The sequence below is a fragment of the Gracilinanus agilis genome, chromosome 1 (genome assembly GCF_016433145.1).
Source record: "Gracilinanus agilis isolate LMUSP501 chromosome 1, AgileGrace, whole genome shotgun sequence".
Lineage (NCBI taxonomy): Eukaryota > Metazoa > Chordata > Mammalia > Didelphimorphia > Didelphidae > Gracilinanus > Gracilinanus agilis.
Window position 1 is genome coordinate 319,401,344 of NC_058130.1, and position 144,179 is coordinate 319,545,522.

The following is a 144,179-nucleotide window of genomic DNA, read 5'->3' on the forward strand; positions in this document are numbered from 1 at the left end:
TCTCTTATCTCCTGGGTATTCACAAATTTTATTCCAGTGGTTTTTTTTTCTTTCCAAATTGTTCTATGGCCAAATTAGTTGAAGAAATTCTAACTATTCAATGTTTTAACAAAAAAAACCCAAACCGCGGAAACAGAGGCTTAGAGATGTTAAATATCTTGCCCAGGGTAACATAACTAGTTGATTCCCTGAGTCTCCATTAGGCTTTCCTTGATTAGGCAGAGGGTCAGTCAGTCAGTTAATAGACTTTTTAAAAGACCCTACAAAGTGTCAGGTACTATGCTAAGTTCTAGGGATACAAAAAAAGGCAAAAGACACCCATTGTCCTCAAGGAATTAATAGTTTAATGGGAGAGATAAAAGAGAGACAAATATATACCAAGTTGGAAAAACTTGGTTTTGGAAAAAGTATGGTTCTGGCAAATAGATTGTCTATGCTGCCTAAGGACCAGTCTAGCAAATATGGTCCTGGTAATGTATGTTACCTAAGAATCAGAAGAGTTAAGTTGGTCAAATTAAATGCTCATAGGAATATGGAGAAAAGGCCTTAATATTACATTGCTAGAGCAGCTATGAATTGACTTTTAGTAAATAAGAAGGAATATATATTAAGAGCTGTAAAGCTATTCATGCTCATTGACCTAGGGATTCTATTTCTAGGAACAGATTCTAAGGACACTATTGAGAAGGTGAAAAGCTGTGTATATATGAAAATATTCACGGAAGCTTTGTTTGTAATCACAAAATAATTGGGAACAACACAAATGGAATGAATGGGAGAAATGGCCAAATAGACTGTGATATTTGAATGTAATAGGTTATATTATGGTACTAGAAATGACAAATATTGGAAATATAAAGAAAATAAGAGAAATATATGAGGATATGAAAAGAAGAGAAAAAAGAATATGACTATATTAAAAGAAAGAGCAGCCACAAAATCAAGAGAAAAAAGTATAAAAATAAAACAGGTCATGGGAAATGAGTAGATTGGTTGAATTTAGGGTTAGGGTGTTTGAAAGAGTTAATTTATATGCTGAAGTCTTCCTAGTATGAGTGCAGGAGATGGAGAAAAGAGAAAAATAAGCTTGGTATTGAATTCATTGAGAAGGAAGAGGAATTACATGGAAGTCTCTATGCAACAACTACTAAAATTTGTTTAGGTTCTATGCAGTATGTGAATTTCAAAGGAAGAGAGATTCCAGAATGATGGACGTAGAAGAATCTTAAACTGACAATGGGGAGCAAAGAGTCTTCCAACTTCCCCACTTCAACCAATGAATGTAAGTACCACCAGTTCTGGAAAGGATGGCTGGGAAGCTGTCATCAGGGGGAGTCAGGATTCAGTGATTGATAGAAGATGAAAGGAATTGGAAAGGAAAACATTTAGGATAAAGGGAATTTTGTTGCTTATTCCAGAGGGCACAGTGGAAGGGATATATTTATTTGGAGATATGGGGTGGAAAGGTTCAATGAGATGAAGGAGTGGGGTCTGGACAGTGATTTGCAGAGGTTCAGAATAACTTGGATGTGTATGACCAGGTGTGAGATTAATCATCATTGATTGGAAGGTGCCACTCCTTTTCCCAGCAGAGGTTGGTCTGTTTTCCAGAGTTTGTGGATTATTTCCAATTTATCTTGCACATATCTTGTTGGTACATAGCTGCCTGCATGTTTCATCACTCTGAACTCCTTGAGAACAGGGACTGCCTTTTGCCTTTCTTTGCATCCCCAGTACTTTGTACTGTGCTTGTCATATAGCAGACACTTAGTAATTGTTTTTTGACTTAATAGTAGGGGTAGGAAGTAGTGGAATGTCTAACAAAATTAAAAGAAAATTTGCCTTCTTTGTTGTTAATGGTTTTTTTGGGTTGATAATTTGATCTTTTGGACACTTTTCTTTTTTATTCTCTCATTTTCATAAAGGAAATATTACCAATCTTTGACTGAGGTGTTTAACACAATTTCTTTTGACCAAAGAGAAATTTACTCTTTTCAAATTTCCATGTCTATCTTAATTTTTATCATGGATGTGCTTGAAATGTATATACATACATACATATGTATACACATATATATCCCAAAAGAATGTAAACTCCTGGAAGACAGAGCCTTTAAAAATTTTTTTGTATCTTTAATACCTAGCATAAGATAAATGCTTATTAAATGCTTGTTGGCTGATTGATTGAAGACATTAAAAATCATATTAGCCCTCCTTCCCTTCAACTCAATAACACTAATGCAGTGATGGGCAAACTTTTTAAAGAGGGGGCCAAAGGAAAGGAAATGCTCATTTGTCAGTCTGTTTCTAAGGCAACTCTTTCGAAGTTTCATTGTATTATATCCTTCTCATTATATCATCGTCAGATTAGGAATAATGTGGAGCAGCCCGATAGAACATTTCAGGGTGTTGAATCTGGCCCATGGCCATAGTTTGCCCATCCTTGTACTAATGGCTTCCTGTTGCCTCCAGTAGTAAATACAAAATTCTGTTTGGCATTCAAAGCCTTTCATAACCTGCCCCCCTTGTTTCTTTCCAGTCTTCTTACACTTTACTCCCTACCAGGTTCTCCTTGATTGAGTGACACTGGCCTCTCTCAACTCCAGGCATTCTCTCTGGTTATCCCCCATGCCTGGAATGCTCTTCTTCCTCTGCTATGACTACTGACTTCTCTACTTCCTTTAAGTCCAAACTAAAACTTGACCTTCTGCAGGAAGCAGTCCTGAATTCCTCTTAATTCTATAGTACCTTCCTTCTGTGAGTTGTTTCCTATATATCTTGTATATAGTTTGCTTTGTCTATCTATATTATCTATCTATTTCTCTCTCCCTCAGTTTCTCTTCTCTTCTCATCTATCTATCTATCTATCTATCTATCTATCTATCTATCTATCTATCTANTCTTCTCTTCCTATCTATCTATCTATCTATCTATCTATCTATCTATCTATCTATCTAATCTATCATTTCTCTTAGATGGTAGGCTTCTTGAGGGCAGGGAGAGTCTTTTGCCTTTTTTTTGGTATCCACAGCACTTAACACAGTGCCTTGCACATAATAGGTGTTTAATAAAATGTTTATTGATTGAAATTTTCTGAATTACTATATCAACAAAGTTAATTTCTTCAACCTAGTAGCACTTAAATTATATATACTTATGTAACTTTGTTATTTTTTTTTAAACTCATAAAATGTATCTCTCTTTGGGAAGAGACTATGCTTCAAAATTTCAAGCCAATAAAAGTATTCTTGGTCAAATCAAATTGAATAATCAAATAAATACTATTTATAAAGTGCTTCCTAGGCAAAAGACACTGTGTTAGGCTAGGTGCTATGGAGATATAAAGGAGTGAAGTCTAGGACTTGGTCCTTGTCCTCAAGGAGTTGTTAATCTCCCTGAAGAGATAGCTATAAACAAGCAAAAAGTGAAATCAGAATAAATTAACAGTCCAAGATAGCAGTGGAAGAGCTATAAGGAAGAAGCTCCTGATTATCAAATGAATTATACACACATGACAGCTGGTATCAATAATAAACTATTTTGAATCTCCAGAGAGTTGTCAACAAATAAGGGAAAAGTCCTGGATTACAAATGTATTCAAAACCTAAGGAATAGATTTTATTTGTATATAAGGGTGGGAACCAGGATCAAAATGTTTGTTAGTTTTTCCTGTTTCCAGGCAACCCAGGGAGGGGTGAAAGAATAGTGTCCACAATTATTAATCTTTTTCTGTAAAAAGAAGCATTCTTTTCACCCTTAGCTTCAAAGTAATTTTTGAGGTCAGGGTTGTAGTAAATCTTATTAAAATTATTTTTAATGCTGATAATAGGCAAAGTAAAGATGGATTAAAGTGGTTCTATTATTCTGTACTGACTGGCAAACAGATGGAATGTTTTGTTTATTCCATTTACAGTATGAGAGCACACACTTTAAAATGATCTGTGATGTCTTGATTTTCTATGTAAGAACACTGGGATGAGAAGAGGCTGTATTGACATAGAAAAGTGAAGTGAAAAGTTGAAGATTATCTAATGAAGAAAAGTAAAGTTGATACCTAGTATGAATTCATTGAAATTCCCCACCAATAATGCTTTGTTTTGTTTTGTTTTGGGCCTTGTATTATATAGATAATTGCTTCAATCTTTTTTACTCTTTGTATAACTACTGACATTAAATCATTTTGGTAGAGCTTTATTTGTTGATTCAATGAAAGAAGAAAGCATTTCTAAGATTAGTCTACCTTGTAAATTCAATTCATATGTCATTTCTTCTGGGAAGTCTTCCCTGACTTCTCCCCAAATTCTCCCCTGACTTTATCCTCAAGTAACACCATGCTTCTTAGCTTATATTCATATGTACTTCCCTTGTTATCTTATTATGGTAGAATCTATTTCGTTTTTTAAATTTTTATATCCAATAGCTAGAACATAGTGGGAGCTTGTGAATTAATAATACTATTAACATGGTCATTGAATTGTTGTTGAATTGAATTAGCTAATACAGATTTGTATATATCTCCCAAATTCTTCTGATGCAGGGCAGATTCATGAAAGAGTCAGGGATATTTTGAGAGGTGAAGTATCATAGATTTAGAGCTGGAGGGGACAATCCCTTCTTCCTTTTTAAAATGAGGAATGGAGATCATATTTCTCGTTATTACCCAGCAATTAAATATTGGAGGTGGCATACGAATCTAGGTCTTACTGCCTTCAAGTCTGGCACTGAGAAGAAAAGGGAAGGGAAGGGAAAGGAGAGAAAGAGAAAGTAAGGTATAAGAAGGAAATGGGAGGTCTTTCTAGTTTTTTTCTTCTGAGATTATCCTGCTCTCTTTTCTAATATAGTAATAGTATTCCATCACCATCATTTACCATAATTTGTTCAGCCATTCCCAACTGATGGATGTCCTCTCAATTTTCTAATTCTTTGCCACCACAAAAAGAATTGTTATAAATCTTTTTTTTTGTACAAATATGTCCTTAACCCCACTTTTGGGGATCTCTTTGATATATAGATCTAGTAGTAGTATTACTGGACCAAAGATGCACAGTTTTATAGCCCTATGGGCATACTTCCAATTTGCCCTCCAGGATGTTTAGATCAATTCACAACTCCTCCAACACTGTATTAGTGGTCCAATTTTGCCCCATCCCCTCCAACACTTGTCATTTTCCTTTACTATCATATTAGTCAATCTGATAGGTTAACAACCTCAGATTTGTTTTAATTTGTATTTTTCTAATCAATAGTGATTTAGAACATTTTTTCATATGACTATAGATAGCTTTGATTTCTTATCTGAAAACTGCCTGCTCATATCCTTTGATGTTTTGTCAATTGGGAAATGACTTGAAGTCTTATAAATTAGACTCAGTTCTCTTTATATTTGAGAAATGAGGCCTTTAACAGAGAAATTTGTTTTAACCCCTACCTCCCCTACTAATCTTGGTTGCATTGATTTTATTTTTTTAAAAAAAAGCCTTTCATTTTACATCTCAAACTGTGTTCCCTTTCATCCTATTTCCCTCTTTTGTTCCTGCTCTTTCTCCTTTTACTGTCACCCATCACATGTGTTTACTTTTAACCACTGCCTTCCCCAAATCACCCTCCTTTCTATTAGCCCCCATCCTACTTTTCTTATTCCTCTCCTCAGTTGGGTTTCTATACCCAGCTGAGTATGGATGTTATTCCCTCACTGAGCCAATTCCAATGAGAATAAAGTTTAAGTGTTGCCTATTATCACCTTCATCCTCCCCTCCACTTTAAGAGCTTTTTTTGGTGCCTCTTCAGGTGAGATAACTTACTCCATTCTATCTCTCCTTTCTCTATTCTCTCAGTGTAATTCTCTTTTCACCCCTTGATTTTTGTATATTATGCCATTATAATCAACTTATTCCTTTACCCTCCTGTCTATGTATACTCCTAAGTCCTAAAAATGATAAAATTCTTAAGTTACCAGTATCATCTTCCCATCTAACAATGCAAATAGTGTGCCCTCATTGAATCTCTTAAGTTTTCTGTTTACTATTTACTTTTTTATGCCCCACTTGAGTTCTATATTTGAATATCAGATTTTCTGTTCTCCTCTGATCTCATCAGGAATGCTTAGAAATCCCCTATTTCATTAAATGGCCATACACCTCCTTTCCCTGATAGGATATACTCAGTTTTGCTTGGTAGGAGATTCTTGGTAAATAAAACCACCAAAAACAAATGGGTGAAGAATCAACTTTGAGAAGACTGACACTACTGGAGCCTGTTAGAGGCATGTGTGTGTGTGTGTGTGTGTGTCTTTATATATATATTATTTTTACATAGTTTGCATGTTATCTCCTCCATTATAATGTGAGATCCTTGAGAGGAGGAGCTGTTCACCCCCCCCCCCCTTTTTTGTATTTCCATCACTTAGCACAATGCCTGGCACACCGAAGATGGTGAAGAGACTAGAAAATTCTCATTTCCATCTTATCTTAATTTTTCAGGTCTCTCTGAGACGATATGGCTGGTGGTACTATTATCTGGTAATGTTTGGTGGTATCCTATTTAGTAATGTTTAATCCTAGTTCCAGGTATATTGCAGGGGATTTTTTGTTTGGAAGCTGAAAAACAAAACAAAACATTGACGTACCTTTGGAGAACAGTTGTATTTATTTATGAACCATACAGAAAAACCTTCCCAATAGTATTGATGGAACATTAATTCATCAGAGTTCCTACTATGTGCAGTGCATGATGATTGACCTTGTGGACTATAGGAAAAAAGTAAGGCAAGACCCCATTTTTTAAGGAATTTGCAGATGACATTTAAGAAATAAACTTTTCCCAGCTTCTGGTCACATTAAAGAAATTCTTCAAATGTTCGATTGATAGGGAAACTGCTTGGTTCTCCCACCAAAAGAACTAGGGGAGTCATTACTTTCACAGGAGTCTGTGGTAACATCCTAGGAAACAGCCCACAGCCTTGCTTTCCCAAAATTACTGTCTTTCTCCCAGTTTGAAAAAAAGACATTTTACTGCCAGAGAGCTCTCCGTGGAATGTCATGAGTCATTCAGTCAAAATGATTGTTATTCCTCTCTCCAATTGGGGAAACTGGAAACATGTTCTACATTTTAGGACTTCTAAAGTGAACAATGTATTCCAGCCAACCACCATGTATCAACTAAGAAATACATTTGAAAATGGTATATAGGTTTTATGTAAATTTGATATTTATGAGCACAAAACTTTTAGCACTGACATCTGCCTGAGAAGAAACTTCATTTAAGGCCGTGGTAGAACTGAAGTTCACTGTGAACTAGTTTTCGAGACCATCTGCTTTAATGTGCTAAAGAGGGAAAAAAGAGCCATTTTCCAAACAGATTTCTATTGCTCTCACCATGGATGATGTTGCATGACAACACAGTGACATCATTCCTTACCACGGTTCATCTTGCTATTGCACCAATATGATACACAAGACCATAACAGTACCTAGGATTTATATCGCACCTTCCTTCCGTGGAGCTCAGAGCACTTTGCAGACATTATCTTTCTAACCCTCACAACATCTCTCTAAGGTATTGCCAAACTGGTGACAAATTTCACAGTTTAATCATGTGGAACACATTGGTAAATATAGATGTGCCTTTTCGAAAGTTACTTCCAAGTGTGTTTTACAATTCACAAGATGGTTCTCAGGGTGTAAACCAGTGGTGTACTGCAAAGCCCTCCCCCATCCGAGTGGGGAGGCAAAGCATTTTTGGCACCATTCTTGGAGTGGAGTGGTGGGAATGGAGCAAAGTGAAGAACTGGCAAGCTGGTTGTTTTGGCACTTGTCTCTTCCTATGAATCATGCTGCGCACAATAACTTCTCATCCTCTTCCTCAACACCAGCAAGGACTTGTTGGCAGGCCTACCTTGGACTTATAGGCAGGGTCCCAAGCACAAATAGTTTGTAATCTCAAAGTCAATCTGTGAACTGGCTGTTTGGAACTCAGAACCATTTTTCTCACAGAGACAAAACAAAAAAATGGTTGTAAATGTGGATGGTCCCAGGTGAGGGCACAAAAACTTACACATTAAAAAAAAATTTTTTTTGAGAGACATGTAATTTCATCCATAAAGAGAACAGATGAGACTAACTCCCTTTACCAGTGCAAGTTGGTACCTAAGTGACTTGCTTGTGTGGATCAGTCGCAGAACTTGAACTCAGTTCTTCCTAACTCTCAGGTTAGCTCTCTATCTACTTACTATGCTGAACACCTCCCATTTAATTCATCATGTAGCCAGAATAGTACTACTAAAACTACTAATAAATTGTCCTGGGACCCCAACTATCATTTATAACTGTTTCTCTGGGAGCCCATTCTGGTGTTTTATGATTCTACTAGTCAAAGTCCAGGCAAAATCTCTTTCTGCCAGAGGTAAACGCCACAAGATACAGAGACAATTGGGAAAAGAAGTTTCCCCTCTCTGATTACAAAGGACGACTATTGCTGCTACTTTTCTTATCTGGAGTATTTCTTGAAATTCAGTTTTCTCTGTGATTTCTTTTGATGTAAACACACACGGACTTTGAAAATGGGGGCAACTTTAATGATGAAACTTTGGCATCTACTGATTAGAAGTTAGTTACTGAGAATTATAATACTCCCTCAGACATTGCAAAGTGCTGGACAGAATGCTTTTTCCTGAGGGTCTCTGGAAATCCTTTTGCATTTAGGCACTTGAGCTCGGGGTCCATACAGATTTACTCATATTTATATAAGTTGAAATATATATATACATGCATGTATATGTATATATATTCTCAGAGCTTTTTATGAAGCTCTGAAAAATGAAGAGAATTAAGTTGTTTCTAAAAAGCCAAAGCAGGCTGCCATCTCTTTTTCTTTCTGGGCTGTGGTCCAATTTGCACAGCAGTTGCAAAGAAAAAGCAAACGCATCACTAGATTCAGCGAGAAATATTGTAACAGTATGTAATCTCTGTCAAGATAAAATTGCTTTGTGATTTACATTACAATAAATCCTGACCTTTAAGTGCTGCAGACTAAGCTAATCTGTGAAGTACTTTATTCCACCATGGAATCAGGGAGTGAGACTTCCTCAAAGTGACTGTATTAGTCTCACTATGGTGTGGTTGAAGAGTGTACGTGTGTGTGTGTACATACATATATATGCATATGTATTATATAGCATTGTTCTACATATACTATAATAAGTGGAATAATTTAAATATTCAGCATTCTGCCACTGCAGAATCATGAAATTGTTTTAAAATTTCTCTTGTTTGCTTATTATGGGGAATTCCAAATAGGTACAGTTAAATATCATTAGGGTCTGATCTAAATTAATGAAAGCAAGAAAATGGAGAGTTAAGGCTAAAAATCTGCATCAACATTCTAACCCAGATTCTTACTTGGAGGTCTTTTATTTCCTCATCTCCTCTAATTCCTTTCATTTTGGGGGGGGGGGCTTAAAATTGTTAAAATGTCAGCTTAGATTTTAAGCTTTAGCTTTAAGTTGCTTGGTTTTTTTTTGTCTGCTTCAGTCAAGTCATAGCCCTGTATAACATTTGGTAGTGGAATTTTTTTTAGAGGTTTTATGAGTCTATGTTTTTTTGAACAAGTATTTAGAATGTACATTAAATTTTTTAAATTAACTATTTACTCAGCAGTTCTTACTAGCACACATTTTCTGGGGAGGGCAGGAGTGTAATCAAGAGATTATTAAAACACAGATGCTGGACACAATTGACTGTAACAATTGTTGGTGCTCAATGCAATAAGACTATTTGGAACATTTGGGCTTATATGTTTATATTATGCATTCCAAAGCAATGGAATGATTACAAAACACTTAGTGGTATTTGACAAATCAGGCCCACAGACTCAGTGTTCCATACCCTTTGTACTGCCAGAGAGATGGATACATTTTCGGTTATATATCAACCACTCTGACCAGAGTTCTCTTCAGCTGTTTCCCTGGAACTGCTATGCTGTTCCATTTTTTAAGTTACTTTGAGAGACAGCAACATTTTTAATTTTAACAAAACAAACTTTTTTGTTATTTCTTAGTTTTTTTTATTACATATTTTTATAATAAATTTATAGGGTGCCTTGAGGGCAGCTCCATTTGCATTATAGGGTGCCTCCAAAGAAACTCTTCTGGGACAGACCATACAGTTTTGCCTTGGAGCCCTATAGCCTGCAACCAGAATTGTTCATGAGCTACCCCATATTATAAATAGAGACATCCTCAGGGCAGTATATCAATATATACTGGAAAATCTCCTTATGCATTTGGAGGGTAAAACATAACAGTTCAGATAGCCTTAAGATGAGAGATTAGACATTGCTACCACTAGATATACATTTAAGCACAAAACAGAAAAATTATTATTTTAAACAAAGACAATTTCATATTTCACAGGAAAAAATTTTCTTTGTTAAATTATGGTGACTCTCCAACATCTTTTCACAATGTATCTTCCAGAACTAGCCAAAAGTATGTAAAATTATGACAATAGAATCCAAACCCAACTTTAAGGAAAAGATTGTTTTCTTCCTCTGTGGGTTTGTCTTAGCCTAAATAAATATTATTTGCAGTTTAGAAAAGCTACTTCTTCATAGACAACCAATATTCTAATAACTTACATTATCCACTGAGTCAATGGGTAATTAATTTGTCATATTCTTTCTCCTAGTCTTTCAGATATGTAACTTGGAATACCTTGAGTTTTTGATGATTTCATATTTAAACCAAAATATGTCTGAAGGAGGGCAGTTGGGTGGCTCAGTGGATTGAGAGATAGGAATAGAGATGAGAGGTCCTGGGTTCAAATCTGACTTTACACACTTCTTAGTTGTGTGACCCTGGGCAAATTGCTTGGACCCTTTTGTCTTGCTGCTCTTTGGTCTTGAAACCAATATACAGTATTGATTCTAAGACAGAAGGTAAGGGTTTAAAAATATGTCTGGAAAAATAATATCAGGAAATAGGCCAAAGTTAATTAATGTATGATTAATAATTTCTATTTGAAAATTCATTTGGAGAAATTTAAGTTTGAAGATGGATAAAATATGACTTTGCAAGTATGTAATGTTATTTTGTTTGCCATTTCATATTTTAACCATACATTTTATTTCTATATCACCTACTCCCCATTGTAACAAGTCATTCCCTGGAAAAAAGTTCTAAGAGAAAAAAAAGCAGTTCTGAAAAATTCTGAACAATGCTCAGTGCCCAACAATATATGAAGCAATTACATAGTCCTTTACTTCTGCAAAAAAGAGACATGGCAGATTTTTTTCTACTATTCTCTGGGACCAAGCCATAGAATTCAGTTTCATTTCATTGTTCCTGTTCTCATTGTATGTGCTGACTTTCTGTTTCTGCTTATTTCATTCTATATCAGTTCATATATCTTACTATGTTTCTCTGAATTCTTCACATTCAGTTTTTCTTAAGATGCAGTAATGTGCCATACCTTTGTGTGACACTATACTATACAAATTTTATGTACCACACAAGATTTGTTTATACATTCCCCAATCAAGGAATGATGTTTGTCCTGGTATATGAACACACATACCTCTAAGATAGGTTTAAAAAAATTTTTTTTTCTGAACAAGGTGCTGGGGACACCATAGAAAAAGAAAGCTGAGTGAATTTCTAAAGTTAAACTGCAAATGCCATACAATCTGAAATTAATTACCCTACTCTTATACAATGAAATGATCACTGGAAATACTCTTACTGCAGTTATGTTTTAGGTGATCCCTTATTGACATGAGATGAGCTAAGATGAGTTGGAATGGCAGGCACAGTTATATCTCCTTGGATATGTGAGCCAGGAATTTGTCTTCTAAAACAGTTCAGGCATGAGAGAGGCCCAGAAGTAGAATATTTCCTTTCTCTCCTACATTCTCGTTTAATTGCTCTTAAGTAGGAATTTGTCAGTAGTGAAATTTAGACCAAAAGAGGGGTTAGTGTGGAAAAAGAGCTAATATAATCACACAGGACAGCTTTGTGGCATGGGTTTTGAATGCAGAAGAATAGAAAGAGCATTGATCTGAGACTCAGGAGGTCTTGCTTCCTGGCCTTGCCTCTTGTTACTTACTAGCTTTGTGAATTGATGCAAAATGCTTTGGCTCTCTTGTTCCCAGGGTCCTCATCAGTGAAATGGCAGGGAAAGTAGATAGGATAACCTCAAAAGTCTCTTCTATTTCTCATGTTCTATGATTCCTTTGGAATCCATTTCCAGTTCAGCTTAATTCAATAAATATTAAGCGCCTACTATAAGTAAGACATTGTTTTTGGAATTAGAAACTTGAAAAGATTAAAAAATGTAACAATCCCTAGTCTAATGAAATTTTATTTTGTTATTATTTTAATCTTATTTTTCTACAACAGGGTAGACCTGAGATGTGTTTAATAAGTATAAGATGAAGTAGGATACTGTAGGGGTAAAGGAGAGAAAGATGCAGAGTGTTCTAATAAAATCTAAGGAAGGAGTCACTGGGGAGTAGGAAGTGGGGAGAGAATCAGGTGAAGATTTCATGGAGAAAGTTGACCTTTAGTTGGTCCTTAGTTGAGCCTTGAAAGAAGAGAGGATTTAAAAAGCAAGAGATGGGGAGGGAGTATATTATTGCAGGCATAAGTCCTGCTTTTATGCAAGGAGTTCAGGAAATAAAAGTATAGTTAATAGTAATAACTTGACTAGAATGTAGAGCAGTGGTTCCCAAACTTTTTTGGCATATCGCCCCCTTTCCAGAAAAAATATTACTTAGCACCCCCTGGAAATTATGAAACTATTTATTGAACTCAGAATAGAATGTAATACAAAAAAAGTGTGGCCATCACTGCCTCCCTGGATTGCTGCAGCACCCAGCAGGGGGTGGTGGCGCTCACTTTGGGAATCACTGATGTAGAGTATTTGAAGCAAGGTTAGAAAGGTTGGTCAGAGAGATTTTAGAAAGCCTTCTAAGTTCAGGCCAATAAATGTGGAGCCATTGAAGACATTTGAGCAGACAGGTGATGTTGTCAGACATGTTCATTGAGAACATTAACTTGGCACTTGTGTGAAGACTTGTGTGAATAGCAGAGTTACTGGAAGTAATGAGACCAGTAAGAAGAGTCATAACAATACAAGCAAGAGGTGATAAGGGCTAAACTTAGGATGGTAAAAGAGCTAGTAGAGATGAAGAGAGGGGAGTGAAAGAATAAATAGGACTTGGAAATACATGGATTTGGGAACTGTCACAGAAGAAAAAATAAAATATTTTTAACCCTTATGGCTTTCTCAGGGACACAAAGAGCAAAGGTATAATTCTTATTCTTTTGGTTTACAGCCTGCCTCCTAGCAAATCTGGGTGTGACAGTCAATGATTTGATAGACATCAATGAGAAAGTCTACACACTTGAGGTTTTTTTTTTTTTTTAATTTTCAGAGATCCCTCAAAGGAAGATCTGACATTTCTCTTCTCCCAAGAGCAACATAGACAGCAAATCAACAGACTCAGATCCATCAGCAAGGGAAAGACAATGGTCCACTGATCAAGAGTAGAGGCACAGAGACAGACAACTACATTATTTGGAAAGGGAGATCTGTACATCTACCTGGTGTACCCAAAAGAGGAGTTGAAACCAGAACTAATGTCTTCTTTTACTGGGATTTATGTGGGATTGCATAGTTAGCTGGGGAAGGTGGAACCAATAAAAGACAAGTGTTGTACTTGACTGCTTATAGGCTTACACATGAATCCTTTGCAGTTCCTGTTGGGCTAAGTTCAAATTGTTCTATATTTGATGTCTCGTTAGCTTGAGTGTTTGAGATACCTTGGTTATTTTGATGATGGAGTGGAAGGGAGGGAAATCTAGCCATGATTTGAATTTTGATGATCCACCCAGGGAAACTTTAGTCATTCAGTAGGAAACTTTCAAAACTATATCTAGGGGGGCAGCTGGGTGGCTCAGTGGATTGAAAGTCAGGCCTAGAGACTGTAGGTCCTAGATTCAAATGTGACCTCAGACACTTCCTAGCTATGTGACCATGGGCAAGTCACTTAACCCCCATTGCCTAGCCCTTACCACTCTTCTGCCATGGAACCAATACACAGTATTGACTCCCAAGATGGAAGATAAGGGTTTAAAAAAAAAGAAAGAAAAAAGAAAAAAAAACTATATCTAGCCTATTGAGACTGGACAGTTCTGTACCCTATGTTTCATAGGTAAAGGAGAAACAAAAGTTACATAATTCCTTGTACATAGGTACTACTACCTGCAAGGCCAAAGCCTGCTTGCTCTCCTTATCTATCTCAGATATTGCAATAATGATATTTTTCATAGTGCTTTACTATTTGCATGAACTATCTTATTTTATTCCCAAAGCAATCCTGTAATATAGGAAGGGTAAGTTTTATCCCTAATTCATCAGTGAGGAAAGTGAAGGTTCAAGAGATGAAGTGAGCTTGCTAAGGTCATATAGTTTCAAATTAAAAGGAAAATCTGAATATAGTAAAAATCTCCACTAATTTGAAAAATCTGAAATGTGTTTGATATGATCCTTTCTTAACAAACAGGCTAAAATTGTTTTCTATTTTTCTCTGCCAAGTTTTAGGTTTTACTCACAGGTAAAGGAATCATTTGCTTTTTCACAGCAGGGTATTTGGAAAATTAAGAAATTCCTCAATGTGCCTTCAACTTCTTAGTCCAAAAATCAATTATTCTCTGTGTAGGATGCTTTGCTATGTGATGTAGGCTAGGTGTCAATTGTCATTTTTATTAATATAGCTTATTCCTATTGTCCTATATCTAAATTTAGTTTATAACCTAAATAGTGCTAGAAAATAATAACACTTGATTTCCTTGGAAATATCCATTAATTCAGACTGCAAACTAAGTCAGCCTGACCTTTCTTTCCATGGTTCTAACTAGACTGGCCTTCCCCCATTATTGCTCATGCAGAAGCTTTGCTCCAGCTGAGCTAATCTACTTGCTGTCCTTTGCAGACAATTTGTTCATTTCCACACCAACGCTTTTACATCTTCCATTTCCTACACCTGGATTGCCCTCTTCCCTCCTCTCAGCTAATCTTTGTCTCTCATCTCTTTCAAAACTCAACCCTTGCAGGGAATATTTCCAGTTTAACCCCAGAACCACTCATTACTCTGCATGCCCTCAGATCTGACTATATCAGATTCATTGTTATTTGTTTATAGAGGACTTTGTGGGCATTCTTGGATTGGTTTTCTGTGTGTGAATCCTGTCTATCTCAACCAGCTTGTAACTTCCTCAAAGTCCTGAAAGCAACCTAGTAAAAAGAAGCTATATATTTTTTGGATTTTTGAAGGAAAGCCAATGCTGCTCAGGGTAGATGCTCTTCTCTTTGAAGTTCCAGTGTGACTGCTACAGAGAAGGACATAAATTGAAGAAATAAGAGGGAACAGTTTTAAAATATCCAAGTAAGAACTCTGCTAAATAAAAAAAAAAACATTTGGCAGTGACAACAAAGTGAGGGGGAAAAGTTTGGAAAAATTTTATCATTATGTATATAACCTGGAGGGAGAATCCAGACATTATAGAAGCATGGACAGATAAATTACATGATAAATCAGGGTTATCTTTCCTGGAAGATAGGACAATTCTTGAGAAGAAACCTTTGGGAGGAATTAGAAAAGTACTCAGAAACTGACGTGGAGAGAAATAAAAGTGAAAGGAAGAATGTGCTCATAGCTGTCTCACATCAAGATTCTTTTTTTTTCCTGTGGAAATAAAATATGTAGCAAAAATGAATAAATACTTTGAGAAAGGAAGTGGTAGGTCAGAATTAAACTACCAATGTTATACAGTATATCCCAATTTAATGATGTAGTTTCTTCATAGTAAAGGAGTAAAGGAAGTGTGGGTTATTTTGAAGGGCTAGATAGGCCTCTTCATGGCTAAAAAGGTCCTTTCTTCTTTTCTACCAGATGTAAAATCAGTTTTATGTACTCTACCCTGCATGTTGTCAAATCTTTTCTAAAAAGGCTTTTTTTATCCTAAGTTTCCTGTAAGATCAATGGAAATGGTTTTGTTTTGTTAGAAGCAGAGTCAGAATGCTCACACTGCTGAAAGGCACATGAGAAATGTTTCTTAGTGTTATTCTGAAGAATGAAGAGTCAGAGACAAAATAGGCATCCACAATTGAGAAATGGAGGTCAGAAGTGAGAAGATTGAAATCTGAGATATGAGCAAGGTGCTGATTGAGCATGGTACACACAACTGATGCTCAGTAAATATTTGATTTATGGATGAATGACTATTCCTTGTCACTGAAGCCATTGAAGTGGATTTGGAGGACATCTTTTCCCCAGTCCTTCCATAGAATTCAAGAGCACTCTTTTCTCTTCTTGTAAAATGAATGAACTGGCAGGTAAGGTGGAGAAATAGATAGAAGTATGAACTAAGAGTCAGGAAGACCTAAGTTCAAATCCTACTTCAGACATTTACTAGTTGAGTGACCTTAGGCAAGTCACTTACCCTGCTTTAGTTTCTTCATCTATTTGAATGTTGACGAGACATTTACAAATGTAGATAGGAATGGTATACTTGTAAGAAAAGTAGTTGGTGTTAGTTACGTCATATGATCTTATCATATGCAAAACTTAGATGGCCATGTGATCTCACTGGCGTGGCCACTCCTACAAGTACAGTAGTTTTTATCCATTGTTTCCCAAAAATCTTTCATGGAGGATCCACTAAATGCCTTCCACTGGTTCTTTTAATATTACCACAAAACCAGTTGAGTATTCAGGCTGTTGATCTGTTAATCTCTTATTCTTGTTACATACTCAAATCATCTATGTTTCTCGGTCATATAGGCCCTTGAGGAAGTCTTTTATGACACTTTTTTGCAAGTAAGTCACTAGCGATAGAATGACAAAGCCTACTTATACCTCATATGTGTTTTTCCATTGCCCTTTGGGTCTCTTACAATTTTGATTCCTCAGAGATGATTATATTCCATGATCCATAGCCCTGTATACTACCCATCATGGGGAGAATACTAGCGTTAAAAATAGGGCTTTTTATTTTTCAAGGAGGAATTCGAGATTCTTGAAATTCCTGCACAATTTGTCAGATGTGGTCCAGTCCAACTTATTCTGCCTATTCACTTCTAGTTTGTGCTCACTGTTCATCTGTACCATTTTCAGAATCTGTTTCCAGTCTATTGTTCTAGGCTCATTCCACATTACTTCCCTTTTACACGTGTTCTATATTCCAGTCACAAAGATTTTATTGCTATTCCCCATACAAAATATTCCATCTCCTGTTTTTTTGTTTCTGCATAGTTTGTCTCCTATGCTCTCTTCCTCTTGAAAACTCCAGTTTCCTTCATGCCTCAACTCCAATTCAATCTCCTCTGAAGCCATTCCTGGTTTCTCCCAGCTGTTAGTATTTCCATCCCTCAAACCCCAACCTCTGAAATTGTTGAAACCAAGGATCATGGAGATCTTAGAGTACTTTCTGGGAGATAGAAAATCCTACGGCCAGGCTTTCCAGGTTTTTGAGATGTTTATTTTGAGGTTCCAGTGACCTTGAGAACAGGCCATCCAAGTTTTGGGATGCCATATAGGGGAAGATGAAAAGATATGAACACTATGTGAGGGGAGAAATATGAAAACTAGAGGGAGAGTGGAGGAGAAGACTGAAGTATAGACCTGAGACAGGGCCAAACTGACAGTTGGTGAAAGTAATATCGAGTCATCAACTGTTTTTCTTCCTTGCTTTTGTCCAACATAATTTCAGAGAAATTTCTACCCTTAGTTTAAATCTCCACCTTTTTGTCCTGAAGTCCTCTTCAGACTGATGGAAAATAGGTGGGGAAAAGAGGTGACTAGCTCTCAGAATAACAGCATTTTATACCTTGTTTAAGTGTTTATCTGAGTTTCATGTTACTTGATACTTTTGTCAAATTATATGGCCATTAATAGTGTTTTGTCTAAGTTTACAAATTTATTTATTTAATTTTAAAATACTTTTTCATGTTTAATTATTTTATTTTCTTCCCCTTCCCCCTCCTGGATCCAATAAGCACTTCCACTGGGCAAGACAAATGTTATCACTTATACCTATTTCCATATTATTCACTTTTGCAATAATCTTTTAAAGCCAATCATATGTCCATATGAACAAATGATAAGTCATTTGTTTTTCTTCTGTGTTTCTACTCTCACAGTTCTTTCTTTTGATGTGGATAGCATTCTTTCTCATAAGTCCCTTGGGATTGTCTTCTAGTAGCAAAGTCCATTACATTACATTGTTCCACAATGTTTTACTTTCTGTGTACAATGTTCTCCTGGTTCTGCTCATTTCACTCTGCATCAGTTCATTGAGGTTCTCCCAGTTCATATAGAAGTTCTCCAGTTCATCATTCCTTACAGCACAGTAGTATTCCATTACCATCATATACCACAATTTGTTCATAAGCTTATACATTTAAAGAAATCCAGAGGATATGCTCACGCATGGAAAAAGTTTTTCTTCCTCCTCCCTCCCCTGGTTTCTCTTGTGTGGAGTTATCTGATCAGAGGGAACTTCTACAATTTTGTTAAATTCTAAGAACATAGGGAATGTACAATATTTCTAAGAGCATGTACACTAATCTACCTTTGAATGCAAGGAGAAAGAATTAATAGGATAATGAGCCAAAAGCAGAGAGTAGTTTTGTCTGAGTGGAATGTACCCCAAAGGCACTGCATTACATCTCTATATTCTTATTTGTCTGTCTGTCTATCCATCCATCCATCTCTCCCTGTCTCTCTGTCTTTGTCTCTCTCTGTCTCTCAGTCTCTGTCTGTCTGTCTCTGTTTCTCTGTCTGTCTTTCTCTCTTGTTCCCACCTTCCCTATATTTCTAGCATTTATCTGTCTTTCAATATTAGCCTCCTGGTAGAATGTAAGCTTTTTGAGGCTAGGGATTATTTCACTTTTGTTTCTGTGTCCTCAGCACTTGGCATAGTACATAGCATAAAGCAGTAACTTAATAAATGCTTCTTGACTGACTGATTGACCTGTCTGGTATATATGCAGTACAGGTTCTGGAGCTACTAACTTAAATCCTCATTTGCATTGGCAAGATGGCTCACCAAAGATTGGGTGGACTTTTGTCCCCTTATAGCCTTAGGGATAACTCTGAAGGTCTGGAATTTTTCCTGTAGTATTTTAGTTCACAACCTCCACTGTTGTTGTGGCCTAGTGATTATTGGATTGAATTCTTCATGTACTTGTGGGAGAGTGGGGTTGGGGATTTTTTGTATCTTATAAAATCTTAGTAAATGCTTATTTATAAAAACTACTTAAATCTGGTTGATTAATGGGTATTAACTGAAAATATTTCCAGAATTTTAGTTTCAAGTCTCCAACTCTCTATTTGACATCTCCTGGGCATCTCATAGATATCTCAAACTCAACATATTCAAAACAGAAATTATTATTTTTTCACCTAAATCTACTTTTCTTCTGAACTTCTCTATTTTCATTGAACACACCATTTTCTAAGTCTCCCAAGTTTGCAAGTGTGGAAATTATCTTTTATGGAACTTTCCAAATAGGCTAGACTAGTTTCTCCTTAAAAGGCAGGTAAATTGCTTTCAAAACTTGATTGTTTACACAGTATTGACTCCAAGAGGGAAGGTAAGGGTTTTATAAAAACAAACCAAAAAACCCGCCCCCAAAACAAAACTTGATTGTCCAGATCCCAAGGCTTGGGCCATTAATGAAGCTTCCCAATCATTTAAGCCATAAAAGTGTCAGACCATGAGGAGTCTAGATCCCTCAGGCTTTTCACCAGATTTTTCCTTTTCCATTTTTCTGTGTGGAGATGAGATGGCCTGATTTTACTTAAACCAATGTTGTATTCTTTTCTATGGTATTGCTAAATAGACTTGGTTTTGTTAGGTGCTGGATGCTTGATGAGTGTTTCATGAGCTCACAAGAGTAACCTAGGAGTCACCCTTGACTCTTTTTTTTTTAAACCCTTAACTTCTGTGTATTGGCTCCTTGGTGGAAGGGTGGGCAATGGGAGTCAAGTGACTTGCCCAGGGTCACACAGCTGGGAAGTGTCTGAGGCCAGATTTGAACCTAGGACCTCCTATCTCTGGGCCTGACTCTCAATCCACTGAGCTACCCAGCTGCCCCACCCTCGACTCAATTCTTACTTCTTTTTTCTCCTCCATTCATTAAGTTGCAGGCTCTACTAATTCTTTCTCCACAACATCTGTAATATCTCTCGCCTTGTCTTTACTTACATAGTCAACACCCTTCACCTGTAGTACTGCAACAGCTTCCTAATTGTTCTCCCTGACTCCAGCCATCCCCTTCTCTAATCCATCCTCTACATTCCTGACAAATTGATATTCTTAATGTGTTGGTCTAAATGAGTCACTGCTCTGCTCAAAAAAGTTCCAGTTCTTCTAATGATGAAGTACAAATTCCTCTTTGACATTTAAAGCTTTTCATAGTCTGGATCCAGAATATCTTTTTGGGGTGATTGCACATTATTTCCAATCATGTACTGTGTGTTCCAGCCAAACTGGTATACTTGTTCCTAGTATACAGTTTCGTCTTTCACTTCCATTCCTTTGCACAAGCTGTTCACCATGGCTGTAAGGCTCTCCCTCTCTTTCCTTACCTCTTCCTCCTGGAACCCCTAGCTCCCTTCAAGATTCAGCTCACGTGCCACCTTCTTTAAGGGGCCTTCTTGATTCCTGTAATTGTTAGTGCTTTCCCACCCATCCTGGCAAACACTGTGTATGCATTTTGCATACATATATCATGTATTTACTCATCTGTGAACATGTAACTTCTTACTAGGATTTAAGCTCCTGGAGGGCAGGTACAGCTTTTATATGTAGCTTTATATTTCCAATGTCTTGTATAGTACCTGGTGAATCATAGTTAATTAATAAATGCTTGTTGATGAATTGATTAATATGGCAGTGTTTCTGTACTGATCTCTTCTTATCAGCAACAATTTTAGAATCAACACATTTGGATTCTACCACCTCAGAAACTGGTTTACAATGTGAGGAACTAAACGTGATACCTAAAAAAGTCAGGTTTAGCTAGGTTCCCTGTTTTTGTATGGCTTAGTATAGTTCTCTTATGAATTCTTTTCTCCAGTTTGCTTTTATGCTCTTTTTTTGGGTTATATATCTCATAATCTTTTATCCTCTTCCTTAATTATATTTCTATATTATTATATCATAACATAATAATATAAATATATTATTTGTTACATATTATTTATGCATTCTCATGTGTAAATAATATGTAACAAATAACTACATAGTTTTGCCCTTAGCTGCCATATTTTTTTGCATTAGTGAAGTGGTCAAATGTTAACTCAGTTTCTGAACGGTCAGTATGTATTATGGATACTATTTATTTCCTTGAGATGTGATGATTGAGTCATTTTTTTTTTTTTACTTTTAACTATTTCCCAGTTTAGGATTTTTTTTGGTACTTGACAGTTTGTTTAAAGAAGTTGGGTTATAACTGTTGCAATTGCATCCAATGTCCTTTCATTTTTAAAAAACTTAATTTACTTGTCATATTAACACATAACTCTCACTCTCCCTCCACTTCCTGCATTTAACAAATTTAACAAAAAGATATTTAACAAAAAGATATATGTATATATGAAACTATGTTTTGCTTATTTCTATTTTTCATGGAGATGGACATGTAAAAGTCATCCTTCAAATAATATTGCTGTTGTTGTATATAATGTTCTCTTGGCTCTGCTTGTTTCACTCTTCATAATGTCATATAGATATTTCCATAATTTTTCAACCCTTACCTTTTGTCTATACTACTAAGTATTGCAAGTATGTAATGTAAGTAATGGCACTAAGTATTGCTTCCAAGGCAGAAGACCAATTGCTGGGCAATTGGATTAAATGATGTCCTCAGGGTCCCAAAACTAGGAAATGTCCAAGGCAAGATCTAAACCCAAGACCTCTCATCTCCAAGTGTGTCTCTTTACATGTTTTTTTAAAAATTAACCTGTACATCATTTCTTATGGTGCAGGCATGTTCCATCACAATCATATGCCTCAACTTGTTTAGCCATTCCCCAATTGATGGGCATCCTCTCAATTTTTATCTTTTTGCCACCACAAGGAGTTGCTATAAATATTTTAAAACCTGTAAGTTCCTTTTCTTTTTCCCTGATTTCTTTAGGAAATAAACATAACTGTTGTATTAATGGGTCAAAAGGTATACACAGTTTTACAAGTCTTTGAGCATAATCCAGATTGCTCTTCAAAATGGTTGGATCAGTTCGCAGTTCTAGCAGGAGTCTATTAGTGCTCCTATTTTCCCACATCCCCTTCAACATTTGTCATTTTCTTTTGTCTTTTTATCATTTCAGGCAATCTGAAAGGTATGCTATGGTATCCCAGAGTTGTTTTGATTTGCATTTCTCTGATCTCAGAACCCTTTTTCATATAGTTATATATAATTTGATTTCTTCATCCAAAAACTATCTGTTCATATCTTTTGACCACTTCTCAGTAGGGGAATGGCTACGTCCTCTCATCTTGAACTTTTCCTCTTATTTGGTGTTTATTTTTATCTTTGCCCTAAGCAGTTGATGTTTGACAAGATCTGTAGCTGACATGACTATATACTAACTAGTCATTTTCTATCTGTTAGGGCATAGCCAATTTCCTTTTTAAAAACATGTTGTGTGATGTTTGTTATTGTCTTCCAACTTACTTTTTAAATAAAGAAGGTCATCTAATGAGGAATGTTCTGAGTACTCTACAAATCTTTGGCCACTTCATTACTCAATCCCACTTTATATTTTGCAACATGATTCTCAGACTGAATCTACATTTGCACTGAAATAAAAAAAACTTAAACAAGCACAGCTGATTTATTAGTTTATCTTCCATTTATTAACACAGATTTAGAAAAACACAGTTAAAAATATTGGCAAGAGCTTCTTTTGTAGTTCAATGGCATATGCAACAACCCTACTCCTGCCTAAGAAGTCTGAATAATGGTGCAATCTATATAGTCAGGCTTTGCCATTGTTGTTTTCCAGTGCAAAATATCCACTGCTAGGAGAGATAATACATCTGCTTCATTTAAGGGATGTCGACAAGTTCAAAATAGAATTTTTCTACTTTTTCATTTTCTGTGATTAATGTTATCATGCTTGAGATACATTTTTAATGGTATTCTATTTGTTTGTGATCAAATAAGGTGAAATGACCTATATAGTCCTAGAAGATAACATGAATAAGCATACAAAGAAATGATGTCTCAGTTAGCTTTGTGATTCCCTTGTCAGTAATCTTGATCCTTCTTGTTTTTCAGAGAAATGAATAGACTTGAGCTTGCTCAGTATTTCTTGAGTTTTAGGTTATCCACATATCAACTTGACTCAGTTCTGTAAGGATGCAATGCAAGCCAGGTCATTTTGGAATTTGGCAGTTGGAACACTGAGGAAGCAGGACTAGTGACTGTTGGTGAGAAGCAAAGAGTTCTGGGAGAGAAGAGCCAGCAGAAGCAGCTTTGGAGGGAAGCCAAGTGGGGAGGAGGTTGTCTTTTGGCTGTGAGACCCTCTGAAGTGAGCCCTGGAGGTTTTTCCTTAGACTTTCTAAGAAGACTTGTAGTCACTTTTGAGTTATATTGGTTCCTGAAGTTCATTGAATATCCAACAACATCTATTCAACAGAGTTGGGAAGGGGTGTCTGGACTTCCGTTGCTGATCCCTGGGCCCCATTTGTCTTGGGCTTTGCCTCACAATATCTTCTTTGAATCTAATATCATTCATAGTTTAGAAATATAATCTTGGGCTTGGGACAGTGAAGCTGTGCTTAGAGAACATGGAGATCAGATTCTCAGGGTCTGAATCTCTGTGGGTACCTGGCATAGTCAAGGACTGGGGGAGCTTAGGCAATAACCTTAAACCCTCTTTCCTGTGAACCCCATCTCCATTTCCTTGTTATCTAGTCCTAAAATAAACCCGTTAGTTCTTTAGTCAGATCTGCATGTATCCTATTAGTGTGAGGCTTAGTGAGGGGGTTAAGGAAGGGAGGCAAGCTGACCTCCATTTAAGCCTGAACTTCAGCAGGGAAATAGGGGGAGGCTTCTGTGTGCCCTGACTGGCACCAACATCTTACCGGGTTACACTCATTTCCCCTTGAGGGGACATTTCTTTAACCCCTCTACCCAGGCATGAGTTACAGGGATCCTGCATTTTCTCAGGAAACCTCATTTTGTCTCCCAGTAAGGAGGGGTGGCAGAGAGGGAGGAGAGGCCCTTATACATCTTTCTAGTGGGTTGCCAACTATACCTCAACCCCTTAATCACCCCCCCTTCTTACAATTCCCAAAAGAGCTCTATAAAAACTCGGTTTCATTCACCACCAAAAAGTTATTGAATGATAATTTATAACAAATCCATAATAGTCAAAGTCTCTAAAGTCCTTATTTGCTTAACCAGGTAGGTGATGCAGTGGATAGAGGACCAGGACTGGAGTCAGGAAGATGTGAATTCAAATGTAGCCTGGGACATTTTCAGCTATGTGACCCTGGTTGTCACTTAATCCTGTTTGCCTCATTTTCCTCATCTCTCAAATAATCTAGAGAAGGAAATGGCAAACCATTCAATATCTTTGCCAAGAAAACCCCAAATGGGGTCAGGAAGGGTCAGATATAATTGAAATGACTGAACAACAAAAAATAATCAAATAGGAGGCACAATACTAGGCTTTCTCTCCATTGTCAGTCATCTGATCCATTGTGGTCGTCACTTACCAACAAATGGTTGTTTCTTCTGTGTTCCTTTTGCTTTATCTTCCTGATGCCTTAACTCTGTGAAGCTTATTACACTAATTAAGCTTTTTAGTACCATATAACTTATTAACCCATGTCAATTATATAAACTTTGATCACTAATTTCACCATAATTAATGCCAACCTAATTATCACAGAAGCTTAATAATGTCCTTTCATTGTTAACCCATTAGCCCTCCATGATCTCTGTGCCAATAATATCATGTTGTTTAGGTATACAATCATGAAACAAATTCTGTTAAAACCTATATTTTGACTCAATTCCACAAATCCAGCCCAATAAATCTTTATCAAATACTTAATGTGAGTAAGGTGCTAGGGCTACAGAGACAAAAAAGAAACAGTTTTTACTTTCAAGGAATTTACATTCTGTGGGAATAGATAGATGTGCAGTATGTGTATAGTGTTTGGGGTGTTCAGGGAGGACTAGCATCTCTTGTGTGATGGCTTGCCAAACCCTTTTCAGGGTTGCTCACCTGTCTTTGGTGACCACCTGTCACTCAACTTTCACCTTTGGCTCCAAGGAGCTGTAGCATGAACAACAGTCACATTCTGGCAAAAAACATCCCAGCACACAAGCTAAATCAGGTTGAGGATAGCCAGCAGTCTTTAAACTTGTTAATGAGCTAGATCAGTGATGGGCAAACTACGCAGGCCTGCGGGCCAGATGTAGCCCCCTGAAATGTTCTGTCTGGGAGGCATTATTCCTAATCTGACGAATACAATGAGTAGGATATACTACAATGAAACTTCGAAAAAGTTGCCTTAGAAACAGACAGATGAGCATTTCCTTTCCTTTGGTCCCCTCTTTAAAAAGTTTGCCCATGCCCATCACTGATCTAAGGGGATATCTACTCCAAGCATGTGAAGACTACCAGCAAATGGATGAAAAAAGAACAAGTTCTTCCTTCCAGTGGCCATGAAGGTGGCTGAAAAAGTATTTTTGGAGCATTTAGAGCTTGGTAAGTCATTGAAGAGACCAAAGTTATCTATTGCATCCTGAGCCATCACCAATTATTCTTTCTTTTGTGTGACCACTGGCCTTGGAAAAATGAGGCTGACAATTCTGTGCAACTAGACCTCACTAAAATCCAATCATATGCAAGTGAAGATGATATCATGATTTCATAGGTCTTCAAAAATGGATAAACAATATGTGTGTGGGTGTGTATACATACCCACACATACATATATGTATATGTTGCAATATACTTACACATGATATATACTCATATATGTATACACTACATATATATTCATATATATTAATTACATGAAAGATAATTTGAAGAGATAGAGAAGACAAAGAGACATGGAGAGAGACTGAGACAGAGATACAGAGACTACTTTGTATCTACTACAGATTCTAGAGAGTACATTCCAGATATATTGGATGACTTATACAAGAGCACTGAGTCAGAGATGAAATGTCAAATATATACTGTCATCCAATTTGGGTAGAATGCAGAGTACATGAGAAGCTAAAGGAACTAGGTGGGAACCAGTTAGTTTGTCATATCTGGCTCTTTATGACTTAATTTGGGGTTTTCTTGGAAAAGATACTGGAGTAGTTTGCTTTTTTCTATCTCCAGCTCATTTTACATATGAGGAAACTGAGAAAAATAAGCTTAAGTGACTTGACCAGGGCCATACAACTGGTGTCTGAGGTCAGATTTGAACTCTGGGAGTTGAGGGAAACTAAGGAGGTAGGTTGGAGCCAAAATAATAGGAAATTATATTTTATCTTCAGGGGGAGAGGAAGTCTCTACAAGTTTTTGAAAAGAAGAGTGACATAGTCAGATCTGATCCATAGTGAGATTATTTTGTTTTTATTTAACTTTTTTATTAAAAAAATCTTACTTTCCATCTTAGAATCAATACTGTGTATTGGTAAGGGCTAGGCAATGGGGGTTGAGTGACTTGCCCAGGGTCACACAGCTAGGAAGTGTCTGAGGCTAGATTTGAATGTAGGACCTCCTGTCTCTAGGTCTGGCACTCAATCCACTGAGCCACCAAGCGGCCCCCATAGTAAGATTATTTTGACTGCTATATGAAAGATATCATAAAGAGGGGAAGAGATCAGAAGCAGGGAGACCAGTTAGATGGCTATTAACAATTGTTGAGGTGAAAGTAAATGAAGGATTTGAATTAAATTGGTGGTAGTGTTAGTGATGGGAAAGAGGTGAATTTAAGAGATGTTCTGGGTTAGAATCTTATAAAACTCAGCAACTGATTGGTTAGGGGGAGTGTGTGGGAGGAGAATTAAGGAAGATTGTGAGATTAGGAACCTAGGTAGCTGGTAGGCTAAATCAGCACACACACACACACACACACACACACACACACACACACACAAAACACAAATATAAGATAATTTGGGGAGAAAAGTACTATCAGTTGTGGGAGAAGAGGTAGTGATGGTACTCAGAGAAGAATCTCTAATCTCTCCTTCCATTAAGTTACAATTTCTTTATTTCTTTATATTTCTTTATATTTTTATATTATTTCTCATTTCGGTTATAGGCATAATGTCATAATGAATATAGTTTACTTCAATAGTGTGTTGATTTCTTGGGTGTTAGACAAAGATTGCACATTGAATATGAACAGTTAATGTTTTTATATAGCCCAATTGCTGTATCACCTTATTTCCACAGAAGTTTCGCTCTAATGATTCATCATAGTGTTGGAAATAACTCTGGGCTTTGAAAATTATATCAGCAGAATATAAGCCATGGCAGGTTCTACCAAATTGGCTTCAAATATGGGCTTAGTGTCAGAGACATATAACTAGGAGGTTCATTAACTGTGGATGACTCTTTTGTTTCATGAAAGAGAAAAATACCAAAAAATCCTCAGTGCTTTGTGATGCCCTTCTGTTTTCCTTTTAAAAAGAGTGGCAGAAAAATGGCAGATGGTTTAAAAAAAACCCCCACTCTTTGTAACTGAGCAAAAAAATGAAACTAATGATAATGGAATTATTTTTTAATCCTTACCTTCCATCTTGGAGTCAATACTGTGTATTGGCTCCAAGGCAGAAGAGTGGTAAGGGTAGGCAATGGGGGTCAAGTGACTTGCCCAGGGTCACACAGCTGAGAAAGTGTTTGAGGTCAGATTTGAACCTAGGACCTCCTGTCTCTAGGCCTGGCTCTCAATCCACTGAGCTACCCAGCTGCCCCTAATGGAATTATTTTTGGCAGTTGAGCAGTATATATGGAGTTTAGAATATTATTAGAACTGGAAAGTATAGCTGGTCATGATCTTGTGGGCCTATAATCCCTGCTCTCTGGCAGACTGAGACTGGTAGATCCCTTGAGTTCAGGAGTTCTGAGCTATAGTGGACTGAGCCAATTGGATGTCTGTTCTAAATATGGAATTAATAGGATGAACCTAAGGGGGCTGGGATAGAAGTGGGACCACTAGATTGCTTAAGGGGCAAACTGGACATGAAGCAGCAAAGCTTCTATGACTCTCAGTGGTAGGATCAGACCTTTGAATGGCCTCTGAGCTTCCAAACTAGGAGAGATATGGAGAACCCGTCATCAATGAAAAAAATAAAATAAGATAAGATAAAATAAAGGAAAATATAACTGAACTACAAAGATATTATGAACATGAAGCCAGAAGAAAACCATGAGTATGTATGCCTATTCCAAGGTTACATTGCAAATATGAGGCTGAGGTTTTTTGGACTTTCTTTTACCTAGAATACAATTAGTACAAGGAGAAATAGAGGAACATGGACAGATAAGTCTTATGGAGCCTGTGGTGTATTGCGCTCAAAAATGCATGGAAGAAGAGGCTGAATACTCTATCTTTGGGAAAGGTACTATAAAATTCTAATATTATTAATTGTAATAGTGACTAAAAGTTTGCCTTTATTTGATCAAAAAGCTAAATATGTGTCATTCTCTAGAGCAGCTAGGTGGTGAAGTAGATAAAGTGCAAGACTCCTCTTCTTGAGTTTTTGCCTGACTTCAGACACTAGGTATGCAACTTAGACAAGTTTATTTAACTTTGTCTCAGGTTCCTTATCTGTCAAATGAACTAGAGAAGGAAATGGCAGTCCACTCCAGTATTTTTGCCAAGAAAACCCCAAATGGGATCACAAAGAGTCTAACATGACTGAAATGGTTGAACGACAACAACTATTTCATTACTTCATGGAATCTTTTTGCCTCTTTAGTTTAAAAAAAATCTTGTTTTTCTTTATGAAGGCAAAGAAGAACTTCCTCTCAGTGTGTAGTTTGATCATTTGGTGATGGCATCATGATAATAAACCCAAGATCTTATGTTTAATCTTTATGTGGGCTAGTTAAGCTTTGCTGTATTCTAGCCACAAACAGTGTCCTAGCCTGCTGGCTTGTGAATGCACATACTTTCTGTAAGGGATGACTGAATGAACATTGTTGGATTGGCACCAATCCATCATTGCTCTTGGAAAAATAGATCAAAAGGAAGCACATGGAGAGTGGTGTAATCTTCTGCTATAAAATAGAGCATGTTACTATCATTATATTCCACAGCATTTTTTTTTAGCCATCTGTCCTTGCTTTTTGGCTCTATTCAATCTAGCTACATGTTGTTGTCTCTTCATTTCCTCATATATCTGCCTATTTTTTGTAACTTATTCATTTATATTTCCTTACAGGAGACAGCCAGGGGGTAGTGGACAGACCACTGAATTTGAAGTAAGGAGAATATGATGATGATAGCTTCAAATTACAGGGTGCTTAAAGGTTTTAAAGTACTTTACATACATCATCCCCATTTCGCAGATGAAGAAACTGAAGCTGAGAAGGGATAAATGATTTACCAAGGCTCAATCATTCAATTAACAAATATTTATCAAGCATTTACTATATGTCAGGCACTATACTAAGTTCTGGGTCACTCAGCTAGTAAGCAATTGAGTAAGAATTTGAATTAAGATCTTCCTGATTCCAAGTCCAGCACTCCATAGACTATCTTCATTCTGACATCCTATCTCAGACACTTACTAATTGTGTGACCTAGAGCAAATCATTTGAACCCTATTTTTTACAGTTTCCTTATATGCAAAATGGAAATAATGTTGTATACCTCACAATGTTACTATGAAAACCAAATGAAGTTATGTATATAAAGCACTTTTTCAAACCTAATGTGTGATAGAAATGTCAGCTATTTTTGTCCCTCTTTTTGTTTTTATTTTAAAGTAGATTTGATAAAAATGACCAACAATCCTTTTCCTTAAAGTGCCTTTTTGGAAAATGCAGAAAGAAACAGAACCTTAGGTTTTTCAAGTATTAAATTTTAGCAACATTATTTTTAGTATCATCTCCCCAAATCCTTGGGGTAATGGTACTATGAAAATGTGAAGAATTATTTCTACAATCTATAGTAACAAACTACCTGAAGATAGGTATAATCAAAAGGAAAATTCTTATAACTGCACTCATATTCAAAGATCCTGTGACATGAGCCAACCCCTGTGGGGGTATTATTTTCAAACCTCACAGGTTGACATTATATAATTACACACTGCTGGATACTGAAATATCAAAAAAAAGTTCTTATAGTGAAATAACAGCACACTATTATGGGTATTCAAATTCATCTACACATCTTTAGAGAATTATTTCCAGTAACATATTAAAGACTGTAGCAAAAAGATTAGTGATTTATTTAATATCAATATTGGGGTTTGGCATTAAGGCTTTGGCAGGTTCAAGTAGGCATAGCCCCAAGATTACCTTTCGCTCTAAAAAGGGACCCCAAGGTGACCCTGCTTTTTACATTTATTCTTGATTCAGGTTGTTAATAGGCCATGAGTACTCCTTATTCTACTAAAAGTCATTGCTTACATAAAAATTTTAAAGCCCCACAGTTCCATCCTTCCAAAGTGGTGACACAATTTGTTTAACTCCCTTTTTGCTACAGCTTTGGATACCTTCTCTTAATGGAATTTAGCCCTCTTTCCCCTCATTCTCCAGTTCATCCTCTGTCCCCTTTTCTGTCTGATGAATGGTGTAACAGCTTAGGTGTAACAGTGGACCAGAGTGAGAAGACAAGTCAAGGCATTTATTAAGCTCTTCCTAGATATCAGGCACTTTGCTAAGTGTCAGGAATACAAACACATGCAAAAAGGAAAGATGGTTCCTATTCTCAAGGAATTTTCTTTTGAATTGGGGAAGATTGAACAAAAGACAATTGAAAAGTAGAGGGATTAAGTAGGGGTGTGTGGAAGGAAGGTACTCATCTGGATTGGGGAAAGGTTGAAGTCTAGAGAGACAGTAGTGAGCTAGGAAAGGAATGCAAGCTGGTTAGCTTGTATCTCTACTCAAAATGGAGGATTTGGAATGAACTTGCAAATGGCAAAAGGAGCCTGCAGGGGTGGAGAGATTTTCCAGAATGAAAAAGTCACAGAAACTAAGGAAACTTCCAAAGTGAGAAGGCAGTTGTAATATGGTGGCTAATTCTGAAAAGTAAGAAACAATTTGAAAAGGATTAAGAAGACCCAGGTTCCAGGACTGACTTGGCATTTACTAGATGCATAGCCTTCATTAAGTCATTTAATTTTTGTTAGAGGTGAAGTGGAAATAAAAAAAATAATTAAAAATGTTTTATGTTACAAGGTTGTTGGATAATCTATGTAAAGTACTTTATCCCTGTAAAGTGCCATCCAAATTTGGAACTATGCCCAAAGGGCTTTAAAAGACTGCCTGTCCTTTGATCCAGCCATACCACTGCTGGGTTTATACCCCAAAGAGATAATAAGGAAAAAATTGTACAAAAATATTCATAGCCATGCTCTTTATGGTGGCAAAATATTGGAAAATGAGGGGATGTCCTTTGATTGGGGAATGGCTGAACAAATTGTGGTATCTGTTGGTGATGGAATACTATTGTGCTCAAAGGAATAATGAGTTGAGGAATTCCATGTGAACTGGAATGACCTCCAGGAATTGATACAGAGTGAAAGGAGCAGAACCAAGAGAACATTCTACACAGAGACAGATAATACTGTGGAAGAATCGAATGTAATGGACTTCTCTACTAGCAGCAATGCAATGATCCAAGACATTTCTGAGGGACCTATGAAAAAGAATGCTATCCACATCCAGAAAAAGAACTTGGGATTAGAAACACAGAAGAAAAACAACTGCTTGATCACATGGGCCAATGGGGTTATGATTGGGGATGTAGACTTTAAATGATCACTCTAGTGAAAATATCAATAATATGGAAATAGGTCTTGATCAATGACACATGTAAAACTCAGTAGAATTGCTCATTGTCTATAGGAGGGTGGTGGGAGGAGAGGAGGGAAAGAACATGAATCATATATTCATGGAAAATTTTTCTTAATAAAAAAATATAAAGTGCCATCCAGAAATTAGTCACACAACCATGGAATGAAATTTAAGTTACCAACTTGTTCAAAGTTCCACAATCATTTCTAAAAGGAAATGCTATTAGAGGTATCCATAGCAGGATTATAGTTGTTCCTTTGTTGACAAGCCACATGGGCTATATCCATTCCTAGTCTAGGTAACATACCATAACTGATTCTGAATAACCCTTTGTTTCCCACTCTTCTCCATACTGTATTCCCATTTGGGACACATGGTTTCTCTTTGTCTACAGTATAAGATAAATAAAAAACAAAACAAAACAAAACTGGAAATCACCTATCTGATTTGGCTAATGTAGATAGGAAGAATGCAAATTTAAGGAAAAAGTAATTTTGAAACTATTAGATGTGATAATCATTGAGTAAATGGTTAATTTCCAAATCTCTTCTTCATATTGTATCACATAGTTGTAGCAGCCTATCAGCTATTTTCCAATTTCACTACTATTTAGATTAATAGTGCTAAAAATTATCCTTATTTAATCAAGGTAGAGCATGGAATGTTCTCCATTCTTAGCACATCTTTTAAAAGATACAGAAACATGGAAATAATGAGAAACATCAATGGGAGGGCAGTGGGTACACGCAAACTGCAACGATACACAACTAATGAACTCTGAAGATCAGGAGTAAAGGATGCTACCAAGGAATTGTGTGAGAGAAGAAACAGCTAGGTGCCTCAATGGATAGAAAGCCAGGCCTAGAGATGGGAAGTTTGGGGTTCAAATATGCCTTTTGACACTTTCTAGCTGTGTGATCCTGGGCAAGTCATTTAACCCCCACTGTCTAGCCCTTATCATTCTTCTGAGTAGGAACCAATAAGTAGTGTCAATTCTAAGGTGAAAGATGAGGGTTTATTAAAGAAAAAAGGGAATTGTGTGATAGAAAAGAGAAGATGGGCTGACTGTGTCCAATAGTTTTGACTTTAGAGAGGTTTCAGAAGCATAGTATGAGAAACCATGATTGCTACTGGAAATATGGGAAGCTGTGTTGAGAGCCCAAAAGTAATATCCAGATCAGGATGCCCTGAAGCAGGGTTAACACTAGGATTAAAACAATTTGAATGAGGTAAGCTAAGTGATATCTAGTGTCAAGCTTCAGCGCTTATCATTGAGATAATAGGAATCTGAATTCTAAGAGTTTTCTCAATGTAGCACATTCAGTTCTCTTTGGGCACATACATATTTTTTCTGCCTAGTTGTATAATGCCAATCCCACCATTCAGTTGGGAGTGTGGAGGAGGCTATTAATGAAACCAATAGTTACTCAGCCAACTAGACAGGACAAGAAGGGACCATAGTAGTTGATGACAACCAGAGGCTACAGATCATGGAAATAGTAACAAAAAATACCTCTGAAATACCTTTTAAATTGTTGCTGCTAGATGGAGCTGACCACTATTTCCAATACTCTGTATGGAAATAGTCATCTCTAGGTTGCAGTGGACATCTCTATTTTTTAAAACCCTTACCTTCCGTCTTGGAGTCAATACTGTGTATTGGTTTAAAGGCAGAAGAGTGGTAAGGGCTAGGCAATGGGGAAGTGTCTGAGGCCAGATTTGAACCTAGGACTTCCCATCTCTAGGCTTGGCTCTCAATCCACTGAGCCACTCAGCTGCCCCCTGGGCATTTCTATTAAGATGTGTCATGATCCTTCCAGGATGGTTCCTCCAGAATCTACTCATGAGGCTATTACTGTGCATATGGCAAATTACTTCAGCAGCTGAGTCAACATATTTGAGACAGGAAGACCAATTAGAAGGCTGTTGCAATGATGTAGATGAGTTGCAATAAAGGCTTAAGATAGTAGCAATGTGAGTGGAGGGAATAGGGTTGCATATGAGAGATGTTTTGTGGGGTAAAAATGGCAAGATTTGGTACCTGATTAGATATGTGGCATGAGGGAAAGTGAGGAGTCAGGGGTAATACAGAGGACTGAAACTTGAGCGACTAGAAGAATAATTGTGTATTTGTTAGACTAAAGAGTTTAGAAGAGTAAAGATTTTGTGGGGAAACAATAAATTTAGTTTTGGTTATGTTAAATTTGAGTTGTCTTTAGGACATCTGACTTGAAATATCTCCTGGGTAATTATGACATGAAACGTAAGCTCAGATAACAGAACTGTTCTGCACATACATTTATATCTATGAATCATCACATAGAGATAATGGTTAAGCCAATGGGAATTGATGAAATTACCAAGAGAAAGATTTTGGAGAAGAGAGAGAAGAAAGGTCTAGAGGACCTGTTGGGGAATACATACAGTAGTGGGGCATGATATGGATGATGAGTTACTAATGGAGCTGGAATGGAAACGGTGAGAGAAGATGAGAGGAGAACCAGAAGAAAAGTGTTTTTAAAAGCCAGAGGAGATAATGTATCAACAAGGGTAGTTAATAGTGTCATGTATAGCAAATAAATAAAGTTAGACAAGGACTGAGAAAAGACTATTGAATCTGGCAATTAAGAGGCTACTAGGAAACTTTGGAAAGAGCAGTTTTAGTTGAGTGATAAAGTGGGAAATGAGCTTACAGAGAGTTGAGGAAATTGGAGGAGAGGAAGTAAAGGCAGTGAGTATAAACATTTCAATGAGTTTGAATGAGAAAAAGAGCAAAATTGCTTAAAGGAATGATATGATCAAGTAAGGCTTTTTATATAGATGGGGGCTTCTTCAGCATGTTTGAAGGCAGTAGGGAAGGAACCTGTGGCAAGGGATCTGTTGAATATTAGAGGGGGAAATAATTTAGAAGACAATTTACTGGATAAGATTAGAGGGGATGGCATTGAAGGCATGTGTAGAAGGATTGGCCTTGAAAGGGAGAAGCACCATGTCTTTGTCAATGATTGGTGAAAGAGATGATGTCAAGGGGTTTTAAGATAAAGAGGATAGGAGAAGAGGGAGTCCCTGTTGAATGGTTTCATTATTTCTTAAATTCAATTAAGAGGCAAAGTTCTTAGCTGAGACAGAGAGAGGAGGGACTATTTGCAATATTTGAGGAGGGAAGAGAATATTTAGAATAACGTCTATAGAGAATGATATAGGGAACAAATTATGTGGGATAAATGCATTGACCTGATGCAGTAATGGACCAGTTGTGATTGTGTAACATGATTTGATAATGTATCTAATTAGCAGGGCTGTGAAACTTTCTCCAGCTACCATTTAGCAGCCTGTGAATAAAAGGGGAAACAGAAGATGGTGGGAGTTTTCTGGAACTGAGATTTGGTAAGAGATGAATGGTAATAAGAAAAGGTGGTGGGAGATTTGAGAGCAGAAGACAATGTAGAGCTGAAGTAGTCAATTGTTGGGTTGAGATTGGTGAGGGATAAAAGTGAAGTCAGCAAACTGTAGTGGCTTGAGTAAAGACCAAAGCATAGGGCAATTGGGGATTTTAGAATAGGTTAAGCAGGGGTAAGGAATAGGGAAAGGTAAAAATGACAGGAAGTGCTCAGAGAAGGGGATGTCAGAATTTCTTAGTAGGATAGTGCAGTCTATGGTGCAATCTAGTATGTGAACAATTTCTGCCTGTAGTTTTCTATAGACTTCTGGGAAATAGAAGTTTATTAGATTGTGCATGCTTTCTGAATTATTCTATAAATGGTATTCTAAGGGCCTTAGATAATTTATCTTTTTTCTCAAGATATGCTATTACCTATTCATCAAAAATAAATCAGGGAACACACATAGAATAGAGTTAAAGTTAATGAATGCCATAAAAGATATGTAAGATGTCTGGTTGTTAGGTATTTACTTGAAAAATACATTTTTATGATACTTTTTGTTTTCACAAAATCTTTTTTGGAAAAAAAGGTTGTCCTCAAACCTTTCTGACTTCCCTTTCCCTAGTTAAAGCAGAATCTAAGATAGAAAATATAACTAATTTGCTAGAAAATTACAAGTGAATGGGAACAGGCAGGAAAAAAACACATTCCAATATCTTGACATTTTGAGAAGAGTATTTAGCTTTAACAGGCTCTGAAGGTGTCTGGTAACAGCTGTCAAATTTGTTGTGGTCATATTACTAATGGAACCCATGAAAAGCTGGGAGGTGGTCCAGGTTCTGGGACAATTTTTTTGCTCATCTTGTAGTGGCAGATTGGTTGTTCACAGACAGTTTCTATTAGCCATTTGACATGCTCCAAACCCCAGGCAGTTCAATCAGCATGAGGTGCAGACACAGGAGACATCCTGGGGGAAATGCATACTGAACATGTCCTCCTAGATCAGTGATGGTGAACCTTTTAGAGATGGAGTGCCAGGCCCCACTCTCACAATAACCCCTAGACTGAGTGACATGCCAGCCCTTCACCAGAGACTGAGTGCTGCGCTGTGCCTCACCTCCCCTTACCCCAGACAAGGGAAGAAGGAAGCTCTGCCATTAGGCTGTTGGGCAGAGGGGTGGGTGATTGTGAACAAATGTGATCAGGCACTGTGGAGAGGGGGAGCTCTGCCTGATTTCCTCTGCCTTTCTAGTAAAGAACTGGGGGGGTGGGATTTAGTGGGGAGGGTGGCCCACATGCCCACAGAGAGTGCTCTGCATGCCATCTTTGGCACCCATCCATGGGTTTGCCATCACTGTCCTAGGCCCTTACAATGTTCTGCCTGGTAAAGGCACAGCATGGACCCAAGAGAAGAACTTTAGAAATCTCAGTCTATCTACTTTGGCCCCATTTTCTTGTTTTGTTGAAGTTGTACCCACTTCACTCCCATGATACTGTTCCCTTTGTTGCAGTAGCAGTTATGAGTGCTAGTTTCAAAGGGTCAATGGCTAATTTGCAATGCAAACAAGACAGCTGATTACAGCTATAACCAAAATGGAAACTCCAGTGAACTTCCTTTACTGGAAGTGATACTTGCAACTATTCTTTTTCAGCAGCATTATTTTTTCTCCACATTACAAAAAAAGTCTTTGTAGAATGAAAAGATTACCCAGTCCCAGATAATACCCTTTTCCCTTTTTGCAAGCAATATTTATTACACCAAAATTATAATGTAAGAAAATAATTTGGACATTCCTGTAGGCTTAATTGCAATGCTGTATGAACTATAGAATTACATGATTATCTTAAGGCTGGAAGGATCCTTTTGAAAGAGCATTGAGACCAGTCAATAAGGCAGGCTACTTGCACCAGAGGGTGGTATTCAAAGTCAGACTGCATAGACAAGGGTGAAGTGTGTGAACACATTAGTTAGTCTTTGAAAACCGTATCCTCTCCCAGCCTCACTGTTTGGAAACTTTAAGACTTTATTTTAGTCCAGTCAATCAGCTAGCCTTTATCAAACATATACTATGTTCCAAGAGGTTCAGCTAGGTGGCACAATAGATAGAGCATTGTCCTTTGGAATCAGGAAGATTCATCTTCATTAGTTGAAATTGGGCCTCATACACTAGCTGTATGACCCAGGACAAGTTTCTTACCCTTGTTTTCTTCAGTTTCCTCATATATAAGATGAGCTGGAGAAAGAAATGGCAAAACCTCTTCGGTGTCCTTGCCAAGGAAATCCCAATTGGGGGGCATGAAGAGTTGGATGAGACTGAAAAATGACTAAACAATAACAAATGTGCCAAGAATTGTGCTAAGCACTAGGAATACCCAAAAATCAGTTCTTGCTCTCCAGGAATTCAAAGTAACTTGTTATCATAAGATAAATATCTATATGGCATAGGGAATGCAATTTTTCTGACATAAAAATAAGACTGCAAAAAGTTCTTTATTGCGTCTTCCCTTTTCAACCTTTTTTCTCCCCTCCTGGCAGGTTATACTCTAGGTGGTCATCTTGCCTATGTATAGTCCCAACTTAGATGACAGGTGTGCAAGACTTTCAGTCATATTTTCAGAAATGTAAATGTGCATAACTCCCATGTCCATTACCAAATTTATCATTAGTTGAACTCTGGGGCTGGAAGAATGAGTACTAGTACTGGGTGATTAGAAATAATTTTTATTTCAGTTTCTCTATCTAAATTTATCCTTAGCAGTGTTGTAAAATATAATTGGAATATATATATATAATTCATATTATATATAACTAAATAACTACGTTGAAGAAAAAGTTTAATATATTATTAATGAGTTCTTGATTTCTATGTAATCTCTAGTAATCTTGCTATAGTAGATCTGTAAATTGTAACCCATCAAGGTCTTCCCATTCTTTGTGACTATTTTCCATGTTATCAACACCATCACTTCAGCAAAAGGGATCCACTCAATCTGTGTATGCATATGTGGGGAGAGGAAGAGGGACTTTAAAGTCCAGTGAAACTCATGGACTATTCATCAGATAACTCACTCTTTATATGGCTGGGTCTATCTCACCCCTCCCCCTCCATTCATACATGTCTCTGATGATGTCATTCCCCTTTGGAGATTATAAAGATTCATTAGAAATTCATGGTTGTCTTAATATGAGACAATAGCAAAATAAGGACTACTAATGAAAGAAATCCTTTATTCTTATCCATTTCCTCATGTAGACAAGATAGTCAACTCCAGTGTCCTTTGATTTTATGATTAACATTCTATGGTTTTGGAGGTAATTTTTTGACATTGAACTACAGAATATTTTCCCCTCTTTTCCCTCCTCTCTCCTTCTCTGCCTTTCCTTTCCTTTTTTTCTTTTCTTGATTGGGTTTCCCAGTCTCATCCAGGCTTGACATATAGAGACCAAACACTGGCCTGAGTCCTCTTTGATCTTCAGAAAAACTTTGAGCTTATCTATTTCTGATCTAGGTTGGCTTGTCCTCTCTTAGACAGCTCTGCACCTTCCAATACTAGGAGGCTCACCACATTGGTGAGAGACTTACTGGTGATGCCAGATTGTCTTTAGCCTTTTTGCAACACAGTAGATCTGAGCTCAAGTCAAATACCAGCCTTGACTCTAAATGTGTGCCACCACGCTGGACCCAGAACATATCCCCAATTTTTGTGTTCATGTTATTTTTTATAACATTGGCCTCAAGGAGGTGAGAAATATCAGACACTGAAATTTGTGAGCATTTCTTTCACTATAGAATTCTTGGTTTGCTTTTTGTCCTTCAATTAAACCTCATCAGAAATTGTATGTGTATATATATATTTCCTACAAAGCCTCTAAGAGTTGTCTATTAAAGTATGCTGTGTTATCTCTTCCAAAGCACATGGTAGAAAGAAAAATGTTAAAAACTGAGAAACATTTGTTTCTTTGTCGATACATAGTTTACAAAGTTAAATGAATGAGTTTTTTTTTCTTTACTGGGCTGATAGGTTTACTCCCTAATAAATTGAATGGCATAAATAGCCAGAAAGGTTAAATGCAGTTTTACCTTTTATCTAGTTGGTCACCTTTCCTTCTTTATGTTTTGTTTAATAATATTGGAAAATAATACTGTGTGAGAGAAAAATTCCCCCTCCATCATGAGCACCCACATTATGTTTTGGTATGATTTCAATCTCTGTGAAGCCAGTGTGGGCTGCTAACTGAAGGATAGTCAGGCAACTATAGAGTCCAGGAGAATGCAAGCCTATCCTTCCTATCTGTAACTTCGTGCATGATACTCTAGAAAAAAAATCTCACACTGATTTTTGTGGTCTACATGTCACATAGAGTGGCAAGAAATTGCAGACATTTCTTTAGCCAGAAGTATTTCTAGATATTTTGCAGGCTATGGATCAATTACTTTATAACATAGTTAATAAAGAATACACAAGACACATTTAGTGTTCTTTGAAAATATTTAAGAGCTTTTGATTATGTCATATGCCCATGTAATTTATAGGTATGCAGGTTCTATCATTAAAAGACAATATATTGAAAAATCCATCCCTCTTCCCCATATCCTCTTTGAAGGAAGACTGAGGTATCTATCCTTATTTCTTTGTTTCCTTCCAAGTACAGTTTTGTGGACTTTTCATCCAGACAAATAGATGAGTAAGCCAGGAATGAATGTCAATGGAAAGATTGACCCTTATTTTTAATTCAACATTATTCTTCCCCTCTGGCAACATGGGGCACAGGGATATTCTGGCCAGAGGCTGGAAGGAGAAAAGCACCTTTATCCCCTGAAGGAACAACAGGCAGAAGGAAAAATTCTTCCATCTTCTGATGAACCCACAGAGAAGGTTTCCTCCTGCAAGTTTATGATCAGCTAAACTTTGATTGGCTTATTGGAGAATCATGTTGACATATATCAAGTAATAATTATTTATAGAGAATTATTTACAAATTCTAAATAAAATAAGTATTTATAAGGTTATAAAATACCTCACAAAACAGCAATAGCATTTTACTTTTCGAAGGACTTTTGCAGGCATGATCTCATTTGGTGTAACAAAAAGCTTGATATAATAGAAAGAGCAATGAATTTAGTTTAGAGACCTAGTGTTCAAATACTACCCCTTTCAGTTAATATGACTTTGGGCAAACAGTTTATACTGTTACTCGGTTTTCTCATTTGTAAAAATGAAGGGGTTGGACAAGGTGGTTCCTTTCCTCTAAAAGCTATTAATCTTAATAATCCCATTAATCTTGTTCGTTGAATTAGACAGATATTACTGACAAAGAAACTAAGATAAAAAGAAGCCAAATGACTTGTCCAGTGTCACATAGAAAGTCAGGTGATGGAATAGAGTCCAGAATACATGTATTCTGATTTCCAGCCCAGAACTTTTTATAATAAAATTTTAAAAATTAAGTTTCATATTCATTTTGTTCAAGTGAAAAAGGCAAAGGAATGAGCTATCTCTACTGACTTGTATGGCTTTATAAAAAAATCTTTTTCTTTTAAGTTAGTATTCTGTCCCAGTGATTACTTGTGCTTACACTATTTTGTTAATAGTTTAGTGCTGCATGTTCCAACCATCCCTTTGATTTCCTACTCTTTCCTAAAATCTTGAAATTCACGTAAATTGCTAATATATTTTTCCTTGATTCATTTAATATTGTTTTTTCCCTCTATTTTAACCATTGTTTTCCCTTAACCAATTAAGCCAGCCCTTTAGTTCAAAAATCTTCTATTCCTGCCTCCTATCTAAGCACTTATTTTAGTAGCTTTACTCTGCCTTTTCCCAAGAAACTTTGCTTTGTAATCCTTATTTCTATTCCTTTCCAATTTATTCTAAGTATTATTTTCTGACTCACAGACTAAAACCTTACTTATTCATTTACAAATAAAAAAATTAAAAATAGATGGACCAAATGAAAATATAAGCTATTTGGAAAATTAGCATCAGTTTTATAATAGCTTGTATTTGTATGAAAATATTAATAAATGCACTTACAAAAGGTAATTTCAGTAAAATATTTTTCAATTTAAGCTAATAAAAAACTTAAAATTAAAACTACATTTTTCTTACTAATAATCAAAGACAATTCTGAGAATTACTGTTCATAAGTTGAAATTTTATTTTGAAGCATTTAGCCTTCCCATTTTAGATTTCTTTCTCTGATTTGGTGACATTCCTTTTCACTTCTTCCTGCCTCCTCCCCAAGATGCTCAATAGCAGCACAATTTTTGCTACTTTCTCTTATTGAAATCTGTCAAAAAAGGACGCACATTATTGCCATCCCTCCTTTAGAGAGATTTGAATTTCAACAACCTTGGCAAGGTTTAATTGAAAGGAATGAATATTCTCTAATTTCAGAGTAGTCAATGGATAAGGGACATATTTATTGGTCAGTAGGACCTTCCTAGGCTGCCTGAAATCTTAGTATGGATATGTATGCCTGTTCCTAAATTGTCCTAGATAAAAATTACTCACATTTACATAGTCCTATTAAACTTAAAACATTTTTCTTATTATAACGAGAGGTAAGCATTGAATGAAAGTATTATTTTCTTTGTTTTACAGATGAAGAAACAGAGACACAAAAATGTTATATAACTTACCTAGAGTCACACAATACTGATACAAGCTTTGAGAAGTATTTTCAATTATACCAATTGATGAGTAGATTGATATTTGAAAAACTTTTGTGCTTTCAGAATACTTAGATATTTTTGAAGATGTATTACTTTCTTTGATAACTAATGGACAATTTGAGAGGCAACTCAATAATACTGAGACTAGAAAAGCAGTAATAAAAATACCAGAAAGGCCATATACTACTGCCAATGGATATTTGATGAATATAAATAAATGTTTATGGGATCACTTAAGAAGCACCCTGGAATACCTAGAAAGCAAACGTGCAGATGTGGACATCGTTCCTATGCTTTTAGGGTTATAGCTAGTGAATAAAATTCATAGCCCCAGAGAATGAAGGGTTCAGTGATAGTATCCCATAATCCTTAGAAAGTATCTTCAACTTATATAAGTGATAACATGAAAAGTATTCTCATTATGACTCTCTGATGCTAGAAAGCAACAAGAAATATAAAGCCCAACCTATATTGGAAAAGCCACTGGAAAAGTTAAGTGATTTGTTCAGTGTCCTGGCTTCAGAAATAGAAGCTGTATCCATGCAAGGCAATTATATTGTGTCATTTGCCCCCAAGCAATCTTTTTCTAGCTTTGTATAAATTATCTACCTGGCAAAAACAACAGAGACTGGAAGCAAAAATACCCTTCTGTGGGTGTAATTGTATTCATGGCCAGTTGGGTTTGGACTTTTTCCATTAGCAAGAACACCCTGGTGGTAGCACTAACTTTAAATTCCAATTTTGTCAACACACAGAAGGGAGGGGACAAAAAAGGAGGCACAGAAGACAGGAAGGAATAGAGGAATTGCACAAATATATAGACTAGGGCCAAAATGGATTTATATTGATGATTCATATCCTTATTGCTCTCCCTTTCTACATTTTCCCTCTCTTGTCCCACTTTCTACCCTTTAGTCAGTTCACAAGAATGAAGCCAGAAGCTTGATCTCAGAATACAATGTAGAATTCTAGATTTGGATTTAGAATAGTTTATTTCCAATCTTGGTTTTGCTGCTAATAGTCTGTATGGACTTGGAAAAATGATTTAACCTATCTGAGTGTGTTTCCTTATCTGTGAAATAAGGTTTTAGACCCCACCCCCAAGTTTCTATTCAGCTTAAAAATCTATCACCCTAACTATTCTGTTGTAAGGAATGGCAGATCTAATGACTATTATCACTTTTCTGAGACTGAACATTTCATTGTAACATCTTACTGAACCACTGATTTAAAGGTTTAAAAAGCACCACTGATATCCCAAGAAATGAGACCAAGATAATGTCTCCTTGAAGTTATTTACTGAACTCCCATAACATAGGTAAAATAGCATCTTGAAATGGATGCATTATTTCCTGTAGATTCATCATTATTAAAAAGATGAAATCTATTTTAAACCAAAACTCATCTTTGTGAGTTCAGGTCTACCCTCAGACACTGACTGGTTGTGTGACTCTGGGCAAGTCACTTAACCCAGTTTCCTAATCCGTAAAGTAATCTGGAGAGGAAGATGACAGACTGCTCTAGTATCTTTGCCAAGGACACCCCAATTGGGATCACAGAGAGTTGGTCATGATTCACCACCACCACCACCAAGTCTCCAATCTCCCTTACTTATGCTTCAGGGCTGGAAGCCTCTTGAAAGTTTCTTTCTGTTCTCTTTCCCTGCTCTTTATAACCCAACTTCAGCTCATTGCAGTGCTCTAAATAGTAACCTAATTATTTAAAATCATTACATAAAAAATTAAGCAAGAGGCATTATTAATCACTCAACTAATTTTTCTGAGCAATTTTTCTAAGAAGTTAGATTCACTTGGAGAACTTAACTGAAAATGTAACTAGTCTCCACAATAGAAGTCATATATAGAACAGACATACAACAAACAGTAGTAGAATATTGTAATAATCTTGTATTTGACAAAAGTAAAGATCCAAGTTTTGGAGATAAGAATTCACCATATGGTAAAAATTGTTGGGAAAACTGGAAATCAGCCTGGTAGAAACTAGACATAGATCAATATCTTACACCATTTACCAAAACAAATGTATAAATGGAGATTTTGAACCTCGGACTTCATCCCCCATAAATCCCTTAGTTTTCCCCAAATTCCCTTTAATCTCTCCTGTGCCTCCACATTTGCATGGTCACGTTATTGTTTTATATTTGGCTGTAACTCCTCCCTCTTTCTCTTTTGCTCCTGGGAGCGGGCTAGGTGAGTTTAAGCAACTTTTTCCTCTAGTTTTTTATGTTAGTTTATTATTAATAAATATTAATAAATATAATATTTAATATTTTGCATATTAATTTTAATCTCCACATAAATCAAGATGAAAATGGATAAATGACTAGGTATAAAAGGACATATAAGGAAATCAGATAAATTGAGAACATATTTTCTATCAGATTTATGGCTAGAAGAAGAAGTTATGAATAAGTAAGAGATAGAAGTATTGTAAAATATAAAATGGATCATTTTGAAAACCTCAAATTACAAAGGTTTTGTACAAATAAAACTAAAGCAGCCAAGATGAGAAGGAAAGCAGTAAGTGTGGGAAAAATTTATAGACAGTTTTCAGAGAGAGGCCTTATATCTAAAATATATAGAGAATTTAGTCAAATATGTAAGAATATGAGCCATTTCTCAATTAATAAATGATCAAAAGATATGAATGGGCAATTTTTAAATGAAGAAATCAAAGCTATAAATAACTATATGAAAAAATGCTCTAAATCTTTATCAATTAGAGAAATGCAAATGAAAACTGCTCTGAGATATCATGTCACGCCTATCAGATTGACCAAAATGATAAAAGGACAAAATGACAAATGTTGGAAGGGATGTGGAAAAATGGGGGCATTGATACGCTGTTGGTGAAACTGTGAACTGACCCAATTGTTTTGGAGAGCAATATGGAATTATGGTCAAAGATTTACAAATCTGGATTTACCTTTTGACCCAACAATGCAAAACTTATATATTCCATAATATTTATAGCAACTCTCTTTGTGGTGACAAAGAACCAGAAATAGAAGGGATACCCATCAACTGGGGAATAGCTAAATCATGTGGCATATGAATCTGATGGAATACTATGTGTTGTAAGAAATGATGAACAGGTTAATTTTCGAAAAAAAAAAAAACCATGTAAAGACCTACATGAAATTAAGACAGAAACTAGCAGAACCAAGAGGACATGATATAAAGCAACAGAAATGTTTGAAGAATGACTTGTATGTATCCACTTCCAGACAAAGAAGTGATAAGTAGAAATAAGATAGTTTTATATATACATATATATTGCAAATATATTTATATTTATATTTTGGTCAAATGACACCCTCTTTAGTGTGGGGAGAGGAGGGAGAGAGAGAGTTAACTGGTTATTTTAATGTAACAAACAAAAAAATAAATAAATTTAAATAAAAAAACAAAATCTAGGATGTCCTAAGAATCTTAGCTTTAGTGGCTTGAAAGTACAGTTAAACTTTTGGGACTCTCTATATAAGGAAGAATAAAGGCAGATATATTAAATAGTTAGTTTAGGGCCAAAGAATACCAGTGCCTGACTGGATATGTGAAAATACATTGAAAACAAGTAGATGGTCATTGCTTAGAGAACTGCTAAACAAATTATAGTAGTGGAATATTACTGTGCCATAAAAATTATGAAAATGATGAATTCAGAGAAATATGGAAAGATTTTATAATTTTTGATGGAGATTTTAATGTAGCAAAGTAAGTAGAGGCAAGAAAACAATATATAAAAGCAATATAAATTTTTAACAATGAGCAACCACAAAGAAATCAAAATATTGTTGCAAAATTATAAAGAACGAGCATGGCTTCAGAGAAATGGCAGAGGATACTCTGCCCCATTCCTTTACAGAGACCAGAGGTTGAGTGGTGCCCAGCTCTTGGTGACCCTGGGGGACCATAGGAAGCCAATGTTGCGAATGAAGTTTCTTGGCAGGAAAGCTGGAGTGGTTTGCCATTTCCTCCTTTAGTGGATTAAAGCAAGCAGAGGTTGAGTGACTTGTTTAGGGTTACACAGCTAGTGGATGTCTGAGGCTGCATTTGAACTCAAGTCTTTCTGGCTTCAGGCCTTGTGCTCTATCTATTGAGCCATCTAGCTGCCACAGATATGGTAGAACTCATATATTTTCAGACTTTTCCCAATGCATTAATTAGTTGTTTTGCTGATTTTTTTAATATAAATATTTTATTTTTTTTAGAAAAGTTTTCCATGGTTACATGATTTATGTTTTTACTTTCCCCTTCACTCCCCTTTTTAGCCCCCCCCCCATCCAATACACATTTCCACTGGTTTTAACATGTGTCATCAATCAAGACTTATTTACATATTATTGATAGTTGCATTGGTGTGGTTGTTTTGAGTCTACATTCCCAATCATGTCCGCATCAACCCATGTGTTCAAGCGGTTGTTTTTCTTCTGTGTTTCCACTTCTGTAGTTCTTCCTCTAAATGTGGGTAGTGTTCTTTTTCATAAGTCCCTCCAGGTTGTCCTGGGTCATTGCATTGCTGCCAATACAGAAGTCCGTTACATTCTATTTTACCGCAGCGTATCAGTCTCTGTGTACAATGTTCTTCTGGCTCTGCTCCTTTCACTCTGCATCAATTCCTGGAGGTCATTCCAGTTCCCATGGAATTCCTCCAGTTTATTATTCCTTTTAGCACAATAGTATTCCATCACCAGCATATACCACAATTTGTTCAGCCATTCCCCAATTGAAGGGTATATCCTTGTTTTCCAGTTTTTTGCCACCATAAAAAGCACAGCTATAAATTTTTTGTACAAGTCTTTTTATCTATGATCTCTTTGGGGTACAACCCCAACAATGGTATGGCTGGATCAAAGGGCAGGCATTCTTTTATAGCCCTTTGAGCATAGTTCCAAATAGCCATCCAGAATAGTTGGATCAGTTCACAACTCCACCAACAATGCATTAATGTCCCAATTTTGCCACATCCCCTCCAATATTCAATACTCTCCCCTGCTATCATTTTAGCCAATCTGCTAGGTGTGAGCTGATACCTCAGAGTTGTTTTGATTTGCATTTCTCTAATTATCAGAGATTTAGAACACTTTCTCATGTGCTTATTGAAAGTTTTGATTTCTTTATCTGAAAATTGCATATTCATGTTCCTTGCCTATTTATCAGTTGGGGAATGGCTTGATTTTTTCATACAATTGATTTAGCTCCTTGTATATTTGAGTAATTGGACCTCTGTCTGAGTTTTTTTTGTTATAAAGATTTTTTCCCAGTTTGTTGTTCCCCTTCTGATTTTGGTTGCATTGTTTTTGTTTGTACAAAAACTTTTTAACTTAATATAATCAAAATTATTTATTTTACATTTTGTAATTTTTTCTAACTCTTGCTTGGTTTTAAAATTTTCCCTTTCCCATAGATCTGACAAGTATAATATTCTGTGTTGACTTAATTTACTTTTATTTCTTTCTTTATATTCAGGTCATTCACCCATTCTGAATTTATCTTGGTGTAGGGTGTGAGATGTTGATCTAAACCTAATCTCTCCCATATTGTTTTCCAATTTTTCCCAGCAGTTTTTGTCAAATAGTGGATTTTTGTCCCCAAAATTGGGCTCTTTGGGTTTATCATAGACTGTCTTAAAAATATTAAAAATATTATTTGCTCTACAAGATGGCTCTTTGGGAAGAGGTGGGAGGGGGATGCTGGGGTAAATTTTGTGATTTAAAAAACAAAAGATATCAATAAAACTTTTTAAAGAAAAAATGTATTTTTAAAAATCTTTGCTAAAATACCCCCAATTCAACTGTCAGATAACATATAGTTGGAAATATGTTTATGTTTTTAGGTCTTTTCATAATTTCTGGGCTCAGCATATAGTAGGTACTCAATAAATATTTATTGAATTATTGAATATGGATATGTTTCCCTAGGGATTTACCTCTTCAAACAGAAGTGGGTTTAAGAGACATTGTAGTAAAGGGGGAGAAAAAGCATTTTTTAAATGCTTATCTCCCATTTTAGAATTAATCCTGTGTATTGGTTCCAAGGCAGAAGAGCTACAGAGGGCTAGGTATGGGGATTAAGTGACTTGCCCAGCATCACACAGCTAGGAAGTGTCTGAAGCCAGATTTGAATCCAAGAACTCTCATCTCTAGGCTTGGCTTTCAATTCACTGAGCTATCTAGCCACCCCCAATGTTATTATTTTAAAAGAAGTAATGAGCTTCAAGATCTTTCTGAGCTAGTACTATGTCCTATTGCTATTCATATCTCCCACAATGCCTAGATAACTCTGTACTTCCTACATAGAAGTGTCTTCAACAATATTTGATGAAGGCATAAATGAAGAATTAACACTTTTTTCCCAATTCAAAGTTTGTCACTGAAATTTTTCACAAATTAGATGAAAGTTTAAAGGCTAGCAAACTTGGCTATTTTTTTTGTCAGCAACTACGGAAATGTTGAAGAACAGTACTACTGAAAGTGATAAATTTTAGTGTGAGTATGTGAGCTTGCAGTCATCAAAGCCTTTTGGTATGATTTTGTGATACCTAATTATTTTAATCAAAGCAACTATATACTTCAAGGTTCTTTGAACAAAATGTTCACAAGTATTCTGGTACCCTGTAGGAAAATCTGCTTTCTTGTGGATGTCTGTTTTTTAGAAAGATTGACATAGCAGGAGTTTAGCTGACAAACACTTTCATTTACAAAATAATTTCTTTCTCCATCACTTGTTATTTTGCTTAGGTAATCATGATTATTAAATGCACCGAAATCTATTCTTTGCGCATTAGACTTCTAGGGTGAGCAGGGCAGGCTTGCATAGAGGAAACATTTATTAGGAAATGGAGAAGCTCTTTGGACTTCAGTTTCCTCATCCTTAAAATGAGGGAGTTGGATTAAATAGCTGGGGTCCCCTTTCAGTTCTAAAACTATGATGCTAAATATGTCTTCCTATGATCCTATATTTCTTTGCTTTTAGAGATTTTCTTTTGTCATGTTCAATTTGAAACATTAAATATTTGAAATAAATGAGTGGATCCTATTTAACTTCTCTTCCCAATTTAATTTTCTTTTTCGTATCTTGAAGACCCTATATACCAAAGAACTATTTGTTTGTTTGAAATATGTGCAAGAAATATCCTACATATAATGTCCTTTTTCTGCAACAAGAGGGAGGGGTATTTGTACAGGGAAAAGTCTGAAATATAAACTCCCTAAGGCAAGTATCTAAACATCATACCAATTTAAGTCCTCTCCTAATGCTTTGGCTCAGCATATCTGCTGGATGACTAAACATCAGGGAAGGTACTTGTAACATGTTCTGGATCTATTCTTCTAAAATCCTATTTATATTGGCTGTCTGGGTCCCCAGAGTGTGGTTGATTATTTGTACCCTCAGCGCTAGTGATAGCTGAGGGAGCTCTTTCTAATGCTGTAGCTCACTAGTACATGCCACCTGGTGATTATCAGTTGATTTCAATAAGAAAGCCTGACTTGATTAGCTTTTAAAAAAGAGTATTATTAAAGATGGAATAGTAAGAATAGTTGATACAAAACATCCTATTATAAATCCTTAACATATTCTACCACAAGTATATATAGAGTCTAAGGACAAGTGGGCATTTACAGTACATGGAACAAAAAAGGGGAACTCATAGTTAGTTCCTATTAGTCCTTTTGTTGGAGTTTCCAATATATTCTCCTTAAATATGACATAGCTGTTTTATTGGACTCTTTATAGAGCCTTGATTTTCTCCTCCTGTGCAATTGTTTCCAAGCTCCTGATACAGACACTGTTATCAGCTATTCTGGTGAGACTGTTATGATGCTGATATTGAATCACCCAAGGTGCTCCTCTGGTTAAGGGAAAACTAAGGAGGAGACCAAGCCTGAGCCACTCTCCCCTCCCCCTCCCAACTACATCTCCAGAGATTCTTTTTTAGGGATTTGGTTGGGATTGTCTCCTATAGCTCACCCATCACTTGAAACCTAAGAGCTCAAACTGGCTCAATATTTTGTGGATGACCAAATTTCCTTAGAAAATCTGAACATAGTTCCTGTGTAACATCACTCCATTTTATTGAGGACTTTTCCACACTTAGTCTAAAGGCTTTTATTGATTGATTCAATAGAGAAGTGTTATCAAGACACTTACTTTAAATAGATAAAATTATTAGTTTACTCAATTGACTCCCACTCTTATACATTCACACTATTTTAGCGACCAGTTTTCCTTAATATCAAAAGTAGTTTCATGATGAAAGAGCAATCGACATTAGCATTCCAGTTTGTAGCTACATAAAAAAAGTCCAAAGATACATAAGTTGATAATGTGCAAAATCTTCAGAAAGGGATGCAGTTCAGTTACCAATCTTAATATTTACTTTTCAAGGCCAATGATACTCTTCCAGGATTAAAAAAATCCCTAAAACCTGGTATAGTTTAAAAAAACACCCAGATTTTACTTGTGAAACCTAGTTTGAGTCCTCAAAGTAGCTGCACTTAGTATCAGACTCTTTGTTGTCCCCAAATGTTTTATATTTTTCTGTCTTTGCCAACAATTATTTGCTTGCAAAAAATGCACAATTATTTGTGTGGTTCTAGAAACTCAGAGTTTTTATTTTTCTAAAAATCTTTTCACCTCAAATATTATGTCAAAGTATACACAGAAATGATTTAAAAGTGTACTTGAAACAGAAATGACTTCCTTTTGATGAGCTGTGTTTCTGCCCCATGGGAGAATTTGTCCAATGTTGAAGTCATTTTTCTTTAAAAAGGCACTTTTATAGAACTGAAGAAATGACCCGCACCATTCTTGTAACTGTAATTCAGGCCTGCCAAATGCCTGACTTCTGATGGTTCCTCACAGCTCGACAAACGATCATGATGCTAGACCACAGGCAAAGCTTTTGGGAGGCCTGCATTTTATGTGACTCATTTAATGCTATTGAAAAGGAAAATCTGTTTTGGAGTAAGTTGCTTAATTCCAGCCCAGGACCTCTGTAGAAATATTCTTAGGTTTGAGAACTATTGCCCTTAGCCTTCTGTTTTTATTTTCCTCATATTCCCATTCCTTTCCTAATTAGGTTCCTTCCCAAACTAATTTTCAACACTGGCACTATCATAACCCTAACAAAGCAATCCAAATTCTATTAAATTTTTTAAGCCCAAGCCAACTTAGCATAATTACAATTGTGCCAACAAAAAGGTGTTTTTGCTCTTAGCCTCTGTTTTCTTTTGCTTGATAACAAAATGTGTACAGGCAGTCTTCAACTTGCATTTTTCTTTTTCGTTCTTGGATAATTATTATCTGGGTTAAAATTGTTCTTGTTCTGGTCCCCTTGCCCCCTCTTCCAATTGGTATAGTGAATTTGTAAGTATCAAGTACAAAGGGGCAGTAGCAGGAAGTAATACTGCAAAAATGGACTTAAAAGTAAGCATTCCAAAGATCAAAGGAGCACAATTTACAAATTTTATCATATATTAACCAAAAATCACATTCTGGTAAATTGTGTGGAGCCAGGGGGAGATATCTATACACAACTGCCAAGTCTTTTGATCCTATGATATATAAATCTCAGATAAGTTCCAGACATGCTACAGTAAGACGAGGAGATCAACAAAAGGTGCTGATAATTTTTGACAAGACAGAGATTTGATAACTTTAAAGTTTTACTGACAACTTTGAATTAACTCAAGGTGGCACAGATAAAAACTAGTCTGTTTCACAAACTCCCCATAAAATGAGACCTCAAACTTTTGTGTCTTCCCACTCTCATACCAAGCGCTCTTCCATCTCTACTAGACTCATGCTATCTTATGCTCCCAATTCTAATCCATGGTTATGTAAGTGATATTCTCTAACATTCCCTCTCATCATCCTCTTCCTCATTCTTCCCATCTTCCTTTACCATCCCATTCTCTGACACCAGCTTTCTGCCTCTGTACCCCTTCTTTTGCCACTTATCTTGATGTCATTATGATCTTTCCTGTCAGTACCCAAAGAACTGGGTGGGTCTGCCCCAATTCCATAACTTCATAAATTAATTATCAATTCATTATTGTTAATATTAACTGACATATTTTCAAGGAATTTTGCATTTCAATATTATTCATACTGGTTAGACTTCCAGGCTAGTCCATACAAATCATTAATCAATATTATATATTACATTTTATTTAAAAATTTTTTGTATTAATATTTTTTATCAATGAAATTTTCCTCAGTTTCCCTCCCTCCTTCCAGAAATTCATTTCCTTTAACAAATATTTTTAAGATAAAAAACAAGAAAACAAAAATCAGTAAAACTGATAAATATATTGAAAAAGTCTAAAAACATGTGCTATGTACCTCATTCATGAACCTCTTCCCATTCTGTAAAGCAGCAGGGGTACATTTTCAATAACAAAGTAAAATAAAAGAAGAATCCAAATAGGTAACATTTTAATTATAAATTATTAGGAAATATTTCAGCATTTTAAAACATTAAAAAAAGATGGATAGGCCAAAAGTGTCTTTTGGAATGATCTGCCTGCCTTGATCCTTTATCCTTGGGTGGAATTTCCTTTTTCCTCCTCTCTTGATCCCTTATTTGTACCTACAATTGTTACTAGTCCTCTTCCTTTCCTTTCCTTTCTCCTTCTTGGGCATATCTGAACACCTCTGTCAGTCTCCCTCCAACAAAAATCTTGAACTCTGTTCCTTGGACCAGGGCTCTGATAGGTGAGTTTTTGCCTCATATTGCTTTGAAGGACACTTTGATACCACTCTGTGCCCATATCCCACACAACAACTCTCAGTTGTAACCAAATCCCTCCTCTCAGCTCCTTTTAATGTACAAACTTTCTCCATTAGAATGTAAGCTCCTTGAGGACAAGAAATCTTCTCTTTTTCTCACTTTTTCATTCTTTTTTTCATTGAGGATGACCCCAATCTCATCCCAGCTACTCCTGCCCTGCCCTACCCCCCATTTTTAGGATGAAAAAGGCAGCATCGTGATTCTTCTGAAAGCAGTAGTAGTAGAGCTGGGACATATGGTCAAAAAACAAAAAGTCATGCTTCTTTTCTCCCTCATCCCAATTTTTGGGTTCAGGGTCTTCCTAGTCTCATCCTCATTTCCTTTCCATTGAAATTGGAAAAGGTTTGATTAGATTTTCTGCTTCTTCCTTTGAAAACTTATAATCATTTCATTGATGTTCAAACTCCTTAAAATATTAGATTAAATTAATGAATTTGAATGTTTAATGTCATTCAGACATGTTGTCACTCAGTTATAACTACTATTTTGGGATTCTGATCCTCATAGACCTCTTGAGCTTAAGGGTTCTGAGTTGGAATGGGATATATTAATTGGGGGTCCACATTAATAGATATGATGGTTTCCTGGAAGTGGGAGGCCATCAGTTTGATTTAAGGAGGGAGTAAACTGGTCCACATTAGAAAAAGAGATCAAGGTTCCAGTAGCAATATCAAGGCCAGTAAAATCTGCGCCTTGAGCCTGGGTGAGGTAGAGTGAACTAGTCTTATAAAAATAAATATTTTTTAAAAAAGAGATAGTTTAAGGTCATGTATATATGATACTCTTGGAAATTTTTGGCAAGAAATAAACTAGCACATAAGTGTGGGTGCTTATGCTAGCACACAAATGAATCTACCTAAGAAAATGTTTTACTAAAATAACCTGGCATGTAGGGTGGGTGATTCTTATTCTTGTCCCTGAATTTATGACATTTGCTGGTTCCAAAAGCCTTCTTGGAGTTTCTTGAAAATAATCTCTTAATGATGCCAGAAATTTGTATGAAAAGTAAAAAAAAATTTACCAAACTTAATGGTCTACTTTTTTTCAAGTTGAGAAGACTAGAGATGATGAAATATGTTGATTTCCAAAAAGAGGAAAAGATAAATTACTATAATGATAGGCTAGTAAGCTTAATGCCAACATACTTCATTCCTGAAAGGATTTTTGTAGTCATAGGATGATAAAATCATGGATTGTTAGAGCTGGAAAGAATTTTAGAGATCATATAGTCCAAATTCATTATTTTATCCATGGGGAAACTGACATGAGAGAAATAAAATTATTTGCCCAAAGAATAAAAAGATAGCTTCCAAGTGTGAGAGATAGCCTTTCTAAAGAGGCTCAAAGGGAAAACATGAACAAAAATTTGCATAGTATGAGGGGTTTCCAGTTATATCTGGTATAATGATACCAATAATTTATGAAATCATAGATCTATTTAAGAACTAGTATATTAAATTATTTTGAACACAGAATGAAGTGGTGTTATGTGCAATTAGAAATGAATGCCTGCTAATCTCATTGATTTAGAAAACTACAAACTAATATTATTTACACTGTATTGTATTTTTATTCTGTTAAACATTTTCCAATTGTATTTTAATCTGTCTTGGACCACACTTGGGAATGTTATGGGCTGGTGAGTTTCATGTCTTTGGTATCTGGCCTTGCAGCCAGAGAGTCCATCCTTTGACAGAATGGCTTTGTGACCTAGGACAAGCCACTTAACCTTAATATTCAAGATATCCATCTTTCTAAGAATAAAGTTGCAAAAAAGTACTGTCCTACATTATTTTTTTATAAATTTAATTTATTATATTTTAAAAAATGAAAAAAGCTGTACATGAGATTCACAGAAAAAAATCTCCTTGTCTGTCCTTCCTTCCCTTTCCTTTCTTCCTCCCTCCCTCTTTCCTTCCTCCTTCCTCTTTCTTCTTTCCTTCCTTCCTACTATTAAGTCATTTATTTTTATGCTATATTTATATCTAAAATTAAGTCCTCTTCATACTGGACCTCCATTCTGGGGAACCTTGCTACTTTTTAGTTAATTTTGATTATTTAAAGGTCACATTACACAAAAAACCTCTGAAGTACAATACTCATTTTAAAAAATTTAAAAATCTTCATATCTTTTTAAACAATCTTCAGTTCTATCTCCTCCAACCAGTAAACTCTCCTTTTTAATAAAGATTTTTTTAAAGAGGGGAAAAAGTAACTGACTTACATTATTTGACAGTGTTTACTTAGAAGGAAGTTTTCTATACAAATGGCATCACCAATTCATTCTTTATTCCTATGCCATTAACTTCTTTTTTTCTTTTTTTTTTTCTTTCTCTGGACAGAGTAAAATGACTATGAGATACTGGAAATGCTTAAACAATAAGTGCCTACCTTTAGAATGGACTTAAAAAAGTGTTATTCCTTCTGGAAAAAAGGAAGATCTCTGGGTTCGTGATAGCACAATTATTCTTAGTTGATTCTTATATTCTTAGTCGGTTGAATAAATATATCCAAGCAATTAATAGATTGACACCAACTGGGCAGAAGATCTCTTGAAGCATGCTTCAGACCTCTGTCCTTGGTCCTTAAGGATTTGACTAAAAGCGTAAATGATATGCCTATTTAACTTGTGTATTAAAGGAAACTGAGAGAGATACATTAAAGAAAGAAGAAGGCAAAGTCTTAGTTACTGTAACTATAATACAAGGTCAGCATGGGACCAAGATCAGTACTGAGTTGCTGTGGGACTACCTGCTGTAGGACTCTATAAAAGAACAATGTGGGCAGGTAGGTGGTACCTTGAGTAGACTGCTGGCCTTAGAATCACCAGGACACTGAATTTAATTCTGGAATCAGGCACTTACAAGTTGTATGCCCTTGGGCAAGTAATTTAATCCTGTTTTCCCAAGTTTCCTCTTATGTAAAATGAACTAGAGGAGGAAATGGCAAACTACTCCAGTATCTTTGCCAAGAGAACCCCAAATGGGGTCATAAGGAGTTGGACATGACTGAAAAATGACTTAACTGATAGGTGTTAAGCACAGGGGCTACAAATCAGAAATGAGATATAGTTCCTGTCATCAAGAAGCTTATAGTCAATAGTTTGGCATAACATGAAAAACAGACAAGTAAATAATTTGGGAGGCAGATAGAACTAATAACTATCATGAGGAAAGTCTACTCATAAGAGATGGTGCCTAAAGCTGAGTCTTGAAAGATTCTAAATGCTGGAGGGCAGAAAAATTGAGGATAGGCTGTGAAAGGGTGTGGAGTAGTCTAACAAGTAGGACAGTGTGGCTGAAATATAGAGTACTTAAAGGGGAGTAATATAAAGTAAATCTGGAAATTTCAGTAGCACCATATTGCAAAAGATTTTAAATGTCACTGGTAATTTTGTATTTTATCTTGGAGATGATAGGGATCTACTGAAGATTCTAAAATCAGAGAATGACCTGATTTGACCTATGTTTAAAGATTACTATGGTAGCTATGTGGAGACATATTCAGGTTGAAAGGAAGACCAACAAATGAGACTAAGGAACAGTTTTAAGCAAGAGAATAAGCAGATGCTATTGAAGTCAAAGGAGGATAGAGTGTCAAGAAATATGGGGGTGATTAGAAGTGCCTAATACCAAAAGAAATTTCCAGGAGGATGAGAACTTAGGAGAGGTAATTGGAGACCTTTTGGAGATCAGTTTCAATGGAGTGGTGGGGAACGCCAGACAGACTAGAGCATTACAAGAGAAAGGTCACTCGGATTATGAGATAGAAAAAGCTATGTGAGAGGGACTAAACTTATTCTATTTTACTTTGGAGGACAGAATGAAACCTAATGGGTAGAAATTCTCGGGCAGTGATGGAAAACCTATGGCACAGGTGCCAAAGATGGCACACAGAGCTCTCTCTATGGGCACATAGAGCCCCTCCCCTGAGTTCATTACTAGAAAGGCAGAGGGACTTGGGCAGAGCTGCTCCCTTTCCCCTCTTCATCATGCCTGATGGATGACATTTTTTCACATAACCTGCCCCTTTACCCAGCAGCCCAATGAGAGCACCTTCTCCCTCCCCTATTTGGGGCAACAGGGTCAGGGTGCACTGGGGACTTGTTGGGGGATGGGGCATGACACACAAGTATGGGGGGGGGATGGATGGATGGGCATAGCACTCCGTCTAGGGGGATGGGGTGGGGTGGGGTTGGGGCTTGACACTCCATCTCTGAAAGGTTAGCTATCACTGTTTTAGGAGATTGTATTTTGTCACAACAGAAGGAAACATTGAGAAGTTGTATAGAACAACGGATAAAGAGCTTGCCTTGAAATTAGCTAGGTTCCAGTCCTGCCTCTGACACATACTGCCTATATTATCCTGGCCTAATTGCCTAATTCCTTAATATTTTAAAGAACCTCTTTAAGACTGTAAATTTCAGAGAAGGGGACAATCCACATTGGTAGAGGGAATTTCTTTACCTGAGAGTGCCTCAAGCCACTAAAATCACAGATCTAATTTCTGTTCCTATATGGGAACATTATTAAAAACAAAGAAACAAACCACGATTTATTCAACAATGGAGTGGAATAGTATTGTGAGATAAATAAGGTTCCTGTTACTGAAAGAGTTCAAGCAGAGTATAGACAGGCCTATTGTAGGAAGGATTCTATAATAACTTTTTCTATTCAGATACTTAATGATTTACAATTAAATCAGTTGGATAGTTTTCTTTTCTTTTCATTTTTCATTGAATGATTTGGTATCAAATAAAAATTTTTAAATGGAGCTTTAAAAAAAGAGATACCTCACACCCATATTGCTATAAATGTCTGGGAAGTTAGTTGAATGGAATGTTGTCACCTATACAGTATCTACTTCACATCAATTTCACTGAAATAAAATAAATGCTAGAAACTACATATAGATTTTAAATATCTTGTGATAATCATTTGTTATATACACTTCTCCTTTCTAACCACTTTATTAGCTTGCCCATCTAATAAAAAATGGCTATAAATGATAATCAATTTATTAACCCACTTTTTTCCTGAGGGTGATTTTAAATCTCCACTCTTTAAAGTCTATTTTTGTCATATAAAAAATTGGAAGAATTTTATCTTGAGCTCAATGAGGAATTATTTAAAAACATAACAGTAAATTATATTGATTTACATTTACAGTGAACATTTATTTGCTAATTTAATTGTGTATGTAATAATATTAACAGATTTGTCATTTATGTTCATTACAAAATTTTTAATTTCCCAATTTTATTTGCTTATTTCTCATTTAATGAACAGACTAAAAACAGTAGCCATTTTCATGACTAAAAAAATCCTCTTGAAAAGTAGAAAAGGGTTCAATAAAGGAGAGTGATAATGTAGAAGAGCAACAATGTTTGCATTTCAATCCAATGTCTTTTTTCATATTTTTTCTGAGAAGGAAGATTCCCTCAAACTTTGGTAGCGAAACAAACATATTAGTGACTGTTTCTTTCTATTCAATTAGTTTCTGCTTTTCAAATCTAAGAAATCTTAGTGAATAAAGATTTAGCAAAGAATTTTGGGAATTAGAAACTTTCTCCATTGGCTTTCAGGTCTCTGTGCTTGTTGGTGGGTTATTCACAATTTATTTTAACTGGGGGCAATAGACAAAGTTACCCTTTATCCCCCACTTCCATTTTATGTGGCAATAACCCTTCTTGCAAAGTAATCTGTGCCATAAATAAAATAGCTATTGACATAAATGGCATGGGGCATATAAGATAGCACTCAATGTTGATGATCTTATAAGGTTTTGTCACACCTCAGACTAATTGACTACAGTCTTGATGGATACAGTTAGGGGATTTAGCATCTAGTCTTGACTATATGGTACTAAAAAAAAATTGGAAGCATTCCCTTGTGTGTTTAGTTCTATCCCTGAGGTTATATCCTTTCATTTAGTATTAGCAAGTCCCTATGTCAAATATTTACATATGTTGGCCTGAGCAGTCTACAAAAAAATTACTATATGCTCTACCCAAACATTTACTTTTTCCAATCCTTATTTAGGATGTTGGCAGATGTCAATTTGTTCCTGTTACAAAGCTTGGGAGCAGAGCCTTTTAAAAATTATCACAAGAATGAGCAGCTTTGACTTCTAAGTTGGAATCCAATAGATTTCACTGAGGGTTCAGCATATTGATCAATTGGTTATAATTGAGATTTTGAGAAGATACAGATGTCAGTTTCTCATGGTCTGTCCTGGATTGAATTTAGATTCAAGAATATTAGAACTGGAAGGAGTACACTAGGGATATACTGGTAAATGTTTAAGAACTGTTTTAAAAATGCACATAAAATTTTTTTTGAGTTCAACTTCCATTAGAAACATTTTCTCCATCATTTTTTTCAGTCTAGATCAGTGATGGACAAACTACAGCTTGTGGGCCAGATGCGGCCCCCTGAAATGTTTTATCTGGCCATGTGACATTATTCCTAATCTGATGAATACAATGAGTAGGATACAATACAATGAAACTTCTAAAGAGTTGCCTTAGAAAAAGACTGATAGATGAGCATTTCCTTTCCTTTGGCCCCCTCTTTAAAAAGTTTGCCCATCACTGGTCTAAATAATTAGCAAAACAATAAATGTAGACAGTTTCTGAAGTGTAAATGTTTACCCTGAAAACTTAATTGTGCATTTGAGAATCTGTTTAAGCAAGCTCTAGTACTCATTTTTTTCATTTTTTAAAAAATGTCTTGCAAAACACACTTCCATATTGGTCATTGTTGTAAGAGTAAAGTCATACATAACCCCAAACCTCAAAATAAAACTAAAAATACAGTGATGTGAAAGATGACTCCAACAACTCTTCCTCTGGAGATGGATGGCACTTCCCATCATAAGTCCTTCAGGACTGTCCTAGATCATTGTTTTAATGAGAGTAGTCAAGTTTTCACAGATAATCATTGTACAATATTGTTGTATTGTATACAATGTTCTCTCAGTTCTGCTTATTTCATTCTGCATCAGTTCCTGCAGGTCTCTCCAGTTTTTTCTGAAATCATCTTGCTTATCATTTCTTATAGGACAATAATATTCTATTACCAATATGTATGTACCACAATTTGTTCAGCCATTCCTCAATGGACATCCCCTCAATTTCCAATTCTTTTTCACCACAAAAAGAGCAGCTAAATATTTTTGTACAAGTAGGTTCTTTCCTCTTTTTTATTATCTCTTTGGGATACAGATCCAGTAGTGGCATTACTGGATCAAAGGGTATGCTCAGTTTTATAGCCTTTTGGGTGTATTGCCCTCCAGAATGGTTGGATCAGTTCACAACTCCACCAACAATCCATTGGCATCCCAATTTTTCCATATCCCCTCCATCATTTACCACTTTCCTTTATTACCATATTGGTCAGTCTGATAGGTGTGAGGTGGTACCTCAGCATTGTTTTAATTTATATTTCTTTAATCAAGAGTGATTTAGAACATTTTATATGATAATTGATGGCTTTGATTTCTTCATCTGAAAATTGTTTGTTTATATCTTTTGACCATTTTTCAATTGGAGAATAGCTTGTATTCTTACAAATCTGATATAGTTCTTTATAAATTTGAGAAACTAGATCTTTATCAGAGACATTTGTTATAAAAATTTTACCAGGGGCAGCTGGGTAGCTCAGTGGATTGAGAGTCAGGCCTAGAGACGGGAGGTCCTAGGTTCAAATCCGGCCTTAGACACTTCCCAGCTGTGTGATCCTGGGCAAGTCACTTGACCCCCATTGCCTACCCTTACCACTCTTCCACCAAGGAGCCAATACATAGAAGTTTAGGGTTTGGAAAAAAAATAAAAAAAAATTTCTCTAAGGTTGTTGTTTCTGTTCTAATCTTGGTTAGATTAGTTTTATTTGTACAAAAGCCTTTTAATTTAATACAAATTATTCATTTTATATTATTTAATACTTTCCATCTCTTATTCAGACATAAATTCTTCCCTTCTTAAAAGATCTGCCAGGTTAACTATTCTGTGTTCCCCTAATTTAGTTACTGTATCACTCTTTATAATCTAAATCATATATCCATTTTGATCTTATCTTGGAATAGGGTATGAGATATTGGTCTGTACCTAACTTCTGCTATACTGTTTTCTAAATTTCCAAGCAGTTTTTGTTAAAGAGTGAGTTCTTATTCCAAAAGCTTGGATCTTTGGGTTTATCATTTTTCTGATATGGAAACCAAGATCAAGAGTGATATAATGGGTTGCTCAAGGTCTCATAAGGAGGAAGTAGAAGAAAATGTATTTAAGTACATGTCTTCTGACTTCAAATCAAAATTCCAATTGTTTTTGCCTTTCTGTTTATCCCTAGTGCATATTAGTGTAGTGCCTGGCATGTAGTAAGTGCCTAATATAAGTGATTTTTGATTGATAAACAAAGGCAGTCTTCTTTTCACTGTATTGTAAATTTTTTGATCTTGGAAGGCACTGAAGATAATTCTTCTACCAGAACAAAGAGGTTCATGTCTTCCTTTGACGATATTGTCCCTTTTTCTAACTGCTTAGTTTAATTTTATAACTACTTTTTTCTTTGCAATTATAATTATGTCCACTCCATTATGCATGATGAAAACTACCATTTATAGCCATTGCCCCACAGAGTTTTTATTTGCTACAGAACCATCTTCCTTTTCATGAAAACCATTGTGTCCAGCTGGCTCTTTGCTGCAACATGGCCTCCTAGAAACTAGTTTCAATGGCAGAAGTACAGGGCTCTTCTAAGCAGGGGAAGAGGAAAAGTTCTTCCTTTTTAGAAGAAAAAAAAGCCCTAAATTGGTCAGCCAAAGAACAGCTTTTTGTGAATAAAAGATATTCCCATTTTAGCAATTGCAGGAGAATTTCTGTTTCCTTCAGTCCAATGCAAAATGTTGTTGTTCCTTAAAATGCTTTGAGTGCTCTGTTCAGAATATAGCACAGAGCCCAGTTCCCCTCGTCACTCAGAATGTTTACAGCCTAAAAATGAGAACAGTGAGAAGGTTGAAAGGCAGCTGGGACCAGGAACAGATAGGTACATATGCCCCCTCTCTTTAGCAGCTGCAGCCCTGTAGATAGCTCAACAGCTAATGTCGATTTTCTCCCCTAAGTTTGGTAAGTGACTCTGCCATACACCGCCAAATGACTTGAAATGTGAAGATGTTAAGTAATGTCTTTTTGCTGTGCCCTGCTGTTCAAATGTTCTCAGCTTTGACAAGTCATCTCACTGGAAAATGTCTTCAGAATGTCAGTCATTCTGGCTTCCATTCTTGCCATTTGCATGTTGTGCACCTGCTGGTATCTTTGGTTGAAATGCATTGTTTTTATTTGTTATCCTCCCTCCAGACCCACTTCTCATCAGTGCCCAGTGGAAGGTAGATATAGAATAAAAGTTAGAAATAGGTTTTGTTTTTTTCATGCATGGTTTGGAAATGTTTCATCTGAATCTATGAATTTTTCCTTGAGTTATCAATGTGCAATATTCAAAATTATATAATTTGCTGAGTTATTTAATTAAAGCATAATGCTGTACTTGAGATTTGGGTAAATCATAGAAAGTTAATCAAAAGACATTAATTCTTTTGTTCTCGATATTTTGTTTTTGCTTTTGTGTACATAGTATTTTGAATTTAATTATTATGTATATAGGTTCCAGAGAATAGGGAATAAAATAATCTTTTTAGGGCAAAGTAACTTAATGTTTTAACATCCTATGATTACTTGGTTAAGGCTCTTGGTTTAGAAAAAGATAAGGAGTTATTGGACAGAAAGCGAAATATAATCTCTTTCCCTCTCAACAATGAGTTATAACTGAGAATGATGATGCTTTTCCTTAAAGTATAATGACTGTACTTTTGAGAGAATATAGAGCCATGAGGTACTTCCCCAAGGACTTAAGTTCCATTTTAATTTTTGTCTTTATATCCCTAGAAGCAAACACAGTGTTTGGAACATAGTAGGTGCTTAGCAAAAGCAGTTTGAATTTAATTGAAATTCTGATTTTGTTCAAAGCACTGTCATCTATGAATAATAATTTGAAGGTGAATAAATCATAACCCTTTCACAGAGTATGAATTCTATTATGATATTTTTCATGTCCCTTCAGGACATAAATATATACATTACTACATTTATAAGAGACAAAAGGAAAGCATGAAATAAAAGAGAAAGCACATTACACAAACAAACAAAAAACCCTGCAACATGATATAAATGTAAAAGCTGGTGCGTTTTGTTTTGCCCATGCAGATTATGGTAGACCATATAAGTCTAGATATGACTTTCAGGGAGGCATGGATAGATTCCTCTAGAATCTTCTCCATCTATCTTTCTTCTAGGGATGCTTTGATTTCTTCCTGGAGGATATGCAGGAGTTTGAGGTCAGAGGTTGGCTACTTCAATTTCTTCAGAGAAAAGGTTAGGAATTGTATCTCTCTGCTTTCCTAAATATTAATAATCCAGATAAAATAACTTCTAGGTTTCAGTTGAGCTCTTTATTGCTATCTTTCAATGGGAGGGGGGGCCAAGTTATATACTCGACTTAATTCCCTTCACATCAAATGCCAGTTTCACAATGAACATATATAGCAAAAAAACTAACTTATCCAAATCAAATACAACGGCCAATGAATGTTCAGATGTATGACAATATAGAGTGAATGAACTCTCCTATCAGGAGTGATATATCTTAGTTCTGCTGAAGAGTCTCAGATGTTTCCCCTTGAAACCAATTCAGATGACAGTGAAGTTCAAACATTGACCCCTCAAACCCATTTCCTTTTCTACTGAAAAGATCTGTTTTACACCTCTTATTTGAGATAATTTTCCTTCATTCTTCTCCCTTCCTCCTCTCAGTTTCTTTATATCATCTCAACCTACTGACTCACACTTGTGCCCACTGTTGATTTAGAGTTCTTCTAATTATCCTAATAATGATGCTTAGGAGCTACATGTGTCATCTTCCCATATAGTAAGGAAAAAAGTTAGTTTCTATTGGGACTCATGATATCTCTTTTAAGCTTACCTTTATATGCTTTTCCTGTGTCTTATGTTTAAATGTCAAATTTTCTATTTGGCTCTGGCCTTTTTATCAGGAATGCTTAGAAGTCCTTTATTTCACTAAATATCCATTTTCCTCTAAAAGATTGCACTCAATTTTGCTTGGTAGATGATTCTTGGTTGTAGTCCTAGTTCCTTTGCCTTCTGGAATATCATATTCCAAGCCACCAGAGCCTTTAAAGTAGAAGCTGCTAAATTCTGTGTGTTTTTCTGTGTGGTGAATAGTTTCTTTCTGACTATTTACAATTTTTTTCTTTTTTTGACCTGGAAGCTCTAGAATTTATTTATACAATTCCTGGGAGTTTTCATTTTGGGCTCTCTTTCAGGAGGTGATTGGTGGATTCTTTTATTTTTTATGTTACCCTCTGGGTTTAGTATATTGGGACTATTTTTCTTGATAATTTTTTGAAGTATAATGTCTAAGATATCTCTTTGATTAGGGATTTCAGGTAATCCAATGATTCCTAAATTATCTCTTCTCAGACTATTTTCCAGTGAAATAATTCATATTTGGGGGCGGCTAGGTTTTGACAGCCAAGCCTAAAGACATGAAGTCCTGGTTTCAAAGTCAGTTAACCCCCATTGCCTAGCCTTTACTACTCTTCTGCCTTGAAACTGTGTGAATTAAATATCTTAGGGACCTCCAAAAGAGTCTAATCCCAGAAGACACACCATTGTGGTTGGCCATAGAAGTCACAGAGTCACATATTTGCCAGTGTGGCTGGTCAGGGAGCCAGATTCCTGACCAGTAGGTCATGGAGGCCAGGAAATATGATGTGGGCCAATTGAAGAATCCAGGAGAAGTGCTTAGAGAAAGCTTGAAAAGTGAGCACAGTAAGTTCAAGGGCTCTCTCTCCTCTCACTCTGTCTCTGTCTCTGTCTCTGTCTCTGTCTCTGTTTCTGTCTCTGTCTCTATCCCATTCTTTGAGCCATCCTGCTACCACAGGCACTGGCTTGTCTATGTAGTTATCTCAGTTTTTCAAAAATGCAGCTTACTAGAAAATAGAATTTTTTTTTTGAGTACTGGGTTCATGAGATGAAATAATAGTCACATTGGGGATTGGTTTGGTGAGACCTCAATCTTGTATTCTTTTAAATTGTATTGTTAGATTATGGGGGTAGGAAAATGGAATGCTTTTAACAGCTCAAAAGAGTGAGGGATCTGTGTGATTAGAATAGAGACATGATGACTTTCCTTTTGATTTCTATTTTCACTTTAAAATTACCTGGTGTTTAGGGCCGTTCAAAGAGACCATGTGGTAGCTTGAGTAGGAAGTTTAAAGCACATTTTTAAAAGAAGACCTCTTTAGGAACAAGTTTAAAGTAAAATTTTAAAGTGTGGCCTCTTAAGGGTGAGTCCTACATGAAGATCGGAAAACCTGATTTTTTTCTTCACTTTTTCTTCTTTTTAGGAATTTTAAAGTTTAGAATGGTAATTCTCCAGGGACCCTGAAAAAAATTCCAAAATGGATCCCAAAAGAAAGTCCTCTTCATAAGGACCTGATTTCCTGGGAGGATAAGGGTGTGCTCATTTAGCCTTGGATGAAGAGAAAGGAAGTAATTTATTTCTGTAAATCTTGGTCAGAAAAGGTTTTCTCATGGCCTAGATATGATTCATTTGAAATATATGGCATTAAAGGAGTTAAAGATGACTATAGGAGAAGATAATCCCAGGGAATTGCTTTACTGGTTTGTTTGGAGTTTTTTCCTTGAGAAATCTATTGACCCTATGTCTGAATCTGTACCCTTCTGCTCTCCTAAAATTTTTGTTGAACCTTCTTCAGACCTTCTGGTTCTCTCTGCCCATTTTTATTCTTATCTTTATGGGCCCAGTAATTTCATAAATTACTCTATTGAAAAGTTACCTTCAGTTAATATGTTTTGGTTATTAGCTATAAGCCATGATACATTTTCTTCATTTGTATCTTCTGCATGATTGGACTAGAGATGATGCTTTATAAAAGTCCAATGCCAAGTAGGAAACATGATTTTCCAAGGCAAGACCATTGGACCTTATGGGGCATTCTATCCATTGAGCTACCCAGCTACCCAGCTTCCCCCCTGAGTTGCCCCCCTCAGTTGATTTTAACAGGACTTCTAAAGTGATTTTCAGATATTTGGGAACCTCTCTATATTTGACTTATGTGTGAAGAGAGGTAAAAGTTTTTTGAGTAGCAGATATTTGGGGACAATGTGAAGTGCAATCTCCCTTTTCCATTCCCTACCACAACATTTATTTGTGCTAAGGCAAAGTTAGAAAACACAAAAGATGGGACACAATTTTTTATAAGTGTTACTTGCCTCATCCCAGCTGAAGGTATATTTCCCCTGGGGTTTGGTGACCCTTGGGCAAGTCTATGTCTGTAATTCTTTGGCTTACTCTCCTCTTTAGTGTCATATTAGTGCCATATTATTGGCTGCATGGACAAGTCCCTGACTAGGAATCTGGGCACTTGGTGGCATTCAAGAACCAAGACATAAGTAGTCTCCTCATCAGTGGTACAGAAGTTTTTCTGGACTTCTCTGCCCAATTTTGGAATAATGGCAATGATAGATTCTATTAGAAATATCTCTGCTGAGGCTAAAAGATTGGCTCAGGATCCAGTTCAAGTAATCTCCTGAACTTCTAAGGCTATATCCTTCTGACTGGATGAGACTGACTCTTTAGCAAAATAGTTATACAAAACTGGGTAGCTCTTGATATGCTTACAGCCTCATTGGGAGGTGCATGTGCCCTTATTAATCAATCTTATTATTCCTATATAAATAGATTTGGTGAAATTGTTGCAAATGTCATGAGATTCAAAGGATTTTGAATGACATTCAGCAAATTGCTTTAGAGACCCATGTAACATGTGATGGTACATAGTGGAATCTCTCTCTTGGCTACAAGGAGTGGGTTTGTTGATGACTATAGCCAAATGGGCTTTTTTAATTCTACAGATTCTTATTCTTTTTAGAATTTGTCTTAGTTTTTGTAGTAAAGCTTATACCAAACTTTTACCAGAAGAAAAATTTATGTGCACTCAAAATGCTGATTGTGGCCAGGCTAGAGAGACAATAGCTTTAACTTTCAAGTGATTTGCAATAGTTTTTTTTCTCATTTTCTCCTTTTTTTCTTCCTAATTTAATTTGATTTAAAAAACTTTAGTTTATGGACTCAGTATTGATATTTGATATTGAAGGATCAGTTTACAGTGCCTATTAGCCCTGACAACATTGCATACCTAAAAGCTTTAGGCTATTGAAACCTGCCATTGATTGTTAAATATTATGGGACTTTAACTGATATTTGTGTCTGATTTCAGAAAAAGGGACTGCTCACAAGTCAGTGCTGAGGCACACAGGATCAAGGATGTTGACAACTCCTTTTGGGATGTTGAATATCAATGCCAAGGTAGAGGATCTGTCTTGGGGGACTCGAGGAAGTGGCTGTTCAGCAAGTCCTGAAGTTGGACTTCCTTGTTTTCTGTCCTTAAGATATGAGACTAAAATGTGTTGCTATTTGGCTTTAATTCTAGCTTGCTATCCCTATGATAGAATAGAAATTAGACTAGGGGATCATATTTTCCTTTTTTTCAGACTTCTGTCCCTTCTTCTTTAGTATGGCAACTTTTTGTAGTTGTTGCCTATGGTGGGTAATTGCAATATTGCTGCACCTGTTCTACATCCTTGTAGGACATAATCTACCTTGATGAGATCTTGAATGTGAATCAAGGAGTTGTTATGATTTTAATTTAATTTATGCTTATATTTATATATGTATGATTTTAATACACATATATTCAATTTAATTTTCCCTCTCCTCTTGTTTTTGGGAGAATTGATTCATATATTATTTAATGACTATTTTTTAGATCAATAACCTACCTTATATTAGCCATACATCCTATGTCAATTCTATTGTTGATGCATGCCCTCCTGAGGGAAGCATTGTGTAATTACCCCAATTGTCCAAAGTCTAAGATCTTTTTAAAGCAATTTAAGGAAAAGACAATAACCAATATCCTGTACCAGAAAAGGAGATCTTCTGGAGAAGATGCTAGAAGGACACTTATAGAAATCGAACACTACTTTATGAGATTCAGAGTGAACCTTTGATATAATGAATTTAACTGAGTGGTATTGAGCCCTCCATTTATGTTTTTTTTTAATTTTAAGCCCTTAACTTCTGTGTATTGACTTATGGGTGGAAGAGTGGTAAGGGTAGGCAATGGGGGTCAAGTGACTTGCCCAGGGTCACACAGCTGGGAAGTGTCTGAGGCCAGATTTGAACCTAGGACCTCCCGTCTCTAGGCCTGGCTCTCAATCCACTGAGCTACCCAGCTGCCCCCTCCATTTATCTTAATTGTGAACATATGCCAAAAAGGGGAATGGCTCTTTGTCAATGTAGCTATCGATCATTTTTTTTTCTTTTTTCTCTTTCTTTTAATTACCCGAATTGTAGTTACTCCCTCCATGAAATGTGCAATATCTTTTGTGCTCTTATTCACCTTGGTGAGAAAATCCTAAATGTATAGACTCCATACGCTGGAGAACCAAAAGTAGGGGGCCTTAATATGCTGGTCTCCCAAAGAATCAGAGCAGGGGGAATTGTGTGAATTAAATATCAGGGGGACATCCAATCCAGTCTAATCCCAGAAGATTTACCATGGTGGTCATAGAGTTATGTATCTGAGTCTTCCAGAATGTTGAATCAGGGGGCCAGGTTCCTGATCAGTGAAAGTCACGAAGACCAGAAGATATGATATGGGACAATTGAAGGATCTCGAGGGATCCAGGGGGAAGGTCTTAAAGAAAGTTTGAAAAGCTCTGTCTTATTTATGTAACCCTCTTTGGCAAGCAGCAGTGTGGAGGGTACCTTGGAGGACTAAGGGTTAGAATCTGGGACCTGATTTTCCTTTAAGTTAGAAAGGCTGGAAACCTTATGTTCTCTCTTTCCTTCTTTTTACCAATCAATACTTATAAATGTAGTATGAAGTCCCCAGGATTAATTTTATTCATAACAGAATTAATACATATTATTGATTCTAAGATAGAAGGTAAGAGTTTTTTAAAAAGTAATTCACATTTTCTTTTATTTTTCTTTATTTTGACTTTATTTTGTTTCTTGATATCTCACAGAGTCATTAGCTTCCATTTGCCCATTTCTAATTTTTAAGAAATTAGCACCTTTTTCCATTTGTTCAATTCTTTTTTTTTTAAACCCTTGTACTTCGGTGTATTGTCTCATAGGTGGAAGATTGGTAAGGGTGGGCAATGGGGGTCAAGTGACTTGCCCAGGGTCACACAGCTGGGAAGTGGCTGAGGCCGGGTTTGAACCTAGGACCTCCTGTCTCTAGGCCTGACTCTCACTCCACTGACCTACCCAGCTGCCCCCCAATTCTTTTTTTAAAGATATTTTCTTCAGCATTTTTTGTGCCTCTATTACCAAACTACTATATTTTCATAATTTTCTTGAGTCACACTCATTTATTTTCCTAATTTTTCTTCTAACTCTCTTTTTTGATTTTAAAAATTGATTTTTTAGCTCTTTCAGGAATTCTTGTTAGCTTTGTGTCCAATTCACATTTTTTTGGGTGGCTTTTCTTGTAGTAGTTTTGGCATTATTTTGTTCTGAATTTGAGACTTGATTTTCCCTGTCACCATAGTAGATTTTTACTATCAGGTTATTTATTTTTGCTGTTTGCTTGTTGTTGTTGTTGTTTTTCTTATCCTTTGACTTTGAACTTTATCTTAAAGTTGGGCTCTGCTCCTGGAATGGGGGGAGGTACTATTTTAAGCTTTAAGTTTTCAGTGCTTCCAAAGAGAGGTATATTTACTGCTCTCCTGGTCTGTACTCTGTTCCTTATCTAGAAATGGCCCTGATCCCTTGAAGCCACAATAATGCTCCTCAGGGACTATGTTCCCTTGGGACTAAAGATGATCTTGCCCTGCAGGGCCCCTGATCCCTTGGGAATGTAAATGCACTTCTCCAGCCTGGAACTGTGACCTAGAAGTGGTTCTGGGCAATGGAGTTGCCAGCAGTGATCTGAAATCTCTCTCTGACTAGTTGCTAGATCCCTTTTCTATCTCTGGCTTCAGAGTTCCCAAAGCTGCTACCACCAAGGGCCCTAGCTAGTGTTAGCTATGTCCTATCCTAGTATTACAGATCTCTCCTCTGACCTCTAAGTTTTTTTGAGCTGGAAAAAAAATCTCAACCTGATCTCGTGTTGGCTTTGCTCCTCCAAAATTTGATCTGAGAAGTTATTTTAAAGTTCTTTGGAAGGAAATGTTAGGAAAGCTGAGGTGCGTCTTCGACTACTCTGCCATCATGGCTCCGCGCTTAGAAGTCTACCTTATTAAGATTTGAGGGACATTTTTTTATGCTACACTAAAATTATCACTGGTATCACTTGTTGCAGCTTGCTGACACTCACACTGTACATTTTCACTCCCCATTATATCATTAGAAATATTGTGTTGATTATATTAAGTTCCAGACTATTTACAAGTCTTCCTCTATGAAATTCATTACCTCCTAAGACATTGTTTTAACAAATCACAAAGAAAAAAATGAAGAATGTACAATGCCCAGATTGTGACATGTATCCCATAAAGTTATTTCATCAATATGTATTGTGCATGTTGAAAAGGCACTGCAAATGGACAACAAGGTTAGTCCAGTATTGAATAAAAGGAAGAGAGCAAGCTACATTTCATTTGCAATAATGAGCAGTGTATAACCCCACACTTTTCATTGAACCCCAAACTTACTCTTTTCATTCTAAAGTTCTTCTTGTGATGCTACCTGGCTGCAAATCATAGAATGACATGCACTCTGAATGATTAAAAATAATCAGGTAAAATTTAAATCAAACACTGGTAGAGGCCATTATGTATATATTAGTTTTATCCATCATAATCATCTATTTGTAATGGGTATATCTTTGTTTTCAAGGCAGAAATAAATTGAAGGAAAATCTCTAGCCAAACACATTGTTATTGTTGCTTGCTACCTTCTGCCTCTCATTTATGCTTCCTGAATGTATTTTGCCTTAGTCTACTGATACCCTTAGTTTACTGCTTCCAACTATCCCCAGATCTTGATAATTCTTCCATTTCTCTCTTTCTACTATTTTACCCAACATTACCTTCTCTGTCACCCTCTGGAGTGTTTGCTCACTTCCCCGAAGTCTGCCAGCTTTTATAAGTGTCACTGACTTCTTAGCTTAGAGCTGGATTACTGAGTGCGCACGTAAGACATGTGCCTCAGGATCCCTAAAGTATAAGTTTCAAATCATTTGTTTACATGCTACCTCCAGCCTGCATATCATATAAGCCCTGTTATGTATTTGATAATACCATAAATATTTCCTTGTCTTTTGTCTTTTGTCTTGCTTGGGTAGACAGGTATGACTCTATGTAGTGAAAAAAACCATTGCATTTGGATTCAGATGACCTGGATTCAACTTCTGGCTCTGCTACTTATCAACTGTATGAAACTGAGCAAATCACTTAACCTCTTTGGGTCTCAGGTTCCTCAACTGTAAAATGAGAGGATGAGACTTAATGATCTCTAAAATCTCCAATGCTGTGATTTGCATGTTTATATGCTCTTCAGTACTGCAGATCTGGAAGCCCACCTGGTAATACAGAAGTTACAGATGTCTATGTGTTGGCATTACAGGTTTCTGCACATAGAATTTAATATCAAACTCTCTAGAGAATTCTAAAACTGTTGGAAGTTTTCTTATGTATTCATTTGCTTATTGACCTACCATCAGTGCAAAGGCCATTTCTCAGTGATGTTTGGAATTGACAATGGTGTTGTTTCTAGAACCTTCCTTAAAATGTTAATAACTCTTCAGTTTATTTTGTAGGACCTCAGGGGGCAGCTGGGTAGCTCAGTGGAGTAAGAGTCAGGCCTAGAGACAGGAGGTCCTAGGTTCAAACCCGGCCTCAGCCACTTCCCAGCTGTGTGACCCCCATTGCCCACCCTTACCACTCTTCCACCTATGAGACAATACACCGAAGTACAAGGGTTTAAAAAATAATAATAATAATAAAAAAAAACAAACAACTATTTTGTAGGACCTCATTTTGTGAAGGATTTGAGTGTGTTAACTTTGATTGTAATTTAGTAAGGGCAGATTTTGGCCCTTATCTAACAAATAGTTCTTACAATTAATAAAGAGTACAATAAACTTTTAAGGTAAGTAGTGCACTTATTATCCTTATTGTGTAGATGAGTAAACTGAGGTTCTGAGAGTTTAATCAACTTGTTTATATTCTAGTAAGTGCTATAGCTGGGACTTCAATCAAAGTTATTTTTTAAATTGAAATCATGTTTCTTTCCATTTCCATTTTGCCTTTTCCAAAAGTAAAAAGCCAAGGAGATATTTATAGTGTAAAAAAGCTTTTTTTAAAGTTAGAAATTTAAGTAGATAATACAAAATAGTTTTTATAGGCATCTAAATTATGATTTTTAGATTTTGACATACATATAATTTGATAGTAAATAAATTGGATAAAAGGTACTGTAATTTTATAACCCATTATATACTAACAAAACGATTATTTTCTATCCTATTCATTTCACTCCTTTATTTATTGTTCCCCTTTTACTGTGTTGTTACGGGTAACTTGAAATTTTCATTCTTGTGTTATTTGGGAAAATGTATGGTTTTTTTTCAGAATGCTTTTTTCAGTTGAACTGCTTATGAGAAAAAAATGGAGGGGGAGAATTGAAGTGCTGAGTTTAAGGAATAGCAAGGAAATAAATTTGGGAATCATTATACAGATTCCAATGAGAATAATTTTATATTTTCTTAACTTTTAAATAGAAAACTCTTTTAATACTACAAATATCTTTAATTTTTGACTTACTTAATAGGCAGGATGGAAAAAAATCCAAGGAAAGAACCATGGTTTGATTCAGAAATAGGTTGAATAAGATGTATGAATAAGAGTGACACTGAAAAGGTATGCTGAAACTAGGTTGTGAAGGATCACCTTCACCATCTTTGAACCCATTCTCAGGCTACTGAATCCTACTACAGGAAATCACAAAGCCATGCTGACTGGATTCATAATCAATACACATTATTTAATAATTGTTCCCTGACAATACTTCTACTCTTCCTTAAATGACTCCAAACCATCCCTTCTCTTTTTAAACTTCCTTTCTCTAAGTAAATGACTTTTCTATTTCCTGGAAAAAAAAATCAGTCATCCACTTTGAGCTGCCTCATGCTTACAACTCCATGTCTCAGAAAGCCTTGACATTTTCATTCATTCACTTCTTCGTTGTTTCAGTCTTTAAATAAAAATTAGTCCTTCTTGCCATTTCTAAGTCCTGTATTTGTGCCTTTGATTTTTTAGTTCCCATCTTTTTTGAAAGCTTGGTTTATAAATCATACTTCCTTTACCTCTCATCTTCGATGTCTCCATGTTTACCAATATCTTCTTTACTACCTACAAATATATTGGAATGTATGGGGTGTTAAGAGGGATTGGCACCTCTGGTGTGAGGGCTTGCCAAGTCCTTTCCAGGGCTGCCTATTCATTTTAAAAGTCCTGTGGCTCCAAGAAGCTGTAGCACAGTGGCCACACCCCAGTATCAGTAGCTAGGTTAAAACAAGGTGAGGGTAGCCAACAGGCCTGAAACTTGTCAGTGAGTTAGGGGGATGTCTACTTCAAGCATGTAGTGACTTCTTCTACTGGGAGATACTAAAGTCATCTGCTGAAACTCAGGCCATCACCAGTCATATTGACTATTATCTTGCTACTGGACTTGGCTAACTCTGGAAGAGAAAGTGAGGTTGACATCTTTGTGACACTTAATTTCAATTTACTTGCAAGTCAAGACATTACCCTATGATATCACTGGTCATCTTTAAAAATGAAGGTCAAGCCACCATAACAAATATAGAGAGGGTTTCTCCATCTTTAAAAAAAACTCCAATCAAAAAATTTCAATTCAAATTCTCCTTGCCATCCCCTCAAATTATCTTCACAGGTTAATGTTTAGAAAGGTTTGTCTGCACTCATTTATTTTATTCTTTCACCTCCCACTCCCTTTCTTTAAAAAAATTTTTTTATTGATGTTTTGTGTTTCTTATGTCACCCTAATATCCCATGTTTCCCTTCCACTCACGCTCCCAGCGAACCATCTCATATAACAATAGTATTTTTTGGTAAAGAAATAGAGAAAAAAGTCAGTAAAACTGGCAGATAACATTGAAAAAGTCCAAAACCTTGTGCAGTGCTTTATCTTTCTACATGAAGGGGTGTATTGGAGGTGTCTTCTCCTATGTCTTCTTTGGAATCCCATTTGATCTTTATAATTTCATTACATTTAACTTTTGATTTTTTATGGTCTGTTCCTTTGTATTTGAAAGTCTTCCTTCCGTTGGCTTGCAGAATTTGTTTCTGAATTGAATTAATGTTTTTAACTACTATATTTCTTAGAGTTTGTAGCCTTATTTATTTATTTTTTATTTTTCTGGAGGGAATCTGTGGATTTTTTCAACTAGAATTTCATTTTCTGTGTTTAGAAGTTCCAGATAGTTTTTTCTTATTTCCTTTATTATAATATTAAAGTTTTTTGTCCTTTCCTGTTCTTTTGGGAGACCTTTGATTGTTAAGTTGTCTCTTTGCATTCAGTATATTTTTTTTGCATAACTATCATATTTCCCTTTAATGTTATTGTTTTTGTTTTTCTTCTAAATTGTCCTTCACTTTTGTGTATTTACATTACTAATCTATTGTTCTCTTTTATTTCTTTGGTGAGGAGCTTATCATTACAGAATCAAGTTCTAATCTGTTTACTATTTTTTCTGTGCAGAACATAAATTCTGCTCTCCTAATTCTAATTTCTCTTTCAAACCACTTGGGAACAGCATGTTTTGGTTCCATGTTCTCCTCAAATTTCATAGGGTCCTCTGACCATCAAGTATTGGTTCATTTTTCTTTATTTTGCAGTATTTATTCATGGCAGAGTGGGCAGAATGACAGGAGTCAATAAGGCTCATTTTCTTAAGTTTGGGTCTGGCTTCAGAAACTCTGTGTGACCCTAGGGAGGACACTTAACTCTATTTGCCCCATTTCCTCATCTGTAAAATGAGCCGGAAAAGGAAAAAAGCAAACTATTACAGTATTTTTGCCCTAAAAAACTCTCAATGGGGTTACAACTTAAAATGATTGAACAAAAAACAATTTTATTCATAGGTGTCAAAACTCATATACTATATAGATCTAGATGTCATATTTCCTTTTGTTGTTACTGCTTTTCTTGTTGATTTATTTGTTTGTGTTCAAGGTCTTTGAATTTTCTTCCTGAAATCTTTGGTACATTCAATCTTTTTTACTCTTTATTTTCCTCATCACTCTTTCCCCAAATCCCTCCTCTCTGATTGTGGTTTCCTTTAGAGTTAGATCTCAGAGTGTTTCAACCTTTTCCCACAATGGGCAATTCCTGGTTCCCCAGTTAAGTCTCTGCCATAACTAACTTTTGGTAGTTAGAACTGGTCCCAGGTGGATGCTATGCTTATTTTTTTCAGGCTTAGTATATGCATCTTAGATGTGTTATGTTTGGTTACCTGTCCTACTCTGTTCTTGGGTTCTCTAGCTTACCACTGACAATCCAGAGCTAGCTTTTCTCAGCAAGAGTGCTTCCAGGGTATAGCCCCTGGTAGGCTTTTAGTCTTGAAGGACTATCAAAGCCTGAGCTAATATCCATGGGATGGAGCTGGGTTCTCACAGCATTAGAAGGAGGGAAGGAGGAACAGAATATAGGGATGGGTTTTTGGTGTAAGGCTGTGTCAGGTTCTTGGATCTTCTACTGCAATGATTGTGAACCTATGGCACATGTGTCAGAGGAGGCACCCGGACAGAGCCCTCTGTGGGCATTCTCACCATCACTCCAGCATTCATTACTATAAATCCAGAGGGCTAGGGGCCAGGAAACTTCCCTCCCCCTCTCCATGTACCTATGGATATCACTTACCACTCTAAAAGGTTCACCTTCACTGTTCTAGTGCAATCTTGCTACTAATAGTGTGGGAGAAGTGTTGAGTGAGCTCAGGACCAGGAAGATCAGTTACTGGGTTTTGGGAGGATTTTTTAAAGCCTTTTTATAGATTCTAGATATCTTAGACCCACAGTGGTGAACCTATGGCATGTGTTCCACAGATGACATGCAGAGCCTTCTTTGTGGTCAAGTATGCCATTGCCTGCTAGAGTTTATTACTGGAAAGGCAGAGGGACTCCAGCTTAGACATCCCCTTCCCCCTCTCCACTGTGCCTGAGGACATTCCTTATTTCACTTGCCCCTCTGACCAGCAACCTAATGGGAGGGCTTCCTCCCTTCCTTGTCTGGGGTAAGGAGGTGGTGAGGATGGGGTAGGGGTTGCAACACTCATTCTCAGGGTGGGACAGAGCAAGGCATGTAGTCTCTAAAAGATTCAACATCACTGTCCTAGACTATGGAAACAGTTGAATATGCTTAATCTTTGACAAATAATTTCTGTTTTGGAGAGAAGTCATGAGGATTGTAGAAAGTTTCTAACTTCCCATTTTGTTGTTCATGTAAACCTTCCCACTCACTTTTTAAGGACTTGCAATCTGGTTTCTGATCATAAGCAACTATAATTGCTTTCTCAAAGATTAATAATGATCTCTTAATTGGGAAGTTCTATGGTCCTTTCCTTTTTGTACTTTTCTGACATTTGATCAGTAGCTACTCATCCTGGATATTCTTTCTTTTCTAGACTTCTGTGAACTCTTTCTTGTCCTCTTTCTACCTTTCTATTTTATCCTTCTTATTTTCTTTTGTTGAATTGATCTCTTGATGACTAAAATTGAACGTCCCTCAATGTCCGGAAGTAAGAAAGGGACATATCAGATGGAGAGCTGGAGTGTTCCAGTGGTACCCATGAAATGTTAAATAAAGACTGTAGAAGTCCTCTAAAGTATGACTATCATTGATGGAAACTCATGAGAGGACTCGGGTGAGAACTGGACAGAATTTAAAGGATTGAACCAAATACAATGTATATCATTAGAAGGAACACTCAGGCAATTCCATGGAAGTATTGAAATGTATTGGATTGTATGCATATATGCTTGTAATGTGTCCTTTCTATAATGCCTCTCGTGGTTATTGTCTGTATTACTCAATTCTAGCTTTGTTAGGCCAGAATCTAATGCTTGTGTATACAACTTGTCTTCCCAGTTTGTAAGCTCCTATTAGGCAGAGATCTTGTCATTAAAAAAAATCCTTCATAGTGCTTTGTTCAATACTAGGCAACTCTGGAAAACTATTTTGTTTGGTTGATTTGATTGCATGTGTTTGTAGGTACATTTACATAGCCCTTTAAGATTTTCAAAGGAATTAATACAAATTATTTCCTTTAGTCTTTATAATAATCCCTTCAGGTACAATAAGCATTTTTATCTTCATTTTGCAGATGAGGAAACTGAGGCACAGAAGTTTTAAGTGACTTGCCAGCTAATGACTGAGACAGAATTTGGACTAAGGTCTTCCTGACTCCAAGTCTTTTATTATTTCCACTTGATCACCTAGCTACCTCTTAAGAGTTGTCTAGAGCACTGCTAGGTTAAGTGACTTGTTGAGAGTTATAGACTCCATGTTTCAGAAGCAGGCCTTAAACTTAAGACTTCCTGACTTCAAGGTTAGCTAGATATCTTCTATGCCATATTGCTTCTGTACATATGCACATTTACAATGATCTGGTGGTAGCTTGTTCATTCACTAAAACCATTACTCTTAAGTTGTGACCTAGAAAGTGTATGATTTTCAATCTTATGGGAAGGATAAATATCTCAAGGTGTCACCATTTTAGTTATTGCAAGAAGCCCAGAGCTTGTTCTCGTTCTCTCTCTCTCTCTCTCTCTCTCTCTCTCTCTCTCTCTCTCTCTCTCTCTCTCTCTCTCTGTTTTGATTAAATAGGTATATCTTGTTAGAAAAAATATTTTGTCACTTTAGAGAAAACTTTAGATATTGGGAAGTTTTAGAGTAATGGAAGTACACTTTTGCTTCCCATTGAGCATCCCCAGTGTGCTATGAGAAAATGCATCAGACATTGTGTGGTCTTGGTTGCCATGTCACATGTGTGGTCCCTGGGCACCATGTCAGCTATGAAATGGAAGCATATTTGGAACATATGTGTTTTCCATGTCATTTGGAGCATGTGTGTATTCCAGGTATTTCTATTCTAGCACCCCAGCCTCTTCAGCCATAACTAATACATTCTTTACACTGAGACAAGCTTTACTAAGTACTGGCCGGGGTAGAGAAGTGTTCCTGGAGTGAAGGCATTTGAAAGACATTTTAATACGGTGGCACCATGCAGAGGACATTAATCTTTCTTGTGATTTCCTCTTATTGTAACAATGAAAAGACTTCTAATGTGCAAACCTCGTTAAATCAATCATCCTTGGGAATTTAGATGCACAGTATGATAAAGGCAACAACTCTCTGTACCTTGAGGCAATTTTCCATATGCTTTGAATGTTGGGATTTTGGAAAAATAAGCATTTTGATGGATTTGTGATAGTGCTTAAAAATGGAATGTTCAAGTTGAACTTTATTTTCCAAAAGAAATAGATACTTAGTCCTAAATGATGAATATTTAGATTGTAGTTGTAAATAATATGTTTTCTTTGATATTTGGGATCAATTCTTTTTCTCCTTCGATCTGTTTTTCTTGGGCTTTTTACTCTGGGGTTTTTTGACTTCTCTGTAGTGGAAGTAGCTTCCCAGTGTTTTAATTCCACTCTTTACCTTGGATTCTTGAGCAACAATTAATTTTTGGCTTTAGTCTAAGGGATCATGAAAAAGTATATCCAGAATACAAGTATGAATCAGATATTGAACATAACCAAATCTAGAGTCATTAAGACCTTAGTTCAAATCTAGCCTCAGACACAGTAGCTATGTGACCCTGGGCAAGTTACTTAACCTCTGTTTGCCTTAATTTCCTCAACTATAAAATGAGAATAATCATAGCACCTACCTGTCTCAGAGTGAGGATAAAATGAGATAATATTTGTCAAGTACAGTGCAAACCTAAAGAAGTCATATAAATGCTAGCTACTATTGTTATTCCCACACAGAAAGGGGAATTGCTATATAATAAAGAATCACAGAATGATTATAATCTTTTGAGAGGCTAGCGTTCCAGCCTCACTGAGACATTAGCAACAGGGCCACTCATTAGCTATTTTACATTTCACCTCTACTGAGTACATTCAGCTCTATCAGTGCCAAGAAAACTCTTTCATTCCCTATTGTTAGCTAGTTTTCCTCTCCTAGGAACTGCTTTCTTTCTTTCTGCTGCAACTGCTTTGGTAGCTGGTACCCCATTGCTCAGGTGCCTAGGAAAGGAGGTAGATATCAGATGTTTTTTGAGATCTTGCATGGCCCCCTACCAAAGGAAAGATTAAAATAGGAGAAAACCCTGTCCCAGACATAGGCTCACTTAGGAGGTCTTGAACTTTATGTCTTGAAGCTCACTGTGGAGATTCTTTCTCTCTCAAATGACTTTTGGGATCTCAGGTCAGGGCCAGTAATAAAAAGGGACATGAAGGATGGGAACTATCCCTTTGGTATAACCATTACTCAGTAGCTAGTTAAGGGTCCTCACTGCCAACAGGATGTCTGCACCTGCTCTGAAGTATATATCCCCTCCTCTCATCCAACAAATATCTTAAAGGGTTGCTACATACTGAGAGGCATTGCTGGGAGGCAGTATTGGGGATTGGATAGAGAGCTGACTTCAATGTCAGCGTGACTTGGTTCAAATCCTACTTCTGACTCTGATGACCTTGAGAAATTCCTTTAACTTCTCATTACCTAAGGAAACTTTTTTAAGATGATAATTGCAGTACTGGTCATGATCCATATTTATAGTGGCTGTTTCCTTTCTAAAAAATCCCCACACAGATACAAATTAAAGGTCTGGATTCTGCCCTTTTCCTAGTCCCATTGGTCTTCCTTCCCCCATAAAATCTATTGCTACTCTTTGAAGGAAATGGCAGTACAGGGAAGAATGGAAATAGCAAGGAATGTCCTAAGTAAAGCTAGTATCTGAAGACAGTGCTTGGTACACATAGAAAGTGCTTAATAAATGCTTTTCTTTCAAGATAAAATGTCTTCAGGGATTCATTCAGCCAGATCCTGTCCGTATGTAACTTCTCTGGTTTTAAGTAAGGTACTTTGGAAAATGAAATTAAGACTGTTGAATTATCTTTCATGTCCACATGGGCCATCTCCATGCAGTAGCAACATCATTTTTGGAAGAAATAAAATAGTGTATATAGTTGTGAGTTCTGGAGTTTTGATGTATAATCAGATTGACCAGAGAAAATGTTTAATCCAAACATTTGCACTGAACTGCTTCATTTTATTCCTTTGAGGAAAGAAATTTGTCTAACATATTTTCTATTTCTGAGCTTGTTCTAGGGTAATAATACACATGCAGTGACTTGACTTCTCTGTGCCACACTGTGGTCATTTTTACATATATCACATACTTGTGTGTGGAGCCATGTGGGACATCTGTGAACAAAATGATGAGCCCCTTGCTAGTTCTTTTTACAACCTTCAGTTCATAATCTATTCTTGATTGTTTTGTTTGAGTCAGAGACCAAGGACAGGGAGTAAAGACCCTGACCTTGATCTTGACCCCAGGTACCCCATGAATCAATAGCACATGACGAACTAGAGTTTCCTAATGTATAAACTTCTTGATTACAAATTTTGCATCCAGGGAAGCTATGTTAACTCTTTCAGGATAGAAATGCAAAATTTTGCCATGGCTATATGAGGCCAGAGCTTTTTCCATTGTGTACAATATTGTCTCTCTCTGCTTTGTTTCAAATCTCCCTCATGTGACACTGAATTATTAAAAGGAGAACCAAAATGTGTGGAAAGTGTGTCCTTAAAACATAGTGCATGTTTAATTTTATGAAACGTTAAAAATCAAGTATCTCAAGTGTAAAGAGCCACCATTTTGCGAGTTATTTATAGAATGGAAACATTTTGCAAAACGGAGATTGCTTTCTACACTCTGAGAAAATAGGAGGGTGCAGCCATTTTAAAGAAGTCAATGATTGTGCTGTTTTGCATCACAAAGAGATGGCTGATTCAGTAATCCCACAAGCATTTGTCAAGTATAGGCTTCCCTTGGGAGAAGGTTTTTTTTACTAAGCACCACAGCCTTGAAAGAGAAGTAGGACATTTGATGTATTTACACATGGATAACAGCATTACATGACATCTTAGTAAACTTACACTATCTGTTAATTGACAGTTCAGATCTCCCTGGCTCAGGGGAAAGCAACAACTGAGTGAATGGAGCAAACCATTCATTGACTGGGTTATAGCCACTGAGGTAAATGATTCAACTAGTCACTTAACATATATATTATATATACATATGCCTATGTTTTTATGTAGTGCTTTTCATACTTGTTTATCCTGTAAATATGGTTATAAGTATCTAGTATCATACTTTTCTCAAGATCTTCTTCATGTTGATGCATTCTTTTATGTAAAGTACTTGGTAAACTCTAAAACTACATAAATGTTTATTTTGTCATTTTTGACATTATATTTAGACATAATATTCACATATTGTATATAATAACAATAATAATCATATTAGACTTGTCTGGCACTTTGATAAACTTTACAGACTGAGTTAGACAGAACCAAGCCCCATTTAAGGAATGTATAACTTGAGTTCATCTAGTAGTCCATCTTAGTTGAATTTAATTGCCACTAATTCTACATCACTTCTGACAGATGAGGTCTCCATCTGTCCTTAAAGTTTCTTTAAAGAATGAGTTACCCAGGCTTCTCTTGGTATCCAAATTCTTTTTATCTAATAAAAGTAATTGTATTGCAGTGCAGTACTAGTGCATTTCCTCTTGACCTGCCCTCTGGGGAAATGGAGGAAGAGTAAGTTGCCATCCTCTGTGTAATAACCCTTTGTATAACTTTCGATTTCAAAACTCACAATGGCTGGTAGGGTGCACTGTTTCATCGAGCTAATGCTTAGCTGGTAACATGCAAGGACAGTTCTGCAGAATCTTTTTATATTGAGCTTAGAAGGTTTTTATATCAAATGCTTCATGTGACCTTAGTTTTACCTTCTGCTAATTGCCCTGTATTGGATTCCTTTTCAGTCCTACTAGCTGTAGAAGCAGCAGTAAGATGTGAGGTAGCAACAACCACAGTGAAGGAAGGGACAGTTATATAACTTGGAAGGAAGAAAGCTCAGTAGGTAAAGATCCTCTTTAAAAGTCTGAAGAACTGGCTTCTGGGACACTATCCCATTTTCAACTTCTATTACTCCAGGCAAATCACTTAACCTTTCTGGTCTTCATTACACCATCTGTAAAATATGAAACCTGTGTAATCTAAGAGATTCAGGCTTTGATTGGTGGATAGAAATAGCTAATCTGGTCCAACCTCCTTATATTCCAGGTGAAAAAAAATGTGGTCTAGTAATCTTAAGTGAGCGGTCCAATTAATGACAGAGGCATACTAGAGCCTGAATAATCATATATATATATATACATATATATATATATATACACACTTTTGATTACTGCCTCTGCAGGCAGTATATACATTTTTATTCTGCAAGGGGAAGGGATGAAAATTGATTTTATGTAGCGTTTTCATCCCATCCCCTTGCAGAATAGAAATGTCATTACACCACATTCTGGATAAATATGGTAGAAACTTGGTACAACATTTTTCATTGCACAGTGGCTTCAGATAGGGTGCATGCCCTGGGATCAAATGGGTACTCTGCTCTACTTCTGATTCCCCAGACTTTTTCACCTTCTTAACAGCAGTCTAATCTCCCTTCCCCAATCCACCAATACTCTTTTATGTTTTGTCTTTTGAGTTAGGATATAAACTTCTTAAGGGTTGTTATTCAGTCATTTTAGTCCCATCTGATTCTCCCTGACCCCATTTGGAGTTTTCTTGGCAAAACTACTGGAGTGTTTTGACATTTCCTTCTCCAGCTCACTTTTATAGATGAGGAAACTGAGGCAAACAGTGTCTGAGATCAGATTTGAACTCAGGAAGATGAGTCTTCCTGCATCCAGGCTCAGCACTCATCGAGCCACATAGCTGTCCTTTTTTTAAGTATAGGGACTGCTTTTTTTTGTTTATATTTATATTCCTAGCAATTAGCACAATGCTTGGCCACCAGCTAGGTGGTGCAGTGATGTAGCTGGGCCCAGAGTCAGGACAATAAGTTCAATTTTGACTTCAGACTTGTGCTAGCTGTGTGACCTTGGGCTAATTTGTCAGCCTCAGTTTCCTCAACTGTAAAATGGTAATGATAATTTCACCTTCCCCACCAGGGTTGTTGTGAGTATCAATTGAGATAATATTTATAAAGCACTTAGCACAGTACCTGGTACATAAATAGCACTTAACAAATCCTCCTTCCTTTTTTTCCCACTCCCTCCATTCCTCCCTCCCTTTCTCCTGCCTGCATGCCTTCCTGGTACATACTAAATGCTTAATGAATTCTCTATCATTGTTTTAACAGTCAGTTAAGGTTCCTTAAGGACTGTAGGAGCAGAGGGCAACACAGGGGTCATCAGAAAGTCCAGCATAGTAATCTGAGGTCTGATAGGGACCAAGCATCTTCAAGGACATTTGGCCTGAATAATGCCTATCCTTTTGACCTCAAAGGGTTTTTGTGAGGGTTGAAGGATATACAGTATGTCCTAGCACTTTACTAACTGCTAATTTCTCCACAAATTTTAGGTGCCACTGTTATTTGAAAACATTTACAGGAGGCAAGCAGGTCACATTTTAGCAAGGAATGTTCATATCCTATTCATATAATTCTGAGTTAAAATAAACAAAGCCCAGAACTCTGTGAGAGAATCTGTGGAAATCCATGAGAATGGAATTCTTAAAGCTTGACTTTTTTTTTTTTTTGGAAAGGAGAGCACAGACTGTTAGTCAATGGTCCCATTTCCTCTTTTCCACTCCTTTTGGCTAGATGATACTATTTGTAAGGGCAAAGTCCTTGAACTTGGCTCTGCTTCTTGTCTCAATCATCCCACCCTTGTCAGCCTCATGCTCTTTTGGCTGCCTCTTGCATATATATATATATATATATATATATATATATATATATATATATATATTCCTCCATAAAAGGAAAGGAATCCAGTAGTTTCCATCATCATTTATTTGTCATCTCACCCATAGTATGGATATTTTGCTTGCTACGCCTGCACTGTTCAGACAGTCTTTGGCTGATGACTGACTTACATGGTCTCTCCACCCATCCTTTGATTTGTCACTCTGCTTACACAGATAATGATGTGCTCATTTTTGTACTAAATTTTTTTTTGTTTACTTCCCTTTGTCTGAATTTCATCTTTTGTTCTTGAGCAAATATTTTCTCTTTTGGTTTTAAAACCTCTGTAAAAGGAAGCCCAAGTAGATCCACATGCCTTGATTGGGCCAGAATCTGTTTACTTCATTCTATCTAGGTGTGTATTATGATTTATGAGATTTATTGACTCAATCTGTATTCCTAGATTGTGTACTGGAAGCCCCTGATTCATTAATTGGTAGTATTAGCAAAGTTTGTTAGCTATTTGGGAGTTGGAAAAATTTTCCAGAGAAGTAAAGTCATGAATAGATAATATTTATGTTTCATGCCAATGTTTGCAAATTACTTGGGAAGGGACTAAAGAGATAGGATATTAATTTCCCCTATCTTGTAGATGGCAAATCTGAGGCTCATAATGGTTAAATGTTTTCCCCATAAAACAAGCTAGTGGCAGAGCTGGGACTTGAACTCAGGTCTTCTGATTATGTCACATGCTTCTTCTACTATACCACACAGGTTTCCAGAGTGATTGAGAAAATGTTTCCAAAACCAGGAAAGAAGGGTAGTTCTTCCCAATAACCCTAAGGAGGTGACTAGCCTCTCTCCCATTCTTGAGATGGTCTGTAAGCAGCATATATAAGTAGGGAGAGACTGAATCTCTGAGCTGATATTAGTTTGGACAGTTATAGTGTGATAGAGGTAGAGGGGGTCAAATGAGACCTCATTGAGTGAGATGCAGGGCAATTCTTGTGAGTTTGGTTACCTGGGTGGTAGGTGGGGGTGGTTTATCTGTGTTAGCATTCGTATTCCTATATATATCATGTGTCCTCCATGAGGGGAAAAGTTTTATGCTCCAAAATGTTTCAGATCCGAGGGACAGAATTCCTCATGTCATTGATAGCTGCATCCTCGATAATATTTTGTGTAAGTTAGCTTGTTCTATCCAGATTTATCTGTGTTGGAGACAAAGAGTATGATATGTAAGATTATGTGACCCTCTTTCAAAGGTCATCTAATAATGGGTTATCATTCATATCTCTGTTTCTGAGGACTGATTTTATTGTTCTACCCAGAATATCTGGGACTCTAACCTGTTGGGAAAGCGCCGATCATTCTTTCAATAGAATTGATTAAGAAAAAAAAATCACCTTGTTCCTTCCCTTGGGAAGTGGATAAATAAAAAGGAAAAACTACTTTCTCCTTTTTAAAGTGATCCCTGCTGAGAATGAAAGGAGCAGAACCAGGAGAACATTATACACAGAGACTGATATACTGTGATACAATTGAATGTAATGGACTTCTCTACTAGCAGCAATGCAATGATTAGGACAATTCTGAAGAACTTATGAGAAAAAATGCTCTCCACATTCAGAGGAAGAACTTTGGGAGTAGAAACACAGAAGAAAAACAACTGCTTGATCATATGGGTTGATGGGGATATGACTGGGGATGTAGACTCTAAACCAGTGGTTCCCAAACTTTTTTGGCCTACTGCCCCCTTTCCAGAAAAAATATTACTTAGCCCCCTGGAAATTAATTAAAAAATTTTTTAATAACAATAGGAAAGATAAATGCACTTGTGGCCATCACTGCTCTCCTGGATCGCTGTAGCACCCACCAGGGGGCAGTAGCGCCCACTTTGGGAATCACTGCTCTAAATGATCACCCTAGTGCAATTATCAATAATATGGAAATGGGTCTTGATCAATGACATATGTAAAACCCAGTGGAATTGCACATTGGCTATGGGAGGGGGAAAGGGAGGGAAAGAATATAAATCCTGTAACCATGGAAAAATGCTCTAAATTAATTAAATAAAATTTTCAAAAAAAAAAATGATTCCTGCTGACTGTGGAGAGGTAGAAAGAAAGGGTACTATTTGGAGTCTTCTTGGAAGGGAATTATTCCATCAACATCATCATCATCATCATCATCCACGAGACATTTATAAAATGCTTAGGATGGTACGTGGCACATAAAGGATTGTAGATAAATGCTTATTCCCTTCCCTTCTTTCTCCTCCCTCTAATGATAGCTAACACTTACATAGCCCCTTAAGTTTACAAAGTTCTCACAGAAGCCTTATTATCTCCATTTTTACACATGAGGAAACTGAAACTGAGAGAATAAGTGACTCCCCCAGGGTCATATAATAAGTACTTAAAGCAAGATTTGAAATATTGAAGGTCTTCCCAATTGTAATTCTAATACTCTTTCCCACTGAACCATCTAGTTACCTCAGTTTTACACTTTGTTCTTTCCCTTCCCAATTTTGATGGCATCCTGGGGATTCCATCCAAAGGGGAGTCAGAATAGACATCTTTAGCTTCTCTTCCCCTAATCCATCTCTTTTAATTCCTATCAAGATGATAAGCAGGATGTTGGGGCCAGAGGCCAACACTAGAGAAAAGGGGTATTGGACTCAAAATATATCTATCTGCTTCATATATTGATCATCTAGGGGATATGATTGAGTTCTATCTAGATTTTGATTACTATGTTATTTTGAGTGAAAGAGGGAATGAAGGCTTGACCCTTTACCACCAGCTAATAGCCCACAATGAATATACATAGATAATAGCAAAGAAGCCCTTTGCCCAAATTGTAGCAAACTGGAAATCAGAGAATAGGAGAATATATACCAGACAATACGGAATGAAGGAGCTCTCCCATTGGAAGCCAAAAAATTCAGCTCAACCAAGTGAGAATATCCTAGATCTCATGCAAAGGGAAACTCTCTGCAGTTTCTAGAGTAGTAAGCTGAGAAGAACAACATGATGGAGACTGCCTTCTCTTCTCATGTCTTCCTAGATAGAGTCTTTCCCAATGGCAACCAGAAATAGAGTTGGTGCCTTCCTTCTTCTCTCAGGAAACTGGAATCTAGGGGTGCTCAAATAATGAGTCCCCAAAGGCAGGAATGGAAAACTGAAGCTCTTGCCTCTTGCTAACTCCATTTGCCACTTCATGAAGGGCAGGGACTTCCATCTGCTCTCACAAATGAGAGAGTGTCCATCATCAAGGTTTGTCCCATAACAATGGTCTATGAGACAATGATAACAGAACTAATACAGGCCTTTTCAATTGCTCTAAAAGGGTACTCACATTCTTCCCTGGAAACTCCTCTTAGTACTGCCTCAGGTGTTGTTGGGCCTTTGGCTGTCCTTGCTCTGATGTCCTGAGCCAGTTTTTTGCAGAGGATACCAAGATGCTTCCACCACACATGGCTTATAGCATCTTCTTATCATTTCCTGATAGCAGCCAATAGCAAAGGTTACTGTCTCTTGGTAACTGTGAAGTTACATAGCTTTAAAGAAAAGCAATGAGAAAGTTTTCAGTACCATTCCACAGGCATTTACATTTTACTTTATAAACTCAGTGATTCAGGCCAGCTGAATTTAAATTCATATGTGCATGCTAAAAAGATAAGTTAAACACTGATAGAGAAGCAGAGATAGCAGGGAGAGAAGAGACCTCATATAGGATCTGGAAGTGTTCAAACCACTGCATGTCCTATTTAAAGCAAGGGAATCAGAGCAAGAGAAGCTTTCGTCAGAGTCTGGATGCTGGAAAAGGTTGATTCTAGTATTGTTTGTGAAAATACCATGACAGTTTTTCAGATTAAGAAAACTTCCACATAAATTCCATTTAAGTGCACTTACTGTTCTTTTGTGTGCTTTCAGAGGGAGAGCTTTTAGTATAAACTTTGTTGCATCCACTGCAATTATATTATGAATTTGATGTTTGCTTTGCATATTTGGAGACTCCACAGTTCTCTTGCTTGGCAGTACTGAATGAATGGTGATCTCTTGTACCATTGCAACTTGTGGAGGGTATTCAGAGTTCTGTGAGAGAGTGTGTGTATGTGACATTTCTGAGGATAATCTTTATTCTGTGGTTCAATCCTAGGTTTCTTGTATGATTCAATCATGGTACTTGCATACAACTTGCATTTTCCAATTTTTCTTCTAGAACATACTAGATTGTTGGAAGGGACTTGCTTGAATAAATGGATAGATAAAGTATTTATTAAGGGCTTATTTTGTGCCAGATAGGATAGCTAGGGGGTGCAGTAGATAAACTACGGGGCTTGGAATCAGGAAGATTTATCTTCATGAATTCAAATCTGCCTTCAGACACTTATCAGCTGTGGGTCCATGGGCAAGTCATAATCCAGTTTGCCTCAGTTTCCTCATCTGTAAAATGAGCCAGAGAAGGAAATGGCAATCCTCTCTGGAATCTTTGCCAGGAAAACTCCAAAATGGGATCACAGAGATTTGGACATGTCTGAAATGATTGAACAACAAGAGCCAGTTACTGAAAGAAAACCTTCCTAACCATTGTAAGTATTATGAATCCTGGAAAGTGTGAAAGAGCTACAATCAGGGGAGGGATTCATAACAACATATTAAAGGTTTCTAGTTCAAGTAGAAGCGGCAAGAATTTGTTGATAGTTGAACAAGGACAAAATGTTTTTGAGCCTCGTGATTGCTTGGGTGACATCTATAATATCAATGGAGAAGGTAAATTTCTAGACAGCAGTGCTGAACTTCATTTATCCACTTAGATATCAACTGATTCCATTTGAATTTCATTAGAAAGACCTTCTGGAATCTAATAGATTTTATTGTGTAACATGTTAGTCTTTGAACAAAAGATGCTGTGCTTATTTGACTTCTTTCACTTGATGTGATTAGACATAGAAACTAAACTAAAGCACTGAACCAGGATCTATTCTCTCTTGCTTAACAGGTCCTATGTAAAAAACTAGCATTCTTTTAGTTAGCTGTAAAAATCGCACAATTTCCCTTCTAAACCCATTTTTCCTTAATAATTAAGTGCTTTTGATGACACAGTTTAGAGTACTACACATAGTATAGCAGTCAAGAAATAAAAAACTCAAGGTTTTTTTTTTCTCTCCCAAATTCAATAGTTTTTAGCAGAAAAAGTTCTAGGAGCATACAAAGTTATGGATGGTGGCAAGGAGAAAGTTTGGGAAAAGGAAGAAATGAGATGAAGAAAGAGTGTGGTCATTGTGTCCTCTTTTTCGGGAGTAACTATGGGATAGACTATATGTCAATTTGTGTGTGTGTGTGTGTGTTTATGTGTGTGGTATGCAGTATATACGCCCTACCTAACTCATGGAGTGGATCTTCTGATAAGGTGCTAAACCAGTCTGTTAGATATACTTTTCAAAACCTACATTCAGAAAAAAAATGCAGCCACGTCATTTCTGTCTCCATATTTTAAAAAATTGTTTATTTATTTGTTTGTTACATTAAAATACCCAGTTAACTTCCTATTCCCTTATTCCCACCATCAGAGAAGGCATCATTTGATAAAAAGATATATGTATATATAAAATTGTGTCTTACTTATTTCTATTTATCAGTTCTTTCTCTGGAGGTGAGCATATACAAGTCATTCTTCAAACAATATTTCTGTTGCTGTATATAAGATTCTCTTGTTTTTGTTTATTTTACTCTTCATAATTTCATGTAGATCTTTCTATATTTCCCCCAAATTAAACTGCTCATCATTTCTTATGTGACAAAGGAGTTTCTCTTTTAAAAGCTCAATTGAATGGATTTGAAGGCAAACTCAACCAACAAATATTTCTCAAGGCTTATTAAATATTCAGCCTATGCTAGGGACTAGCAGTGCTGGTGTAAGAATTTAAAGAAGTACAAGAATCTTATTGGAGAGACAATAATATATTACACTCAAAACAACAGCAAACAAGACCTATATCTATCCAATTAAGTGCTAAGATGAATTAAATAGTCCATAGAGTGCTGCAGTAATTCAGGGAGATGAAAACAAACAAAGCAGGATAGTATAGGAGAAGCTTCATCAAGAGGGTAGCCCTTGTATTTATGGCTTGAAATTGGGATAATATTTGATGAAGAGGGAATTGTAGATGAACAAAACAATGTGAGGGAGTAGAAATGTATGCTTATGAATCTGCAAGAATGAATGAAAACAGGAGGGCAGCTGGATGGCTCAGCGGATTGAGAGCCAGGCCTAGAGAGGTCCTAGGTTCAAGTCACATACACTTCCTAGCTATGTGACCCTGGGCAAGTCACTTAACCCCCATTGCCTAGCCCTGTAACAAATAAAAGAAATTAATATAGAAGGATAAGGATATATATAAAGATATTAGGGTTTAAAAAATGAATGAAAACAAATGGAAGAGCCCTTATTAAAAACTTACTATATGCCAACGAATAATGCTAAGTGCCAGGGATACAAAAAGGGAAATCAAGACAGTTCCTGCTCTTAGAAAGTTAGACCAGAAGAGGCATCTTTGGTCATTATGGCAAAAACCCCATGATTTGTTGGCTTTCTTTGTATTCACAGTGCTTATGTTAGCACGGAGTCTAGCACATAGTAGGTACTCAATTAAGTCTAGTGGACTGACTGATTTTATTAATGTTGAAATACCATTCCCTGAGTCAGATCATGCTATGACCATATGCATAATCTTAGAAAGTTGTCTAGGGTTCTGAGCAGTTCAGGAATTTATTTCTAATCATAGAATTAATAAGTATCAGGAGAATAATATAAACTGAACTCATAATTCCAGATATAGCACTCTATTGTTTCATACTGTTTCTCCTCTGGACTTAGTGGACAATAAATTTAAGTCAAGTAGATTAGGGCTAGATTATACAAGACCTTCCTTGAAAGTGAAGAAAAAGAATTTAATGAAGTAGGAAATGAAGAGCCATGGGAAGTTTTTGAATAAGGATGTAGGAAGATGATAGATGTGACCATTTTGGAAGATTTCTCAGGTGGGGGCAGCTAGGTAGCTCAGTGGATTGAGAGCAAAGTCTAGAGATGGGAGACCCTGGGTTCAAATCTGGCCTCAGATACTTCCTAGCTAAGTAACCCTGGGCAAGTCACTTAAACCCCATGACATAGCCCTTACCACTCTTTTGCCTTGGACCCAATCCACAGTATTGACTCTAAGATGGAAGATAAGGGTTTTAAAAAAAATTACTCTGGCAAGTCTTTGTAGCATCAAATGGAGAAGGGCAGTATGTACAGTTTAGAAAGCAGGAAACCATCTCAGAGACCGGTATGAGGTGGTAGAATGGGAATGGAGAAAGAAATGAAGAGATTTCAAGAGAACAATTCATAAGACTTTCTGGCTGTCTACAGGACATGGAGGAGAAAGATGGAATATAAAATATGATAATCTCTAGGTTTCAAGACTTTGTAATGGGGAGGAAGGAACTAATATGTTATCTTCCAGTTCTTTGACCATTTAAATTACATAGTCTCTGCTGATATAAAATCTTAAACTTTTCAGTGAAGGTAGATTTTTTTCTGATACAATGGGAATGCGTTTCTTTTCAAACACTGAAACAATAAAAAACATTAAAAAAAAAGAAACCTCTCTCATCTTTCCCTCTTTTCTTTTTCTTCCTTTATTGTTTTCCAGGTTTCTTTTGCCTTTACAATATGCTATAGTATTGGAAAAAAATCCAAGGATAATGTTCATATGGTAATTGAATCTCATTTTTCATGAAATAGTTATGAATTTGAAGAATTATGTTACTTGCATGTGTGACTGTAGCAAATTTAATTAGGGTAGTAAAGTATAATAATAATATATGCCATTTATGTAGTACTTTGGGGTTTGTAAAATATTTTTGTATACATGAACTTGTTTTATCCTCATAACAACACCGTAAAGTAAATGTTATTATTATCACTACTTTACAGATGGGGAAACCGAGGCTGAGACCATTGATGTGGATTGTGTAACTGAAAGCCAGGTACCTGGAAATAAGAATCTCTGAATTCTTGACTCTTATGAGGAAAGAGAGACTCCATTGAGTTATATATTATAGTCCTGTCTTCAGTTCACACACAGTACTGGCTTGTTTATATAAAAATAAGGGAAATGTAATAATTATCTATTTTGTTTGCTTCATTTTTAGAATTTAATTCAAATGAATTGCATAAAGTGTATAATATTTGTCTTTCTGAAGAGTCCAAGAAACTATTACCTATGCTCAATGTATAGGTTGATCTTTCTCCTAGAAAAAAAAGGGGGTTAAAAGGGTTTGGAGAACATCCTATGGTTACCAGGGAGAACAAAGTATTCTCTAAAACAAAAAACAACCCCCTTAAACCCGATACAAAAACAATAGCAAATGTTGTGAGGGTTCATCTCATAGCAAGAGGTTAGGGCTTGGCATCACTCTGGTCTCCTCAGAGAGGTAGGGTACTGGGTAAGAATTATATCCATCTTCTCCCTTAAATATTATTAGTCTAGGGATGTGGGGGCAACCTATGGCACAACATGCCAGAGCAGGCACTCAGAGCCCTCTCTGTGGGCATGTGAGCCTTCACCCCAGCACAGAGTTCATCAGGTTCGTTACTAGAATGCCAGAGGGATGCAGGGCCAGGTTGTTGTCCTCCTCTCCACAGGTACCTGAGGACATTTCTCACATCAGCCACCCTTCTAAAAGGTTCACCAGCTCTGCACTAAACCATAGAATATTAAGTGTATAACATTTAAAAAATACATACTTTAATTTTTAAATTCTTTATTACTAAGAAATGCTAACCATAAACTAAGCCTTCAGTGAATCATAATCTTTTGACTGGTGGAGGGTCTTGCCTTGATGGTGATGCCTGCTGACTGATCAAGACAGTGGTCGCTGAAGGCTGGGGTGGCTATGGCAAGTAATAAAAATAAAACAATGATGAAGTTTGCTGTATTGATCCATTCTTCCTTTCACTTGGACACTAAGGATTATTGACTGGCTGAATTTGAATACCGTTATGTCTCAGGGAATAGGGAGGCCAGAAGAGGGGGAGAGAGACTGGGGAATTGGGGAATGGCTGGTGGGTATAGCAGTCAGAACAACCATAGCAGTTATTAATTAAGTTCACCATCTTTTATGGGCATGATTCATGGCACCTTGAAACAATTAGAATGGTAACATCAAAGATCACTAGTCACAGATCACTATACCAGATATAATAATAGTGAAAAACTTTGAAATATAATAATTACCAAAATGTAACACAGAGACATGTTGTGAGTGTATGCTGTTGGGAAAATGGAGCTAATTGACTTGTTCATTTCAGGGTTGCTATAAACCTTTGATATGTAAAAAAACAAACAAAAAAACCCCTACCAAAATCCACTCTGTGTCTGTGTATAGCAGAATAAGTAAAACTCACAAAAAATCCCTGTGACTGACTTTATAGCATTATTTACTTTATTATGGTGTTCTAGAACTGAACCTGCAATACCTCAGAGATATGCCAGTATAGAATGAAAGAGCTCTCCCATTAGGAGCAAAATAGCTCAACTAAGATAGTCCTGGATCTCACTCAAAAGGAAGTTCCCTGAAGTCTCCCTGGTAACAAGCAGGGGATAGGGACATGATAGAGACAGTCAGCTCCTTTCAAATCAACTTCTCAGAGACAGTTACCTAAAGAGGGGCTTGCCTGTTTTGTCTTCTCTCTCGAAGCTAGAAACCAGAAATTTTGGAATCCTGTAGAGATGGAAGAGACCTGAAGAGATTCTTGAACACGAAAAGAACTCATGAAAACTGAAGGCCTCTTCTCTCTACCACTTTCACTAATTTCCCTTTTTCTCTCCCTCACCACAGTTTTGGGGCCATTGATCTTTACAAATAGGGAGAGAGTCTGGTAACAGTGGGCTTCAGGGTATTATACAAACATAAACCAGAAGAATTTTGATATTAAAACAAAGACGAATAAGGATATGAAATAGAGAGTTCCCTGAGTTGTTTTAGGGTAGAAAGGTGGTGGGGAATGTGACCTATAAAAGGAAAGGAAGAGAAAACTTTGGAAATTCAGGTCCAAGTAGTGGATGTGAAAGCTTTTCCATGGAAAAGAGAGCTGAAACTGTTGAAGAATGAGAATGTAGAGTCCTAGATTTATCCTTTATGGAGGTGGTAAAAGAGGTGGTTAGCTGGGAGTAATGGATAAAATGGTGGGCTTAGATTGAGGAAGACCAAGCTTCAAATCTCAGTTTTATTACTTTCACTACTTGTGAAATATTAGGGAAGTCATTGTACCTCTATTTTACCTATAAAATGAGGGGATTGGATTTGGTGCCCATTAAGGCTCATCTTTTCCAGGTCTGGATCTTTGATCCTACTACATTCAAGTGGCGGTGGCTGATGATCCCTTGTTGAGAAGCAGCTCTTTGTTGAACTGCAACACCAAGGAAGTCAGCTGTCTCCCTGGGAGAAAGGATCCAGGATGTGGCAGAGATTTGTTAAAATGGATAGCTATTACTTCCTTCTGGTAATTCATATGAGCACAAATGATACTGTCAGAAGGAATCTAAAAAGAATTACTCAAGATTCTGAAACCTTGGGTAAGAAATGTAAGACCCTAGGGGCACAGGTGGTATTATAATCATTGTTCCTGATCAAATGTAAGGGTTTTTGAAGAGATAGGTAGATTTGAGAATTAAACTGCTGGTTAAGATGATTGTGCAGAAGAATAGGATATGGATTTCTGACCCACATTTTGAACATAGGAATAGCAGGTTTCTACCCAAGGATGTAGGATACCCATCTAGGACTGGTTAAAATACATTTGATTGGAGTTATGCAAATCCAATCAAGAAGGCTTTAAAAGGAAGGAGAAAAAGGAAAGAGAATACTGTCAAGTATATACCTTATCTTAAAGATCAGTACAATGTAAGAAAGTGAAAAGTAGTGTGAGTACCTAGAAATTCAAACAAGGAAAAATCAAGAAAGGATATAGCAATAAAAATCAGGGTTTTAAAAGTCTACTGATACTAATATAATCATGCAAAATTCATCTCATAATCACTGAGATTTGGTGGGATAAGTTTCATCATTGGACTATGATTTCGGAGGAGTATAATCTTATTCAAAAGGGACAGGAAAAGTTGCTATACATCATATCGAATTTCATCCAAGTACGGAGCTCATAGAGAACTAAGCGAACACTCTCTAGATGTAGGTGAATGACTCTTATGTAATTTAAAGTTTTGGATAGTTGCCTGGGACTCTACAATGAGAGGTTAAATAATGTCTACCATTAGACTTAACTGTCAGAGGCAGAACTTGAACACATAGCTTCCTGACTTCATGGTCAGCTCTCAATCCACTATACCATACGACCTTCATCATTTCTCACATTGGAAGTGGATAGTATTTCCCATAATGAGTTCTTTTGAATTGTCTCGTATAATATTTTTTTTTTAACCCTTACCTTCCATCTTAGAATCAATACTGTGTATTCATTCTAAGGCAGAATATTGGTAAGGGCTAGGCAATGGGGGTTAAGTGACTTGTCCAGTCACACAACTAGGAAGTGCCTGAGGCCAGATTTGAACCCAGGATCTCCTGTCTCTAGGCCTGGCTCTTAATTCACTGAGCCACCCAGCTACTCTCTCCCCCAACCCCCCAACATAATCATCTTGATCAGAGAAGCTAAATCTTTCACATTTGATTATTTTTTACAATATTGCTGTTACTGTGTACAATGTTCTCCTCAATACCAAATAATTTTAATGATTATTTTATAGTATAGTTTGAAATCTTATACTAATAGAATACCCTTTCTACTTTTTATTATCACTTTTGAAATTCTTGACTTTTTGTTCTTCCATTTGACTTTAATTGCTATTTTCCCCAAATTTATAAATCATTCTTTTTAGAGTTGGGTAGAGAACTGAAGTAAAATAATTTAGATAGTATTCTTATTTTTCTATTAATGCAGCCTACTCAAGAGTGATTAATGTTTCCCTCTTCCCTATTCATGATATTCTTTGGATTTGAAACCCATGCCCACTATACTGCTTACTCAAACTTTCCTCAGACCTTGGGGCTTCCTTGCCCTGGAGCAGCCTACTATCCCCACAGCCTATTCATCCTTGTACATCCCTCTATAAAGCCTACTTTCTTTCTCCCCTTTATGAGTTCTTCCTGGAGTTTCCATTTTGTGGAGGAGCCCAGGCTATCTTGTCTATTCCCTTCTAATCCCTGGCCTGAATTTTTCTAGACTATAAAGCAGATTATTTTTTTGCGTTTGAATGTAAGCTTTTTAAAGGCAGGGATTATCTTTTTGTTTCTACTTGAATCCCCACAGTGCCTGGTACATTAACAAGATATCCATTTCCTTTCTTCTTTGTCATTATATCTACAAAGGATATTTCATAATTATATTCATATAATTTTGATAGATTCCTTCCCAAGAATTTTATGGCATCTATAGTAATTTTGAATAGAATTTCTCTGAGCTCTTGTTGGGCTTCTTTGGCTATACCTAGGAATGTTAGTGATTTATGTGGATTTTTCTTGTATCCTGCAACTTTTCTGGTTATTAATTATTTCAGTTATTTTTTAGCTGACTCTCTAAGTACTTTCTAAATGCACCATCATATTACAGATAATTCTATTTTCTTTGCTTAGGCTTACTCTTCACTTTCTATTTTTTTGTCTTAATGTTATAGCTAGCAATCTGCTCAACCCTGGAGATTGTATTTTATCCTAGAAAGAGTATGGAGCCACTAAATCTTTGCTCAAATCTGCAATATTTTGTTAAATTTTAGGTGCTCCGTTATAGGATAGTGTTTAGGGGCAGTTAATCAAGATGGCAAAAAAAAATGAGGATCATTTGGAAGAAGGAGAGATATTTGACCTGGACAAGAAAAAGCATGGGGGGAAAAAGACATTTGTCTTTAAAGATGCAAAAGGTTATGAGGTATAAGATGGGTTAGACTTATTTGACTTGGCCCCAGAAGGCAGAAGAAAGTGCAAGGGTATAGAAGCGATAAAGTGAAAAATTGGATTTTAATATAATGAAAATCTAAACAATTAAGAGTTTTCTAAAAGCAGAATAGGCTTTTTACCACTAGAAGACTTTAAATGCTGGATGGCTGTGTCAGGTAGAAGGAAGGAAACTTTGTATGGGTTGGATTAATGTGAAGTCGCTTCTGACTACTACAATTCATTAGGTATTTGTTAATTGGATTCTATGCAATGCATGGGCTGAGTAGTATTGCCCATTAAATCAGGAATGCTTGGGTTCATATCCCATTTTTGATATTTACTATAGGACCAGTTAGGTGGTAAAAGGACTGTAGAATGCTGGAGTCAGGAAGACTCAACTTCCTGAGTTCAAATCTAGCCTCAGACATGTACAAGTTATGTGACCCTGGGCAAGTCACTTAACCATATTTGGGTTAGTTTCCTTGTTTGTAAAATGAGTTAGAGAATGAAATGGCAAACTACTCCAGTATCTTAGCCTAGAAAACCCTAAATGGGGTCATGAAGTGTCAGACAGGCCTGAAAATAACTGAACAACAGCAAAACAGGACCTTGGACACTTAATCTTTTGACTCAGATAATACACCAGGTCTTATCTTCTAAATCATAGATGAATTGCAGTCTTCATTGTTGAAGGAGTTCCCACTTTGGAAAGAGGATGGAAAAGGAAGAAGCATTTATATAGCACCTAATTTGTGCTAGGTTAGGCTAAGAAATATAGAAATATTATATCATTTGATCCTCACAACCAACCTGTGATGTATTACCCCATTTTACAGTCAAAGAAATTGAGGCAAACAGAGGTTAAGCGACTTGTCCAGTGTTACCTAGCTAGTAAGTGTCAGAGGTCAGATTTGAACTTAGGTCTTCCTGATGCCAGGTCTAATATTTGTACCACCTAAATGCTGTTCCTATGGATAGAATGAAATAACTGATAAAATAATACATTCTTTGCATATTTGTTATGTGTGTGTTGGTAAATGAAAAATACAAAAATAAATAAGGTTTTTAAAGTGCTTAGTATCTAGTGAGGGAAGACAAGGTGCATGAACAAGTATAATGAAAATTAGAATATAAATGGTAAGAAATATGACACCTAAAAAGTGTTATGAGATTAGATAAGGAAAAAAAATCATGGTAACTAGATAGTCCTCTTAATTAAGACCTCAAAGCTGTTCTTTTGGTATGAAATTTAACATTGTCTCTGATAACTTCTTACTTTGTTGATGACTACTTCACTTCCCTGATAGCACTTCCTATTTTTAAAGAGAAGGAAAGTCTCTGTGTAATAGTCTTAGTGATATGCTCAGTTAGTAGAGTCTAGAACAAGACCATCTAAGGCAAATTTCTTTTGTGATTTGTCTATGGCAGGTCATGCACTGGCTCACTTATAGGCACAGAAAACACAAATGGGTTCCTTACCATATGGGCTCAATTTCCAAGAAAGGAATCCCTAAGGAGTTATACTTATACACATAAAGGAAGGAAGGTATGAAAATTCAGCACTGCTCTTAGTAGAGGAGTTTTATAATGTTTTATAATCTTGTCCCAATTTACTGAGTATCCTATATACCTCATTGGGTCTTCAAGCTTGCTTTGAATCATCTCAAACAAGATGACTGCTCTCAAGAATGCTGGCATCCCTGAAAATTCAGATGCTTTTAATCTGTTTACAATCAGTGCCCCTGGAAAGTATTCTGTAGCAGGTGTCCTGGGTCTGCTGCCTGAGTCGCTGTTCCCCCTACACACCTGTTTCCTGTGTCTTATGGTCCTTATTGTTGCATCCAAGTGGGAAGTTGGCCATCCCTGACTTCCTCAGCATATAGAATTTCAGAGTGGGAAACAATCTCAGAAGTCATCTAGCCCATTTAAACCTGTATAAACATCCCTTTTTAATGACTCCAATAAATGCTCATCTAGCCCTTGCTTGAAGATTCCAATTTAGAGGGAAGGGGCTACTTTACTACTTATACTTTTGGAGAGATCAAATTGTAAGGAAATTTTCCCTAAATGTGAACCTAAATTTACAATTGAGATACTACTGGCCTGCTGTACATCAGAATGGAAGCATGGAGCCATTCCCCATTCTTAGCTATTTCTTGTGACTAAATTCTACTTGGTCAAATGCTATGCCTGTTGCTGAGTAAAATATAGGGATGCACTCTCCTGAATTTTGTCTGCGTTGTCTAAAACTATTGACATGCTTTCCTTAATGCCAAAAAATCAGTCACTATTGTGCCCAAGCACAATATTTAGATTAAGACCATAAAACTCCAAAGTGACTTTGTTTGGCACAGATATTCATAATGGAGCTCTGATTGCAAAGTGGGTATATTGTTTTTAAAGAATTATTAAATTCAAGAATCTGAAGGAACTTTAAAGATTGACTATTTATTTCATGGATGCATTAGGTAATGAAAAGAGAGGTTAAGAACTTTGTCTAATGCCACACAGCTAATTTTATGTTAAACCGAAACTAGATTCCAGGGTCCTCAATATTTAGTTTAGGTTTGTAGTTTTCTTCAGGTTAAAAAGACCCTCAATGAACGGTGCGGGGAATACTTTATGTATGGCTTTTGTTGTTTTGGATTACATCAGACCTGAGAATGTTCCCACCTTACCTCATCTTTATCAGTGTTTGTGGTCGTTACCACTGGCATTATTGCTTTTTCTCTGTAGGGCTTTGTTGTATCTGGCACCTTGAGCAGTTTCTCCAAGGAGATCTGTAAGCCCTTGAAACTCAAATAGAAGGACAAGGACACCATTCACAAAGGCCTAGAACACAGCCAGACTTCCAGAACTGAAACTATGCCCTTGAAGGCACACCTCCTGGGGGTGTCCTCTGAATACATCTGACATGAACAGTATCTAGGCTCCCCAAGGAGTTACCATATAGTGAGCAGTTGGAAGTAGAGAGGTTGAGAAGAAAGAAATGCTGTAATAATCTCTAGAAATAATCAGGTGACTAGATGGCTCAGTGGATAGAGTGTCAGGCAGTTGTTCAGTTGTTTTTCATTTGGGTCTGATTCTTTGTGACCATATTTGTACTTTTCTTAGCAGAGATATTCTAGTAATTTGCCATTTCCTTCTCCAGTTCATTTTGTAGATGAGGAACTGAGTTAATTAGGGTTAAGAGACTTGCCTAAGGTCACACAGGTAGAAAATGTTTGAGGCCAGATTCTGAGCTTATAAAGATGAGTCTGTGCCATCTAGCTGCCCCTAGAATCAGGAAGACCTGAGTTAAAATCTGACCACAGATACTAGCTGTGTGACCCTGGGCAATTCACATAACCCTGTTTGCCTCAGTTTCCTTATCTATAAAATAAGCTGAAAAAGGAAATGGCAAATCACTCCAGTATCTTTGACAAGAAACCCCCAGATTGGGTCTTGAAGAGTTGGGCATGCCTGAAACGACTGAACAACAACAAAGAAATAGCCTCAGACAATACAGAATAATACCTGCTCAAATGTTTGCACTTAGTTGTTTCTTAATAAATTCTGGTTGACATGAATTGAATTCATCTGTGGAGAACAGAAAAACAGAATTGCCACAGACAAAGATGAGAGGCAAAGTGGTATAGTGGACAGAAGTTTGGACTTGCAGTCAGGAAGACCTACTTTCAAATCCTATCTGTTATTTATTGGCTAATCAAGTCACTTAACCACTCTAAGCTTCAGTTTCTTCATCTATAAAATTGGGGAAATAATCCTAATGACTTTTAAAACTGTTTTCAATTCTAGTTTTGTTTTTCTACTATTCGCTCACTCAGAAACTGGATGATAAAGTAAGGAATAGGGCTGCTCTTTTTAAGTAAAGCTTTTTGACTAAATTCATGTCTACAGTCAAGGTTGCGAATGGCCATGGAGATTTTGTTTATTACCTCTAGACTCCTCATGAAGGACAAGCATGCCTGCATAGTATGGAAATGACTTTTGGCCCTGCACCCGGTTTCTTAGTCACATATGAGAACTCTATGTACACTACGAAATACATAAAGTAATTTTCTTCAATGGAACCATCTTTAGAACAGAAGGGCAATAGTGTATCTACCTCTGTTTCCATCTCTGACACATGTATAAATGCAGATATATACATATATGTATATAGATATATTCTATGAGCCAAATAGAGAGCTGACCACTCAGATTTAGGCAAATCTAACTGCTGATTGATGTCCAGATATGTCCTTGTCTGTCAAAGTGCCAGAACACTTAACACATTGTGAATAATACAAGGGTCTTTAACTTTGATTTCAACCAAGTGGAATAAAATCACAAGCATTTGTGAGGCTTCCAGAATGCTGTTGATCTTGAATGATGGAGAATAGCAGCAGAGCTAATTCCAATTAAGACGGGAGTTTATTTATTCTATTTAGTTTGGCAAGTCTCTAATGGTTTTGACTTCCTGGCCCTAAATGAATCTTCCAGCTAATGCATGACCCAGATGGTCATCAATGTGAAATATATCTGCATAAAGATTTGTGTAGAGCTCTATCCAATTCTAGGATTTTATGACTCTAGGCATATATATGAATATATATATATATATAAAATATTAGTAATAGCCCACATATTTATAACCCTTTAAGTGCTTTGATATATTATATCATCTCATTTGATTGTTGCAATAGTCCTTTGAGATAGAGGCTATTATTAGCTTCATTTTACAGATGAGGAAACTGAGACCAGTAGAGGCAGAATTCAACCTCAGATCTTCCTGACTAGTCTAGCGCTCGCGTGGCCATGCATGCATGTGCATCCTGCATGTGTGTGTGTGTCTCAGTATGAGGAAAGAGTGAAGAGGAATATTTTCAAAGATGAGAGAATACATTTATTTCATTCTCAGTCTTGGTCAGTCTCTAGTTCGTAGTCCTCCTCACCCATTTTCTTATATTCTCAATGCAATTAAGTATTAACCTACATCTCTGTCAGCCAACTCCTCTACTTTATTAGGGTAGGGGTTCTTAACAAGGCAGTTAGTGATGCAGTTGGTAGAGCACCAGACTTGGAGTCAGAAAGACTCATCAACATGAGTTCAAATCTAGCCTCAAATATTTCTTAGTTCTGTGATCCTGGGCAAATCACTTAACTCTGTTTGCCTCATCTGTAAAAAATATTTTCTCATCTGTAAAATGAGCTGGAGGAGGACATGGCAAACCCACTTCAGTATCTTTGCCAGGAAAACACCAAATGGGGTCATAAAGGGTCAGTCATGAATGAATGAACAACGAAAACGGTTCTTAATGTGGAGTTATATATAAATTTGCTTGTATATGTAAATATATAAATAAATTATAAATTTGCTTTTTAGAAATTGATAATTATATTTCAATGTAATAATTTTCTTTTCTAATCCAATTTATTATATTTTATGCATATAAAACTTCATTCTGAGAAAAATCCATAGGTTTCACCTGATTTCCAAAGAGACTTCTGAGACAAACAAGGTTAAGAAACCTTTCTCTAGAACAGGGGTCGGCAATGTATGACTCTTGAGCCATATCTGGCTCTTTTTAGGGCCAGATATGGCTCTTTCTGCAGGTGCCATAAAGTCAATTTTTTTCAGGCGCTGTTACAGGAGCTCGCACTGTGAGCACTGTACGGCTCTCACGAAATTACATTTTAAGAAATGTGGTGTTTATGCCTCTCATGACCAAAAAGATTGCCGACCCCTGCTCTAGAGGCTAGTGTGGATAGCTGCCTTAGTCTGGGTAAATTGACTATCCCTAGCCTTCACTCACTTTTTTTGCCCTTCTGTGGTATGCTTTGAACACTCTGTGAATCTCTGTAGTTAGATTTTGCATTACACACACACACACACACACACACATACACACACACGTAAATATGTGCCTATTTATATATATGCATACATTATTCTTAAGCTAATAAACTGGCTAAAAACAGAGCTTTGAGTATTTATAGCTCTTAAAAACAGAATAGTGATTAGCAAGTTCACTAATTTTTCCCATTTTATACACACAGACACATTTAGTATCACACAATTATAAATGGAATTCCATTCCTCACCTAGCTAGCTCATTTCTATTTATTAACAGTCCCACATTTTCTGTCTGATGCAGATATGTGGTAGTTTCCTCCAAGATTCCTGCTCTTTGTGCTTTCTACAGACTTTCATCCCCAGTGGCCACCTGGTTTATCTTCCTTTTGTTCAGGCTCCAGCTCCCATCTCACTTGGTTCTGAATGGTTTTGCACAGATCAGCACATTCTATTTCTTGCTGAATGCTTCCCCTTTTCTGAGTTACATTTTGTTGTTTTTGTGATCTCATTTATCTTTTTTCTTTCCTTTCTTCCAATTAACTCCATTGCCTCCTTCATTATGCTTGCAATGAGGTCACTGAGGTGTCCCATCACTACTGACTTCTTGTCCCATCATGATGGCTGCGGGTCTCGAAGGACACTTGAAGATTCTTTCGAGTGAAGTCTTCCAAGTTTACAAATTCTGGTTTAAAAACGTAAAGGATGGCACTTTGTCTAGTATGGATTTTAGGTTCTTATTGCTTGTTTGTGACCAATGAGGATGTATGAGGCAAAGCTTGATCTGTAGGAGAGGACAAGATATCAGTGTTTTCCAGAATGGAAAAGGAATTCCAGCACAATATCCATAGGGCCATCACTATGCAAATATAACTATCTAAAAGAAGAAAATGAAGTATATGAGTATTTAGTACCAGTGAATCTCTCTTCACCTCAGGTCCCATGATGCTTTTCTTTAATGACAAAAGGCTTCTTCCATGCCAAGGAATGAGATATGACTAATGTAAATACCCTCCTTAAATGGAAGTGATGGGAGGAACTATATTACCAAGGGGAATTAAATTAAAGTTATCTTAGTGTCCTCTCATTCAGGGCAAATGACATTTCAGAATGCCAAGTGACTCCTAGAAGAACAGAAATGACCTTGTATGGATGCTGGTCCCCTTTGCTTCAGATCTGATAGATGTGCATGCACACACACACACACACACACACACATATATATACACACTGGTAGTGGGACTCAATTCTCTCTGATCTTTAGTTTTCTAGTTGACCAATGTAGCATTTTGCTTTGGGCTTTCTTCTCATGGGCCAAGGGACAGGTATAATTAAGTTCTGTGCAATATTGTGGTTTGGTTTGTGCAGTCCTACTTGAGCCTGGTGGCTGATAAGGAAGGAGAGAGGATGCTAAGTGAGTTTGTCAGGGATCAGTCTTCTCTGTTATTAGTTTATCAAGTTATTACTTATTAGGGATCTTGGGAAAGAGAGAGTTGAAAATGCTTGTGTATAATTCCCATTTTGGAGAAGTTTGAGAAATTTTGCTCATCAGAGAAAATGTCTAGTCCTTTATCTGAAGCTTACATAGGATTGGAGGAATGCAACATATAAAAGGGAAGTGAAAAATATTGTAATAGAGAGAGGTATCCCCCATGTATAGCAAAATCCCAAGTGTTAGAAGTAAGTTGAGAGGGAAATAATGCATGATCATCCCAGGCTTGTCCCCAAAATGGAGACCTTGGGAAATACTCACCAATGGAACACAAAAATAATGGTCACACTGTAAGAGGGGAGACTAGCTATTTAAGGTATGGTCACCAGAAATCGATTAACTCGATTTCAAAATAAAATAGGCCCAAATCAGGATGACTTTTATGGTGGTTTATTTACAATTAGGAAGGTTGAAGGTAGGGAAATTGAGAGAGGGAGGGAAACTTTGGCCTGGACCAGAGGCCCGAATCAGGTAGGAATTTAGAGGCCCCAGCAGAGGGAGCACAGAGGTCAATTAAACAAGGCTCTAGCCACAAGGCCTCCTCCAAGAAGAGAGGCCTCCCTAAGGCTAGAGCCTCCAGAAACACCAAGAGAAGAGAAAGAGAGTCAGCCTGACTTACTCGCATGACAATTCAAAGGGAAGCAGGCTGAGGTCTCACCAGAGATCCTTCAACACCAAGTTCAAAGCACCAACTACTTCCACAGGAAGTTACCATCATATTTAAAAGATAGCATCTTTCTTCACTTCCTGTATCTACCTCTAATTTCAAGTGGACAAATGGCAACTTCAGCACTGTTTTGGACTGCCCAAAGGATAGTTCCTTGTTTTTGATTTGTCACTTTCTATCACGTGTGGGTCACAGACCTCCCCCTCCCCACTTAATTCTAAATTGGGTGGGGTGACATTATTTCTGGTGGCTAGACTATACACAAATGAATGAGGGTGAGCTAATTTCATTTACACAACTTACCTATACCACTTCTGTTTTTCAAGATTTCTTTGATTAATGATATCTGTGGAAGCTTTTAATTTGCTTGACACAATTTTTCTTATGTATAGAATGAATAAATTGTCTATCTTCTTAGACTGTCAAGGCCTGCATATTTTCTGTCTCATTCTGTTATTTTTCTTCTCACTTTTTGATCCTTATTTCTTCACCTTCCAAAATGATGCTTCAATGGAAACAGAAGAAGATTTAAAGAACATTTAGAAAAATGAATCTTTAAAAAATGTTTTTTCCCTCTTTGTCCAAGATACTCCAAAGTATAGATGTCACAAATGACCTTCTGATACCTTGGTCACTGGGGCAAAATCCATCCCTGACATTTCTGCTTAGTTGAAAGTACAATTTTCCTGGAGTTTAGCTTGGTTGATCAATAAAGAAATACCTAAAAGAATAAATAAATGGATAAATGGACTAATGAATGTGTAACTATATAAATGATGAATGAACAAATAAATGAATGATTACATTTTTTAAATGACATTCCATTTTTGTTTTGATCCAACGAGAAAGTCTTCTGGAGTGTGCAAACTTGGTAGTATCTTAACGTCTTTCAGGGACCAGGTGGACAAAGATAAAAAACTGAATAATAGTTGTTAAGCCAGATAACCCATTAATTTAATTCTAAATTGATCAAATGTGTTTATCATTCAATAAGGTCTGGTTTTATGAGTAGGAGGATTAAGTGGCCACCTAAATTTAACAATTTGAGAGACTCCTGCATATGATTCTCTATCTTTAAATATTTTGCTAATTATTTTGTTGACCTAAATTTTGGTCTTAGGGGTTCATTCCTTTTAATCTTGTTAAGTCAGTATTTTTTACATATAATCAATTCTTTCCAGAACACTGCCATAATATAATAATTCCTATGCTCCTGTATCTATCTATCTATCTGAACTCTTTAAGGGTAACATATTTCTTTTGATTTTATTAATGATATTTATTATTGAAATAGAGCTCTTAGCATATCTACTCCATGGAGAACTGTCCAGTTAATGTTTGCTCATTCAACAAATATTTCTTGACTCTTCTGTGATATGTAAGACACTATATGAGGTGAGAAATGTTACTCATATTTTCACTTCTTATAGAAACCTCTTTCTAGTCTTATGTTACAAAAAAACATGGAGCTGTAAAGCTTTATCCCCTGCTGGTTGGCATTTGTTTCCAAGGAAAGGACTTTCAAATGCATGTATGTGTTTGTATTTTAAAAAAATAGCTTTCAAAAATCACACTTTTATTTCAGCATGAATTGTATGCTTTGAAACAAAGCTTTAGGGGAGTATAAATATGAAACAAAAATGTTTTTGTGGATATTGGTGTGTATTGAAGAGAAAGATGGAGAACAAAATCCTCATTCATGTTCCTTTTTCTGTCATAGTTTGCAAAGAGGTAGGGTTTTATGAGTAGGGAGAGTATGTGGCCACCTAAATGGAATAATTTGGGAGGTCCCTGAATAGGATTCCCTACCCTTAAATTTCTTGTCAACTAATTTGTCCCAATCCCCTAAATCCTGGGTTTAGGGGTTCATTCCTTTTAATCTTGTTGATTTAGTATCTTTCACATACAATCAATTCTTTCCACAATACTGCTTAGGCTTCTTTCCCTTCTCCAATTTGCCTTTCTCACAGATGCCAAAATAATCTTCCCAAAGAACTCTGCTCATTTCATTTTTCTGCTTAAAGATTTTTGTTCAGTGCCCATTGTCTAGTAAATGAAATATGAACTATACAGTCTCTAGTCTACCTGTCTAGCCCTATTTCACATTACTCATTTTATGTACTCTGCATTCTAAGCAACATGAGTTTCCTGTAATTTCTGGACCTCATCTTACCTTTGAGCATCTGCACAGATCATTATCTATGCCTCAGATGGACTCTTCAATCTCACCTCCATCTATTGAAATCCTTTTCCTTCAAGAACCACCTCAAAACTCACTTCCTCCAGAAGCCTTCTCTGATCTACAGTGTCAAAGGAATTCAGAGATAACTTCACAAGTTAAAAAGCATCATCTATAACCGACAGGAATTCTCTTTATCTTCAATTTTTTTCTCTTTATGTTAAAAAAAGTTTTAAACTCTTACCTTCCATCTTAAAAAATCAAATATTGGTTTTAAGGCCCAAGAGTCATAAGAGCTAGGCAATGGGGGTTTGTGACTTGCCCAGAGCCATAACACCTAGGAAGTGTCTGAGGTCAAATTTGAACCTTGGACCTCCCATTTTTAGGCCTGACTCTTAATCCACCGAGTCACTCAGCTGCTTCCTCTTTTTATAGTTTTCCCATCTTTTGTACTATTACCTTCTAGAGTTCTTGCGCTAAACCAAGTCCTTCCAGAAGACACTGGATCTCTGTCCAGTACTGACTGATACTTCTCTGATGTCCCTTGACACAATGCTCCAGAAAGAGATTTTGGCATATTCCTTGGTCCCCACTGCCACTTCCAACCAGCAGTTTCTCTTCCTCTGAGTTTATTTCATTCATTTACAGATTCTTATTGCTTTACTGGCCTCCGGTTTAATCTTGCACCTTTGCCAAAAGGTTCAAAATCTAGCTTATAGTTTTTATATTCAACCAAATGCCTTCCTTCATATTTGTGGACTTCAAACTACAGGACACCATCCGCTCAAATGCTCTGGTTTCTCAGTTCATCAGACTCCCAACTTCCCTGATTGACAGCTTCTCTCTACTTTAGCCATATGTTCAACTGCCACCTATAACTAACTATAATTTGGAACTTTTAAATTCCTTCTGGCCCTAATCTCTTTATCTAGTCCTCCTTCTGCTTTATCATTCCTAAAATTATTCTTATCCTTACTATAACCTTCACTTCCTCTTCTTCCCTGTTCTCATTTTCTGTTAATCCTAATCTGACCACATTTGCCTCTTTTCACTGATTTGATCCTACAGCTGAGCAGTTTAACTTTGCTATATTCTGCCCTTGACTTATTCTTTTTGTTCTGCTGACATATATATCCTGCCAAAACTCATTTCAGGGTCACCCCTACTATCTTCCTTCTTTTCTATCTGAGTAGCAAATGTCTTTGGAAGAAGTTATGCCACGGTATTCACTGGGGCTACCAGAAATTCAGGTTTATTGTTGATTCATCAACTCTTTGAGACCCCATTTGGGGGTTTCTTGGCAAAGATCCTGTAACAGTTTGTGATATCTTTTTCCAGCTCATTTTATAGGTGAGGAAACTGAGGCAAACAAGGTTCATTGACTTGTCTAGGATCACACAACCAGTAAATGTCTGAAGTTAGCTTGAAACTCACATCTTCCAGACTTCAAGCCTGGCACTCTATCAACAACTATGCCACCTAGCTGCCCTGAAATTCAGCCCTCATTGGACCCTCATTGCTAGATTACTAGAACTTTCATTCTTCCTCAGTTGATTATTTCATTCTGCTTAGAAATTGTTTCAGGCTTTCTCTTTTCTCCTCAAATCCTTATCTCCACCCCCACCCCACCATATCTCTTTCAGCAAATGTTATCTTCTGCCTTACCAATGATAAAAATAGATGCCATCTGCCATGAGTTCCTTCTTCCTTCTTCTATATCTCATAAGCTTTCTACCTCTTCCCTTATTCTCTTATTCCTTTAATCCTGTCTTGGAGGAAACAGAAGCTTTTATTGCCAAGGGCAACCACTTTCCCCAGAGCATTTTATCTTTATCTCTTCCATATCCTCCAGGGGCTTGTTCTATCAATCATATTCATTCTCTCTCATTTTCCCCCCTTCTATCTCTACTTGTCAATTTGTTCTTTCTCCAATGCTGATATATAAGCTCAGATCTATCATGACTTTAAAAAACCTTCACATTATGGTTTCATTCCTCCAGCCTATCATGAAGCAATAAAAAGCATTCATTAAGACCTTACCATGTGCCAAGTATCCCGTTAAGCACCTCATGAGAATAATAGAAAAATCTAGACAGTCTTTCCTCTCAAGGAGCTTACCCTTTAATTGTGGGGGAGGCAGAACAGGAAAGAGTTTAGCTGTAAGGCAAACAGAAAGCCCTGGAATCCTTAAGGGTGGTGTAGTAGGGTGGAAGGCAAAGTCATCTTCTTATACATTCCCCCACCCCTTTTCCCCTATTCATGGACAGACTCCTAAAAGGTCATGTAAATCTATTATTTCCCACTAACTTTTTAATACCCCAAATCTATCTTCTGACCTCACAACTCTGGTGCAACTACTCCCCAAAGTTAACAATAATCTCTTAACCATGAAAACAAATAGTAGAATTAATGGTGATATTGTGAATTGGAAGATCCCAAGTCTGTGAATCAAAAGGATATGAGTTTTATTTCCTCTTCTATCCTCCACTAGCTCTATTACTGTTGATAAGAAAGTTAGAGGTGCTTCATGTCATCATATGAAGGAGAATGAGAACTGAATTTTGATCCAAGCTGAGCTTGAATGTTTTCTGTCAATGGATGATCTTGAAGAAGACATTTCAATTCCCTAGGTTTCAGTTTCCTACCCGGAAAATGAGAGTATTGGAATAAATGACTTCTAAGATCTCTTCTTAATCCTTTAATATTTGGCTTCTTCACCATTCAAATGAAACTCCCCTCCCATGTTATTAATGATCTCTTAGTTGATCACTTCAATGGTCTTTTCTTAATCCTCAACCTCAATGACCTTCTTCAAACTACAGCATTTGTCAACTACCCTCCCATGCTGTGTATTCTCTTCTCTCTAGATATTCTGGTTCACTTCATTCCTTTCTGATCATTCTTAGTTCCTTTCATTGACTGACTATCCATTAATTGAATATATCCCCAGTCTCAGTCCAAGACCATTTTTTCTTTTCACTCTATATAACCTCATTAGCTACTATAGATTCGATTTTCATCTCTATGCAGATATCTCCCAACTCTATATATAATCCTAATCTCTTTCCTGAGCTCAAATCCTGTTTCTTGAACTGCCTATTAGACATTTTGAACTGGATGACATGTAGGTACATAAGACTCAACATCATCCGAGGCAACATTTTCTTTTTCACAAAACTTACTTCTCTTCAGAACTTTCCAATTTTGGTTGAGAGCATTACTGTTTATTCAGTCAAGTTCTCAACATCATTCATCCCACATATTCAATCAGGAAAGCAACAAGCAGTTTAAAGATGTTTATTACGTTTCAGGCACTGTGCTGACTCCTGGATACAAAAAGAAGCAGAAAGACATTCCTTCCTGTAAGGAACTTATATCCAAATGGGAAAAGAAAACACATAAAAGAGATTTGAAAAAATGAGAAAAGGGTGTGTGTGTGTGTGTGTGTGTGTGTGTGTGTGTGTGTGTGTGTGTGNAATGAGAAAAGTGTGTGTGTGTGTGTGTGTGTGTGTGTGTGTGTGTGTGTGTGTGTGTATGAAGAGCATTTTTGCAAAGTTTAGAAAAAAATAAGCAGAACTGAGAAGGGAGTGAAGGTTGACTACTTGGGTTCCTTCCCAAAATAGAGACCCTCAAGGTCTCTTATTAATAGAAGAAGGAGACTGGTATGGTAGATTGGATGTGCCAAGATGAGAAGGCCCCAAAGAAAAATGGATATTCCAGAGTGAGGAGACCTGAGAGAAATTTCAGGCTGAGAGAGCTGAAGCATGGTGTTAAGAGTTCAGAAAACCAGAAACAAAGCCAAGATAGTTTGCCAAATTATTATTTTTGCCTCCATAATATCTTTTAACTCCCACTGTCATCCTCATCATCTCTCACCTAAATTATTGCAGTAATCTCTTATTCTATATTCTTTTTCTTGCCCTAATCTCTTAAGTGACTTATGTAGACCTCAGGTTTGATCATGTTCCCCCCCTCCCTTGCTCAGGAAATTTTGGAGTACTATTGTCTTTAGGATCAAATTTGAATTCTTCTGACATTTAAGTTTCTTCACAACATAGCCCCTTCATACCTTTCTAGTTTTCTTTTTTAAAAATGCTTACCTTCTGTTTTAGAATCAAAACTGTGTGCTAGTTCTAAGGCAGAAGAATGGTAAGGGATAGGCATCAGGGGTTAAGAGACTTGTCTAGGATCACACAGCTAGGAAGTACATGAGTCCAGATTTGAATCTAAGACCTCCAGTCTCTAGGTATGGTACTCTGTCCACTGACTGCCTACCTATATCCCCTTTCTACTTTTCTTAAATAATATTCTTCTCTTTGCATATTAAAATCCAGCTATACTGTTCCTCACTCGTAATACTCCATCTCCTATCTTCATGATATGTCTAGAATTCACCCTCCTCACCTCTACCTCTTATAATTTCTGGTTTCTTTTCTTTCAGCATCATCCTAATCATCACTATATATTACCTCAAAGTCTCCTTGACTCTTTTCTCTCCTTGACATTTCATATCCGAAAAATTGCAAAATCTTATCAATATGACCACCATAATCTACAGCATCTCTTTTAAAATGTATTTTTAATTTTTTTTACCAATTACATGTAATAACAAATTTACACATAAGTTTTCCCAAGTTATATGATAGAACTCACCTCTCTTTCTCCCTTTTCTCTTCTGTCCTAGTGCTAGCAGATGATTTGATCTGGGTTCTACATGTTATTATCATACAAAACGTATTTCCATGTTGTTCATTTTTGTAAATGAATAATCTTACAAAATCAAAACCCCCAAACATAAACCCAAATAAACAAGTGAAAAATCATATGTTTTCATCTGCATTCCAGTGCTAACAGGTATTTCTCTGGCGGTGGATAGCATTCTTTGTCATAAGTTCCTCAGTATTGTTCTTTGTAAAAATTATATATTTTTAAATGTATCTAATTTATTATCTTTTCCACAGTATAAAGTTTCACAAACCAAATGTCCTTTGTGGTTATTCAAAGTTAGTAAACAAGTGCTAAGTCTATCACAGTTTATTATTCCACAATATTGCTCTTATTGTGTATAATGTTTTACTGGTTCTGCTTATTTCACTCAGTATCAGTTCATGAAAGCCTTTCCAGCTCTTTCAGAAATCATCCTGTTCATTATTCCTCACACCTCAATAGTATTCCATTATCATCATATGCCAAAATTTCACACCATCTTTTTTTATCCATTTTTCTGTTTCCACTCACATGGTCACAAATCCTATCTATCCTAATTCAAGCTCTCAGGCTCTCATTATTTCTCTACTCTTAAATGGTTTTTCCATTTTCAGTCTTTTTTCCATTCTGACAACCATATACATAGCTACCAGAATAATCTTCCTAAACAACTGATTAGGTAACTTCATCCCCTTGGTCAAAAACCTTCAGTGGTCTCTCATTTTCTACAGTATAAACTGCAAGCACCTTAACCAGGCTTGTAAGACCTTCTAAAATCTATCACTTTACTCTCCAGCCTTTTTTCATGATTTTTGTTATTTGGTCATTTCAACAATGTCCAGCTCTCCAAGACTGGATTTGAGATTTTCTTGGTAAAGATACTGGAGTGATTTGATATTTCCTTCTCTAGCTCATTTTCGAGATCAGGAATTCTCAGGCAAACAGGGTTAAATGGCCTTTTTGCGGTCTCATTGCTATTAAGTGTCCGAAGTCAGGTTTGGACTAAAAAAGATGAGACTTTGTGATTCCAGGCCTGGCATTCTACTCACTGTGTCTTCTAGCTGCCCTTATTTCATGATACTTCCTTCATTAATTTCATTTAAGCCAGTTTGGACCACCAGCTATTTTTCAAATACTTTACTCTGTTTTCCATCTCTTTGCATTTGTACAAGTCAACTCCCATGTCCAGAATATTCCTTCCTTCGTCATCTCTAGTTCTTAGAATCCCATTCTGTACAACCCACTATGAAGAGGAAAAATGAGTATCTTTTAAAGCATGAGGCTTTATAGGTCATTATATTTGTCTTCCTTTGAAAATTACTCTTGTTGCCCCATCATCCATAATGCCTTTCCTGTTCTGTTATTGTTAATACTTTCTTTCAAATATAGGATTCTTAAGCCCATGTAAGTTCTGCATGGATCCTCTAAATGTATAGAGGTGCTCATAAGTGGCATGGTTAGATTTCTTTAGAATCTGACCCGAGAGAGTGCAATTTCTACCCTGAGCAATGCAGGACAAGAGCCATGTTTGCATACTAGCTCCTTCCTCCCCCATCTCCAAGAGGGTCATTGGGCTAAAATTATATTCATCTTCCCCCTCAAATATCCCTGCTCTGGTTAGGGCTGCAAATGTGGTTCAGAGAGAAAGCTGCTTCTCTGGTTCCTCAAAAGGAAAAGTATAACCATTAGCTTATACTCAAAATTTAGTGCCTTTTTACCAAACACTGGCTATACAAACGACTATCATGAATAGCAATAGCAAGTAAACCAATTTACCCAAATAAACAGCAAAGAAGATATATAGATTATAACATATCAAAATATATAAAAGAATGAATAAGCTCTTGAACTAAGAGTGAGATAAGATCCCACCTTAAATAAAAGAGATAGCCCAACCTTTCTTGGTCCTAACAGGTCAGTTTTATAATTTTTAGAGAGGCAAGCTGGAAATCAAGGACATATGGAGGAGTTGGTTTCTCCTACATGGCTTCAGCTTCCCTCTCCACATTATGTCCCCCTAGAAAAGTCTCTGGAAACACATGTGTCTCCTTCCAGGAGCTCTTGCACAAAATTTTTCTTTTATGCAGATATGCAGACTCACCTCAGTGGTGTCTCTCCCAGTGGGGAGTCATGTATTCTTCTGCATACATTGTTGCATGCGAAATACTCCACACTGGCTTGAAAACTGATTTACAATGGTTTCCCTTATTTTGTGTTTATTTGCATACATGTTGTCTCCCTTAGTAGGAGAGCTGAGATTGTTTAAATTTTGGTTTTGATTTGTCAGAATCTAGCACGATGCCTAGTACATAGTAAGGGATTAAATAATGTTTGTGGAATTTATTTTAATATTAACATCAAGTAGTTATCCACCTTTTCCTTGAATGAGGCACCATTTTTATTTATGAGTAGCTCTATTTGTTAGAAGGGTTTTCCTTATATCGAACCTAAATCGGCTTCTTTACAATTCCTTTACATGATGCAAGTTCTACCCTCTGGGTCCATGCAAGGCAAGCCAAATACCCTTTTCATCTATAGAACTTTCAAATACTTTAATAGAGTTGTCATGTTCCTCCTCAGTCTTCTCTTCCCCAGGTTAATGTACCTAGTTCCTTCAACTGGTTCTCATATGGAAGACAAATATGATTTCTCTTTCCTCAATACTTCTTATTCCTCTTTGACATATCAGCAAGCCAGAGAACCAAATCCATGGTGGAATGGATTCTTTTTTGGGCTCTGTTCCATTTTATTCTATAAACTAAGAATCTGATAAGAAAATGTCACTTTTTTATTTTATTCAAACTAGATCTTCAATTTTTTTATAATATTACATGAAAAATAAGTGTAAGATAGTCACCAGAAAAATCTCTATTGCAATTGGCTTAATAGTCCTATGCTTTGTCCTTAAGGCAATTGGTAGAGAAGGTGGCTGTTTATGTGGTCGCAAAAGATGTCTGAAACTTCAAATGTGAACTCCTTCCCCAGCACACACAATCACCCATAACAAGCACTTTCTACCAAGTTAGCCAAGGCAAGTTCTCTTCTCTCTCTTTTTTAAAAATGTTAAATTTGTTTTTTTATTTAAGTTTTATTGTTGTGCTTTGTTTTTACATTACATATATTTATAGATTATTCCCATCATTTCATAAGAGGTCTTTTGCAACAAAATTAAAAATGAAGTTAAATTAATAATATAATGACCTCAATGGAGATTTAATGCAACTATCCAAATCTATATCACTCCCATCTCCTTATTAAAAAGTAAGAGTTTATTTTCTCTCAATTTAGCCATATACTTCATTAAAAAACCCCAACAAATTTCTTAGACTAAATGTGCCTAGTCAAGGAAGTAAATTCCCTCAAGACTGTGTATAAATGTGTACACATATGTGTATGTCTCATTCTGTACTTTAAATCCATTTCTCTTCATAAAGGACTGAATATTATATCATGAAAGTTTGTATTGATTATAGTACTTAAAGCTTTCCAAGTTGCTTTACATTCTCCCCTAAACATGCATTTCACTCTTCTATAACTTCTCTTTCTCTTTAAACCTATCCCCAGTGCTTAGTTTCACCTAATATGACCAGTACAAAAATAACCCAAAGCATTGTGGTGTAGTAGGTTGAGAGCCAGTTTCAAAGCCAGGAAAAGCTGGTTCAAGACCCCGTTCTGACATACTAGCTAACTTCTCAGTGTTCTAGGTAACTCTCTGAGACCCTATATTGCAGAGTAGTTGCTGATCTGCATTAATAAGAGGGGGTTTTCTTTCTAGAAGTTCCTTATACCAGTGGAATCACTCATCCTGTCTCTTGCCTTAAAAGCACTACTGATACACAGTGGATACATATGTCATACAGTGTGGTGTTTTTTTGAGCCAAGAATCCTAGCTTTGGGTGGCTTTGGGTACATGTTATCTTTCAGCCCACTTTGGACCCTAGAATTCACAATTTGCCAAATTAAGATAATCCCCAACACCAAAATTAAATTTACTCCCACAAATACTTATTAAGTATGTACAGTGTGCAATGTTCCATGATAAACCCTGGAGACACAAACAGATAAACAAAAATAGCCATGCTTTCAAGGGGCCACATTTTGTAAACAGAGAAGTAAATCCAAAATAATTTGGACAGCTTACCGGGAAGCCCTAGTGGGGATCTGGAAGAGTTTCCTGATGAAGGTTAGACCTGAATTGAGGAAGCTAAAAATTCTATGAGGTGGAGATGAGGAGGAAGGACCTGCAAGGCATTGGGGAAAACTCATCAGATAACCATCCAAACACCTAACACTTTTTCTTTGTATTGAATGCCTGGGGCAGCCAGATGGTATAGTGGATAAAGTATTGGGCTTGTAATCCAGAAGATCTGAATTCAAATCCAGCCACTTACTAGCTTGGATAACTCAACCTCTATTTTCCTCATTTCCTCATTTTAAAAAACAGAGGCACACTGGAAAAGGAAATGGCAAACCATTTTAGTGTCTTTGCCTGGAAAATCCAAACAGGGCCACCAAGATTAGAATATGACTGAACAACAATTCAAAGTCTAGAAAATAGGTTCATTTCTTGTCTTTTGGATCTCAAACTATGAGCATAATAATGTTAGCTCACATTTTTATAGTACTCAGGTTGTAACTACACACAATCAAATTGAAAAAATACATCACAACCCTTTTTTCCTATTATTGCAAATGATATTTTCATATTTATAAAAAAATTCTATATTTTCTTTGAAATAGTTTCTTTGCTAAAAAATAAGCTCCCCAGGGCAGCTGGGTAGCTCAGTGGATTGAGAGCCAGGTGTAGAGATGGGAGGTCCTAGGTTCAAATCTGACCTCAGACACTTCCCATCTGTGTGACCCTGGGCAAGTCACTTGACCCTCATTGCCTACCCTTACCATTCTTCGGCCTTGGAGCCAATACATAGTATTGACTTCAAGATGGAAGGTAAGGGTTTAAAAAAAATAATAAAAAAAACTCCCCTTTACCACCCATCCCTACCCCTACTGACTGTACTTTTGAAAAATGAAGTTGTATGATTTTGGAAATATAATAGATATATGAGTTTCTTTTTCTTTGTTTTAGCAAGATTATTCTTAAAGTTTACAAAGAAGTTTGACTAGATTCTAGGATCGAAATTGGAACTGATGTTTTTTCTGCTCTGCTCTTTCTTTGATGAAAGGCTCCAAACAAAATGCTCTTTGAGCTTAAGGGAATTTCAGTTGAAGAAGGGTCCCAAGATAGTTCTCAAGTTTCTTATAGATTATGATGATGAGATTTTAAATTATAGGTCTGCTACAAACTTCAGTGTCCTAAAATTTTTACCATCAGTTTCATGACAGTAACAGAAAAGAAAGGCTAAATCCATATGTGAAAGTTTCTGAGCTCATTTTTTATCCAGAGTTGATGCTGCTTAATGTTTCTATTTTATAGAAGTTAGATAGATAGAGAACTCCAGAGTCAACAACATGTAAATTTAACAAATATTGTCCGTGTGATCCTGAGCAAGTCATAACCCCTTAGAATCTCAGGAAAATTTCTAAGACTACTATAAATTTCCTACCTACAATTAAATTAGTAGGGAGTTTCTTCACCCATGAAATTTTAGGTCGGGTACCAAACTCCAGCAAAAATGAAAATAAAACTTAGGAGTATGTACTATTAAAAAAACCCAAGGGAGCAGTTGGGTAGCTCAGTGGATTGAGAGTTAGGCCTAGAGATGGGAGGTCCTGGGTTCAAATCTGGCCTCAGACACTTCCCAGCTGTGTGATCCTGGGCAAGTCACTTGACCTCCATTGCCCACCCTTACCACTCTTCCACCTAGGAGCCAATACACAGAAATAAAGGGTTTGAAAACAAACAAACCCAGAACTATAAAATATTGCTTGCTCAGCTAAAATCCTACTTTGATGTCTCATTGAGGTTAAGGGTTACTCTGGGTTCTTGACTGTGCCAGTGGCACATATGATTTGAAGGGTTGTATTAAGCCAAAAAAGGCTTTTAGCATAGATTCAGTGATAGACTGTGCTTCTTTTCTAGGGTCCAGATTATTTAAGTTCATCAGCAGAAGTCTAGCTATCCAGTAATGAAGTTTTTGGCTACAACAATCCAGAATGCCCTCTCCTAGGACACAGAGCAGTTTCGATTTATATCAGTAAAGGGAGGATTGGGTAAAAACATAGATTTTAAGATTTATGAATTGTAATACTGACTTCAGTTGCAAAATGCTTGTGCTAGCCAGTGCTAATTATCTATCTATCTATCTATCCATCTATCTATCTATCTATCTATCTATCTATCTATCTATCTATCTATCATCTAATTACAATTGAAACCATATGTAATATAATGTATTAATTAGAACAATGTATTTCTAGTAATAAGAACATTAGTTATGGAATAGCTAGCTGGCATAATATATAGGAAATACAAACCTAGCTTTAGATAGTTTTTTTTTTTTTAAAAACCCTTACTTTGTATCTTAGAATCCATCTTCTAATATCTACTGATAATGTGACTACAGTTAGTGGCAAAACATTTAATTATTTTCAGTCTCAGTTTCCTTGTCAATAAAATGGGGATAATAATAGCAATTATCTCATAGAGTGTTTGTGAAGATCAAGAGATAAGCTTTGTAAACTATAAAGTACTACTATAAATACTTCTTCTTTCTCCTCTTCCTCTTCATCTTCCTTCTTCTCTTTCTTCTCCTTTTTATTCTCCTCCTTCTTCTTTCCTTCCTCTTCCTCCTCCTCCTTCTTCTCCTTTTACTCCTTCTCCTCCATTTTATGCCCACCTGAGAAAATAGATTTTTATTCTGTTTATTATCAGAAAAACCTTAATATTTCATTATTTTTCATTATTGTGAAATTTACTTTAGAGAACAAATTACTTCCCATTCATTTTCCCAGGTGTTGCACTTCTATTGACAACAGAAGACAATTACAATTTTGCTGTATTAGATTCCAAATGTTTTCAGGGGTATAAAATTCAGGAGAATTTATAAACAACAATAAGAAGGTCGATAACATAGAAAACATAATTAATAAAGAGATTAGATCTAATGAAAACAAAACAAATGACCTTGCGAGAGAGGCTAAAGATTTATTGAAAAAGAGAAATAGACACTTAGAAAGTGGAAAATGATTCACAGAAATTTTAGCCTATGTTTTCAGATGGGTTGCTTTGATTGTTGCGGATATCCAGGGCATACAGATAATTCCTGATATTCATGTGAAGATAATTTTCTGGCTACACTTAATTAACAGTGGTTCAGAGATTCCCCTTTAGTTCCCATCTTTTGACAAGGTCTTATCCCAACCTTAAGGCAGGAAAGATGTACTTAGCCTCTTATGACTGGATCATAGTGCTTTGGTTTTCAGAGAAGGAAAGGCGGTGGTTAGCAAAGGAAACCAAGTTCATGGTATCAGGTTCAGGCTTCTCTTCTGACTGGAAGAGAAATAAAAATAGCTGATCTGGGGGACAACAGCAGAGACAAGCATCTGTTTTCCTTTTTTTTAGGAACTACAGCTCACTGACCCATTTGTTAAATATCCAACGTTTCTTAAGTTTGACTTCTGGGAAGCTGGATTTAACCTATTTGGTCTTGCTAATGTATATGTGTGTGCATGCATGTGTGTGAGACTCTGTGTGAGACACTTAGAACAAAAAAAGTTTTTCATAGGACATTGTTCATGTGCTCGTCCACTATAGCCATTATACAATTTCAGGCAAAGGAATGTATTTTCAAGCATCTAAGAGCATACACATTGCAAACACCATGAAGTAAAAATACTCTCTTCACACTTTCCCACTGGCTGTTTGTCAACTTGTTCCCTTCCCACATTTGTACATGAAGTGTCCCTTCATAGCCAGAAATCCCGTGGTGTTTTTGGCTCTTGTTTGGACAGTAACTTGCTTATTTTCATAGCTAACAGCGCAAGCAAAGAAAAATGTAGTTCACTATCAAGTTACGTTATGTAAAGAAAACAAAATTGCTAAATGCTGCTGCCCAGTTTAGTAGCCAAGCATTTGTTTAAGCTTTCTTCTTTCAAATCAAACATTCTATCAAACTACACTGAATATTAGAGCAGAAAAAATTAAAGATGTACTGTATATTTGGGGTGAGGCTAACCCTTTAGTTTTTATCTTTAAAAAATTTCCTTTGAAACCTTTAAGAAAGCTAAGCTCAAAACAGCATATAAAAACCACAATAACAATGGCAAATATTGACTGTTGACTTTCCCATTTCCTGTTTCTTCTAAGGGTGGTTGGAACAATGTGAAATTTCTGTTCTCTTCATTGTAGGATGTATGCGTGTGAATTGTAGGCATATGGACATGAATTACAATGACAATGAAAGACTGAATCACTGTGTTGTGGGGTTCAGAAGTATATGTGATCCAGAAGCTTAGTATACCACACCTGGTCTTGCACTTGGTTAGAAAGGTGAGATCAACAGGAACTATGAGAGAAAGAGAATGGTCTCAGAATGTGGCAAACCTCAGTTGAGGCCATTGACTCATCATCACTGATCTTTCTCTTGTCAATGTTCTTCATGGTGGTAGATCAGGATTGTGGGGACACTCAACATACTCAGGAAGATGCATGTGAGGCATGCTACTGGTTGCCCTCCCCTTCCACCAACAAGGTACAAAGATGAGTGCAAAAAGTAACCCCCTCCCCCCCATCTATGGCCCCAGATCACTGGGCCACTATTTAGTGCTGCCGATAGACTGCTTTGCTCCTCTTGTCTCCTTCCTTGTATTTACTCACCCTGCTACTTTAGGACTATAAAGGCTGATTTAGAAATCAAACACCAGTAATCTCTATTGTTCCCCAATGCCAAAATATATTAGTTGATTGTAGCCACCATTAAAATGATACTTCCTTTATTCAGTGTTAATAGCTGCTTCCGCTTGTCCCTGTACTTTGGATATTCTTCTTCCTTTTTGGTGCTAATAGAAGTACTGGTACCATGTAGAGCTTTATTTTGGCCAATACCTATAGCTGCCAAGTTCCCTGGTAGCCTTTGGAAAAATAGATTGGCTTTACAGATTCTGTTTCCTTCTCCTGCAATCAGTCAAGCCAAGCAGGGAATAGTATAATTTAATGATGATTTTTAGTTTGACATTGTCCATACATCTTTTTTCTTCTGCGTAGAGAGTTTGGATGATGTAGGCTGAATCACAGAATTCTGGAATCCTAAAGTTAAAGGTCACTAGTTCCATCTTCAGCTAGGCAACTAGAGAAATTAGGCATAAGAATGCTGTTCCTGGAGTCAGGAAGACTTATCTTCCTGAGTTCAAATCTGGCCTGCAATACTTACTAGCTGTATGACCTTGGGCAATCATTTACCCTGTTTATCTTACTTTCCTCTTCTGTAAAATAAGATGAGGAAGGAAATGGTAAACTACTCCAGCATCTTTGCCAAGAAAACCTCAAATAAATCACAAAGGGTCTGAGAGGACTAAAAAACTATTCAAAGTGGTAAAGAACATTGGATTTAAGATTCAAATCCTGACTTTGCCACTTATTATGTTATCTTGGGCAAGTCATTTCATCTTTGGGTGTCACTTTTCTCCTCCAAGGTTCCTTATTGCTCTAAAAAGGCACCTAGACGGTGGAGTGGATAGAGTGCCAGACCTGGGGTTCTTCTTCTATTCAAATGTGGCCTCAGACATCTACTAGCTATATTACCCTAGGCAAGGCACCTAACTTTGTTTGCCTCAGTTTCCTCATCTGTAAATTGAGCTAAAGAAGGAAATGACACCCCCAGTATCTTTTTTTAAAATAAAAATTTTTTATTGATTAATTAACTTAGAATATTTTTCCATGGTTACATGATTCATGCTCTTTCTCTCCCCTCCTACTTCCCTCCTCCCAGAGTGGATGAGCAATTCTACTGGGTTCTATGTGTATCATTGTTCAAAACCTATTTACCTATGCTTAATATTTGCAATGGAGTGACCATTTAAAGCCAACATCCCCATTCATATCCCCATTGAACCATGTGATGGATCATATTATTTTCTTCTGCATTTCTACTCCCACAGTTTTTTCTCTGGATGTAGATAGAGTTCTTTCTCATAAGTTCCTCTGGATTGTCCTTAGTTGTTGCATTGCTACTAATAGAGAAGTCCATTGCATTTGATTGTGTTATAATGTATTAGTCTCTGTGTACAATGTTCTCCTGGTTCTGTTCCTTTCATTCTGCATCAATTCCTGAAAGTCTTTCCAGTTCACATGGAATTCCTCCAGTTCATCATTCCTTTCAGCACAATAGATTCCATCACCATCAGATATCACAATTTGTTCAGCCATTTCCCAATCAATGGACACCCCCCCCCCCATTTTCCAGTTTTTTTGCTGCTACAAAGAGCACGGCTATGAATATTTTTGTACAATTATTTTTCTTTATTATCTCTTTGGGGTACAAACCCAGCAGTGGTATGGCTGGGTCAAAGGGCAAGTATTCTTTTAATGCCCTTTGTGCATAGTTCCAAATTGCCTTCCAGAATGGATGAATTCACAAGTCCACCAGCAATGCATTAGTGTCTCAATTTTGCCACAACCTTTCCAACATTTATTATTTTCCATTACTGTCATATTGGCCAATCTGCTAAGTGTCAGGTGGTACCTTGGAGTTGTTTTGATTTTAATTTCTCTAATGATGAGAGATTTAGAACACTTTGTCTTGTGTTTATTGATGCTTTTGATTTCTTTATCTGAAAATCCCTCCAATATCTTTGCCAAGAAAAAACCCAAACTGGGTCAGGAAGTTGAATGTGACTGAAATGACTGGACAACAAGTGATCTAAAATTCGATGATACTAAACTTAAATTTATGAAAGAAAGTTGCTTATTTTATACTTAAACATTTTCCACAATGAAATTTTTTCTTTTTTTATATTGTACCACATTTGTGATAGGATGGAAGCTCCTTTAGGACAAGGACTATGCTTTTTCCTGTTCTTTTGTATTCCTATTCCATAGTATAGTTCCTAGGATATAGATAAGTATGGATAATTAATAAATACTTTTTGATTGAATGTTTGTTAATCTTTAATGTTGAGAAATACTTCCTTATATTTTGTAAATCTCAAAGGAATTTAAATCCATTTCCTTTAGCTTTGTTCTTTGATTAAAAGAGGCGAAATCTAAAAAATTTCCTTAAACATTTTACAAAACAATATGGCCTGGCCATAGATTGCTGGGAATCAATCACTTAATGGTAGACCAATTTTGCTTGTAGGAACCAGAATGGGATGGCTTTTTTTGGAACAAAGTTGAAGAGGCTGAGGTTCTTTAACAACACCAGATTTTGTGAACAATGACAGCAGTCACAAACTTCTGAAGCCAAAAGGCAGCCTCTGAATGCAAGAAATATGTAGTGAGTCAATTGTGAATTATGTCATCTTCTTAGGAACACCTTCCCACCCAGACAAAATTTGGGTTCTAATTTAGTTCCACTACTAACTAGTTGTGTAACTTTGGACAAGTCTTTTCACTTTTCTGTGTATTAGTTACCTCCTCTACAAATCAAGCACAAGTAATCTCTAAGATCCTTTAGAGCCCTAAAGGTCATTATCTTCATTAATTCAATTCTATTCACCAAATTGTATCTGCCATTTGCTAGGCACTGTACTGGATTCTTGCAAGGATTCTATAATTAGGTTCCTTGAAGTTGTTTTTAAAAATATTTTAATAACAATGCTTCAATATAATTCTTCCTCTTTAATCCTATACATTTTATTTTATGCATTTAAAATACTATTCTGTGAGGCTTCACAAGATGGCCAGAAGGATCCATCACACAAAATGGTTAAGAATGATTGATCTAGGAATATAAAAAATGAAAAACAACAAATCCTTTACCCTCAAGGAGTTTATAGTTTTGTGTGAGGAGGGGGAAAGTGAGGTAGAAGACACCTATACACATAAATAGCTCCAATGCATTAAAATGGGACAAATGCATGGGAGAAGTCAAATATAATGGCTTTAGAGATTTAAGGGGAAAGAGATCATGCCTCCTGGAAAACCTTGGGAAAGTATTAGTAAAGTAGGGTGCCCCTGGGTTGAGCCTTGAAGGAAGAGGAGGGATTTAATAGTGAGAGATTCTTGTTTGGTTGGAGGTGTAGGAAATTGTTCTAGGTGTAGAGAATAATTTTATGAAATTGCATGGAGGTGGGAATAGACACTATATGATAGAAGTTAATGGAAAAAAATGCAGAAGCTTCTCCCTAGATACTTGATTGATTGATTAGAAAGTAGCAAGGGCATTTGTTTTCCTGCAGGTTAACCTTCTTGATTATATTTGCTTAGGCTAATATTAACATTTTCTTTTCCAGTCCCAACAACTGAAATGAAGGGTGGGGGGTGGGAATTGGCCTAGAAAAGTACTGAGTGGTGTAAACACAGGAGGTAATTAGCCTAAAAGTAAAATTCTTTCATTGGAATCTTATCATGGATAATATAGATTGACTATTATATAAAAATTAGAATATTATTAAGGGCATAGGAAAATCAAAGTAGCTAGAGAGATTTCAAATAATTTAGAAAGTTTTGGATTGCATAGAATTCTATTAACAAATTAACAAAACCATGGATGAAGGCTTCAATTTAGGGATAAAATTCTCCGGGTAATCTTTACTAAATCATTAATTAGAATCCAATGGCACCCTATCTGAGTCAGGCTTTGTTTCATTGTCAAGGTTTCCTATTTTTGCTGTGATTAATATCATTAAGTGACATTAAATCATGTTGCTCAATCTCTCTGAGTATTAATTTCCTCTTCTATAAAATCAGAGGGTTGGACTAGATGACTTTTAAGACCTCTTTCAACTTTAAATCTTTGATTCTCTGATCTATATATCAGGTCCTGTTACTTTGTTCTAGACATACCTGCTAAAATGAATATCTTGGATCTATTCTGTATGAGCTCTCTTAGGCTTGGTTGATATGATACAATTATTCAATCAACAAACATTAATTAAACACCTACTATATGCCTGGAACCCCTGAACATGAAATGACATAATTCTTATAGAATCTGCATAAATAATTATCTGGTGAGTCTGATTATATGAAAATGATTTTTTTTATTTAAAAGCATGATTTAAATAATTATCTCCTAGTTTTTTATTGGCAAAATCTTGACCTTATTGACAAAAGGAAGTACCCAATTTTCTGCAAGTCTGATTTTCACCAAATCAGAAGTGTCAACCATCACAAGCTGTGATATTAATTTAGCCACATCATAATGCCAGCAGGCAATTAGTTCTTCCTTTGGAAAAAATACAATTAAAAATCATATCACTATAACATTTTCATGAAAAACAAAAGGCCACCCTTTTATTTTTCATACTTAAATAATTTAACACTGAATTATTCATACCAATTTTGAAATGCCAACATAATATCCCTCAACTAATTGACCTTACTGTTGAAGAGCAGTCCCTATATCCATTGTAAATAACTCACCACTGGAAACACAAACATGTTCTTCATTGGGAGGATATGAAGATCAAGGCAGGCTCTCTAGCTTTGCTTCCCCTCCCCTTTAGCTCTGCTTAGCTGTCTATAGTTTGCTTGGGTGGTAATTAATGCTCTCAGCTCACAAGTTGGATAAGGTTGCCACCTCCTCTTCTAGCTATATTCTCCAGGCCATTGTTTTTACTTATAGGTAGTAATCCTCTTGTAAGGCTTAAGCACTAATCTATTCACTTTATGTAAGCTCTAGTCCATTTTAGTTTGGCTTCTTTTCCCATAATTCTTTATTCCTATCGCAATAAACTCTAACCTGTATCTTGCTGAAAAGCTGCTAAAATAAAAAGACAGGAAGAAATGATGACTGCTAGTTGGCAATGACACATTCTTGTCCTTTATATTTCCATGATTTAGGCTTTCCAGTAGGCCATCTGTGTGAGTGGAAGAAGCACCCACACCCCAAAGTCACAGATGCTTTGAAGTACAGAACTATTAATATTTGAACCCTTCATGTCAATGATGCTTTCACACCTGTGGTTTAACCTTAAATACTTTTGTTCAGCATTTCCTAGTGAGGAACATTTGGCCTCTGAGAAAATGATAAATAAGTCATTTGAAATATGAAGAATAGAGATGGACTCATTATAAACATTTTGGCTTTTTAAGTGAATGAAAATTATTATTATTATTTATAATTGGATAATGTTTTTTTTATTTGAATGGCTTAAATGCCAAGTTTGAAAAACTACACAATTCAGGGTGAAATATGATTCCTTATTCTCAGTTGTGAAGTCAGGTGCTCAAAAAATATTTCTCTTTATGACTTTACTTTTGAATATTTTGGTATTTGGGAATTCTCTGAATTTATTTTCCATGTTATTTTCTGTAGTCAATAGTCTGAGCACCTGAAGAACACTGCAGGGAGGAAGAGATTTCCGAATTTCCATTCTTGACGTCCAAACAAATATTTAAAAATAAAGAAAACACTCCCATTCTGCTCCTCACCTCTCTGCCTGTCCTCCCTTACCCCCACAGCAAAAACTTGTATATCTTTAAATCTAAAATATAGAGCAATTGCCTGTTCTAATTTGGTCTCACACTTCTTGTGGTAAATTTGGCATAGCATCCATCCTAACTTATAATTTGACATTGCATTCACACTGTGCTTTTTAGAATCAGAAATGGACAGTGGGTCCAGTTGGAGATTTGGATTAGTTAGGAGGATAGTGTGCTGCTCAGATCATCTATTACTGGATTTGCCTTAGACACGAGGTCATCAACCTGAGTGAGATGATTCTTTCTTAAAAAAAAAATACAAACAATAAGAATTTTCCCTTGTCTTTGCCCTTTCCACTGCCCCTTCCCCCACCAAAGAGAGAGAGAGAGAGAGAATATCCTAAAATACAAACAGACAAACTTACCAACCATTTCTTGGTAATATAGGAGCACCTGCATTACTAAATTTTCCCCAGAGAGGCTCATTATTAAGCTTCCAAATATAAGATCTTACTATAAATGTCAGCTAGAAACTTGTACTCTATTCACAAAATATGCACTAGACTGATTTCTAATCAAAATCAGATTTACAGATTAGGTCACAAAGTAGATTATACTTGCCTGTACAGTTCCGTGTGTAGACAGAGTACACAGAACTTTATAGACAGGGTTCATGTAAAATGTTAAGGTGGATTTCTCCATGAGACAATACTTTCCTTTTATCCTCTTTGCGTTTCTAGAATCTATGTGAAATAACTGTCTTAAAAAATCAGAGAGAAGATGTTAGAAACAGGTTAAACAGATAGGCTTAATATACCAGAAAGACTCTGGCTGGTATTTTTCCCCATTCAGTGATAAAAATAGAATATGCGCATATATTTTGAAATGAAGAAATAGAAATATATATGCAAGCAAAGAGAGGGTAACCTGAATTAATAAGGACTAGTATTGATCTTATATTTATTTGCTATACATTTATTGTTCATAAGAGCTGTTACTCAAATGTACTTTTCAGCCTCAGACTGTCCAAATGATAAGGAACTGAGGGGTCCTTTGTGATGGACACATGCTTATTTTAAAGAAATACCACAATCTATGGTTCTTTGGAGAGAGCAGGGATCTTGTTGCCCTGAAGACAAAAGTATGGAAAACCTGAAATATATTTCTATTGTGTTTGTTTCTCCAAAGTCTTTTAGCTGTTCATTTTTCCTTCTTATGTATATATATATATATATATGTACATATATATATATATATATAGATCTTTCAAGACCAGGAGGCTGGAAGATACAGGGAATTTTCTATATGAATCTGAGGAAGAGTTGGGAAAAAGAGGCAAAAACTTAAGATGGATGAATTATGAAGCTTTTCTCAATATTTTAATATTTTCATGGAATGCTTATTAGACATAACTCTGAGTTCTAATTGAGGAAATGTGGCTGATTTATTTGTCTGGGATCCTGAAAAAGGTTGAGATTCCTTTATCTGCAAAATAAGGATGGTAATATAAAATTTTCAAATGTAGTCACTGAAATTTGTTTTGAATATATGAGGTTGGTCTTTCTGTAGGGCTCTTTTTTCTGTGGAAGTTCAGGCAATATCCTCAAAGTAGGCTTTAGTGCAGTAACTTCCTGAAGTTGGAAAGAACAATGAAAATAGGTGTATAACATAAGTGCAATGATATATTTTGTTTGGCACTCTCTCTATTATATGATAAAATGCTGTTTTTAATGGAATTTCTTGGCACCAAGTTCATTCTGTAGGAATGGATTTTTCTTTGGACAAAGGGAAATTCACTCTAGGCATTTGATTGAAAAATGTTCTGTTTATTTGAATAATGGGAGATAAAACCTATTCTATTTTGTTATTTATTAATGAATTAGATGCTAAAAAACAAAACAAAACAAAAAAACCACCAAGGAACAATTGCATGGAAGAGTCACAAGTATAATCATAGTCCTTTTTAAAAAAAATCATTGTTTATTTTGTATTACTAGCATTTTTAAAATGCAAAAATAAGATTTTATTGCATTTCTTGTAGGGTTTGGTTATGTCAGTCTCAAAAACTCAGAAACAAGATAACATTTTAAGAGAAGAGTCAGGAAGAAACTCTTTATTATTACCAAAGTAATGACCTCATTTTAGGGTGGAGTTCATTCAGAGAAGAGTTGCCAGGAGGATAAGGGGACTAGACTGTAACCTATGCTTCAAAAGGATCTGTTGAAGAAACTGGATCTGTTCAGCCTGGAGAATAGAAAACTTGAGCTAGTGGTAGGGTGTAGGTAGGGTGGAGGTGAGTGGGTAGAGAAGGGACCATAATAACTGTTTTCAAGCCTTTGAGAGGATATTATGTTAAAGAGGGAGTAGGCTTGGGTTTTTTTGGCCCCAGAAGGAACAATGGGTGGAAGCTGCAAAGAAGCAAATTTTGGCTTAATATAAAGAAAGCCTCTCTAAAAATTATAGCTATCCAAAAGGGGAATGGAATGTCTAAGGAAGTATTGAATTCCTCATCACAGTTGAGGCTGGGTAATCACAGGTCAGGGATGTTATAGAGGGGATTCCTGTTTAGGTGTGGGTTAGACTGGATGTCTTCTGAGGTCTCTTTCAACTCTGAAATTCTCTGATTCCAAGTTTTATATGATTGGCTGAAGACTTATGTAGTTCTTGAACCTTTAAAAAACAGTTTGCTATCAAGTCAAACTGACCCTCCACGTTCTTGGGCAATTTCTAAGTTTCAAAGTCAAAATAATCTGCTTCTGCTTCTTATGGTCTCAACAAGAGGTTCTATCTCTGCCTCCCTTCCTCCTTTTTCTAGTATTGTACAGACTAGCTTATTCCTATACAAAAGGAAACAAGAAACATGAAAGAATCACAGTATGCTCTCATAGAACCAACAGGACTGGTAGGATGCAGCAGCTCAAGTCATAATTATTATTTCATATGGGAAGCTAAAGTTTAAATCCATCAGACAGTTTAAAAAAATCTCATCATACATTTTATTTTTTATCTCAACATTATATTTCATTCCCAACACTTATTTTCTGGCCAGACTTGAGCCAATCCTTTTGACAAAGGCTATCCTCTCCAACACAGAAGTTTCCTTCACTGCTGATTTGAAGACATCACAGTTATACCACTGTCTGGCCTCCTAGCACTTTCAGATCTTTTAAAATTTCCAAGATTGCCTTTGGTCCTGGCGATGTCCTCTGTGGGATACCTGTTTGCCAAAGATCAGGGAAGAACAAACACAAAAGAAGTCTCCATATGCTCATGGTCTCATGGAGGCCAGGTGTAAGTTTCTACATTTATCCAAATTATGTAGAACCAAGTATAGTGGCATACTCCTGTAATCCTTGCTTCTGGAGAGGCTGAAGGTAGTGGATTTCTTGAGCTCAAGAATTCTGAGGAGCAGTAGGATTAAACTCATTAGCTGTTCATGCTAAGTCAGGCACCAAAATATTCAGCTCTAAGACAGGTGAGTAAACATCTGCCTAAAAAAGGGAAAACTGGCTCAGGTCAGAAACAGGGCAATTCAAAATTCCTGGGTTGATTAATTATGGGTTTGAATGGCTGCTCTACATCTTGTCTGAGCAAGGTAGGGAGGCCTAGTTTCCCCCCCACCCAAAAAAAAATAAATAAAAACAACAACAGAGCACAAATATGGAGAGAATAAAACATATTTTGATTCTTTAGTGATTTCAGCTCTAATTTATTTAGGGCATTCAATAGGAACTAATGTCCTCTGTTGATCAGAGTATCATTTGCTAGTCAGGGCACATAGTTAGGAATCAGGTTAGGTTGGTTGGAGCTAAAAATTAACTAGGAGTGTTCTGTGCTAAGTTTAAAAAAGCAGAATCTCCTTTTTGGTATTGTCTTCAGGTAGAACCAGATCTTGCTGGAGCCAGCTCTAAATGACTTGAGAGTTTTATGAAATTTCCAGTGTAAGTGTTTATACCTCAGAAATCATGCATGTAACTTTGTTATAATTCAGAGCTTGATTTGTCATTTTGTTAATTGGTCTAGACTTAGGAAATTGCTAACGAGCAGCTAAATGACATAGTGTATAGAGTACTGGGTCTAAAGTCAGGAAGGCCTGAATTAAAATTGGCCTCAGATACATACTAGCTATGTGACCCTAGACAGGTCACAACCTCATTTGCCTCAGTCTCCTTATCTGTAAAATGTGCTAGAGAAGGAAAAGGCAAGTTACTCCAATATTTTTTGCCAAGGAAATCCCAAATGGATTCAGGATGAGTTGGTCACAAGTGAAAAATTACTGTTAACAATAATAAAGAAATAGTTAACAATGAAGATTAAACTTAAAAATGTTCAGGGATACATTGTTTTTTCCCCAGACTGAATTATTAAACATTGATCAGCATTTTTTTTTTTTGCTCTTTAAATACTGCTTAAACTTAGTAGGAAGCAGTACAAAGCTCAAGAAATGAAGTCATCACTAGATTTGAGGTAATAATATTAAAAATGGCATTTATTTCCTGTTTTATGGTTTGCAAAGGATATTATATCCATCATCTCCATTTGAATTTCACAATACACCTCTATGGAACACAAGCATATTGAGGGTGGTGAAAGTCTAGGGGAAATAAAGCCTATCCTCACTGTTTATCCATTAGATAGAATCTTAGCTTATAAGTGGGCAGAGATTGTGGATTGAATTAGCATGGATAGTAGGAGTGTCCACTCTTGCTTTGTTCTCCTCCATGTTTTCTCCCCTCCAACCTTCTTAGAATTCTGGCAAAGTGTGGCCCCTTCATGGTATATAAAGAGAGGGGCTTTAAAATCTAGTGTGGGAGTTCCATCCTGACTCTACTCCTTACAGCCAGTGTGACTGGGCAATTTTGCTTAAACTCTTTGGATCTCTGGGATCTCTAATGTACCTTTCAGTACAAAACAGGGAGAGAGGAATCAGTGAATTTTTAGGGTTGTAAGGAAGAAAATAATAGTGATTTAATTGTGGGAAAATCTATAGACAACTTTGATTCTTAATGGAAGAAAAACTGAAAAATCAGGAACCTGAGTTTTAATCTTAATGCTAATTAGAAGTTTGATCTTGGGCAAATCATGGAAGTTCTGTACTATTGGGAAACTGAAATTTGAAGTAAGGATGGATCAAATGAGAAAACATACTAAAGTGCTTTGTAAACCTTAAAATGCTACATAAACATGAGCAACATCATAATCAACAATAGCGGCAGCAATAATTGTAATAGATGCCATTTACCCACTAATCCTTCCGTTCCCAGAATTTTGTAGGTTTATGATTTTAATTACTTGGGAAAAGGGAAGATAGTAAGGACAAACATGATCTGGCAATCTATGAGCAGTAATATCTGTTCTATGCTATGTGGACAGTTAGGGCTCTTTGGGTACTGTATTTTATTACTCATCCTCCCTTGTCATTAGCTTTGTGCCTCTCTCTTAGAAACTACTGTCAAATGAAATGGGGCTGTGAAATGACTCCAGCCTTGCTCCAATGTGAGCTGAACATCTCAGTTGACCTTCATTCCCACCTATTCAAGGTGACACTAAACATGAAATCCTGTATATCGCAAGGCTAGATTCCTCCCAGCAGAGGAACTTTTCCCAGTGTCCTAATACTATGGCTCAAACACATCTTTTCAAATGATTTTTTCTGGTAGAAAGTAACATCGTAGAGGCAGAAGCTGCATCATTTCTATGGCATCTAGCAGAATTTCTGGCTAGAGGAGAAACTTCACAAATGTTTGGTGGTTGCCTGACTCTGAGGTTGTAGGTTATGCTAGATGGTAACTAAAAAATGCTATGGATTTCTTGATGATATTTTTGGTAGGTGTGTATATTTGGGGCACCTGAGATAGGTCTAATAATGATAATTTATATATAATCTTCTTTTATGGTTATAAAGTGTTTTGTGCATATATTATATAAAATATTATTTATATCATATATTATAACATATAATAGAAGTATAATTATATTTTATGTATAACATAATAAAAGGTGCTGAGAGAATCAGAGCATGTATTTGGGCACATACATATATTTTTTTACACACACTATATATATATATTCTCTCTATATACATGTACTTACAAACATATATACAGAGTTAAAATCTCTCAGAATTACATGCATAATTTATATATTTAGTTTGGCTTACCACCATCTTCTGATATATCATGTTCTGTTAGAAAGAGCCTGAAGAACAAGATCTGAATCCTGCCTATTCTTGTTAGTTGTGGAATCTTGGTGTGTATTTGTGTATGTCTGTATTTGTCCATGTATAGCTCTATTTTTGTATATTATATATGTAATAAAAATAATATATACACATGTGGCTATGCACTTAAAAATACATATACGCACTTACACTTACAGCGTGTGCACATACACATGTTGATTTCCCTGGCACCCTGCTTACTATTTTCCCCTTTTAACAGATGTATAAACTGAAGTGAGAGATGATAAGTGATTTGCCCAGGACCTCACATCTAACAAGTCCAGGAAGGACTCAGATCTTGTTCTTTAGATTCTTTCCTGTAGAGCATGACATATTTATGGATCAGCAGATGGTGGTAAACCAATCTAAATATATAGATTACACATGTAATTCTAAGAGACTTTGACTAGTGTTGGTATGCTAGTTTACCTTTTGGCTATTTAAATGCTGTAGTTGGGTGAATTTCTTTATTTTTTAATAGTACTACTCTGAGTCATTTGCAGTATATACGTGAGCAGTGAATTAAAACAAAAAATTCAGTGATAATCCTGAGTAGCTGGACAGTTGACAATTCACATTGAAAGAACCAAACAAATGAGCAGACACGTCTGAATGTGTGGTCCTATTTGCCAAAGGTCTGTTGTCAGATGTGCTCAACCAAGTTGTAAATGATATACATTATGTTGGCTTCCAAAAAGGGCCGGCTCTGTGTGCCTAGGTTTTCTTTATTCTTGAAACAATAGTCAGAACAGAGTGCTAATAATAATCCAAGCACTGTATATTTAAATTATAGTATGTAATTATAAGCTTGATTACGGTACCATGGAAGAGAATTATGGCCTGAGTTTTATTCGATATGAAAAATTCAATAATTTTTTGAGTCTATTCTTGGTATATATAAATAAAGCAATTACTTAAAACAAGATGCTTATAATTGGGGTCTTTTAGATCCTTCACCCAGACTTATGGAAGACCTTCCTCATTTGGGGGTTCATAGGAAGCCATCAATCACCCTCATTTATAATGAATGATCCCAGATTCTTTTATTTCAGCTCTTGGTGAAAACATAATATCTTTGACTGAAAACCCATAGCTAAGAACATAAAAGAGAAAGTAAATGGCCTGTTTTTCCTCTAAAATAAAGTGGGAATTAAAAAAAATTGTCCAGAAGGGGGAACTCTCAGCCTGCATGCAGTCGGGATGAGCAGACAGTCTAGTATCTTATCTGCTGCTTGGAAATTGTCTGACAGGAAAATATCAACACAAACCATGCGATTTGCTACTGGAGCACGCTGGACCTCATCTGCTTAAAAAGATGCACAGATATAGTCATCACAGTTCATAATTTAATAAACTGCTAAAAAAACCCCACACATTTTCATTTTAGCGACTTTGGTCTCACAACTAAATTCACATTGCTACAAAGACATTTGAATTTTGCACTAATATGTCATGAGCACTGCACCCATTGCAAATTAATGAGTCTCTGAATAGCACTGTGCATTTGTCATTTGAATTTATGCTAATGCAATGAGGTCTCCTGGTGATGTTGATAGTCCATAGCAGCTGCTCGAACCACAGAATATACAGGCATTTCTCCCCTCTCCCCTCCCTTTTTATTATTACCTCTTTCCTTGGATTTTCTGGCCTGTCACTTAGGCTGCAATCCTGCAGCTGGTTATTGATAGGGCTGCTAATTATCTTTGACTTTACACTACAGGCCTGACCCCCAACACCGAGCAGAAGCAATGGATCAGTGTTGAGAGAATTATGTACATCACACGGTGACAACCTCGGACCGGGGGTCAGGAGCAGTTCATTGAGAACCAATGGTATTTACAAATGATGTTGGCATGGTAACAGGTAATGTTTTTTCCAAGCACCTCAGACGAATATAATTTATAGCAATAAATTGATCGAAGACCAGCGTGTGAAGTCTGCATCATGACCGTAGTCTTGTCCACACACTTTGAGTGTGCAGGAAAAAAAAAAATAAAGAAAGAAGAAAAAATCATGGAGTACGGACAGCTCTTCCCCTTCAACACACAGAAGGAATCTAACGAGATGATTGTTGACTAAGAACGCCAGGCTCCCAGGGCTTTCAAGGGCACCCCCCCTTTATCACCAATGCCTGGGGGTACTTGCTGGGAATGAGCAGTGATGACATAACCCAGTCTGGTTAAGGGATGGTTAGGGGCCTAAAGGAATGAGAAAGGAAAGTTAGTGACAAAGGGCTCTAAGTATGGAATCATTCAAAAACATTTCTTGTTCTTTGGGCTTTTGTCTCTAAAGCTGTGGCTTTCCCACATCAACCCTTCCACTTGAACTGTCTTTAATATAAGCAATGGAAAATATGGAAGACTCCCTGTCTCATCCCAGTCCATGCAGATAGCAAGGTTTCCTACCTCCTCTTGGAGGACCCCTTCTACATGAAGCCTTCCCCGATTTCCCAAATACCTCAACCAAATTATCCTGTCTTTATTTTGCATGCACCTACAGCTATACCTATTGACTCCCTTTTTGGAATGTTAGTTCCTCATGGGCAAGGGACTTTTCCACTATTCATCGTTGTGTTACTAGCGGCTTTGTTCAGAATGAATGCTTACAGACGGATTAAACATTTCAAAGTGACTTAGAAAAGTTAAACAGTTATTGTTTGTATTATATTGTATTATATTGAAAGTATTATATTGAAAGAGTATTATAAAAGTATTATATTGAAAAAATATATATACATATATATATAAATATATAAAAAGTATTATATTGAAAGAGCTTTCCTAATTTTACAGTCTTCTCTTTTTTGGGGGTGGGGGCAAAGGAAAAAAGAAAGACATTTCTTCTTCTTCTCCGTTTTACTTAGACATTTCGGATAAATAGTTCTTGCTGACTAGATTGTAGCTTTGTTTGTCCTCATTTCCCAGAACATAAATGAAACTGTGACTAGTGAGAGAGAAGGATGTTGTTACCCCAAAAAGAATCAAAGTAGCAAAGGGATGTACATAGTTGCCATTAAACAAACATTCTCAGAGTGGAAGGGGGAGAGTGAGCTATTAATCGCAAATAGTTCCCCAAAGCTAGGAGGTTCCTGAAATAAACAATAGAGATCATAAAAGACAGTGATTTTTATCTTGCCTGGGCAGCCTGGCAGCTTTGGGGAGCCCTGATCTTGAGAGACATTCTGAAAATGTGTTTGACGGTGCCCCTGGTAGAAGGTAAAAGGGTCACTGGAGAGGAAGGGTCTTGACTGTGAGGGCAGTCAAATAGCTTCTTAAATCCAGCTCTGCAGTTTTCCATCAAGGAAGGGAGACATTTTCACTATTCTTGGAAAAACTTTGAAATGTAAACTGTTTCGATTGATGGCTCCTTCTGGTCCTGGCAAGTCTTTTTGGTAGCTGGTGCTCTTTCTGTAATACTTGTTAAAAACGTCTCTGTAGCAAAGATGTTGTTTTTTATGTGATTTTTTTAAAGTCAGTGCATGTGTGAGTAGACAGGCGTTCGTTCATCTTGCACGTAGCAGACTGGCAGGTGAACACCTAGTCTCTTTGCCCTTATTCATTTGTTATACTTTATAAGATTAGTCTCTGAAAGCTGTTTTCAGTCTAAACCTTCAATCCTCTTTGAATTCAGCCACTCCCACGATAATGATTTCTCTGAGTTTCTGGAATGGCAGTGTCCCCAAAATCCCTCTTAGTCTCTTGGGATGTCAAGGTCAATAGATGTGATGGCAGTTGTCTCAGGTAACCCACCTGAGTCCAAGGACATCAGAGATGTCCGGGGCGAAATGAATATAGCTTGAAGAACGAGGACACAGATCTAAGAAGTAAAACTTTACGACTTCCCAGCAGCTACTATAGAAAAGATTCAGAACCAACTCTGTGACAAAGAGATCTTTTCATTCTCTTGACTACAATTTTATTTAAAGTCATCAGCTATTAAGTGGCTTTATTTGCTTCCACATTTTAATTTTCATAACTCTGAATCTTTATAGAGAAAGCTTGTAATCACCTAGGTAATTTGGGGCTGAGGAAATAATTTCAGCCTGAGTAATTCAATTTGAGAATCCATGTTTGAGCTTGAATTATGTGGATTAACTATATTGATCAAATAAATTGTAATTGCTAAGTCCCTGCCCCCTCTCCCCCCAACCTTCTCTTTTTATTGTAGGGACTCAGTGCCTTTGTTTGTTTGGGATTTGTCTCTTTTGTTCATATTTATTTGGTCACATTATCTTCATCTATTTTGCTAGCCACTAGCTGATTACACTTGTGCCCAGATGAACCATCACAGGAGGGAGATCTCAGCAGCCTATTGCTTGGTAGAATTAACTCTTACTTTTTAAGAGTTCCCCTGGCCACGAACTATCAAACTTGCCAGCTACTGACTGCAAACAGCCTAATTTTGAGGCAGTTAAAGTTTGGCAACTGCAAATTTACTGATTTTGGATGTTATCGAGTCTGTCAGATCAGGCTCTGGTGAAGTGTCTGAGCTTGAAAGCAAAAATCCTTTCGAACCCTGGTCCTCTTTAGCAGAGTGGCTCTGCAGGTGTTCACGCCAGGCTCCTATTTTTTTTAATCAAGCTCCAGTTAAACTGCAAGTGTGTTCTTCTGTTCTGCTAGTATTTCAGGTGAACAAGATTCATTTTACATAATGAAAAAAAACCAAACCCAAACAAAAAACATCCATATCTCTCAAAATAATTTTCACAGAATTTTCAAAAGCCCTTGTCAATTTTAATCTCCTGAAGTCAATGTGCTTCTTCACATTTCTTTGTTATTGCATTTGACACTCAAGTGTGGATCAATATTAAAAATCATTCTTTTGTTCTAAACTGGGAAGGGTCCCACAGTTCTAAACTTTGGCAATATTATCATAACTTGACACTTAGAAGTTGTATGTTAAAGGAAGAAAACCCCAATTATAAATCTGTGCTGTGGGAGGTCAGGGTTTTACTTGTTGCTGGGTGTTCCTCTCTACCCCACCTCCCAGCCCTTATTTAGTTAGTGGTCGACTTGTATTGACTTGGATCATCTCCTTTGGATCCCTTTCTGGTAGGGCCACTAGGGGGCACTCGGAACTGCCTAGGGACCACAGAATCCCAACTTGAGAGCTGAAGGGAATCTTAGAGATCATTTAGTCTGAACCCCCTACTTTTATAGTTGAGGGACCTAAAGTCTTAATAATGACTTGCCCCAAATCCTATAGGAATCACGCAAAAGTTAAGTAAAACACCCACCTTATCTTAAGGACTCCCTCATTGGGATTAGGTGCTGTTTTTTAGCAACCACTTATTTTCTAACTAAATTGCTATCCCTTTCTAACCCTTTTAATTAACTATTGCTTAAGCCCAGTCTCACTAAGAGATCCTTGAAGACTTGTTCTACTTTACATTGGCTTCTTAGGCCTCCACCTTCTAGTTTACTATTTGCTCATTTAACTAAGATTTGTTGGGAGTTTCTTTTTGAAGGGAAAGATGTGGGGAAAAAATAGTGGTTTTGTTTTACATATGATCTTACTCCATTATTCAAAGCTGCCTGTCAAGAGAGAACCAAAGGATTAGAAAAAGCCATCCCGTGGCAAGTATTTCTTACCAGATTCAGTGGATCTCTTCTCTTCTTTGCCGATTTCTCCTTTTCTGACAATTTCACATTTTTAACTGTCCCTTGTCCCAGTTATCACCAACAGGCCAAATTTAAAAGGACTCCTGAATTCCCAGGACACATAAAAAGAACATATTCTGTGTATGCAGAATGTATGGGGACTGGAAATGTTTTAGGTTGTTATATGAGATGCATTTTTAAATGGGAAATTACTGCGTAAGAAAACAGAGTTTCTTTGAAGAGGCTTCAGAAAGTTTCACAATTCATATATGAAAAAGCAAAACATGCAAAATTAAAGAATAGCACATGAACAATACTAATGTAAATTACTGATGACATGTATATGACCAGGGTCTCCCATCCCTGATAGGTTTTTGCTTTTAAGTACCAGCAATTTCTGACATTGCATAATTGATTCAGATTTGGGTGGGGCACCAGAGTATTAGAAAAAAAGTAACTGGAAATAAAATGGGTGCCCTCTGACTATGAAATGATTAAGAAAAACCTATGCCATAGTTTATAACAGTCTATTCTTGTTCATTACATGTGAAGTGAATATATAGAATTCAGAGAAATTTTGGAAAATTGGCATAAACATATATATGATGTAAACAGAAAAAACAATATTCATAATGACAACATAAATGAAAAGAATACTACAAGGAAGCTGAATTGTAAAGACTACTCTTGGTTCTGGAAACATTTAATGAAGCATACCTTACTTTTTTTCCAAAGAGAAGTGGGAGATTACAGCAGCAGAATATTATGCACACTGTCAGACCTGGTCAATGTATTGATTACTTTTTTTAACTGGTTTTTCCTTTATCACAAGGAAGATGTCAATAATGGGGAAACCTGGCTGTGTGTGGCTATGTATCTAGAAAAAATAGCTATGATGTAAAAACAAAAAAAATGAATAATAATTTTTCTTTTTGAAGATACTATCTGTCAAATAAAAGTAAAAAAGTTAAAAAAGTCTAACTCTTACTCTTTTTTGTTTTTACACCCTTACTTCCTGACTTAGAATTGCTTCAAAATATTGGTTCTAGGCAAAAGGGTGGAAAGAACTAAGCAATTGGAGTCAAGTGACTTGCCCAAAATCACCCATTTAGAAAGTGTTTGAGGCCATATTTGAACCCAGGACCTCCCACTGAGTCACCTGGTTGCCCCTCTACCCACAACTCTTAGTTAAATATCTAACATATTGCAAGAGGTAATGGTGCTAACAGGACTTTTTTGACTCCCATTATAACTCTCTCATGCTCTGTTTACAGTAGATACTTAATAAATGCTTATTAAATGGCTATTTTGCTAAAATGTGATAATTATCTTGATGGAAATGGATAATTAAAAAAGACATCACTACCTTTTAGGAGGAGGGCAGCTTTTAAAATCTTTCAAAGAAAGCTTCAGAAAAACAGAGGGATCTATCTATCTGTATGAAGCACTCTTCAAAAGAACATGTTCTTTATCTCTCTTTTGCTCTTGTAGCCCTCCCCCATCCCCTTCAACTTATAGCAACTGAATAAAAACTTTTGTAATTTGAAAAGAATGATGAAATTGTTAACTTGATCCTTGTCATGCCTGTGAATATGGACTTGCAACATATTTGAGAAGTTAATGAATTCAATACATTGTCAAAATATCTGATTACAGATATGGGAGAATTTGTGTTTCATTTTTAGAATGCAGAACTTATCTGTGACAAAATTTAGTAGAGAAATAAGAAATATGATCTCCTGCTCACCTCTCTGCCTTGCCACTCCCTCCCCTGCCCTCCTCTATTCTGGCCAGAATTAGTCCAATTCTGCACTCCTGTCTCTGGGATCCCTGGGCTCTGACAGATGGACTTTTTTCTTGTCTTCCGTAGAACCAGACTTTTATGCCATTATTTAATCATCTTAAACCATTCCCTTTCCCATTCTAAATATGCCCTATTGGAGTGTAAGCTTCTTGAGGGCAAAGATTGTCTCACTTTTGTATATGTATTCCTTCTGGTACTCAACATGGTGCTTGGCACATGGTACTTAATAAATGCTTTTTCATTCATTAATGGATGATTTCAGACTGCCGAGTCATTACAAATGGAAGAGAAAATAGTTTCTGTGACTGGATAGACCAGTTTAGAATGTAGTGTTGTGTGACAGAAAGTGCCCTGGATTTGGAGTCCCATCCTAGAGTCAGAACTATGACTTTGCTATTTTGAGGTTGTTTAATTATTTTAGTCATGTCTGATTCTTTAAGGCTCCATGTAAGGTTTTCTAGGCAAAGAGACTAACGTAATTTCCATTTTCCCTTTTTCATCTCATTTTACAGATAAGAAACTGAGGAAAAAAAGTAACATGCCCAGAGTCACAAATCTGAGGACAGATTTGAACTCAGAAAGATGAGTCTTCATGACTCCAGGTCTGGCTCTCTATCTAACTTTACTACCCTAACTGGCTCCTAACTTTGCTATTTATTACTTGTGAAAACTCAGGGAAGTCAAACAATCTCTCTGAGCCTAAGTTTTCTCATCTGTGTAATGAGTTAGAGTAAATCACTCTCAAGCTCCCTTTTATCTCTAGATCTATAATACTGTGATAATTCAAGGCTAGTAGGAAGGTTTTCTCCCTCACTGCACCTCCCTTCCCATAACACACACACACACACACACACACACACACACACACACACAAACTTGAAATGCTACCAATAGCCAGAAAGAAAGCAATGTGGAGAAATGGAAAGCACATCAGCTTTTGGGTCAGGTTATCTGTATTTGAATCCCAGGCTTAATTCTTACTTTGCCATTGAACTAGCAAGTCACTGAATCTCTGATCCACAATATACTCTTTAGAAAGTTAGGATAATAATACTGCCACAGTGCTCTGCACAGGCTTATTGTGGGACAATGTGGTTTGGTTACTTCCTCCCTTTGTGACTTTGGGTAAGTCCCTTAATTCTTTGGTCCCCATTTCTCTGATCTTTAAAATGAAGGGATTTGATTAGGGGACCTTTAAATTCTCTTCTAGTTCTGTGACTGATCTTATGAGGCAAGTCTTTGTAAACCTTACAGCTCCATTTGAATGTTTTTTTAGTCATTCTTTCACTTACCAGGTAGTTTCATTCAGGCTCTGTTTGTTCTTGGGGATGTAAAACATATGTCCATCTATAAATTTAGTCTTGATGACTGGGGACTTTTTTTGGACAGGTGAAAACTCTGGGATGCCTGGCATGGAAGGGGAGGTTTCTGAATGGGTAAAAGTTGGCCCCTTAAATGGGAAGAGGGATGAATAGGGAAGAAATATTATGCTTAGGTTATGGTTTTACTGAGAGCGGTCTTGGAAAAGTTAGCTCCTCACCTTCCTACACATGAAAGGAAGAGCTGCTTTGTCCTGGGAAACTCTCTTCTTGCACAGTCTCAAACTGGTAGCCCTTTAAAACTGAGTAGCCAATGAATACTGGAGATTAGCAGTCTACAGCCAGCAACCAGAGGCATCCAGGTGGCACATTGGCTAGAGAATTGGGCGTCAGAGTAAAAAAGACTTGAGTTCAAATCTGGTCTCGGATGCTTATTAACTGTGTGATCCTAGGCAAGTTAATCAACTGTCTTCTTTAATGCCCCCCAACTAGAAATTTGGGATAATAATAATTAGAACCTACCTTGGAGGGTTGTTATGAGGATCAAATAAGATAATATTTGTAAAGGATTTAGCACAGAGCATGGCATATATTAATTGCTTAATAAATCCAGTTTTTTTCCTTTCAACATTGATTCCCTCGCTTTGTTCTAAGTAACCTTTTAGCCTTGGAAGGGAAATTCAGGAGGGATCAGGGCTTTCTTGTGCCTGGTACTCTGCTGGTACCACAGGAAGCAAAAAGAATCAACATCCTATTCTCTAGGAGCTTATAAAAGACACAGTATATCCTGAAATTCTCAGTTGAAGCCTACCTCTGGTTCATAGCAATGAAATTTTGACACTTGCTTCTGAGCCATTTCCTTTAATCGTATTAATCAGTCCATGAGCATGTATTAAGTTCATATGTGCCAAGCTGTGTGCTAAATTCTATGAATAAAAAAATAAATTAAACAGTCTCTACCCTTGAGGAATTTACATTGTATGGGAGCGGGAGTAGGGAATGCTATTAAAATATGTCCATATATTAAAAATACATACAAGGCAATTCGGGGAGATATATTAGCACAAGAACATTTTTTTGGGTCACAGACTCCTTTGGCAGAATGGTGAAGCCACATCTTTTCATAATGATATTTTTGAGTGCAGAAAATAAAGTACATAGTATTACAAAGGAAGCTAATTATATTGAAATATGGTTAATATATATTTATATATATTTAAAGCTATACCAGCAATCACTAGTGGGAATATTAAAGGAGGCTCTGGAACTGAGTCTTGAAGGAAACTAGATTCAGAGGAGGGAAGGTGAAGGGAAGAGCATTCTAGTCATGAGAGACAAGGCCAGGCACACTTTATATGGAATATAAGTTGGAAACATTCTAGATGTTATGATGTCCAACTGTTTGTGCACTGTCAGAAAAAGATAATGGGCCTTTTAGTCTGCACATTTAAGTTTCTGTTCACACTTAAGACATTTCTGAGTAAGACACTAATGGAGCAAATATTTATGAATGGCACAAAAGAGATTTCTTCTCAGAAGTTGTTTTTTGAGATGCCCAGTGTTGGCTAATGTTTCTACTACATGAGAAGTTGCACAGAATGCCTTCCCAATTAGACTCTTCCTATGTATAGTTTGCTATTTATTTTTCCCGTATGAATACAACTGCTCTGTGTAGGTTTGAGGGCTGTCTCTCCTTTTTTTAACTCCATATGTGAAATGAATGTTTATTAACATATTGAATTGGATAAGATTACAGTTCATTGGGAGAAAATAGATTTTCAAAATGAATATATTTGAAACCAAGTGTTTTTCATCTATAAAATCGTTCACAAACATCCTATGCTGTCAGTTCTTGGTAAGGCACAGTAATGGTAGAGAGAGGAGGGAAACGGGCATGGATAATCGGAAAATTGTTTCTATCTGGATATGGAATGTATTTTGGCCCTTATATTTAGATGTGGATTTGCAAATATTTGGGTGTTCATAACACTTCAAACAAAAATAATGATGCCATAGGAGAAACCAGAATTATTGCCTGCTTCCCTTAATTTCCTTCTCCTTCTGCTTAGATATCTCTTATCCTTCCCACTGGTGCTACAAAAGGCATTGCCTCTCATGCTGGTACAAAACACTAGTATACAGAGTTTTTGTATTGTGAGTTCACATTTCCTGGATCAGTAGAAGTATTTAAGTATTCTGATTTAATTCAAAGACTTCCTGATGAACTTCAGGCTGTTTAAAATGAGTAAAAGTCAGCAAGAGATAGTGAATGTTTTCAAATAGGCCTTTGCTACCTCTGCTTAATTTTGATAATAAAAACTCTGAAGATATAAAAATAAAGTGATTTTTATATGAATAGATAAAAAAAATTGGAGGTATTAGTTTAATTTGGTGCCATCAGAAGTCACTCACCAATTAAAAAATGAATTATAATCTGAGAATTCATAGGTAATTCTAGTTGTTCGGAGCTCTCATATAAATGATTTTATTATAATGGTTAGGCTCTTAGGCCAACCCACAAAATCTAATTCTTTTCAAAATTTACTTGAAATATAGCATTATGCTAAATACTACATGTTATGATAAATACATACTTTCTGGAATTTTTACTTGGCATACTAGGATCACATCTTTCCCCTTTGGAGGAAGTCCCTGGTGGCACTTTAGATAGCTGGCTAAATTGATGAGCTTCAATGAGCTTGTTCAAAGGTGAACAAGAGGCTCTGGGGGGTA